This window comes from Tachysurus fulvidraco, chromosome 13, assembly GCF_022655615.1.
Source record: "Tachysurus fulvidraco isolate hzauxx_2018 chromosome 13, HZAU_PFXX_2.0, whole genome shotgun sequence".
In the NCBI taxonomy this organism is placed as follows: Eukaryota; Metazoa; Chordata; class Actinopteri; order Siluriformes; family Bagridae; genus Tachysurus; species Tachysurus fulvidraco.
Genome location: NC_062530.1, coordinates 21,499,840 through 21,624,839, shown reverse-complemented (window position 1 = coordinate 21,624,839; position 125,000 = coordinate 21,499,840). Strand labels below are relative to the sequence as shown.

General features: G+C 38.6%; 7 protein-coding genes across 22 annotated transcripts in view; 4 read left to right on the top strand and 3 right to left on the bottom strand.

Moving 5' to 3' along the window:
* Positions 1–919, bottom strand: part of frmd4a (FERM domain containing 4A) — a 150,787-nt gene extending 149,868 nt beyond the window's left edge. The window contains exon 1 of the mRNA XM_027161411.2: positions 513–919. Coding sequence (XP_027017212.1) covers positions 513–557 — 45 coding nt within the window. The 5' untranslated portion in view covers positions 558–919. The remainder of the gene's footprint in view (positions 1–512) is intronic.
* Positions 920–7,578: 6,659 nt separating this feature from the next.
* LOC113652671 (E3 ubiquitin-protein ligase TRIM35-like) lies at positions 7,579–12,174 on the top strand. Its single transcript, XM_027161887.2, has 6 exons — positions 7,579–8,048; positions 8,876–8,971; positions 9,104–9,334; positions 9,415–9,437; positions 9,531–9,649; positions 10,881–12,174. Exons 1-6 carry the CDS (start codon positions 7,650–7,652, stop codon positions 11,414–11,416), a joined length of 1,404 nt encoding a protein of 467 aa, XP_027017688.1. The 5' UTR covers positions 7,579–7,649; the 3' UTR covers positions 11,417–12,174.
* A 5,422-nt stretch (positions 12,175–17,596) lies between these two features.
* Positions 17,597–37,323, top strand: impdh1a (IMP (inosine 5'-monophosphate) dehydrogenase 1a). 9 transcript variants are annotated; one of them, XM_047822405.1, is made up of 16 exons: positions 17,597–17,615; positions 21,667–21,765; positions 25,055–25,103; positions 26,416–26,517; positions 27,677–27,751; positions 27,844–28,050; positions 28,287–28,374; positions 28,481–28,695; positions 28,807–28,897; positions 29,021–29,116; positions 29,215–29,358; positions 29,459–29,603; positions 29,932–30,075; positions 30,468–30,551; positions 33,050–33,066; positions 33,842–34,615. In XM_047822405.1, exons 2-16 carry the CDS (start codon positions 21,668–21,670, stop codon positions 34,033–34,035), a joined length of 1,749 nt encoding a protein of 582 aa, XP_047678361.1. In that variant the 5' UTR covers positions 17,597–17,615; position 21,667; the 3' UTR covers positions 34,036–34,615. The 9 variants fall into 9 exon arrangements, with proteins under 9 accessions (XP_047678361.1, XP_047678362.1, XP_047678363.1 ...); XM_047822406.1 differs by having other exon boundaries at positions 17,598–17,615; positions 28,481–28,689; XM_047822407.1 differs by having other exon boundaries at positions 17,598–17,615; positions 28,481–28,680; positions 33,842–34,613.
* prrt4a (proline rich transmembrane protein 4a) lies at positions 36,877–44,152 on the bottom strand. 3 transcript variants are annotated; one of them, XM_027161569.2, is made up of 4 exons: positions 43,977–44,150; positions 42,131–42,723; positions 41,335–41,487; positions 36,877–40,585 (listed from the first exon to the last, which is right to left on the bottom strand). In XM_027161569.2, exons 2-4 carry the CDS (start codon positions 42,633–42,635, stop codon positions 38,694–38,696), a joined length of 2,550 nt encoding a protein of 849 aa, XP_027017370.2. In that variant the 5' UTR covers positions 42,636–42,723; positions 43,977–44,150; the 3' UTR covers positions 36,877–38,693. The 3 variants fall into 3 exon arrangements, with proteins under 3 accessions (XP_027017370.2, XP_047678359.1, XP_047678360.1); XM_047822403.1 differs by lacking the exon at positions 43,977–44,150 and adding an exon at positions 43,249–43,968; XM_047822404.1 differs by lacking the exon at positions 41,335–41,487 and having other exon boundaries at positions 43,977–44,152.
* A 3,256-nt stretch (positions 44,153–47,408) lies between these two features.
* si:dkey-5i3.5 (uncharacterized protein LOC565091 homolog) lies at positions 47,409–55,791 on the top strand. Of its 5 annotated transcripts, XM_047822753.1 has the most exons (5): positions 47,409–47,568; positions 47,889–48,032; positions 48,116–48,182; positions 54,149–54,630; positions 55,080–55,791. In XM_047822753.1, the coding sequence occupies exons 2-5, from the start codon at positions 48,023–48,025 to the stop codon at positions 55,439–55,441; spliced, it is 921 nt and encodes a 306-aa protein (XP_047678709.1). In that variant the 5' UTR covers positions 47,409–47,568; positions 47,889–48,022; the 3' UTR covers positions 55,442–55,791. The 5 variants fall into 5 exon arrangements, with proteins under 5 accessions (XP_047678709.1, XP_047678708.1, XP_047678711.1 ...); XM_047822752.1 differs by lacking the exons at positions 47,409–47,568; positions 47,889–48,032; positions 48,116–48,182 and adding an exon at positions 51,201–51,457; XM_047822755.1 differs by lacking the exons at positions 47,409–47,568; positions 47,889–48,032; positions 48,116–48,182 and adding an exon at positions 51,202–51,393.
* An 817-nt stretch (positions 55,792–56,608) lies between these two features.
* On the top strand, positions 56,609–77,672 carry rbm28 (RNA binding motif protein 28). Its single transcript, XM_027162016.2, has 19 exons — positions 56,609–56,967; positions 58,316–58,474; positions 58,583–58,701; positions 60,481–60,556; positions 60,782–60,874; positions 61,251–61,322; positions 61,399–61,474; positions 62,026–62,225; positions 62,329–62,401; positions 62,723–62,832; positions 64,839–64,912; positions 65,166–65,301; positions 65,709–65,773; positions 66,301–66,459; positions 67,816–67,965; positions 69,450–69,557; positions 74,726–74,964; positions 75,055–75,169; positions 77,304–77,672. The coding sequence occupies exons 1-19, from the start codon at positions 56,850–56,852 to the stop codon at positions 77,442–77,444; spliced, it is 2,283 nt and encodes a 760-aa protein (XP_027017817.2). The 5' UTR covers positions 56,609–56,849; the 3' UTR covers positions 77,445–77,672.
* A 1,685-nt stretch (positions 77,673–79,357) lies between these two features.
* Positions 79,358–82,224, bottom strand: lepa (leptin a). 2 transcript variants are annotated; one of them, XM_027161401.2, is made up of 3 exons: positions 82,076–82,224; positions 81,088–81,292; positions 79,358–80,236 (listed from the first exon to the last, which is right to left on the bottom strand). In XM_027161401.2, the coding sequence occupies exons 2-3, from the start codon at positions 81,286–81,288 to the stop codon at positions 79,868–79,870; spliced, it is 570 nt and encodes a 189-aa protein (XP_027017202.1). In that variant the 5' UTR covers positions 81,289–81,292; positions 82,076–82,224; the 3' UTR covers positions 79,358–79,867. The 2 variants fall into 2 exon arrangements, with proteins under 2 accessions (XP_027017202.1, XP_047678543.1); XM_047822587.1 differs by lacking the exon at positions 82,076–82,224 and adding an exon at positions 81,918–82,051.
* Positions 82,225–125,000: the final 42,776 nt, after the last annotated feature.

Genomic DNA, 125,000 nt, shown 5'->3' with positions numbered 1-125,000 from the left:
AACTTGAGTGTAGCTAATCGAATGGATTTGACAGGAGTAGGGCTGAAATTTGAAGAGTGTGCTGCTGGTGTTGTGTGTGCTGCATCAGTTCTGCTTAGCTGGACTACTGCAGAGGTGCACGTGCTCAAAGTGTGTGGGGCAGAGAGAGAGAGAGAGAGAGAGAGTGAGAGAGAGAGGGAGAGAGAGAGAGAGAGAGAGAGAGAGAGAGAGAGAGAGAGAGAGAGAGAGAGAGAGAGAGAGAGAGAGAGAGAGAGAGAGAGAGAGAGAGAGAGAATGATGGATAAGAACATAGTAAGAGGACAATGGTCTAATCTATTAGGGCGATCTAGATAGACAGACCAATAAATTTGTTACTAGAGGGTGTGGCAGATATAGCCATGTGTGTGTGAGTGTGTGTGTGTGTGTGTGTGTGTGTGTGTGTGTGTGTGTGTGTGTGTGTGTGTGTGTGTGTGTGTGTGTGTGTGTGTGTGTGTGTGTGTGTGTGTGTGTGCGTGTGTGTGTGCTTTACTCACCATAAGGAGACATACGGCAGATTCAGGCATCAGTTGAACAGCCATGCTGCTCCTTAAACACACCGGCGACGTCCAGAAAATCTCAGCAGGTAACACAATGCTCAGGTAAAGCTGGCAGGACAGACGAATCCAAACCCTCCTGAATGCTCCTCACTCAGCGTTTCTGGCTTGCACCAGCTCCCCCTCTCTCTACACACACTGCTGCTTCTTTGATGTCAAACAGTCGGTTAGAGACCCCCTCCTTCCCGAAGAACGGGTGATGTGGGACACACATACACACACACGCAGACCCTTCACTCTGACACACTCACGCACGCTGGAGGAGAGAGAACTGGTGGCAGCATCACCAACGAATGAGCAACACAGCACACGGAGACACTCACACACTCTCCTGCTTAGAAATCCATCTTCTCGGGCTGACAAATGTGGGGCGCTGAACGTGAGTGAGAGAGAGAGGGAGAGAGAGAATGAGAGGGAGAGAGGAAGAGAGAGAGAGAGAGAGAGAGAGAGAGAGAGAGAGAGAGAGAGAGAGAGAGAGAGAGAGAGAGAGAGAGAGAGAGAGAGAGAGAGAGAGAGAGAAGCAAAGGAGTCCACCAAGGAAATCAATGAACAGTGTAAGTGAGCTCAGGATATGTGAAAACCTAGACATCTCTGAATGAAATGGCCTTTTTAACCATCTGTGTGCTGTTTAAAAGCAAATCTACAGTACCAACTTTTTCATGCAAATAAACAGACAGAAAGAAAGGGGTGATACAAACAATGGCTATGTAAAAATGCACCTATTTCTCCTTGAGACACTGTATTTGTCATAAACTGTGTGTGTGTGTGTGTGTGTGTGTGTGTGTGTGTGTGTGTGTGTGTGTGTGTGTGTGTGTGTGTGTGTGTGTGTGTGTGTGTGAGATATCTCTTCATTCATTCCACAGTGAAAAAAAGAAGACAAAGCCTCTAGGGATGTAACACACTTCCTACAACATATCAGTAAAGACCTATTTTTCATACGCACACATTGTATACACACATGTACACACACACACACACACACACACACACACACACACACACAGAGAGAGAGAGAGACTGGTCAAGGGTGTTTGAATGGATTTATTTCCCTCTTTTCTTGCCCATTTTCGAGGCATCTAAAAAATTCATTGAATTTAATTGCAGGTGTAATCACAACCAAGCGCTTTCTCTCCAGACCCATAGTGTCTGGGCTTTAGCACAGCTTAATGCATGCAGACATGCGCACCTGGGTCACACACACACACACACACACACACACACACACACACACACACACACACACACACACACACACACACACACACACACACACACACAGGCATGAATTTTTGCTCTCGTGTCCCTCTCTGGACTAATTAGTTCATAAGAAATGCAACGAGCCAACAAAGACAAATGAATCTCACCTTCAGTCTCGCTGTCTGAGTGACATATTAATGGAGAGAAGGGGGAGGAGAGAGAGAAAGAGAGTGCGAGGGAGAGATTTCCATTCCAAATGCTCGCTTATGGTTTATTAACCTTTATCTTACTTACTGTAAATATAACAGATCTGATTTATTAATAATTGCTTAAGTGACAATAAAGGAACAAGCTTCCTTCATCATAATTGTAACTGAATAAAACCTATGAACTTCACGGTGGTAAAAGGAAGTCTGTTTTACATCAAGACAAATCATATTCTTACACCATTGATCATTTTCCTGTAACAACTGTGATTTATTCATTTACACAAACACCAAGAAAAACAAGCATTAATTACTTAATTATCACAAACTACAGTTTATTACAATTATTATTGTTGTTGTTGGTGTTGTTGTTGTTGATGATGATGATTTAACGTCAGTCAGTTAACCTAATGTAACTAGTTAAGTTAGCTAATGTACTTAACTCAGTTAATCCTTTTTACCAGTACACCAGTGTTCCAGTCCTCCAGCAGAAACAGACTTATGAGGTATTTTTTACCCGGTTAAAATAAATAAATGATTTTCTGGCTGTGAGTCTGATATAAAATAAGTCAGATCTCTGTTAGCTTTCTGTGTGAGACGTGTGTTTTACCTCTGATGATAACTTTACATGAAAACACCTACATCTTGGAATTTGGGCCATCATTTACTTTGAAGATATAAATCTCCATTTATATCAGCAGAAGAGTAGAACAAAGTAAAAGAGAAAGGCAGCCACAATGTTTTAGTGAGGACAACAGCAATCATAAAGTATTTACTGTTCACTGTATTTAGACTAATGTATTGAAACAGTCTTTATGATTTATTTATTTAGTACTATATATAACTATACGTTTAAAATGACCTGTGTAAATAGTCAAATCTCTCTCTCTCTCTCTCTCTCTCTCTCTCTCTCTCTCTCTCTCTCTCTCTCTCTCTCTCTCTCTCTCTCTCTTCTAAGTGTACTAGAAGAGCACCTACTGTACACTGTCACATCCTCCTCCACCATGTGCACTTTTCCCAGTGACATCTTGAGCTTAGTCTCACTTTGTTCGTTATGTAGTCTAAATAAATTCATACTCACTAAAATCATACAGTTGAAGTATCTATCTTTAGCTGTCAAACATACTCAGTGAGTTCCTTTATTGTGATAACAATGGAATTTCCCTCCTGGCCATTTTGTGTCATAAACACAAAGCACTGCCCTGGAACTTATTACACTTGTTGTTACTGTGCTGTTCATTATTTCTGGTATCCTAAATATGTGTGTTTATGTATATTTCTTACTCTGTAAAAATCTGAAGGCATTTGCCTAAGGCAATGCAAAGTGTGTTTAACGTGTAGTCATGCGTTTACGCTGTGTCAAGCACGCATGCCTTGAAGCTTAGCGTGCTAAATTTCTTCATCTTCAATGTGAGACAGGCAACAGTGCTGTAGCTGTCTAAAATATCTCATGTTATGATAATACAGCTGTTTAGTTTCTAATAAAAAGCAAAGAAATAGGATCTGCGACAATGCGATTAAAGCTTATGGAAATCTGGTTAAAAATCAGGTTTTTATGTTCGAATTGTACATAGTGTACCAAAAGTGTTCATATATGGAGGAAATTAACACTTATTTACATCTTTTATTTTGAACATTTCTCACAACTTAAGCCTCCAGTGTTGCAACAGCATGACGTGTGGTTTAAAATATTATCTATTATCACTATTATTATTATTTAGTTAGTTAATTATTTCCTATTATTTTATTTAATAGGTTTTATGTACAGCACTGTGTGTGTGTGTGTGTGTGTGTGTGTGTGTGTGTGTGTGTGTGTGTGTGTGTGTGTGTGTGTGTGTGTGTGTGTGTGTGTGTGTGTGTGTGCTTCCACATATCTTCTAAGCTCTTCTAAGGAAGAGTTTAATCTGTTAATCTGTTATCATTTTGTCTGTGTGCAAAAAGACTAAGTAATGAATATATTTATCATGTTTGACTTTTGCTTTAGAACTGACTGAAGTTTTACAAAAAATAATTAGAGACAGAAGTAAAAATGAATGCCTAATGTATTTGAAATGTACAATACAATGAGTATCAAATATATAGCACTTTATTTAAACTATAAAGGTAATTAAATAATTCATCCACACAAGTATGTATAATAACCATATAAAAGAGAATGAATGTGATAACAGGTATATCCTGTAATATCTAATGATAATTAATATCCTGTAATGACCTGTTCAGATTCTTCAGGTATCCAGTTTGTTTTTAGTTGTGTGTGATGTGTCACTATGATTCCTATCATTGTTTAAAATCCATCTCAGCCTTGCAACAGCTTCCTTAAACAGACATGAGAATAATTTGAACACATTTTTCATTTTTTTGTTTCTTTCCTTAGGAGGAAGGAAGACCATCCCTCCTCCTGACGACCAGGTACTCTGTCTATCCACGGCCGACGTGAAGAGAACTCTATGCAGAGTTAACCCACGGAAGGCTGCTGGACCAGACAACATTCCTGGCAGGGTGCAGAGGGAATGCGCAGAACAGCTAACGGAGGTCTTCACTGACATCTTCATTTCCTTGAGCAGCGCTGTTGATCCTACGTGCTTAGAGACAACCACCATTGTCTCCATCCTAAAGAAATCTACAGTGTCCTGCCTCAATGACTATTGCCCCGATGCACTCACACCCATCATTATGAAGTGCTTCGAGAAGCTCATCATGAGGCACATCAAGACCCAGTTACCACCCTCACTGGACCCCCTACAGTTTGCGTATTGTCCAAACCGCTCCACGGACGATGCCATTGCCACAGCCCTTAATTTAGCCCTCACCCACCTGGACAATAAAGACACTTATGTACAAATGCTGTTCAGAGACTTTAGTTCAGCATTCAATATAATCATCCCTCAGCACCTGATTGGGAAGCGGAGCCTGCTGGGACCTCCCTCTGCAATTGGATTCTGGACTTCCTGAGTGGGAGACCTCAGTCAGTGCGTATGGGGAACAGCATCTCCAACACCACCACACTGAACACTGGAGCCCCCCAGGGCTGTGTGCTCAGTCCACTGCTGTTCACCTTGCTGACTCACGAACCATATTATCAAGTTCGCCGATGAGACAACCGTGGTGGGTCTCATCAGCAAGAGGAGAGGAGGTGCAACAGATAACTGCCTGGTGTAGAGCCAACAACATGTATCTGAATGTTAATAAAACTAAAGAGATGGTTGTTGACTTCAGAAGAGCACAGAGGGACCACTCTTCCCTGAACATCGACGGATGATCTGTAGAGATCATGGTGTTCATATAGCGGAGAACTTCACCTTGGTCACTCAACACCAGCTCCATCACCAAGAAAGCCCAGCAGCATCTCTACTTCTTACAAAGGCTGAGAAAGGCACATCTCCCTCCCCCCATCCTGACTACTTTTTACAGAGGGACCATTGACAGCTGCATCATTGTCTGCTTTGGGAACAGCACCATCTCGGATCGCAAAACACTGCAGCGGATAGTGAGGACAGCGGAGAAGATCATTGGCGTCTCTCTTCCCTCTATCATGGACACTTACACCACACGCTGCATACGCAAAGCCAACAGCATTGTGGATGACCCCACACACCCCTCATACACACTCTTCACCCTCCTGCCGTCTGGAAAAAAGTACCGAAGCATTCGGGCCCTCACGACCAGACTGTGTAACAGTTTCATTCCACAAGCCATCAGACTCCTTAATAATTTAGTTAAACTGTACTACACACACGCACATCAACTATATGGACTGTTCATTCTAGTATTACTGCACACACAATATTGTTTGAACATACAGTATTTACAATGGTCGATGCTGTTTCTGTTTATTGTCTTTTGTGTATTGACTTTTTTGTATTGTCTTGTAATTTTTTGCCTGCACTGTCTTGTCTGTCTTGTTTGTCTTGTCCTGCACTGTTTTCACCAGGTTGCACAGTTGCACTTTATGTGGCAACTTCAGATTTATTTACTTACTAAATCCTTTGCTCTGTCTTTGTTTTATTTGTATTTTAGCACTCTGGTCCTGGAGAAACCTTGTCTCATTTCACTGTAACACTATTTATGGTTGAAATGACAATAAAATCTTCTTACCTTGCCTTCACTTGACTTGATTTAGTATTGCCCTCTAGTGGATCATAGTGGTACTGACCCTGAAGCTGTAAACAGGTCACATAAATATTTCTGATAGAATCTAATGCATCTGAAATAACAAGGTAACATCCTGTTCTCACGAGAGAATGTAGTGGGAGGGAGATTTGCTCTGTCATGCAGTAAATAAAAATATCTTCACTTGTGTTTGTACACAAGGAATACAAAAAACAGATGGTGTTAAAGTGACAGAAGCTAAAATCATAACACACACCAGACAATTTAACACTTTATTTAACTCATACCCTTGTTTCAGTTTAAAATATCTCTGTGAGTTGCCAATCATACTATAAAGCCACTACTGATTGCCATAGTAATAATGTTTAATGATTTTTACACTCCAAAACCAATTTATACTGGAGTCTCATCCTGGCTTCAGTGGATCATTTCACCTGGAGATTACTGTAGATTTGTACCGAAAGTCTGCTTTATACTTGCTGTTAACTATGTGGATGCATACACAAGATGACATGAGTCTATGTGGTTTAATATAAGTGTAAATATTGGAGGAAGAAAAGTGTGAAACTCAAAACAAAACAAAACAAAACACTTTATGGTCACTTCAGTATAACCACAAGAACATCTGGGGATGGAAGAAGAGTGAAGAAGAAAAGATATAGTGTGTGTCAGGTGCAGTACTTAATTATTGTACCAGATCTGATTTTGAATTAAAATTGGTATGTTTTTAAATTACAGTGTAGGAGACTCAGTACATGTTTTTCCACTGAAGCTGACGCAGTTAATGCTGACACAGTATTTTGAGTGAACTAAAGAATAGTAGGCTTCTGACTGGTTTAACTGGTTTTGTTCTTTTATACGGCTCTAATGTGACTAGACAAATACTTACACTTAGACTGTTTTGGTGCGTGATTCTGCTTGGCCTGGAGCCCATTTTAGTCCACATCTTTAGATTTTATCAGATAACACACTCTAACATGTTCTGTGCTGATTTAAAGCTTTATTTTGTATACAGTAGTGACTTTCCAGAAAAATTGCTATTGAACTTTTTTTAATTATTACATTTTTAAAGTAAAATCCTAAATTGTTATTGCTATTTTATTTTATTTTATTTCATTTTATTTGCCACCACAAATGCCTTAATACATAATCAACCCAACGTTATCCAGAGGTGGGGGAGATGGGCATCAGTGCAGTCTGAAAACAACACACGGAAATTCTCTGGAAATAATCTTCAGATAATGAAAGTATTACTCTTTTTACGTTTTAAATCACTATCAGTTTTTTCTGGTGAAGCCTGGCTTTATCAGGAAGAATGATTCTTTGGAACTGTTCTGGGAGGCTTAGGTTTAAAAAAAAAAAAAAAATGCAAATTGCCCCTGTTGTTTAGCTTTTGCATTAAGAATGTGCCCACATCGTACTGCTGTATTTAAACGTCTGCAGGGACAGAGAGAGAGAGAGAGAGAGAGAGAGAGAGAGAGAGAGAGAGAGAGAGAGAGAGAGAGAGAGAGAGAGAGAGAGAGAGAGGTTTAAGGTTAATATCAAATACTCAGTTTGATCAATGGCCTCACGTCCAACAATTTTTGAGGATTATCTTCAGTGTCCTGTCTGTCGTGATGTCTTCAGGGATCCCGTGCTTCTGATGTGTTCTCACAGCTTCTGTCGACTCTGTCTGGAACAGTTCTGGCAACACACGGAGTCTCCGACATGTCCTCTGTGCAGAACGAGTTCGTCAGTGGATCATCCACCATGCAATCTCGCTCTGAAGAACCTGTGCGAGGCTTTTGTAAAGGAGAACAACCAGACAGCTTCAACCGGAGCTAAGATCCTCTGCACACTGCATAACAAGAAGCTCACACACTACTGCCTGGAGGATAAACAGCCTGTGTGTGTGGAGTGCTCAGAAATCCACAAGAAGCACTGCTTAAAACCGCTAGATGAAGTAGCAGTGGACCTGAAGGTATGCTGGTAGTCACAGTGTTTTACTTCTGCACACAAATATTTATATTACTTAAAAATCTGCTGTTTTCATGTATTGTTATTTACAACTAACTTATTATGGTATTAAGAGTAACTTACTCTTACTGAGACTTTAAGAGGTTAAAACATTCACTGGATCCCAGTTGAACAGATCAGTTTTAAGCGAATTTGTTATACCATCAATTCCCAAAGCTGTTACACCACAATAGACGATATGAAACTCGAAGCCTACAAACAATCCTTAGCTAATTTTACAAACTTTTCAATTGAACTGATGTTAAATATGCTCTTCTAAATCTACTACATTTCAGGGACCAGACAAATAGGTTTAATACCACATTATTAGCTACATCAGGATAGTAACTATAGTAGTTAAAGTGAGCAGTTAAAATGTAAATTAATGTACTAATTAATAATAATAATAATAATAATACATTGATAATAAATTCAATGTAAATAAAATAAATATCATTCTAACCTCTAGAGAGTCCCTGAAACTTATACTGAGAACCACAGAAACAGACAGTTGAACAACTAATAGATATTGAAAGTGTGTTTTTATAATTGTTTATTTGATATAATGATATAATCCATGAATCGTATCTGGTTCAAAATATGTTTTCCCTCCACCTAGCAAACTAACTACCTAAGAAATTTACCTACAAGCAAACTTTTATGATTTATCTAAGTTTTATGAAATGTAAAAGACCATTAAAATGAATGCTTTAGGGGGAATACTTCAGAAGATATGAAGTGAAAAACCTGCTGGATTATTTATCTGTTTTGTTATTCTTCCCCGATTTCTAGTTGGAATTGAAAAACAAATTGTTACCGCTGAAGGAGCAACTGAAACTTTTAAGAAATGCAAAAGACACTTGTGTTCAAACCGAGCAGTATGTTAAGGTAAAAAACAAAAACAAAAAAAATAAATTAAATAAAAAAAACATCATTCATCAGTACAGAAAGCTCTGTCAATATGCATTATGTATTTACTGTATGTTGAAGTTCTGTCTAATGTTGTTGATATTATTCCAGTGTCAGGCCCACTGTACAGAGGCTCTGATCAGGAAGGAGTTTGAGAAGATTCACCAGTTTCTCTTGGATGAAGAAGCCACCAGAGTGTCTTCTCTGAGGGAAGAAGAGAAGCAGAAAGTTCACAGAGCTGTTACAAAGAAAAGCCAAATGATCAGAGATATTTTAGTTCTCTCTGAGAAAGTTACAGCTGCTGAGGAAGGACTAGACACAGACAATATTTCATTTCTGCAGGTAATACAGTAATTTTAAATATATCAGTGTGTCTTTAATTGGAATGAACACAAAACTGATTTTTTTATTTTTTATTCTAGAACCATAAAGAAACTGTGAAACGGTACGTATGCGATCCCTTGGGATTAAATTATCGCTTTGGATTTTGAGTCAAAACCAATAGCAGAACTGATAACTGATGATGATGTTCCTCCAGAACTGAGTGGGAGATGAAGGAACCTGAGATCAGCTCTGCATCACTGATTGATGTGGCAAAGCATCTCGGAAACCTGAAGTTCAGAGTGTTGGAAAAGATGCTTAGTATTATCAAATACAGTAAGTTCAACCGTGTATATTTCATTTCTGAGTATAAAACATATTTGCTATATGTTACACTGATTTGTTTTCCTTTGACAGTGTCACCAGTAACATGTTGTGATGCTCAGATTGATATTTTTTCAAATCCAATTTAGACTATTTTTATATTTGGTGCTGAAATTTCATACATAGCTAATACTTTTAATATGTAGTACAGAACAGTAACATCAGGATTTTTACTGCTTTTACCTAGATCTGAATTTCTTCATAATTTTGGTACAAAATTTTGACATTCAAAATATTATTTGCAATCTGTGTTTGGTAATTAAAAAAAGAAATACTATTTTTTCTTATACTAAAAGAACACACACACACACACACACACACACACACACACACACACACACACACACACACACACATGCAAACACACACACAGACACACACACATGCAAACAAGAGTTTATCTCTTACTCTCTATCGCCCCCAACAGTCCCAGCTAACCTCCAAATTACAGTACTATCATATCAACACATGCCAGATCTATCAAAACAAAAAACATAAACCTGTAAATATAATGGTTATATAAGTATTGTCAGACTAATATATGATTATTAGCATTCTTTGTTCTGGGGGGGGCATGGTGGCTTAGTGGTGGTTAGCACGTTCACCTCACACCTCCAGGGTTGGGGGTTCGATTCTCACCTCCGCCTTGTGTGTGTGGAGTTTGCATGTTCTCCCCGTGCCTCGGGGGTTTCCTCCGGGTACTCCGGTTTCCTCCCCCGGTCCAAAGACATGCATGGTATTGGCATCTCTGGAAAATTGTCCGTAGTGTGTGAGTGAATGAGAGTGTGTGTGTGCCCTGCGATGGGTTGGCACTCCGTCCAGGGTGTATCTTGCCTTGATGCCCAATGATGCCTGAGATAGGCACAGGCTCTCCGTGACCCGAGAAGTTCGGATAAGCGGTAGAAAATGAATGAATGAATGAATGAATGTTCCTCTGGAAGATTTTATGTAAAAAAAAAAAAAATTCAGGAAAAGCTCCAAGAGACTCAAGAGACAGTCAAAAACTCTTAATTACAAAACAATTCATTATAGAACCTTATTATATAAGAGTGAACTACTACCCCGAAAAACCATTTAAGTGTTACATCTAAACCGAAAATTTACAGTCTGAACACAGCCCAGGTTTCAACCAATTAATTCTTAACCTCATTCAAAAATTTATTTCATTTTCTGCTCCCTGTAGCTCCTGTTATCCTTGACCCCAATACAGCTCACCCCTGTCTGCACCTGACTGATAATCTCACCACAATGGAGCTTCGAAGCAGCAGCACGGAGCTTCCAGCAAACCCACTGAGATTCAGTGACTATTCGAGTGTCTTAGGTTCTGAGGGGTTTGATTCAGGTAAACACTGCTGGGATATCGAGGTGGGAAACAGCTCAGCCTGGGCCGTCGGTGTGATCTCCGAGTCTGCGTACAAGAACAAAGAAATCCTCGCAAAGCATGGTCTATGGCATATAGGTTACTGTAAGGGGAAATATGGCCAAGGTGTGTCAGATGAGATGCTTACTCCTATCATGCTGAAGGAGAAACTCCAGAGGATCCGAGTGCTGCTGGACTGGGATGGAGGCTGTATCTCATTCTACGATCCTATCAATGATACTCCTGTGTATACCTTTCTAGATACGTTCACTGAGCGAATGTATCCATACTTCTGTAATGCCTGCCATGAGAAAGCTCTCAGAATTGTCCCATTGGAACTCTCTATAACTGAACAGTAGAGTGGCTATAATATACAAGTGCACAAATGAACTCTAAATACAGCTGCACAAGTTAATCAACTGTGATGACATTGGTGAGCCTAGCCACCAATTGAGTGTTACATAACCAGCTCCCTTTTTTGTTTTACACACTTTAACCGTCATTCTGTGATGACATTTATTTTGCATTTCTTTTTACTTCAGTGTTTAACAGAATCCATTCAATGTGAATAATTAGCAATGTGAATAATGCACTTTGGGCTCCAAATCTGAGACTGTACTGAAATTCTGGGATTTTCAAACTGAAACTAAATGCTTAGTTTATCATTTTGAACATTTGAACACACTGATGGATTTGATCTCGCATGGCCCATCAGTTTTGGTACCAAAAATACTGAAAATGTCTGTCTGTAATTAGTGTAACTATTGCTAAGTTCTAGTTTTTAAACCATTTGTTGCTGAAATATACAATTTAGCAGCAACTAAGGAAATTATACAAGTCTCAGATTTTTGGACACCAAAACACGTGTGTTACTTAAGAGATTCTATAAAAGACATCTCAAGACTGTTTTACTTTGTAAAACAAGCCTGTGTGTTGTTTTTGTTGTTGTTGTTTTTTGTTGTTTGTTCTTTCGGCTGCGCCCTGTTCAGGGGTCGCAACAACGAATCATCTGGTCTGTCAATTTGATTTTGGCACAGGTTTTACATCGGGTGCCTTTCCGGACACAACCCTCACATTTTATCTGGGCTTAGGACCAGCACTGAGAGTTTGAAAATCAAGCCTGTATATTTTTAATAAATAAATTGCTATTTAACAAAGTGTTGTTCTCTGCCTATTTTTTTTTTCAGTGAATTTCCACAAACAATTAATGTTCATAAAACAACACCTTAATGGCGATCATTTCTAGTACTACTCAGCATTTCAACAATAGCTTTATTAGTATTAATATTAGTTTATTTTAGCTTATTTTGTCAAAAAATAGCTGCAAAATGAGTTGCAGTATGTTTACGTGAAGGAGAAGCATTATACAGTACATGACATTACAAAGTGTTATGTAACCAGTTGCTGTATTTAGGATATGAAGTAAAGAAGAAAAGGGAAAGATGGTTATATGACACTGGCATTTATTGCAAATAACGTATTAAATATACAGGCACATAAATAGAACTTCCTGTTTTGAATCAAACTTCCTATTTCGTTCCCGCTTGCACTGTATTTTAATTACAGCCATGGGTCAAACCACAATGACCTATTTATATAAATCTCTTGTATGATGTCTGTGATTGTATTTGTGTATATATATACAAATATATATATATTGAAAATATTTTCAATGTATGTATTTGTTATTACAGAAGCAAATTAATCTGCCAGTAGAATAAGAAAATCTTATTTTAAAATGTGTCAAATCATCTAAACATGGACCGAATAGTATTGTTTTTATATTTATAATAATCTGATCATTTGATAAATTATTGCTTGTGAAGGTATAACATAATTATCAATAATATAATTGTGAGGATCCTTTTAGGCGCTATCACATGGCCAGGCTCTTTAAAATGTAATTTATTCATATAATTGTTTACATGTGAACTTATCAGGAAAACTGTATGATAGTGATTAAAACCTAAATCCTGAATCAATTTGTTTGCACAAGCTAGTCCAAAGATCAGCCACTTCAGTAATCATGAAAAAAAAAAAGCACTTCAGAGTCACTGAAATTGCAGCATAGACCATAGCCTCTGCTGCCTACTTCACATAATCAAGTGTCTTGATCAGGATGGGAAAGAAATGAAGTACTTCTCTTCTCAGTAAACGATGGTCTTTTCAGAAAGACAGCAAAATGCAGTTTAGATTTTTTTACTTTTTTTCATGAACATACAAGCTAATATGGAGGCTTGTTTATTCATGAGGCCATATGTTTGCTATACAATAAACACACTGGTTTATCTAAGTGTGACTGGCATCTGTCATTTAGTACTAGCTGAATAATTAATCTGATAATGTGGACTAAATAATTCACCTAAATAAAACACCTTAGCTAGTAACAGCACAGTATGGTGATTTATGTGAAAAAATGTTTTGGTATATTTTTATATCTGACATATTATATCTGACACACACACACACACACACACACACACACACACACACACACACACACACACACACACACACACACACACACACACACACACACACACACACAGTGCTGACATAGGGAGCATATCAGAGCCGAGCCACAAGGGGGGGCTCTTGGCTCTTAGTGTACACACACACACACACACACACACACACACACACACACACACACACACACACACACACACACACACACACACACACACACACACAAAAGAGAGAGAGAGAGAGAGAGAGAGAGAGAGAGAGAGAGAGAGAGATGTGTAATATTTAATATACTAACAGAAGAAGCACAATATTGTAATAATTCAAAATATTTTTTTTCCATAAAACTGGAATTTCATGAACATTAAAATACCATTAAGTTTTTTCTATCTTAGAAAACAAATTCTACATGCTCATTTTTTTACATATTACATAGTTAATCTCTGAATTTATACGGATGAGTTTATATGGACAAACATGTATTTAAAGTTTTCAGTGTTTCTCATAACCAGAATTTGGTGAAGAACATTGTTCAGAAATGTTTTTTTAATCAGTTGGTTATGTTTGGATTTTATTACAAGGTCCTGAACCTGCTAAGGCCGTTAAAACAAGAGCGACAAACAACTGCTGTTAAGTGATAACAGTAATAAAGTCAGTTTGTTATGAATGTATAAAAGAAGAAATGAATGAATGAATGAATATAAATCAGTCAGGATTAGGGGACACTGTATCCCACAAAATTAGCTTGTAATTTAGAAAGAGCAAACAGGCCAAAATCCCATGGGTTCTTTATCAGTGCATTTTGAAGAACATTTGCAACTGTTAAAAGTGTCAAGAAGCCCTGCTCTGCATGGTGTCTGAAGGCTCAGGGCTCAGCTGTAACCTTGCTATGTCTCTATGGCAGTGGGCCATGAAGGCAATGGCTAAGAGGCTTTCCTTTCCCAATCCCTCTACAACTGTCACAAGCACTCTGTCACCTGCAGATGAAGTCATTCAAAGGAACCCTAGCAACACTGCGCCCTACTTGTGTTCATTTGTGTCTTTGTCGCTGATTGTGGCAGAGCATGATTTAATTAATGTAATCATGGCACTATTAGGATAAATACTAATTATTTACTCCTACGAGCAATCCAAAACAAAATTAGGTCAATTCACACATAAAGCATACCCTCCTAGATTTACCCCTTCGTTTATGTAACATTCTTAATCCATCCCAATTAGCCACAGGAAGTCATCAGGGGGATTGGAATACGACAAGATGGAGGCAATTATCCATGTCACTACACACTCACAGATGTGTACACACTCAACCATGTACGATTACAAGATCGACTAAGCTCTCTGGTGTTAAAAATCTCTGCTGATTAATAAGATTTAAGACCCAGTAAAATGTCCTGGTATTAAACAATATAAAGTGAAGTGGTTTCTTATCTATGAGCTATCGATCCTGCGTTTGGGTTACTTTCTGCAAAATGTTTCCATACATTCTTCTAATGTTTAAGATTGAAGTGCATCTCGAAACAGTACATCTGTACATCTGTAGTGTGTGAATATGTGCTGTGTGAGTGCGTGTGTGTGTGTGTGTGTGTGTGTGTGTGTGTGTGTGTGTGTGTGTGTGTGTGTGTGTGTGTGTGTGTGTGTGTATAGGATGTTTCAGTGTCAATATCTACAATATCGGTGTTATAGTTATTATTTAGTTATTCTATTATATAAGCTTTGACCTGAAAAGTTAATAATTCCAAATTATAAGCATAAATAATGCCTTGAATCCTAGAAACTAGGAAATGTCCATCCCACATGATACAAAATGTTTGTTTGGGTTTGTGGGTGTAAAATTCAGAATTGAAATGCTCTGATGGATCCAGTAAACAAATGATCTGGTTCATATTTGCCTATAGTGCATTATATTTGACTGGCTGGATGATGTTTGTGAAGTAAATCTGTGCTGTAAGGAAAAGATCAAGGTAGTAGAGGCCTTTGACTGCAAAGCAAATATCTTTGAAAACCCCTGATGTAAGGGGAAAAAAAGGTTATTGTGCACACCTTGTAAAACAGATGGAGGACATGAAGGGGGTGAATACTGTTCTTGGAATGTGAGAGTTTTCAGATGTACAGTACTGTGCAATAGTTTTAGGCAGGTGTGAAAAAATGCTGTAAACAAAGAATGCTTTCAGAAATATAAATAATGAGTGTTTATTTCTGTCAATTTACAAAATGCAAAGTGAGCAAACAAAAGAAAAATCTAAATCAAATCAATATTTGGTGTTACTACCTTTTGCATTCAAACCAGCATGAAGTGATGGCACGACCCCCACAGAGCCCTGATCTGAACATCATCCAGTGTGTCTGGGATTACATGAAGAGACAGAAGGATGTGAAAAAGCCGACATCCACAGAAGATCTGTGTTTAGTTCTCCAAGATGTTTGGAACAACCTACCAGCCGAGTTCCTTCAAAAACTGTGTGCGAGTGTACCTAGAAGAATTGCTGCTGTTTTGAAGGCAAAGGCTGGTCACACCAAATATTGATTAGATTTAGATTTCTCTTTTGTTCATTCACTGCATTTTGTTCATTTATGAAAATAAATGTTTAACACTTCCATTTTTGAAAGCATTCTTTGTTTACAGCATTTTTTCACACCCACCAAAAACTTTTTCACAGTACTGTATATTAAATCACTCGAATAAAGAACAATTAAAATAGAATTCAGACACATCAGCTGTGTGTTTGCTTGAACTTGTACCAGTATGTATGTTAATTTAAACAGTGCATCTGAGTCCTGTGTTTCTGCTGCACAACCAGGCAGTCTCAAGGGTGAACCCCTCACAACCATCGAACACTCTGGGAGTTGACTTTTTTGCCTCTGAGGGAGAAACCTGTTTCCATGACCTGCTCAAACATTGCACAGCATACACACACATACACTTTCACACGTATGTGTACTGTATGCAGTCACAAACTGCAGAAATGTATGTGAATATCACATGTATGGATAAATACAGACACAAAAGATTTGTGTTTATTCATGACACACACTGATTACATGCACATATGAAGAGTTATCTTGGAGAAAGTACTAGTTGAGTGCTGTACCTGAGTGCCCTCCCTCATCTATCTTTCCTCCATTACCCAGCATGCACTCAAGTTTCTCCTCCCAACCACAGCACACACACATACATACACAAAAACGCACACACACCCACACACACACTCTTAATGCTGCAATCCTCTTTGTGAAAGTGACGCGTTTCTGTCAGAAACAGAGCTAAGCTGGAGAGAGAGAGAGAGAGAGAGAGAGAGAGAGAGAGAGAGAGCGAGTGAGAGAGAGAGAGAGAAAGGCAGAGACACATATATCGTCCTGCAGTCTAAACAAATTAGGGTTTTGTTTTCGTCCATGCCCTACGTTCTGCTTTTCCATTGGTTCCTTGTTGTAACTTGCCACTCTCTGTGGTGAAGTGCCGACTTCATATCCTCTCGTCCCTGAGGAAAGATTTGTTTAAGAACAGTCTGTCTAAGCCAACAGGAGTCATCTGCAGTAACACCAGACAGGCAGCTCTGAAGATCACTTCTTACAGACTTATTTAATGTGGGAGGAACCCACAGTTTTAGAGTCTAATCGGCTGTTTTGCATGATGTGTATTGGATGACCCTCAGACTGCTCTCCTGCTAGGAGGAATCCAGCATCTGAGAATCTGTGTGTGTGGGGGTGTGTATGTGTGTGTTTTGCTCAAGCGTGACCCCCAGTGAATGCGCACTCAGAAGTGCATTAACTGTTCTGGGGTGAGTCGTAGGGTGTCAGTTAGGCTGGCGCAGGGCCACAGTGGAGGAGCACACTTTGCTTTTTTGCTCTAATGGAGGGCCATGGTTATGAGCGTTATGCTGAACGTGAGGAACGTGACAGCTATCAAATCGACTACCGTCGCATTGTAGGAGACACAGAGCCGGCCAGGCCATGGCTCTCCCCACGAGATCCAGAGCACCACTTCCATGGTACATTCGGACACAACACACCACATGGACATGGGCACGGGCATGAAACAGCAGCCCAACGCTACAGCGCCACCCGCATCCAGGCTGGATATGAACCAGAAAGGTGAAACTCTGCTACATTTCACACAAAAAAAAAAAACAGGAAAAAATACAAAGACACTCGTTTTGTTAAAACGTTTCATTAACGTTAGTGGAGCAAAGGCAGGCCAGAAAAAAGTGTTAAGTGGTAAAGGCCTTCTTAATTATTCACACATGTTTTTAATGGTGGCGTGAAAGCAACCTTTATATTTGCTTAATGTAATTTACACAAGAGAGTATAAGACACGTGAAAAGAAGGAAACAGGTGCAATTGAGAGATAGTAGAAGACAGAAAGACAGTTGAGTAGTTGACATCTTAAATAATTTGTTTAATTTGGAATAAAAATATTTTAACATCTCAGACAAAAACTAAGCACATTGCTGTCTTTAAATATTTACTCGCAAGTAAGATTAAATGTAATCCCGATTAAAGCTTCTCTAATAAGTACAAAACTTGGGACTAAGATGTTCTTACTTAACATCTAAATTAGACTTAATTTTTCAAAAAAAAACCCCTCACAGTTCATAGTCTCCAGCATGAGAAACTATCACTACACTCTATGTAGGTCTTCATTGATCAGTGTTGTTTTACTAGGTTTCTACTGTAGATCATTTTTTAAAGTAACTGCAAATTTGTGATGGACCACTCGATTTTGTGGCATTATGGTCTAGTGTTATAATTTGTTAAAGTTTATGTCTCACCAAAGTTTTTTTCATAATGTAGCCAGAGCACACTGAGAAGTGGTTTTGACCCTCTATGTAAAAGCTAGCCTTTAAAAAGCACAGTGAATCTGTACCTGGAACTGACATATTACAATCCTCTTAGCCACTAAAAGCTTGGGCCGAGCTACAGCCGGGGCACGGGGTTACAGATATACTTGATTTTGCTCTACTTTACTCTTACTGAAAGGAAATATATGCCAATTTATTTTTGAAGTTCCTGTAAGAATTACTAAAGCCTAATAGCAGAGTACAACTACAGAAACACCCAAGAGTGTGTAACATAATTATAAGGTCAGAATAATAATGCTTCCTCATTTTGATGTTGTTGCATATGCTCTTGATATTCTTAAGCACTATTCAAATATGACCATTTGCCTTTTTATCCATCAGCATGGTTAAAATAAGCATGAGAATTACATTAATAAAGAGTATTATTTAGTCTGTAGTTTAGAATCGAAAAAGCAAGCTAGAACAAATTATTTTTTTAGACAAATAACTTTTTACGCTGCTACTGTATATAGTGGAACATAACAATGAAACTTCACATAACAAAGTCAGTGGTTTTTATTGTTGTGTAGACTTGCTTTTGGTGTGATCAGCTTCACAACGGCTCTTATTTATAGCAGAACTGAAGCCACATTTCAGAAGGGTTTCAGGATATTTTGGTCCACTCAGTATGCATTTGGTCTAAATGGTTTAGCTGATGCAACCAAAAGTCTTATCTCTGGTATTTTACATGGTTTCTTAACGCTACAAATTTTGCTGAGACTATATCATAACAATGTTAAAAAATTGTAGGTTAAATTGTAGGTAAAAATGTTCTCCAATGTTGCTACTTCAGTGACTAGGGTAGAATTATAACTACTGTTAAACTTCTGCCAAGTGGATACTTTGCCCTTAGACAAATATTAATTACAGATATATAATTGTAGTTATATAGCGACCATTCAGGATGGTTGCGGCTCTTTAAGACAGATCATTTGGATCAGCTCACTGAGAAGAATTTTATTTTATAAAAGCCAGTCAGCATACAGTAGTTTGGTCATTATGTGTCTGCTGCTTAAATGCCTGTTCATTTAATCGAACATTGCGTGTCCAATTAAGCGATTAGACACTACTTCTCATATACACATGTCTGTTGATCCTATTCGTTAGGTGTACTATATAAATGCATTATATTGTTGAAGGTGAAATAGTTTAAAGAAAGCTTCATTGCTGTCTTTATTTATGGGATGGTATGGAATAATAATAATAATAATAATAATAATAATAATAATAATAATAATAATAATAATAATAATAATAAGAGACGAATGCACAAGTCTTATCTATTTGTATGTGTGTGTGTGTGTGTGTGTGTGTGTGTGTGTGTGTGTGTGTGTGTGTGTGTGTGTGTGTATGTATGTATGTTTATATGTATATATTGTATGTAAGGATGTATATACCAAGAGCATATATATGATTCTGATTCTGGTTCTTATGAAAGTGATGTACATGATGGCAGATTTGGTTTCGTGCTTGATTTACAGCTTGTTGTGGCACTGAGATTATTTTCACTTTCACATTTTGTTAAAAGGATGTCCTCAGATGTGTGTGGGCTTTTTGTGTTTCCGCGTGTGACACGTTACAGCTTATGAAGCCGACATTTGTTTTAAAAAAAAAAAAAAAGAAAAAAAAGAAAGAAAATTAAAAATAATTTTAAAAGAACAACAACAACCAAACCAAACAAACAACGAACTCAACAGCGCCTCCTACAGGCGCAGTGACGTCGTTTTTTTTTCTTTCTCTTTTCTAACGTGGAACGAAAGATTAGAAAATTGGAGCCTCGTGCGGATGGACCACGCGCTACTCAGCCACATCAACAACTAACTAACAAACAACGAGCTTTACTGTTTTTGGGGCTTTGGTTTGGAATTTAAATCGATTTTGGTTTTTTATGAAGGCTTCGTAAGCGCCCGTCATGTGAGTAATCTGAGAGAAGGGCCTTCGTTTTTGCTCTTTTCATCATCTATTTCACCTCAGGAAGCGTTTTAACGGATCTTTGTTCAGTTTGCTGAAACCTTCACGTCGTCTCCACTATTCACGTAAGTGCCGAATTAACGGCTTAACGCTCATAATTCACGTTTATTATTGTGACTGAGGAAGGAAGAGACAGCGGAGGCGTTTTAATTACACGATACATCGACATTAAAGCGCGGAGAAGAAAGAAAATCAGAGTCGGAATCCCAAACGCCACTTTATCGGGTGTAGTTCGCGACGTACGTCACTACGTAATATACGTAAGTCGTTAATGTGTAACTACGTCATGCTTTAAGTCAGCAGCTAGTCAGGATAAATAAATACTGTAAATCAGTAGCTAGTCAGCATAAATAAATACTGTAAGTCAGCAGCTAAAAAAATAAATACTGTAAGTCAGGATAAATACATCCAGAAAAAGTATTTCCTGCTTATTTCACTGTGTAGAACCAGCGTGCAGGCGGTACTGTACACACCATGTGGTGCTCTTACGGAAGCTGTAGTAGTTGCTGTAATATAGCAAATAGTGACACTGGTGATAAAGTTCATTAATATTAATAATAATAATAGTGATGGTTATTATAATAATAATAATGGTTAGAATATGTGGACGCACAAAAGTGCTCCGTTCTCATTATCAGTATCATTGGACACATTAACTCTGGTTCACTGGGCTACAGACTTAAGATACCATGAGACTAAAACACCGTTCAAAGTTTTTTTTATTTATTTATTTATTCTTTTTTTGTGTGTGTGTATGAACATACACACACACATATATATACACACACATACACACATACGTACACGTATACATACATACATACATACATACATACATACATACATACATACACACACATACATATACACATACTTATATATATACATACATACATACATACATACAAACAACAAACACGGAAGGATGTGCTAGCTGTAGTGTTACATGAATAAGTATGAATATAGCCAGAGATTCGGCTGTTCGGTCCTCAAGTTGTTTGTTCCAACACCTCAGTGCCAGAACTGAAAAGAGTTGTTGTATACTTACATCTTACACTGAGAGATGGTGGGACCAGTCGAGCAGTGCTGGTAGGTCTGAGGGTGCGAGATACAGTGCGAAGAGTGATGAGGGCTTGTTTGGTCCATGCCAGATCCATGGACTAATCAGGACTGAAATCCACAAACATATAATAATAATAATAATAATAATAATAATAATAATAATAAACATAGACTGGAATCGTAATACCAAAAATACATGTGGTTTTCCATCTGTATGGTGAACAACAGTAGTTATCCCTTCAGTTTGTACATGTGTGTGTGTGTTTCTACAGTATGGCTGATTATCTGATCAGTGGAGGGACTGGCTATGTCCCAGAAGATGGACTCACTGCCCAGCAGCTCTTTGCTATAGGAGACGGTCTCACGTACAAGTAAGTCCTTCACTTTTTCCACATAAGGGTTTTAGTTTCTCACTCCAGTTTTTTCCTCGTCACTTTTATTACTATCAAGCTAATTACAAAGACATCTAAAAGTGGTAGGAGGTGTGGTGGGAGCAAGAGAAGCTTGAAATACCCGTCCTACACTAAATAAACTTCTTGGATGTATTTATTTCTAATATGTACACTGGTTCACATGATTGAATCCAGTGCCAGTAACCATTTGTTTTCGTATATCTAATATGATTTAATCCCCGCACACTCGTCGAGTTCAGGACCAAACCCAGATTAATGACATTCTGCAACAATTATTTCTTCTACTCCACCTCACTTGTCATAATACAGTTTAGTCGTTAGAAATGTGTCGGAATTAAGATTAGAATTAGAAACAGTAGTTTTGCCTTGTTCAATGTGAAATCACAATTATAATCAAAAAGATTTTAACTTTCTAATAAAATGATTTCACTCAGTCTTTTTGGGGACTAGTCTGGCAGCCCACAGACTTTTAGTAGTTTCAGCCTGGGCGCTGGTTGGATTCAGTCTTTTGATTAAGACAGTTCTTTGTTGATTTGGATGTATTCTTTGAGTCATATTTTTTTTTACCTTGATGAAATCCCTAGTTCTGGCTGGGAAAAAAAAGCAGTCCTAAAGCATGATGTTGACACCGTCATGCTACGCTGCATCCAACACACTATTTGCAATTAAGTCCAAAATTTTCTTGCATTTTGCCAAATGGTTTGTGGTGATTTTGTTGGGATTTTTGTGAGAAACAACTTCTTTCCATCCTGAAGCCCAGACACTTAAAGCACATGAGAGATTGTTGCGCCGAACAAAGAGTAGTCTGTATTTCTCAGGTATTCCTGCAGCTCACTTAATGTTGCTGCAGGTCTCTTCACACCCTCCTTTGTAAAATTTGTCTTGTCCTTTTATAAATTTTGGTGGGACATACTGTTCTTGGGCATGTCATTGTTTTTGTTAATGATTGTGGTGTTCCATGTTACACCATGGAATGGTATTTTTCCTGTTTTCCATTTTAGTTTTATACATTGTAATTTCACATTGAACCTGCCATTATAATAGTGCATATAAGTATATGATTACTCAATCAAGGTTATGTGTTAGGATCAGGAAGACAAAATGCTCTTATCGGTCTGTTGAACCATGGCTATTTAAATTACATGGCTTCTGTACCATCCGTGTTAGCCAATGACTGATCTCTACTTCAAGTTACAAAACCAGGAGTTTCTGTTCATGGTTTCAAGTCTCAGTATTCATGCCCTTTCCAGGAAAAACAGATCACAGTATTCTCAGATAACTAAACCTGGTTAAACTAATCATGTGTGTTTTAAAGAATCAACATCTGGACTGATTGTGATTAGAAAATTTGGCATCTGGTATTTTTATCTTGGATTAATTCTAGTGACGTATGTAGACGGAGGCACTGCTTAGCACGTTTTAGTGCTTTGCTTTGCTGCTCTAAAACATCACCGCTTTACTCGTCAATGAATTAAATATTCTGCCCTGGGTTAAGCTCATTGTTTAAACCAGTTTGTAATGTTAAAAATCAAAGAATATTTGCAACTCATTCCAGAAGCTATTAATAATTCTGCTCTGGGAACAAACTCCGGTACTGTATATGTGTGTTGGCTCCGGTTCTGTAAAGTGAATGAAAAAACAAATGATGTGGTTTAACCTTTTGTAGGACAAGTAGGTGCCTGTACCTGACTTTCAAGTTTCTGGGTTTGACTTAAGCGACAACACTGTATTATAAGTTTTTAAACAGTTTACTTCCACTCCAATCATAACTAAACGTAATCTGATAGATAAACACACAATCTTCTTGTGGAAAACTGCACTTATTGGAAAGTGACAAGTAGTTTTAAAGAGAAGTGTGTGTAAACAGCTGCTGCTTTTTTATAGACCAGCACTTCACAGGACATCTGTCAGGGAGATGGCTTTGAGCTGTATGGCAACCTTGAGACTGTATCCATAGAAACAGAGAAACAGACAGAGAGGCGTGATGTGAGAGGGATGTTGATAGAAAGATAGATTGTCTTTTAAACAGGAATAGCACAAAGTACTAGCTTTGATATCAGCTGTGAATAACTCATTAGTAAAGTAATGGTCTCTGTTTCTCTGTTTATGTCTGCAATCTCTAATGGAGGCTCTATCTGCATTTTACTCTCAGACTCTTATCTAACTGTGTGTTTGTGTGTGTGTGTGTGTGTGTGTGTGTGTGTGTGTGTGTGTGTGTGTGTGTGTGTGTGTGTGTGTGTGTGTGTGAGAGTGAGTGATGGTCTGAGCCAGTCTTTCACTCACTCATCTCATCAGGGTCATGAGATTACTAAAGGCAAACTCATGCAACGGTCACACTCATGCCACTGTCAAAGCTGTGTGATGTTGCAAAGTGAAGATTTAACATTAACAGGATGTTTCTTGGCCCCACACTTTATAACTAGATTATACTGTTCACTAACACATACCTGGTGATGTGTAACCAAGTTAAGTTACAGAAACATGTACTGCAGCGAATGGTGTCTCGCTTTACTCGTTCTGTTTTAGATTCTCTTGCAATACAATAAAACATCTCAACTAGTTGTAACTTTATATGGAAAATGATATCCTTCTGATTTACACATTCTAGGCATTTTAATTAGCCTTTTTGTTTCATTTCGTGTCTCCCAATTTAAAGTATAAACAAACGTTTTTATAAATTCATTAGAGTTTCTCAGAAAAGCCGTTTCTCAGCCAGTGGATCACAGGCAGAGTTTCAGGTGTGCATTTCTTTCCATTAAAAACTGGAGCAAACTTTTAGCACTTCTATTAAAAAAATGTTAGCAGCTGACAACTTGTGACTATGACATATCATTGGAAGCTGTGAGGCCTCCAGTTAGAATTGAATTAGCCTAATTAAATACATACACTCACACAGCTAGATGCTACACAAAGCCTTTCTCTGTTTAATTCTGATTGTTAGTATTCATTTGCTTTTGTGTTGTCACTTATGATAGTTAGGTTTTAAATGTCGGTCCTGGAAGTGTTTACAGGTTTAATTTTGTATTGTATAAATTTCAGTTTAGTTTACTTCTGATTTAGTTTTGTTGAGTTAAGAAACATAAATAAAGTGTTTGCCTTGCGCTTCGTAACTTTCCCTGTAGGAACACTCATCACGCACTTGTGTTGTTGTTATTTGTTCATGTAAAGATAATGGTGCATGTCCTGTATGTGTGTATCATCACCATCTCTCTAATTATCTTCTCTTTGTCTGATGTCTTTGGCTCAGTGATTTTCTCATCCTGCCTGGTTTCATCGACTTCACCTCAGATGAAGTGGTGAGTATCTCTGCATGAAACCAGCTCAGCATAAGTCATCGATCTTTCCCCAGAGCGTATGTCTTCATTTAGCATGCCACGTTTAATAACGATTTACCGAGCAGGAACTTTTCTAATTAAATCACGAGTCCGAAAACCTCCAGCACAAGCATCAAGCTGGAACAGATGCATCAGTCGCCGTGCACTTTGGAAACAAGCTGAAGAAGGGAGCGGAGTGTATGGTAAACAGCTGATTAAGGGACAGCCGATAGGGGGGAAGGAGCACAAATGAGATGTGCAAATGAGAGGCTCAGTTGGCGGCAGCATCCCAGGTGCATAGGGCATGTTCTTACAAGTAAGGTGCCGTTTCTATACACATGGTGCTGTGAGAGAGAAGAACTTCGCTGAGGAAAAAATGCCTTTATATTTAGTCGATTGTTCGTTTTAAATGTTTCTAGTTCACGTTTGTTGCAAAGGTGCTTTATATGATTATAGCATTATGTTCTTATTAAAGCAGGCCCTGAGCTGCCTCTGATTCTGCAGTACTAGTTTGACGACGAACCAAGCCGACCATTTAAAGTGTCTCTGTCTGCATGTATTCTCTGGAGGGAGGAATTGAGAAAGAGTGGAAGATGTTTTCTTGACTCCGACCACAGGGATGTTATATGAGCGCATGTTGATGTAGATAGTGAAAAACACCTGTGTTTGTTTTGTATGAATACTTTCTAGCTGGAGAAAGGCTTGTAAGGAGATAAAGGTTTGAGTAAGCAATCTGAAACGAGGTCTCGGATAAAAATAGGGGTCAGTAACTCGAACCACCAATGCAATGGAATGAATAGTTTGTACAGTGCAATAATATAATCAGTAGGTCTTACTTTGCATGTTCTTCTTGAAATGTCATACAATACAGAGTAAAGTAACCCTAATCATTAAAAAGAAACCTGCTTGCTTCGTTCCTACATAAAGCCAAGTGGACTTGGAGACTGGAGGGTCTGTATGACATGCATCCTGTCCAACATACATGAAAATGTGTTCACTAAAATCAAGGAATTGTTAACAAGTCTGTATTTGATGCATGCTTCATATTTGGACACATATACGTATGCCACTGTAGGATGCTATTCTTTATATATTTACGGCGATTTATGTAACAGTTCTGTAAAAATGGTATAATAATTTTAACACAACAACTAAATCGAATTTCCTCAAGGTATCATGACAACACAAGATCATTTCTAATTGACATCCAGCACTTTTTCCTTTGATATGTACAGTTGTTTTCAATAATTAGTATATCTGTTATGCTCATTTTGGGTTATATGTCATCATTAAGGATCTGACTTCGGCTTTGACCCGGAAGATAACCCTAAAGACACCGCTCATCTCATCTCCCATGGACACTGTGACCGAGTCATCTATGGCCATCGCTATGGCTGTGAGTATCACGCAGACATGCACCCTGGTCTATTCTGAGGTGATAAAGCCTGTGCAGGGAAATTGGAGATTTCTCTTTGCCTATTTAATGCAAGATTGACCCACTTGCTTACCTATTAATGTTGGACAAGATTAAGTGTGAAGCTTTAGAAATATAAATTGTGATTATACAGTATACTGCTTGTTCAGGTAAGAGCATTTAGCTTTAGACGTCTCTTTAGATGTACAGTCACATTCAATTAACAGAGACTCTAATGAAGTTGGTAGCAGCTTTAAAACTTTGCCACTTAAGCCGCCTTCACACTGCACACGACAAACTGACACGACTGTCGGATTTGGCCCCCTAGTGACAGTCGCACGTAATGTGCAATATGATCGTGCAGACGTCAACATGGGAGAGAAGCGTGATTCTCCCGGTCTCCGAACACCCGTTAATTTATGATCCAACTCTTGAATCATACAGAGATGCTTACAGGAAAAATGAAGCATGTTACTGAAATGGGCTAAATGTTTGCAAACTTAATTAGCATTTATCAAGTTAGGAGTACAAACAATCAATGCAATCCAGAAAGACCACAAATAATTTTTGAGGAAACATGGGAACAACATTAAAAATAATACATATCATAACACAATATAAATATTAATAATTTATTACTTTTTTTATCAATAACAATGTATTTAAAACAAAAAGATTGTTTTGGATAAAGTTTAAAAATTACTAAAGTTTATGTTAATACTTTTTAATAATTCTCATCACCTCGCGCACACGATCCTGATTGGACAACATTGGAATACATCACATCCGGTCGGCATATCGGATGCGGTGTAGTCGCACAAATTTTTTTAACAGATCCAACGCTCAAAACGGATCCGGAAATTACGGATCCGCAGATGGTCGGCACCTCACGCAGTGACCTTGCGACTCTCCATAGGAAATGAATGACTTCCGGTTTATCGGCGGTCGTTTCTCGTGTGCCGTGTGAAGGCGGCTTTACTCCAACTGCTCAGCTTTGAAAACAGACTTGTTCCTAATGCTTCTCAGTGTGAATAGTGTAGCCTTCAGTAGAGATAGATCAGAGTTGTGCCCACTTCAGAATGCGTGAGCGAAGATATAATCTGGCTCTTTGCCTTGACATCTTTCCTAATTCGTGTCTTAGCTCATGGGTGGAATCGGCATCATCCATCACAACTGCACACCGGAGTTCCAAGCGAATGAAGTTCGGAAAGTGAAGGTGAATCTCAGACTCTTATTTTTTCTTGATGTGTTCAACGGGCATCGTGATGAGGTCTCTAATCATGAAAATGTTACATGTGATTGTGGCAGAAATTTGAGCAGGGCTTTATCACAGATCCGGTAGTGATGAGCCCTCGGCACACGGTTGGCGACGTGTTCGAGGCTAAGGTACGGCACGGCTTCTCCGGCATCCCTGTAACCGAAACTGGCAAAATGGGCAGCAAGCTGGTGGGAATCGTCACGTCACGAGACATTGATTTCCTGTCAGAGAAAGACTATGACAGACCATTGGAGGAGGTTTGTAAACAAATGAGACATATACCAGTACATCTCCATATTATATATATATACATATATATATATATATATATATATATATATATATATATATATATATATATATATATATATATATATATATATATTTACATTGATTTAGTAGTATCCTTGAGTTTCTTGGTTTTAAGGTTTAGTTTGTAGCAAGATAAATTAAGCTTTTTAAACATGTTAAATCTGTGATTTGAATTTGCCAGGCGATGACAAAGCGTGAGGATTTAGTGGTAGCACCAGCTGGAGTTACTCTAAAAGAGGCTAACGACATACTGCAGCGCAGCAAGAAAGGTCTGTTTTTTTTTTGGTTTTCTTGTCAAGTGCTTACTGTGGTGGCAATTATTCATTTTCTCCCACTGATCTTGATCATGACTGATGGCAAGTTTTGTTTTAACAGGTAAACTGCCCATTGTGAATGACAGTGATGAACTGGTGGCTATAATTGCCCGTACTGATCTGAAGAAGAACAGAGAATACCCTCTGGCCTCTAAAGACTCGCGTAAACAGCTGCTCTGTGGTGCCGCCATCGGCACGCGTGAGGATGACAAATACCGACTGGACCTGCTCATGCAGGCTGGAGTGGACGTGGTGGTGCTGGTAATTGTGGTGCTGGAATGTTCTTTTTTTGCACACTTCTCACTGTCTTATTTTTTATCTCTCTCCCACCCCCCGAGTTGTTGTATGTACTCTATGACTGATGAATCTTTTATTTTCTGTGTTTAGGATTCCTCTCAGGGAAACTCAGTGTTTCAGATCAGCATGATCAACTACATTAAACAGAAGTACCCTGAGCTACAGGTGGTAGGAGGAAATGGTGGGTCACTAAGTTTTATTGCTGTTTATTCTTTTCTTCTGCCTAGAATCATGTAAAAAAAGTCCTTAGACTTTTCAGCGATTCTTAAACTACTCAGGGTAAAAAGTGAATTTGTCTCTGTAGTTGTGACCGCTGCACAGGCAAAGAATCTGATTGACGCAGGTGTCGATGCTCTCAGAGTGGGCATGGGCTGTGGATCCATCTGCATCACTCAGGAAGGTGTGTGTCTGTGTGAGGTTATATGTTTATGTTTAATATGAAAACTTACATCAGTGTATTTTTTAATAGATTTTTTAAAGTGTGTTTTTTGTCTGCAGTGATGGCATGTGGGAGACCCCAAGGCACCTCTGTGTATAAAGTAGCGGAGTATGCGCGCCGTTTCGGAGTGCCGGTAATCGCAGATGGTGGCATTCAGACAGTTGGACATGTGGTGAAGGCTCTCGCTTTGGGAGCGTCCACAGGTAGCCGTCACAGGCTTATCAGTCCTCTAATGTATTCTTTCTGCTCATACGTTTCTCTGCTGTGCCGCTTCTCTTACCTCTTTGCTCTGTTTTGTTGCAGTGATGATGGGCTCCTTGCTTGCAGCAACCACAGAAGCTCCCGGTGAGTATTTTTTCTCAGATGGCGTAAGACTGAAGAAGTACCGTGGTATGGGCTCTTTAGACGCCATGGAGAAAAACAGCAGCAGCCAAAAACGCTATTTCAGGTACGGTATTAATATCTATAAACATTATTATGCTTACTGTTTAATTGCACAGGCTTTATTTACATTATATATAAGGACTCTAGATCTTTTACACTTCTGTTGGTCCTTGTTACAAAATGGTCTAAACATAATGTTACATTAATATAATTTTTCATATTTATCCAGAGAAGTTTAGCTTGACTGTTAATGGAGTTGAAAATGACACATAATATTATTGTTTTTTTTTTTTATTGCCAATAAAGGATGTCTTTTTAACCTGTTCATCTTTATCTTTATGTTCTCTCTGTATTGCTGAATGTTTGTATTTCTTTGTTTGTGTGTGTTACAGTGAGGGTGACAAGGTGAAGGTAGCTCAGGGAGTATCAGGCTCAGTTCAGGATAAAGGCTCTATCCATAAATTTGTGCCATACCTCATTGCTGGAATTCAACATGGCTGTCAGGATATTGGTGCAAAGAGCCTGTCCATCCTGCGGTAAGACCATAGCTCACGTAATCATTTTAAAGTACTGGAAATGCTAATGTTGGATGTTAAACACTGTGGGAATTACAAGAACTGTTGGTGTCTTACATACCTGTCTGTTTAAAACTAACCCCAGTGTTTCTTTGCTGTCAAATAGCCTTAATGATTTTCGAGCCACTGTAGCTTTCCTGTCAGCTAGAACCAGTGTGTCCGGCCTCTTCTTACCACTCTCCTCTTTTTCTGTGCAGGAATTTATTTTATGAACAAAGTCCAAGCCTTTGATCATGGTGACTTGTGATTTCAGCCACTGTAACAAAATGTAAAAATCACTGTTTTTGAGAACCACTAATTAAAGTTTGTACAAATCATGTGCCTATAATGCATGTATTCTGTTTTATACGTAGCTCTATGATGTACTCTGGAGAGCTGAAGTTCGAGAAGAGGACAATGTCTGCTCAGGTGGAGGGCGGCGTCCATGGCCTGCACTCGTAAGTCTTCACTCACCCTACACACATCCGCGCAGACTGCATAAGCAGTCGGTCACCCTGTCTCTGTGGCTCTTTCTTGGTGTCCATTACTTAATGCCGCCATGCTCAGTGACTGCTCCAGCAGGTGTCAGGCAGAGACTCTCAGAGAATTCAAGATACACAGGTGCTGAGACTGACAAATAGCCTTTATCTCTTGTTTCTCACGCTTTGTGGACCACTTTCACATACACAGCGATAAGTCGTTCCACTGACTCCCACTGACACCAAGCCCTGTTCTGTGGTGTTTATCTTTCATTTAGACAAGAGAAAAAGGCACAGTTCTTAGTGTAAAATTGCTAAGTTTTTCACAGCAATTTTCTAATAGGAATCAGAGAGGAATCGGAATCTTGAATCTTTTAATCACCAGATTTTGTATCTGTCACATTGCATAGTCTGTTTTAAATGATCTAGTATGTGAGAAAATATTTTTCTTTAGTCAGAGAATCTTACTGTGTGGCAAAACATCTGCTTTGAGATAATTGTACTTCAAAATGAATTTATTCTAAGACCAAAGCAGCGCCATATAGCCAGGTCGATGAGGAGGTTTTTACCTGCCCTTACTTTTGCTAGTCTGACTGTTCAGACTGTACCCATGAGAATATTAAACGGCATCAAACTAAAATCTAAGCAGCAAATGATCGGATGTGTAACATTAGCAGAAGTCCTTATGCAGGTGCTTGCAAATGCAAGACAGCATAAATTGTTGTAGGACATACACACGATGTAAGACACACTATGGCCAAAAGTTTGTGGACACCTGATCACCAAACTCGCATGCTTTTATTGAGCATTAGTGAGGTCAGGCTTGGAGGTCTGACATGTAGTCACCATTTCAGTTCATCCCAAAAGGTGTTCAGTGGGGTGGATTTCAGGGCTATATACAAAGCACTTTCACTCCAACCATGGAGCTTGTTTTGTGCACACGGCCAAAAAATTGTAGTGCAACAGCAAGATTGCAAAAGCAAAAAAAAAAAAACTGTAGTGCAAGAGCAAAGATATCTGGAAAAGACATTTGGGCCCACATGTGGGGGTGATGGTCACATGTACAGTCTTTTGGCTCTATAGTGTAACTGTAGAAGGCGAAATATAAGCCCTTGTTTTCATGTTCTCTTTTGCTTTAATGGAAATAGGCAACCCATTCCCATCTTTGGGGATCCTCCTGGTCTCAGGTGGTAATAAATTTAGGGATTGTGACTAAGACCAAAATCACTAACACTTTTATTTCATCTTTGTTACTCTTAACTCAAATAGACCTGAATATAATGTCTGCAATATAAATATTTATTGTGTGTGTTCATGCTGTCACCAGTCAGTTGTGAAGCTGATAGTAAATTTCATCTGAACTATGTTTGATTGTGTATTAAGTGATCTACTTTAGATAGTTGAATGTAAAACTGCAGGCATACTGGAGTTGTTTACAGTTGACAAAGATCTCAGTTGTTTATTACAAAAAATGGTACATTTAACGTAACAAAATAACCAGACAATCTCGGGTTTAAACTGCTATTTAAACACAACTACAGACCTGCCAACCTTGAAATATTTAGTGTAAGAGCTACACAATTCAACATCGGAGCTGTTTCTCTCCCTTCCCAACATTATAACATAACCGATGAGGCACCTCACGTGTAAAACTGGAGTGATTACACAGCTGCTTTGAAGTCTGTCTGGAAGCCCCGCCCACTTTGCTTATCTGATAGTCTCTCGTCTTATCTAATTTTACCGATCGCGTTCTCACTTCCTGTCAAGTTAAGTGAAGCGTGTTTGTAGGTGATTAATGGAAAAAAAAAAAATCTAAGTGTTTGCTTACATAAGAAAAGTATCATAGTATAATATTGTATAAATGTTATTGTTAACAGCAGTTAATTATATTTATTAGATCCGTCACTGAATTATTTCATCTGAAAATAGTCTAGCATGGCAATTTTTCACCTTGAGTCTATAATCATATTAAAAGTACTAAAGATTAGAAAGTGATTTCAAATCCCTGGCCAGTAAGTGTATTCGTGAGGGGAAACGAAGCTGCCACTCATCTATTTTTATTCAGATACAGACACTGAAACATTTTACATGAACAGTTTCTTATTAGTTGCTGTAGAGCTTTCTCTTTGTTCTGGTATAAATAAATCTCTTTCTCTTATAAACATTTCTATTTTGCAACTTTTTCTATTACAACTTTTCGAGTGTCTGCATCGTAACTTAAAAGGTTGAGCAGCAGCTTTTCCCTGAAAGCATCTCAAACTCCTTCCCTAAGACTGTATTTTATTCCTCTTAAGGGTTTGGCAGGTCTGTTCTCACTACCAGTTTTTCTTAAAGTCTTTTACTTAGATAACAGACACTCAGCAATCCCCTCTTAGTTCATACAGTCCTCCCAAAACACTTTATTATTTCCCCTCATATCTTTTTCTGGAATGATGTGAAATTGTCTTCTTCTCCTTTCTTTTATGCACTCATCGTAGATATACTTTTGTGCCATGTAAGTACTCAGTCCTCATGTCTGTGGGGTTTATTTATTTTTTTTTTGGTAATCATGGTGGAGGGGATTGTGAGTTGTAGGATCTTTTAGTGAAAAGTTAAATTTTTTCCCTTGAGGTCACTGTCTACGTTTAATTTCTAGATGCTCCTAACATCCTTTTGCAGCTCATACGCTCTACATCTACTCTGTATGCAAATTATAAGAAAATAAAGGCTTGGTGAGTCAAAAATGCTAAATAACCTGACATTGGCCATGTCCTACCTGTAATTATGTATATTAGCACTTTTGGCTGATCTTTACCTTTTTCCAAATAGAGCTCGGGCTGAAAGAGGATATGAGGAAATATCGAATTCTAACTAATATCGTTTTGTTGGTTGCAGTTTAAGTTGTGATTATTTCATAGAGTTAATCGCCGGTTTTCCATTAAAATGATATGATTGGGGCTTTGAGGGTATAAGGGGTTATGGATTTGAATCTCATGTCACAACACACAGCTCACTTCCTGGAAGTAACAATACTGCTTAAAAAGTTTATCTTCATTTTCTTACAATTGTAGTGCATGAACGGTGTCTAGAACAAACGAATTTCAAAATCTAAACCTACAATTGATGCAGATTTGGCTTGTTTGTAATGAGGTAAATCTAAGAGCATTGCACTGAAATCCCATTCATTATATGTATTAATATAAGCATGTTGTAGGAAAAAGTAAAAGAGTAAGAAGAGTGAAAACCACTGACAGAAAAAAAAAAGAAAATTTATCAGTAACTTTTTCTAGATTGCGGTTTTCCGCCACCAATAAAGAGGAGTGTGAGTTGTGAGAAGCTCCTTGCTAATCACTTGAACACAGGTGAGTTCTGTCTAATGAGGCTGAAGGGATTTCCTCCAAACTTTCATCACATCATTCACAACAAAAATCTTACACCAGTTGGTCACATTCAGGTATTCAGGGAGGTGTTGAATGATCTTTGAAGAACTGGATTATTATGTGCATTTAAACAGGAAGCCAGAAGCATTGTATGCTTAATAACTGCAAAACAGCCACGGAGAATTGTCATCGAGTATGTGTTCAAAATATCAGTCTATATAATTCTAAGCAATACCGTATAACAGGATTCCGTGTTTAATAGTTCTGGTTAATCATATAGCTACATAACATGTTACTAGATCAGCCCAAGATTATATGGTAATTAGTGTCCAATCTAACAGTCTCTTCAATCAGGTCTCTTCATGTCATCATTATTTATTTTATGTTTATACTGCTGTGCTCTTCTCTCTTAAACTGTTTACCCTGAACCACGAGAGAAAAGAACATCTAATGTGTAAATACAACCTTCTTTTACATATGTGAGGAAAACTTTAAATGCATAGATGGCGACCGACTCACACAGTCAGTCCAAGTCCAGCTGTGCAGTTATAGCACTGACACGGTACCAATGTGTTGTTTTGTACACGCCATTGTCTTTGGGTTCTTCTGAGAAGTTAAACTCTTCTACTGGCCATTTACATGGTTTAAACCAGTGGTCCCCAACCTTTTTTCCCCGCGGACCGGTGAATGTTTGATAATTTTACCACGGCCCGGTGGGGTGGGGGGTGGGCGTGGCTTCTATGCTATTAAATTAAAATGAATAATTTTAATTTAATTGCATTTAAACATGCCTACTTAACTCACTACAACACTAAATCAATAAGAACCCTGAGCTTGTTTCTTTACAACGAGACGGTTCCATCTGGGGTAATAGGAGACAATGACACCCGAAGTGTGTTGCTTATGTCCAGTTTATTCCGTTGTTTTGTTTTGGTTGCCATCACTGCAGAAATCCCCGCTTCACACAGATAGCATGTCAGAAATGGCAATAGGGATTTAAGTGCTGTGGTGGCAATCTCAGGGTATTCCGCCATGACTTTAATCCAGAACACCGGCAGAGTTTCTAACTTTCTAACGACGTCTGTTTCGTGCTCATTTTTGCTAATTTGTGGGTTAAATTTGAGCAAACACAATATACACGTACACCAAGCACTGTTAAACATGAGAAAGTACCGGTGAACAGAGAGAAGAGCGATACACACCTTCTCTCCACCAAAGCTACAACACCACTGCCGCTTGCAGCCGCTCAGCTCCAGACGTCACCTAAACCCGGCCCGAGATCATGATATTTTGCGCATGTGCGGTATTGGTGCGGCTTTAGGTGACGTCTCTCAGCTCCCGGTTAACCTCTTGTCCATGGAAAGTTGCACAAACCCGAGAGAAGTTCTCCACAGTAAATAAAATGGAAATAATTTAATGTTCCTTGGGTGGCCCGGTACCATTTGGTCCACGGACCGGTACCGGTCCGCGGCCCGGGGGTTGGGGACCACTGGTTTAAAGCATGTAAAGGGGACACTGTTCCCATCAATGTTAAAATGAAGTTTAACTGGAAAGTATGATAAAAAAATTCATTTCTGTTTTGCTGTTATGGACAGCAGGTCCATTGTTGACGCTTTACAAAGTTTAAAATGGACATTTTTGAATCACTGATACAAGCTTGCTGATCTTGTGTTAAATGTTAATGACCTGCTTTGTCTCTCACTTAGTTATGAGAAGCGCTTATACTGAGGGTGGCAGCAGAGGACATACGACCCTAGCTGTGACCAAACACAACTGATTCATCTGATCTCTTCTACATTCCTCTTTTCCTCCCATTCTTCCTCCTGGTCATCCTCCTTTGAAGAAACAATGGTTTGTTTTTCCGAACCAGGTGTGTTCAGCAGCAGTCGTGCAGGCATCCTGCACTCTACCTTTGTAACACAGACATGGACATTGCTGTGCACTGCTGTATGATAACAACTGGCTTTTTAGGTTTTTGTTTTTTGTTTTGTTTTCATTTTCTCCTCATGTGACAATCCTCTTCTGTTTTATGTATCGTTGTCCTCACAGGATAGTATAACCCTCATTGCTTTTCAACTTGTGTTCAGTGTAGTCAAAATGTCTTCTCTGTGGTCCTGTAAGCAATAAGCTTTAATACTGTGTACCTGGCTAGTGTTTTTGTCACTATAAGGCTACTGGGTGTTAAACCGCGAATGGTAAATGGAAGTTAATGAAGTTTATATATAAAGTTTTTGTTCACATTTCACAAAATTTTTAGGTTTTCCAGTTAGCAGGCTTCTGTAATAGAACCAGAAGCTAAGTGATAGCCTTAACTTAAAAATCAGAGATCCTTTCCACCTGCACACCTTAGAAATCAAGTTTTCTAGAATTAAAATGCTACACCAGAGATGCTCTATGAGTGGAATTTATTTGAGGGTCTTTAATTCAGTATCTACACACATACTTTCTTGGACAAACGAAATATCACCTATGGATCCAACACCACGATAATGATTTACAAGCGGTTGCAGTTACAGTAGCGCTGCTTTGTATCGGAAACCCTTAAGCGTTAAACTTTCCGTTGGGGATGACTTTGATCTGAGAAGAGCAACATTTGTCATCTGTGTGTTAAAGTTTGTGACATAATGCTATATCACTGCACAGTTTCCATTTCCTGGAAGAGTCACAGCTCCTTTGGGGTCTGGATAATAATGTAAGAAAAATGTTAGTCGTGTACACTTACACTACACTATACAAGTGTAATACCAAAACGTGATTGTGTGTATGCTATACAGTGAATATTAGACTTAATTCATTCCCAGGAACAATTTCTAATGTCCAAAGGTGTCATCTCTGTTTGTGTGGATGTGTGTTGTCTTTTTTTCTTTTTTTTTTTGCTTGAGATATTAGAATTTTAGCATGTATAAAATAGGTTTACTTTTCAACAGGTCCTCTTATTTTGTCTGTGATTGCTGGCAAGTCAGGCAGTTCCCTAAATTTGTACAGAGTCTTTTGGACAAAAGAAACTGCTCAAAGAAATCTATTTTATTATAGTCCTTTATTATGTTCAATGTTACTATCTTATTTTTTGACAATATTCTGTAAAGTAGCTCAATAAACCGAGGACCTGAAATCTCATGTAGTGTGAACAGGAGACTACAGGACCAGAGTTCATCAGACAGAGAATGATGTCAGAGCAAACAAGTTAATCTCTGTGCTTATAGCGATGTAAAGCACAATTAGAGCTTAAACGGTGCAGTTTTGGGATTTGACCTCTAGGCAGATTTAATAATTACTGCTTTGAAAGGCTTTTGCTGCTCATGTATTACTGTTGTACAGGAGTACCGCCCAAAGCTGAACACTCAGCCATGATCTGCAAAATGGTCACATTAATAAAGATGGTTATGATCCAAGATGCTGTCTCATCATTTCTTTATTTACATGATACCACAAGGTGGCAATGTTGGCATTTAGTGTGTGGATTTATTTATATATATGCTATGGTTTATGTAATAGCCTCACAGGATGGGATGGATTGTGATGACTTGATGGTCTCAAATCTAAATGGATCATGGGATCAACAGGTTCAAGTAAATATTGTTATAGAAATTTACACATCCAACCATCTTTTCATGGTTCTCACATTATTTATTTGTTTATTTATTCATTCATCCATTAAGCCGTTGTTTATTTATTCATTCATCCATTAATTCATTATAAATATCGACATGGTGCTAACAGCCAAGTTTACCATTTTCATAAACTTTCATAGTTACCTATAAAAACACAGATGTATAATTGAAGTTCTGACTTGTGCTTCTAAATCCAGTACAAAAATTAAAAGAATGAAGGCTAAAGTGAAGAAGGTAAAATATTTTAAATCTTTTGTGATGGGGAGGAAATAAGAGCCTAAAATACAACTATTTCCCCATACATGCATCGACTGGTGTTGCTATATTAGTATTACAAACTTTTATCAACTTAATAATTTTTGTCATCTTAGACTTCCCTTGAAAACCTCTGGTAAATAATCTAAGTTAAGCCACACCTAAGCACACTCCGTTCTCTGTGACGCCTTATCCGGTTATAAAGTGCTAAACGTAGACATATTGCTGCTGGAGAAAAAGCCCTTCCTTTCTTGATTTATTAGATTTTGCCTTGAAAGTTAATTGTTGCCAACATATATATATATATATATATATATACTGTATATACAAATTTAATCTTTCCTCTATTTATAGTATATTTTATTAGGAATGTTGTATATCAATTGTATTACCAAAACAAATTAATTGCCCAAACCGTGATGGTGCCTTTAAACTGAAAATATTTACACGTGCAACTCAATAGGAAAGTACATTGCTGGAGCGAAATTCATACATCCATCAAAATCAACTCAATGCTTTCTCTGTATTGAATCATAATTTGCTTGACAAATCACTTCCAGAATAATGTTATTGGAGAACTGAAAAAGGCACAGAAGCACTGATTTTGTGAATATGGATTTGAAACCCTCCCAATTCCCAATATTTTATGGTGCCATAAAACTGTTAAATGACCAGTCAGTACTAAATCAGGTTTTATATTTTAAAATACTCCTTTCTCTTAAAAGTAAAACCACAGCAGTGGCATTTTTTAAGAGTCTGCTAACCTTTTAGCTTTTATAAACTGCAGTAGATAAGTGTTCCATCTCCGACAGAATCCCTTTTGAAAGTTTAGGTTTCATGCACTTGGGCTATAGATGATCTCCACTCTTAGAGCTGCTTAACTCAGTTGTGATAACCTACAGTTCAATGGTGTCACTGCAGACACTCAGTGAGTCTATCTGTCTGCAGACGTTGATGAATTCAGCTTGCACAGCCAGTTCATCAGCTTGTGTGCGAATGTGTTGATCATACAAATGCTCTCTGGAAGAAATGGAGCCCAGAGCCCTGTATTGCTTCTGAGAGTAGCGCCCAGGGCCAAAGCCAGTATAAAAAGATGCCTGACCTCCATGACTTCTAGTTCCCCCACGTAAGGAGTTGAAGTTGGAGGCCTTCCATGCTGCACTGCTCCTTAATACAGGTGGCGATGGTGCAGAAGGCAAATCCACATCCCCACATGATGCAGTGCGGTAGAGTGATGGTTCTGCAGGTATTCCTCTGCATGGCTGGCCATCTGGAGGCCCCCGGGTGCTGAGGGACAGCCTGGAGGAGCTGAACAGGCTGCGATGGAATAGAGCCTCACTGTTTAAAGCCTCATCAATGCTTCTCCGCAAATCAATAGGAGATGGAGGCCTTAGATCTACTGTAGAATCACAATACAGGCTGAGGAAGGAAGGAGGAGAGACCAAAAGTCCATTTTTAGGAGGTTGTGCAGGGGCAGGTTGAGGGCTATTGGGATAGTTAAGCTCCAGGCCTTCTGGTTCTCCAAGGGGCAGCTCTGCTAGGGTATAAAGTGGCACACTCTCACTCTCATGGCGTGACATGCTTTCATGCAGAGTCTCTCCAGTCTTCTTGGTCCAACCACTTGACAGTATTTGTGGTTTGGTGATCACTGTATTCCTAGTGGATGACCTGTTGAACCATGAGTTCCAGTGACTTAGTTTGGGACGAGCTACTCCACAGCAGAGTAGAGGGTGTGTGAGGATGAGTGCTAGAGTGAGACAGACACATGCCTCGCATGCTCTGCAGCATAGCTGAAAGACCCACCAAGACCAGGGCATGAGACCCATCCTGCCACCAGTCATTCCCAGTGTATGCAGGATGGCATAGAGCCTGAGACCTGCACATGCCAGGAGGAAAATTGCTGAGACCAGTCCCATTCCAGCTGCCCGCTCCCACACTCCTGCCTCACTGAGTGGGCACTGACTGGCCTGGCATGCCAGACGATCAGGTGAATTCTCCCTCAGCCTGTAGATGTGCTTGGCTTCAACACGGGCACAGCAGTAGAGCAGCAGGTATGAAGTGGAGAGGAGACAAGAAAGAAGCAGGAAGACTGCAGGTGGCAGCAGAGAAACAACAGGGAGGGAAGGAAAAATCCATAATATTCCAACTGTGCCCAGAACTGTGGCCATGTGAAGCAGCATGAGCATAGCTAACAAGCAAATACACCGCCGCAGTGCATTCTGAGAGAGTAGCTGAGGAGAAAGCAGCACAAGAAGCATGCCAAATGCTCCGGTTAAACATGGGTAGCCGGCCTCATGTAGGAGCCGTGCCCAGGCCACAGGGAGGCGTTCCTTTTGACCATAGGGGTCATAAATGAGCCAGAAAGCCCGACTTGAACCAATAAGCAGCTGCAGGAGATGCAAGAGGGTGAAGTTGGCACAGCCGGATGGCTGGCACAGAGGGAGGCACAGTAAACTTAGCGCAGACAATACAGCCACCAGAGAGAACACGCAACCCAGCCCGTATACCTGCAGCTCCCATGCCAGGCCCCACGTTGCCATTGCAGCATTCCAGTCTGAAAATAATGGCACCAAAAGAGGTGGGGTCATTATTATAGAAGGAGATGGTGTTACATTCTCATGGGGGGGCATTGGGGAGGCAGGATTCAGGGCCCTGGTGAGGTTGTCAGGGAGACCAAGGCTCCAGAGAGGGTTGGAGGAGTTGCAGACCCCCATGGTGTCAATATTGCAGTCAGGCAGGGATGAGGATTCAGTTAAGTCGTCATTCCAGTCATCTCGTGAAAGCGAGCCTGAAAATACAGAAATGATATAATTATAAACTTTTTCCCATCTCACCTCATTAGGAACTGTTTACAAAACATATTATTGTAAGTATTGTACTCAGTATTGTACAAGTATTGTACTCAGACTAACACTGTATTTCATGAAATATAAGACAAATCAATCCACCAGTTATAAATCATGTTGAGCATCCCATTATAGAACCTCTCCTCAAAAGAAAAAAGGTAATTTATATATAGAAAAAAGTAGATTGTCCCAAGGCAACTGTCAGCATCATGATGAAAACAGTCCCTTAAGCTGAAAGACATAAAGCATCAGCTGTTGTAATTAGCTGGCCTATTTTACAGTGAGAGATGTGGAAGTAGGGCTGAAATAACTAGGTCATGCAGTCTAACACACAGTGCAGATTACGAGTCGTTGACCTTGGCACTGCTCTCATTCATGTAACTATTTAAAAACCAGGAAGTGACACATTTCAAGCAGTTACCTGTATTTCTGACCAAAAACTAGCTTCTTTCTAATTCATTGGCTTTGCCTTGTAAAAAGGGGATTGAAGTGGAAAAATTGCACAATCAAAGTGTAATAAATAATGTATATATTGATTATTTATTATTGATTCATCAGTATGTTCTGCATCAAATGCATTAATGGATGCTTAGAAGCCAAAAGTATGAATCAGCAGTATTGCTTAAGCTAAGGATGGACCGTATAGTGTGTATCAGGCATCTGTGTAATCAGAGTGAGTGCTAAGAATTACCTGGAATAAAAGCGTGTGCTGTCAGTCCTGGAGTCAGTCTGGATGTCTTGTCTAGAGTCGGCCTAGATGTCTTGTTTTTCTTATACTGACCTTCATACATTTTCTCCAATCCTGGAGTTGTCTGACTGGATGTAGAGTCTAATGTCAAACTATCTGTATAAAGGCAGCAATAGATTATTGATCTCCACTTAATCAACTGGACCAAAAAAAAATCCTGGACCAAATTGTTCACAAACATCATCAAATCATAATTAAAATCAAGTAATTATTAAATCGGGACAATAAAAATCTATATATCAATAACAATCTATAAATAAGACCTTGTTGACTTCAGCTATCTATTAATCCTAAATGTTTACTGAAATGAAATGGAAAATAAAATGAGTGGAGAGAGAAGCATGTCTTCTGGCATCTATCATAGGCTTCCCCCTCCTCCCCCCACTTGCTGAGACGGATGTCCCTTGTGCGCCTCTGGAATACTGATTGAACACTGCGGTGTGTAAGACTATAACATGCTATGCTACTACAGAGTACTGACAGCAGTCTGAAGACAGTGGAATCAGATCAGGCAAATCAAAATGTGCCTTTTATTACAAGATGGTTTGAAATTATGAGACATTTCTCGTATTTCAGGATTAGGGGCAGCTATTTAGGCTGATTAGAAAGTTCCAGCACCACTTTGCTACCACTCTACAGTGCCAAAGCAAGCTCCTTATTGTGCTTGCATTATTTACTCTCTGAATTGTAAACCTCTAGATTATAAGCATCTGCTAAACAAATAAATATAAATGTTTACCTCTTAAGGAATTTGTACCAAGATTAGGTGGCCTCTTGGTGAGCTCCTCAACAGTTCTTCTGTCAACCTGTAGAGTTGTCAGTAGGTCTGTGTGCTTCTGTTTCATTCCTGTGTCATGTGATCTTTGAGCATTAGCTTTGGACTGCCTGAATTCCCAGGCATCACTTAGCCTCATTTCAGTTTTCTGATCTGGAGATGTTGTATATCCCGAAGCTTTGAATTCCTTGCTCTTGACCTGGGAGGCTGGATTGGAAGATGTTGCAAATAAGTTGATTAGAGATGGAAGGCCAGTGGCTATTGGTGGAGTAGTGGTGTCCATATTATCTCTTGATGTCTGGCTGCTCCACAGTAAGCTGCCAGCACGGTGAACATCTTTGTGATCTTTAACAGGGCTTGTCTGTGTCTGTGCTTGGTCTCCTCCATCTTCAGTCAGGTATGCAGCCTGTAAGCTGCTGATCAAAGTAAGACTGAGAATGACTGTGACTCCTGCACTGTGAGGGATCATGTTTGCAACCCTCTTGAAAAAAATCACAGCTCACACTGTGTCCTGATGTACTCCATCTCAGGTCTCCAACACTTCTTTGGCACTAAACCTGAAACGAGTGATAAGTTTAAAAAAAAAAAAACGTCACTGAGAAAATAATGCAAAAACTCTTGACCCAAAACTAATAACGGATTGTTTGGGCAAATATGTGAATAACTTAAACCCTAAATATAGACATGTGGCAAATAATTAGTCATTACACCTGCATTGCTCTAGTGCAAAGATCCCAGCCCTAGTCTTGGAGTACCCACCACTCCTACCAATTTTAGTCCTTTCTCTAACACACTTACTTTACATTAAGACGAGCTGTTTATTAACTGATTAGTTGAATAAGCAGAGAAAATATTGAAAGATGTAGGACAGGTGCCTTCAAGAACCAAGGCTCAGAAAATAAAACTTCGATTTTTAGCCATGTCTGTCACAACCCAAGGAAAAAAATTATAATACTGAATTTGTAATTAGAAGTCACACATTTTACGCATTTATTGATTGAAGTCAACAACTTTACATTAAATTATAAATATTATTTAAAATATTGTGTAAAAAGCTTTCAATTCGACAATCAGAAATATACCTGTTGAAATGATTATTGATTGCTATTGCTTAATACTACAGATGCATAACATAGAGCTTAGGTTAAAAAATAATGCTTTATTCCTTTAATTTGCTTTTCATGTAGCTGTCTGCTCTGGTCGGTTTATCTTCTGGTCAGTTTGTTTTCCTCTTGGCATTATTATCCTCTTCTCGCAGCTTGCCCCAGTTTGCAGAACTGTTCTGTCGTAATGGAGCTGTCTTCGAGAGCTCTAAATCACTGGATCACAGCTGAAGTTACAACCCCAAGTCCTGTCAATCCTCATCAATCTTTCCCTATAAACATTCATTAATCATTTGAATTGGGCTTTCCACTCCATCCCAATCGGGATTACTGATTGATCCTTATAAATAGATGCACATAAAAGCAAAGCTACAGTACCTGATCTCTATGGAAATAAAATGTGAATATAAAAAATTAAATAGCAGCTCTCCTAGCTGAGTGTAGAAGGTCTGCATTAAGTCATCTGCAGTAGAAGCCTCAGTTTTTTTCTCGTCCCTTTCAAGTCCTCTTGCCCCAATTTCTGCTCATCTTCTCTTCTCTGAATACAGCCTCCTTCTCTGGATGATGTATGGCTATGCCTATCTGGTCCACATGACCAAGCACTGGACTGATTTCTCGGCAGCTGCATTCCGTGATGTATGTTCTCAAACCCATCAGCAATTAAAGAGACATGCACATAACGTGAAAGTTAAAGGAAAGGGGCTCACCCCAGGAAGGATGGAGACGAAAATAGGAGTAATCCCTTAGCCGCTGCTGAAAATCTGTCACCGTCTCTGTCGGTTCCTGCGCATGTGTGTGAGTTTTAGTGCACTCGCTCCTGTTCTGCTCCGCACACACACACTCATACACACCCCATCCCTGCTTCAGTTTCTCTCTCAGAAGCACACTGTCTGACACACCCCCTATCTGACTGCACTTCCCCCAACGCTCTTACAATGTATGTGTCTGATCTCCCTCCAATTGTGTTGATCCGAGCTCTTCTGTCCATCTCTCTTTGCCAAGACTGGATTAGCTCTGCTAGGTGTTTGACTTCCTCTTGTCTCACTTCGCTGAACAAACTGCAAAATACTGTAGGAAGTCAAAACCTCTCTCCAGGCAAAAGATCACATTCACAAGGGAATACTTTTTAATTTTTCATTTTTTTTTTATGTTTCATTTCAGTTTGTCAATTTTAATAAACAGCACTGAAAGCAACTCCTTATAAGTGAGATCCAAAAAAAAAAAAAAAGATTTTGTGGGTCACAGAGTGGCCTCACAGATTTAAGGTCCCTGAGTCGAACCTATGTTTGGGTTATTGTCTGTGCAAAGTTTTCTATGTTCTCCTTAAGTCCTTCGGTTTCCTCTGTGTTCTCCGGTTTTCTCCCACCTTCCAAAAAGCCAGGTGGATAGAAGGCTAAGATAACATGGCCCTGACAAAGACTGGTGTCTATATTCTTGCCTCTTGCTTAATGTACCTGGGGAGGCTCAGGATCCACCATAACCCTCCTCATTGGTTGCTTAGTGACTGTAGCCTGTAGTGTTGTAGCCTCACCCCATGACCAACACCACTTGCACTTTCATCATTCACTACCATGTAATAAGCATCAGCTAGGCAGAGAGATTACATTAAGCTCAGATGTCAGTTTCTTCAAGGCTGAAGGCATGTTGGTGTATATGAGGAGCTTAAAGACTGCACGTTTAAATTCTGAATGAAGATTCGGTAGGGAAAAATAATTGATCCCAACATGCACAACATGCAAATTGTAGTACACATTTAAATAAAAGTCTTCATCAAGGGTTCAGAGGATGCTTCTACATTTTTTGTCTAGATGAATAAACCAAAGAAATGTTAAGGTTGATAACATTATCTGATTAGGCTCTACACAACAACATGAGTGGAAACCATCATGGATTTCCCCTTTGCATTGCGGTTCCCATGGCAACTAATGGCATGTGCTAGTGTTTGGTGGAGGCATGTTGCCCTAGTGTCTCGTTTAGAATGAGGGGAGTGAATGATTGTAGGATTTATATGGAATCATTTTTGTAATCCACAGACAAAATGATCCAAACAGTATCAAGGTCACAACAAGGTCAAAGGTTTGAAATAGGTTTTCTTTGTTAAAGAATAGTTTTTACATGTAATTTAGTAACAAGAAGGACTAGACTTGCTGGAGGTGGATCCCCGTGGTTGCTGCCATTGATCTGTATTTTTTTTTTTTGTGGTTTTGTCTCCATCCCGTGTCCTGTCTTGGATTCGGTCCCCAAATATGTAAACCTGTCCAGAGTTTAGTCCATATAGACCATGCCGGATCTTGCAAAATATTATGTTTTTGTAACATTAGTTGTGATATTGCTTTGCTGTGTATTACCACACTTACCCCTCTGGGCTTTAAAGCTGCTTTTTATTTGGCCCTAAATAAGTCACACAGTCACCACAAATTCGCCACACATTATTACTGTTTTTAGCAGTTATTTCCACTTGTCTATCAGGATGGGGAGGCCTAACATCTAAACGTTTAACCTTTGACATGCAATCTTGCCATGAGTTAAATAGGTTAAATAAAACTGTTCCATCTTACAAGAATCTGTGGGATCCATGGGAGAGGTTTTGGAACTGGTTCCAATTAGAAAGCTTTTATAAAGCTTAACCACTTTACCAGTAAAGAATTTAGAACTTATGTAGTGGGTTTTCTGTCAGAGTAGATGTACATGTCACAGGATGTGATGGGTTTGGACAGAGTCAGTCAGTGTATGTGGTCAGACAGAACAGTCAGGATTCAGATCAATTAAAAGTGAGCCTGAGAGAATACAAACTAGGACACTTACAAAGACCTACTTTGGAAAGATACAAAAAGCGTGAATGTTATCTAATGTGTGTAACATTTAAACTTACAAATATTATATCCATTAATAGTTTATTAATTACTAGTTACTTGTATTAGTTATTAGTTACTAGTTACTCTTAAAATAGTTGGTGCATAAATCTATACATATCTACAACAAGCTGCTGGTTTATAAGGTATAACGATTTAATAGATAATGTATTCAGTCTAAGAATAGATGGTGTTGTACAGGTTCCTGTTATGCATAGAACTGTGCATAAGTGTGGTTCGTGACCTCTTTGCTTCTGATTTTCCACAGTTTAAAAGCACAGGAAGACAGCAAATGAGCCAGAACTAAAAGGGGTTTTGGATTTGGCAGTGCTATTTAAACATATGACATCACTGCGATGCACCGCCTGACTCCCGGCCAGGCCAGTGGCTCCTGTTCTGCTAATCATCTGCATGAGTGACCTTAAGCAGGCGATTAGCAGACCTGCTGAAGTGGGATGTTGCAAACAGTGCCATCACTGATAACATACATTTGCCGTGCAGTAGATTCACTTATCCACTGCAGCAAGTCCTACACTTCAGAGACAAAACTTGCAATTTTGTCTGAAGTAGACATTTGAATATATTCTCTAAGACAAAGTGACAGTTCAAACCTGCTCTGAGCACAAGTGTACAAATCGACCTACATACTACAAAGTAAACATACACTACATACCTACATACAAAAGGGGGCTTATATCCCTTGTATTGTGCTTAGTGGAAGAATAATTTTTCAATCATTTATTATAACAACCTAACACTCATTGGTCTTGGTTCATTTGCTCTGAAAAACTCATTTTAATTAAGTCATCTTCCTACATATTTATATTACATACAAGGTATTTGGGTCTACTGGTCCTTTGAGTAATGAGAGTGTTGAAAGTGTGTGTGTGTTTGTTGGTGTGGTGGTTATATCCATTAATAAAGTGACATGTTGACTGCTGACCTTTACACCTGACTTTTATACTCCTTACACCTTCACCTTGTGTTTGCATTGTGGTTTATACTCCTTACACCTTCAACTTGCATTTGTCTTTTCCCCGAAGCTTTCATTTCTTTCTAGTGCAGAATATTACACACATATAGTTTTAAATTTCAATCAAGAAAACCCCTGTATTTCTTACACACGTACACACATGCACACTGCTGCTCGGCCTATTCCTACATAATAATCTTCCTGTGTAGCTCACATGGCCCTGCTAAATATCATTTTGTAATGTCCTCTCAGGAGCAAACTGGGGAGGTGGGTGAAATATAAATAGCACCGAGTCAACGTGTATGGAAAAAGAGTGTGAAGGAGTTAGAAGGAGAAGTGTGAAGTATAGAAGGAGTTCCTTTCTGTTTTTTCACTTATCTTCTGAAAGATGAAGTACTTTCCGAACTTAAAGTTCATGTCTTCATTCAAGTCTTCTTCTGTGAGGACACAGTCTACATGGAGTCATTACTGATGGTAGGTGTACTTTTGCAGCACACAGTGAAAGTACTGGTGTGTGTGTGTGTGTGTCTGTGTGTGTGTCTGTGTGTGTGTGTGTCTGTGTGTGTGTGTGTGTGTGTGTGTAAGGGGAAATTGTAAATGTGATTTGAATAAATGATTCTGACTGTGGTCAATACAGAAACTTTTTGGTATTGCATTGAGTTTATTCTGGGTGTTGGGGGTTGTTATTGGGCATTGAGATTGTTCTGGGTGTTGGGGGATGTTACTGTGTGTGTCATGAGGTGTGAGGTCACCATGAGGTGTGAGAAGCTACTCATTGCATTTCTTTGTTTCAGAGAGCCAGAGTCATCTGACTCAGATTGGCAGCCAGAGTCAAAGACGCCCAGGAGGACCCCAGTGACTGTGGAGGTGGAACCCCAAACCTCTACCTCCACACAGCCTGTAAGACAGGGGAGGAGAAGAGCCAGGCATGACGACGGGTATGTACAGTGTTTTCATAGTTTCAAACCTTTGAATTGAATTTCTTGTCAATGCATCAATATCAGTGTAATGTAATGGCTAGGTTCCAGAGGAGGAGCCGGAGGGAGTGCCCGAGGGAGAGCAGGAGGGAGAGCCAGGAATGACGACGGGTATGTACAGTGTTTTCATACTTTCAACTCTTTGAATTGAATTTCTCGTCAATGCATCAATATCAGTGTAATGTAATGGCTATGTTCCAGAGGAGCACAGTTTTGAGAGTTTGTTTGTGTAATTTGCACAGTTTTGAGAGTTTGTTTGTGTAATTTGCACAGATTTGAGAGTTTGTTTGTGTAATTTGCACAGTTTTGTTGAACTTCAACCATGTAAATAGTTTATCTTCTAATATTTCTATATAAAGTTTTATATAAATATTGCATGTTGTGTGCCCTTTTTTATCAAAATCTCAGGCGGAATGGAAGAAAATCTGTTTTTTTTTGTGGTTATGCTAATGTAATGTTGTGCCTAATTGACTGACATCAAATACATAACAAAATACCTCAGAGTGTTAGCTTTCATCGGATACCAAGATTATGTTTCTAGGCAAAGGGGTTCAAAAGTTATAAGCCTTGGAACCTCTTGGTAACCAAGGTTCATTTTGGAGTCTCCAAATGGCAAAAAGCAAAAACGCCTGGACATACCTGTACAAAAACTTTCATATAATATCCATTTTTGAGTCTTTTGACTCTTTCTGGTGAAAGCTAAGACATGTGGCTATGGCCCTGAGTTGTTTCTAGCTTCTAACATGTTTTACAGCAATAAGTTTAATCAGTTTATCAGTAAACAACTCAGACGGAAATGAAAACCCTCCATTCTAGCCTCTGTAACTTTGTGTCAGTAAGGCCTAGCATCATCCTGACACATGTATCAGAAACTAGAGATTGTCTTCTTTCCAATGAGACCAGGCACATCCCTGTGTGTCAAAGTACAAAGTATGTGGGAGCTGTACTACTTTATAGTTGGATATGTCATGTAGGCGAAAATCATAACAATAGGGGGCGTTCGCTAACAGGTTAAAGCAACATGCCACATTACCTTTAGTCCACTATCAAGTGAGTTGATATGGGACTAAGAAAGAAAAGGTTTAGTAAACAAGTACTTCATCAACAATACCTAACTGAAAGGTATATTTTGAATGCAGAAATAGTCTGAACACATATTACTTACAAAATATATTAACAAAAACTAACCAAGAAGTACTAAGAGCCAGTAAACTATTTGACAATATCAAGTCAAGAAGCAGTTGTTGTTATTTTAACCATAAATTGCACACATGCAGTACAAATGTACTTGAAATGAATGAAATGAAACGTTTCTCCAGGACCATGATGCTACATAAAACAAAAACGTTTCACAAAAGACAATACACAAAATCAGCGCCGACCAGGGTAAATACTGTGTTCAAACATAATTGTGTGTGCACAAATACTGGATGAACCTTAGTATTATAGCAGCAGTTACATGAGGTATTGTAATGTATTGTGCAAAACAGCAATCAACTATACAGCAAAAAGTATGTGGATACACCCATGTGGTCCTGCCCCCAAACAAAATGGCAAGCGTTTACTTCTATAGCGAGTACAAGTATTTGTGCTTACACTACCCTGTCCGATTTTATGTGCAGTAATCTACCGGCCACCCAAATTAAGGATTTTTTAATTGAGTTCTCAGAGTTTCTGACAGAGTTTCTAGCAAAGTTTGACAATATTCTAATCTGTGGTGACTTTAACATTCATGTTTGCTGCCCCTCTGATAAACCTGCTAATGAATTTAAGACACTTTTAAGACAATTTTTAGACTCATTAGGTCTGGCTCAATCCAAATCCTGTCCCACCCATAGGTTAGGTCACACTCTTTACCTTATTATCTCTCGTGGGGTGATTATGTCAACTTGTGAGGTCATGGATTTTCCCATCTCTGACCATCCTCTCATACGGTTTGACATTTGTGCTGTTCCACCTGCACCATACTGCCCCCCATCGCCGTCGCATTATTACCTCCTCTACAGTCGATTTTGTTGCTGCCTTCTCTGTTTCTGATCTTGCCTCTACTGCTGAATTTCAGTCTGGTTTCAGGTCGAGACATAGCACTGAAACAGCATTATTGAAGGTCCATACTGACATTCTTGGAGCCCTGGATGGTAAAAGCTCTGTGGTTTTGGTGTTACAGGACCTAACCGCTGCATTTGACACCGTGGATCATGCCATCCTTATCTCTCGCCTTCAACATGTTGTTGGTCTGCAGGGTGCGGTGGAGTATAAGGTCCTTCTGTTTGTGTTCAAAGCCATCAATGGTATGGCCCTGGATCTCGTCGAATTAATAAAGATCTACCAACCAGCCAGATCTCTTCACTCCTCTGGACATACCTCTCTGGTGACTCCCAAATAAGAAGTTTGGAGGTTGGTCATTTGCCGTCGGGGACCAAAGCTGTGGAACGCATTTCCAACACACCTACGATCCATCACTGTGCTGTGTTTTTAAATCGCAGTTGAAAACTAATTTATTCATACATGCTTTTAACACGTAGCCCCTGATTCAATTGCTATTTTATGTTCTGTGTGTTCTTATATTTTATTGTCTATTGTTATTTTACTGGAAAGCACCTTGTGCTCCTTTTGGCTGTTGTAAGGTGCTCTATAAATAAAATTTGATTGATTGATTGATTGATTGATTGATTGATAGCGTGGATTTGCATTCTGTAGCATTAAGATTCATTCGAACTAAAGCCACCAAGCATGCCTCTGTGCACAAAATGAGGTCCAAAAATTAAGACATTTTCCCCAAGGTTTTCCAAGGTTGGACTGTACAGACCATGCCAAATACACACACTTCCAATATATATCCATAAAACTGTTTACATACTGTTTTGCACATTGTTTTTTGCTCTTTGCACATTTCAGTCATTTGCTGTTTTGCTCAATCCTTTACAATATCTCAGATAACTGTTCATTCCAGTATTTCTGCACATGCAATATTGATAACAAAAGTTATCATATCAGCAATGAAGGGCAGCTCTTGATGTTTAATATGTTAATGCTTGTGGCTTTGTTTTGATCAGATTAAAGTGTGATGACCAGGTGACGTCCACGTGATTTTGGTGTATAATGTACATGGTCAATCTTTGTACACTTCACATCACAGTCAGATCTGAAGCTGTATCATGGTTAAGGCTGTGGTTGTGTACAAAATAGCTTGTAGCTTGTGGGTGTGCTTCTGGGAGAACTAGTACATGGTTGTGAAGCTTGTACATGGCTGCCAAAGAACTTTTGCTTTATAAAATGTCCTTTAGGCTGAAACCCGGTTGGCTCTTCACACTACCCAGAGGTTTGCAACCTTATTATAAAAGTGCTGGTTTATATACAGCTGTCTCCAATCTCAACGCCATCAGGTATTTAAATTAGGTTAACTAACTTTCTAACTATAGTTAAATCTTTAAGTTCTATATCGTTGTGCAACTTTATTAATTAAACCTTTACACCACATAAGCTGAGCTTATCTCTGTCATCTTTGAGCTGGTTTATTCCGTAATGTTATGGAGATATATGGCTCTGTGGGCGTAGAAGTGCCATGAAACAGCATATAGCTAGCAAGCTATCTTACTTTGTCTTTGTATTTTCTATTTTAAAATAACTGGAAAAAGGTAAGAATGTCGCTTGTAGTTTGTTTCACATGTTTATTTGTTAAATCAGGCAAAAGATGAACCTTTATACGTTTGCAGAAGTTAATATTAACGCCGAATAATGTGAATATTTACTGATTATATACGTTGCTAGCATGGATATTGGCTAACTGCTACTACGTTAGCATTCCAGGAGGTTTATTATTATTTTTGTTTATTTATGCATACACAGTAATTAACTGTTACAAAAGTCACATAACCACGAAAATCTTAGCAGTTAAAGCGATTTAAACGTTTAATAAATTTTAACTTAATTTACTCCGTGCATTATAGACAACTGGGCTGTTATTTGCTCGAAGTGAAACGAGATTTTATTATTTATTTTCCTGAAATTGTTTATATTTGACTGTTTTATTTGATGATTCATCTTCAGTAAGCTCTTTGCCCTGCTTTTACTGTCTATCTGGAGTGTATCCTGGTAACACTGACCCTGAGGCAGGAAGGCACCATGAACACACACACACACACACACACACACACACACACACACACACACACACACACACACACACACACACACACACACACACACACACACACACACACACTTATATTCTCCTAGGGTTGATTTACTTTATGTGATCCACACACTGACAGTTTTTTTTACGGAGGTCAGACACTGGAAGAACATCTGAAGTGCCACACAGACTGTAACCTGAGCTCAGGATCAAACCAGGGAGCTTCCCAGTACACTTACACCACCCTACTGCCAGATATCTATAATCCTGTATGTTAAAAACTACAGATGAGCTTAACAAAATCATGAAAGAAATACTGCATCGTGTCTGACTTTATAGAATATAATTACATTTACATTTACAGCATTTGTCAGACGCCCTTATCCAGAGCGACGTACATAAGTGCTTAAATCTCTAGCATTGAATACATTAATGCTGGTTCACTAGGTTACATACTTAAGATACCAGGAGTTTAATACATTTGTTCAAAGTTACAATGAAAAAGTGTCAGGTTTTTTTTTAATGCAAAAGATAAGGAAAGAAGTGCTAGTTGAAGTGTTTTTTTGAATAAGTAAGCCTTCAACCGTCGCTTGAGAATAGCCAGTGACTCAGCTGTTTGGACCTCTAGAGGAAGTTCATTCCACCACCTTGGTGCCAGAACAGAGAAGAGTCTTGTAGTAGACTTGCCTCTTACCCTGAGAGATGGTGGAACCAGTCGAGCAGTGGTGGTAGATCGGAGGTTGCGGGGTGCAGTGCGAGGAGTGATGAGGGCTTTGAGGTAAGAGGGAGCTGGTCCATTTTTGGCTTTGTAGGCCAGCATCAGTGTTTTGAATCTGATGCGTGCAGCTACCGGAAGCCAGTGGAGGGATCGCAGCAGCAGGGTTGTATGCGAGAACTTTGGCAGGGTGAAAACAATCCGGGCAGCTGCATTTTGGATCATGTACAGAGGACGGATTGTGTTCATAGGTAGACCTGCCAGCAGTGCGTTGCAGTAATCCAGTCTAGAAATGACAAGAGACTGAATAAGTACCTGAGCAGCCTGTGTGGACAAAAATGCCCGAATCCTTCTAATGTTGTACAGAAGAAACCGACATGAGCGAGTCACATTTGCAACATGAAAGTAAAAGGACAGTTGATTGTCCATGGTTACCCCAAGGTTGCGAGTTGTGGATGAAGGTTAGATCAGATCGTTGTGCAAGGATATAGCAAGATCATGACCAGGGGATGAATCTCCTGGGATGAACAGCAGTTCAGTTTTGCTAGGATTGAGCTTTAACTGATGAGCAGTCATACATGATGAAATTTCTGCCAGACATGCTGAGATCCGATCAGAAGCTGTGGTATCTGAGGGTGGGAAAGAAATTTCGTAATTACATTTCGGTTAAAGCTGTAGTGTTACCATGAACTAAGAAGCCAAAATGCACCTTGTCAATCTGATAATACCACGTGTCAGTGAGAGAACTGCAACAATCTGGTCTGTTCTAGGTCCCAGGTAGTATTGTTAAGTGGTTTACAAAATAAATGAGAAACAATTTTTTCAGCTTTAGAGATTTTCAAATAGAGTTTATTCTGGCAGGGCAGAATACAGGGCAGTAGATGAACGCAGGTAACCTTATATTTTGTTAATGTGTGTGTGAATGGTGCTCTGAAATAGTCAGGCATTCTATCCAGTGTTTATTTCTGCCTTGTACACGTTGTTCCCTGACCAGGATAAAGTGCATACTGACGATGGATGAATATGAAGATTGGTTTGTAGTAGTGAAAACTACAGATACACAAGATACAAGATAGGAGTGTTTAAAAACATTTGTGAGCAACAAGAACCTTTTATTTATATATAAAATTATGCCTGCCATTTCTTTATAAACAGAAGCATTTTTGTCTCTTCCACTAATACTAAATGTCTCTAAATGTAAAGGCTCTCTGGAAATGATCTCTTTAGGTCTCATACTGTGATGGCTCATGCTGACGGGCTCTCAAAGGGAATAACGACTCACCACCTCAGGAAGGGCATCCGATTCTATGTGAATGAGAATAAGGTAAAACCTGAAGTCAGTGGCCAGACCAGGCCGCTGCTTTTGATGCTCCCGTGGCTCAACTCGAGGCCTCAGGCTCAGGAAAAGTACTGCGAGATCTACCTTAGAACAGGCTTTGATGTGCTGGTGGTAGAGAGCAACCTGGGTCATTTCCTGTGGCCTCGCTGGGGCCTGGAGTACAGTGCACAAGTGCTACAGGTGCTGGAGAGCGAAACGTTCTCAAAGCGTCCCGTGGTGGTCCATGCCTTTTCCGTCGGAGGATACACGTTCGCTCAGCTGATTGTCCATGTGGCCAGAGACACTCAGCGCTATCAGGGCCTAATCAACAGAGTGAAAGGGCAGATCTATGACAGTCTGGTTATCGGCTCACTGGATCACATGGCTATAGGTGTGTTCAGACTCATATTGGTTGTTTGAGTTATTATTAAGAAGTTTTATGTGATTTTTTTTTTTAATTGTACATAAGAAAACATGGCTGATTTTGGCACATTGATAGATAAAAATATGTTTAGGGAAATCATGTTTGTTTTCTGGGATTGTAAATTTGCATTCAGTCTTTTAAAAATATATTACAGTATAAAGGCGCCGATGTATACACAGTAATACAGCTCATATTCATGTTTTTATTTTTCAAGACAAGGTGTCCTGCCACATACAACTTATTACAGCTTATTTTTTAAATTTGCTGTGTTTAGTCAGTTGATCTTTTCACTATCTTTCTAGACCTTCAGTGGTACACTACAGACCTGATAGATTGAGCTACAGAAAAATAATTAGTACATACCCATTTTCTCTTAGCATTTTGACCTGATTTGATTTTAATCATGTACCCTCCAGGTGTGAGTAAGACCCTGTTCCCTCGCTTGGAGCACCTGGTAAAGTACACCAGCCTCCTTTACTTCCACATGTTTAAACGACAGACGGTGGACTACTTTAATACGAGTATTGACGTGTTCTGGGACACGCCGCTGACCTCTCCTGCACTTTACTTCTTCTGTGACAACGATGTGATGTGTGACCTGAAGGCCACGCACAATCTAATGGAGCACTGGAAGAGGCGGGGTATTACTGTTACGAGTAAGAGGTGGAAAGAGTCAGTCCACGCTGGACATCTGCGCATCCATCCTCAGGAGTACCTGTCAGTCCTAGAACACTTCCTTTGTTCTCTCGACATGCTACCTCTAAAATCCAAAATGTAAACGATTGCTAATAGAGTGACAATCATTTATCTTATTAATAGTACTAGGAACTGTTTTTCTTTTCAATGCAATACTTCAGGGGGAATTCCTTTTTCAATGTTTCTTTAAATGTTCCAAATTATTTTGAGCCAAATATGAAACACTATTATAGCATTGATACTGAGATTTTTTGTACTTCTTTTTCCTCTATGTTGTGTTTCTGAAATGTTTAAGCAGCATTAATATTTCAATATATTCATTACAAATATTAATAATTTGTATTAGTGTATACCGGTGAATTGATAGGATGCTAACCTATAGTTATTTATACCTAAAATAATTTTATGAATAAATATTTTTTATTATCGAGAGATTTATCTCTGAGCAGTCTTTTGTTTGTTGCAACAGATCTGATTTGTATGATAGTACTATTAGTACCTGACCTATTTTTCCAGCTGCTGGTTTTAGTATCCCACACGACCAATCACTGCTCACCATTATTCTCACACGACCAATCACTGCGCACCATTATTCTCACACGACCAATCACTGCTCACCATTATTCTCACACGACCAATCACTGCTCACCATTATTCTCACACGACCAATCACTGCTCACCATTATTCTCACACGACCAATCACTGCTCACCATTATTCTCACACGACCAATCACTGCTCACCATTATTCTAACACGACCAATCACTGCTCACCATTATTCCCACACGTCCAATCACTGCTCACCATTATTCTCACACGACCAATCACTGCTCACCATTATTCCCAACAACCAATTGCTGATTACTGTTGAATCCCAATGACCAATCATAGATCAGCACATCTTTGCTATATTGAATGACAATATGTTTTATACATAAGAATATTTAGAATCATTTACAATTCGGATACAGTATGGAAAAATATTTTATTTCATTTTTATTTCAGCAAATAGAAATAGATCTGAAAGCAGCCATACTCGTTGATAACGCCAAAAATAAAACAGGAAGTACAATCCTTACAACTTCCGTTTGAACAAACGTGTCATCCTCGTTTTCCTACCCGTATTTAAATAAATCCCACCTCCTGTGCTACGATTGGCTACTACTTTACAAAACAAGTCGCCGATTGGGTAATTATTCTGTACAAAATGTAAACACGTCACGAATCTTATCAGCTGGCCAATCATAAGCAGGGGGTGGGACTTATAGAGAACGGTTGGGGAAAAACATCCAAGATGGCCACCTCGTAGAAAACGTGTGCTGTTACAGTGATATATGTTAAAAAATAATAACACAAAATTTAGAGCCGGTATTTATAAAACCTTTGTGTCAAAGCCAGGCAGTTTAGACTGCTGTCAGATTAGCTTGGTGACATTTTCAGCCTAAACGGATTAAATCAGGTTTAAAGAGAATATCATCCGTACAGACAGAATGGCAGGACTGACTTTATTTATACGGAATTTACCCCCATCAGCGTCCAGTGAGCAGCTGGAGGAAATCTTCTCTGAAGTTGGACCGGTGAAGCGCTGTTTTGTGGTCAAAGATAAAGGTAACGAGAAAAAATATACCTTAAAAGTGCTTTCAAACCCCCTGCAGCCACATTTCAGACAAAAACAGTTCAAGGACCCTTTAATGATGACTGCACAAAGATGTAATGAGATGTGGGATGTTGTAGTCGTTAAGGCATGAGAAGGTCATGAGTTCGAATCCCAGGTCCACCAAGCTGCCACTGCTGGGCCCCTAAACAAGGCCCTTAACCCTCACTTGCTCAGTTGTATAAATTGATCTAAAATGTATAACTCACTTTAGATAAGAGTATCTGCTTAATGGCATAACTCAGTGGTGTCCTATCTGTGGTGGCCTAAAGGTTAGAGAGTCTGACTTGTAACCCGAAGGTTGTGGGTTTGAGTCTCGGGCCGGCCAAGATAAGATCGGGCCCCCCAACCGCTCCCTGGGCGCCGCAGCATAAATGGCTGCTCACTGCTCTGGGTGTGTGTTCACGGTGTGTGTGTGTGTGTGTGTGCACACTTTGGATTGGTTAAATGCGGAGAACAAATTCTGAGTATGGGTCACCATACTTAGCCGTATGTCACGTCACTCACTTATCCGTAAGGGCTGGTGTGGGTGTAGGTTTTCATTCCAACCAAGCAGAAGCCACACCTGATTCCACCTGTTTAATCAGTTGTTCTTGGCTTTTAGTAGACTCTGGTGTGGCTTCTGCTTGGTTGGAATGAAAACCTGCACCCACACCGGCCCTTTCCGGATAAGAATGGACAACGCTGCCATAAATGAACATATAATTTTTTCCAATTTCATTGTAGAAATAAATGTGTGCAGTCCTTTTTCCTATTTTTCCTGAACTGAAAACCCAACCGAGTCATGCTGTGTAGAGAAAAAATATTTTTAAGACTTTAATCAAGCAAACAAAAACAGTTTACATTCTTAATATACGTGTTGACATCGTTTATGCTCGTATTCCTTTATCATTTATTAATGATTATAATCTTTAGACTACCGAATAGACACCGCTTTATAAGGAATACATCCACTGTATGTTTTTATTTATGCTTTGCACTTTAGTTCCAGAAAGTTCCACATTTTCAATCAAGCATCTTTAATTAAATACGTTTTTTCAGGGTTTACTTATTCAGATTGATATATTTAGTTTCTGATCAGCATTAAACCTATTTTCTTATGTAACGTTATCAGATTTGCAGATTTAACCCTTAAATAATTATGAAGAAGAAGCTGAAACATCACCACATCTGTCTTGTTGCAGTTGCTCCTTAAAAGAGCAGAGCATAGCCAAAGAAAGTGTTAATGCTTCCTGGTGATATTTCTTTTTACCTATAATAAAAATAAGAACCGAAAACAAAGTTGTGACTTCTTACATCCAGGCTCAGATCAATGCCGTGGTATAGGCTATGTCACGTACTCCATGGAAGAAGATGCCCAGCGTGCTCTCAAAGAGATAAAGGATTACGACGGGAAACAAATATCAGTGGTTCAGGCAAAGAAAAAACTTTATGAAAAGAAGAAGGGGAAGAAGAAAACAGGTATGTGCCTTTTTTTTTTTATACAGACAGCTTTTTTACAGTTATATAACTTTTGTTGCCTCCGTCCCAACGCATGGCTGTTTATCTTTACATCTTATTTTTGTACAGATGAGCAAAAAACAGAGAGTTCAGAAGAACCGTCAGAGGTGAAAAGCCAGCAGAAGTCACAAGGCATGAGGAAGAATAAGATGAAAGCCAGGCTTATAATCCGAAATCTCAGTTTTAAAGTAAGTGACTATGAAGAGGTATGCGCAGTGACACAGTAAGTGACTATGAAGTTCTTGCGCAGAAAATTCCGGATAGACGAATATGGTAGATTTCTAGAAATAATAAGTGGATCTAGATAAAGTGGTACGGTTTTATAGTGGTAGTTGCTTCCAGGGTGTCCACATATTCAGGACCCAATGCCATATTCTTTATGTTGTATTTATTATTTACAACATTTGCACTACATGCTCATGCTTACACTCTATGCATTTTCTCAGCTGCTGTTTCCTGTTTGTTTCCCCCTTTATATCATGAGTCTGCAACCTTCAACACAAAAGTACAAAATTTTTATGAATTCATGAAATTATAGAACTACAGAAAGAAAATGGTTGAGATTTTATTGCCATTTATGACGAAGGAAAACAAACTTTTACGAACAATAGGGAAAAAAAATCACTGGCACATGTAGGGTTACTTTCAAACAAAGTCTATAATACATTTGTGGGGGAAAAAAAAAAATTAAAGTGAAGCCAACACAAGGAAAACACAAGCCAACAGCATGTTAAAGAGCAAACTTAAAAATCTGTCAGTTTGTTTTTAATTATGGCTGAAGTTCATTTCTGTGTGCCATCATCCATCGAGACTGAACATACAACATAAATGCATCAGGGATAGTTAGTTAGTTAGTTAGTTAGTTAGTTAGTTAGTTGGTTGATAGATAGATAGATAGGTAGATAGGTAGATAGATAGATAGATATTAATTCCCTAGGGTGTTGGATACTGAATGGATGGAATTTGTGAATTTCCCTTTGGGATGAATAGAGTATCTAATCTAATGAAATGATATCCACAAAACTAGCACCGCTAGTTGAGTTTGTACACTTGATGCCCCTCTTGAAAGCATGTCTGCTCAGCTTCGAAATTGCTCTTTTTCTTTTGTACTTTTAGCCTTGTACATTTCAGCAAATGTTGTGTGTTTGTTCTGGAAATGTCTGGCATTAGATTTTTTTTTTGTTGTTTTCTAATTTTTCGCCACCTTTCAAGTGAACAGGTAAACAAACCAGCATCAGGAGGGAAGGCAAATGAATACGTCAAATGAGGCAGCTTTTCAAAATATTAGCAGTTTTTATTTTAATGTAACAAGATCAGTTCAATCTGGAAAGTAAGAGATATTCCATTGAAAATAAAATAATTAGGCTTTATTTATTTCCATAATTTTTTCCCCCGAGGATCCACCGCAGAGGGATGAAAGAGCAACATGCGTCCCTAGAGCCTCTGGTTGCCAGATCCTCTCAAAATTATTCCTGCTGGTTTATGACATTTTGGGCTCCCTGTACATTGCCATGTATTTTGTATCACGTTAGACATTTCCGTGTATAATATGTCATAATATGTTGTGTGCTTTTGAAACCGGGTGGATTTAGATTCAGTATATTTATTTGGCACCTCACAGCGTATACAGTATACGACTTGTAGTGAAGTGAGAACTCTGCCTATTCCTCCTAGACTGTGCTTGTATAACTCAATATTTAAAACAAGAATGAATAGAAAAACTGGTAAGAAAAATAGAGGTATTTGATGTGTAATTATGTTAGATGCATGGAAAGTGGTGTATTAATGTGGAGGTGAGTTACATGTAGTAACAGTAAAGCACAGTGTGCAGAGCTTCAGTGAAGATAAGAGTTTATAGAATCCTAAAAGCTTTACACACGGACTTCTGAGAGAAGAAGCTCTTTTTTTTAGATTTAACTTTTTTTTATAATTTAAGATAAATAAATAATTTTTTGGATTTTTTCCAGTGCTCTGAGGCTGACCTTAAGGACGTCTTTTCTAAATATGGGACGGTGCTGGAAGTTAAGATCCCATTAAAACCAGGTAATGTTTACGGAATGACTTCAGGGGTTATCACTAATATAGATGTGTGAAAGTGTTTGATCCTGAGTATTTAATGAGCCGCTTCTGAAGTAAAACGAGCCTTAAACTGCTTGTGTGTTGATGCATACTTTGTACTATATTTACATTTCTGCCATTTTGGAGACGCCTAATTCTGAGACCCAAATCCATGGTTACTGGTTGCTTAAAGAATGTTGTTGTGTGTAGATGGTAAGAAACGAGGATTCGCCTTCGTCCAGTTTAAGAACATGCTGGAAGCAGGAAAAGCCCTTACAGCAACCAACCTGAAAGAAATTAAAGGTAAGGCCCACATCCTCCTGATCAACCCAGTATTTACCCCCCTTACTGAATATAATGTAACATAGCATAACATAACCTGGCATTATGACGCGACGTGACGTACCCGATCATGGCGCGACGTGACGTACCCGATCATGGCGCGACGTGACGTACCCGATCATGGCGCGACGTGACGTACCCGATCATGGCGCGACGTGACGTACCCGATCATGGCGCGACGTACAGTATCGCGACGTGACGTACAGCATCGCGACGTACAGCATCATGACGTGACGTGACGTACAATACAGTATCATGACGCGACGTGACGTGCCCTATCATATCCTGATATAACATTCAGAAATGCTGCAGTCTAACTTGAGTTCCCTTTTCACAGATAGACAGGTCGCTGTAGACTGGGCCGTGTCTAAAGACAAGTTCGTGGCTAATCAGCTCGGCTCGGCGCCAGGTACCTTCTCCTTCTCTGTTCATGCTACGGTGCTGATGGTTTATTTTTATGTAAAACTCTGTCCTTCTTATCACAGTAGGTAAAAATGTGGACAACTCCGAGGAGATGGAGGCTGCTGAAGAGGATGAGGATGAGGAGCCTACAGAGAAACGGTAACGCTTTTTGTCGTATCACAACAGTGTAATAACAATGTTATGTTGTTATTTGTGTTTTGGAATGAATAAATTCATGAATGAAACACTGACGAGCTGTTTTGGAGATAAGAGAATAAATACAGTGAAGGATAAAAGCATTCATACTGTAAGTGCTTTAATAACAAATTCTGATAGCCAGCGTGCTTTTCCTATGTAGGATTATATGTGGCATAACATTAGGTAGCTTTCATATAGAGGGCAGATTAGCTAAAGGACTTCCTTCTCCAGCTCAGTTTAGAACAGTGGAGTGTTTAGGTAGGTATTCAGCTGTTGGTAAATAAGTGCTATGTATCGTTTAAAGCTGCGGATGGCTGTGCATTTAAGTTTATGGCATTTGGAAGACACCCTTATCCAGATCGACGTATATAAAGCCAAGCAGTTGAGGGTTAAGGGCCTCACTCCGGGGCCCAGCAGCGGCAACTTGATCTCACATCCTATTGATCTGTAGTGCAACATGTGAGCATGGTTGAATGTGGCACGTGTGATGACGTGGTGGCTCTTATTTAAAGGTCTAAAGCACAGCCAGAGGAGAACTCTCTCAGCGAGTCTGAGGTAGATTCAGCATCTGATGACGAAGATGATGACGATCACAGCAAAGACAGTGAGGATGAAGATGATGGGTCTCTGGATGCAGACAGCGATGCATCAGATGATGAGGATGATGATGATGATGAGGAGGAGGAGGAGGAGGATGATGAAGAGAAAACTGGTATGATTCATTCATTCATTGATAACAAGTGTTTTAGATAATGATGATGATGATGATGATGATTTTTTTTTTATTAATTATAAATGTTTCCTTCTCTCTTCAGCCAAGAAAAAACAGAGGAAACCTAAGAATCCTCTCCCTACTGATGTGAACGAGGGAAGAACGATATTTATAAGGTGAGCATCTCAAAGGTTATAAGGAGGAGGTTGAATGTTATTTGATCTTATGATAGATTCATGTGATTCATGTTAATGCACCACACTGGACCTGAAACGCAATCGAGTGCGATATGAAGACTTGTTGCTTCAGCTCTGCCAAACTCGATGTCTTGCCATTCTGATTTCTGCAGTTCAGTGTGCGAGCGTTCTAATTACCAGTTACCACTCAAATGTGACTCGTGATGTGCGCTTGCTCTTGTCCCGACTCTACTCCCGATTTACTGTGAAACACACACCATCTCTGCACTGCTCTCTAAACAACCTCTGTGTCCGCGGTAGGAACCTGTCGTTCGACTCGGAGGAGGACGGCATAGAGGAAGTTCTTCTGCAGTTTGGTGAACTCCGATATGTGCGTGTCGTGGTGCATCCTGAAACGGGACACTCCAAAGGTCGGTGCTGTTTTCTCACACATGCAGAAGGATCGGAAAATCCAAAAGTGGAGGATTTTCGACTCCTCTGTAATTAAAAAAAAAATTCCAAATAGCTTCTTATTTTAGTTATCTTGTTTCGGACAAACCTTTAGATGTGACATTTTACAGAAACTTTTAAACATTGATACAGACCTTGTTATTAATCAGATAAACACCGAGTTAACTCAATCTCACCTAACGTACACCGGAATAATAAGTACGAACGGGAACTTGTTACTCATTAAAGAATTCTGCTATTTATTTATTTATTTATTTATTTATTTATTTATTTATTTATTTATTTATTATTTGGTTTAATAAACTTGGTATTGATTCATTTTGGAGATTTGAGCCCCGTTCACACTGCAGGTAAAAGTGGCCCAAATTTTTTTGGTGTCAAGTGACCAGGTCAGACTTGTTCAGGAGTAGTGTGAACACTCAAATCTGGCCCAGATCTGATTTTTTTTTTCAAATCAGATTCAGACCACTTCCGTATGTGGTCCTGAATCAGACCCCAATCTGATTTTCTCCCCAATGTGGCCGCAGTGTGAACACCCAAGGAGGATTTGATGTGACTTTTACGTCAATCTACATCGACATTAGTCACACTTATGCGCCGGAGAGTACGCACACAAACGTGACTACGCCTACAAAGTGGATCAAATAATCAAAAGTTGCCCTCGACATCCGAAAATTTTCAAAACACTGCGTCTCTGTGCTGCCATTACACAAATATTTAGAAAGAAAAGCGAAAATGCTTACTTCCTCCATAACCTCGCCAACTTTTTAGCGCAACGGCGTGCTGCGTGTGACGTCATTGTTATTGTTCGAAACAGCAACCGGTTCACACTGGTATCTGATATAGGCCACATTTTAAAAGGTAATGTGAACAGCCAAACAAAAAAAATCAGATCTGAGCAAAATATCCGAATTGAGCATTAAGACTTGCAGTGCGAACGTGGCCTTGGAGTCATCTAAAATGTACAGCCATTTCCACAGTTCATTTACTGACACATTTCCTATGCCTATTGAAACCAGGCTGTCTTGAGTTATGAAGCTTGTTTACTACTCGCACAGCCACAATGCTGTTATTGATTCAGTAAGAAGTCGCCCGATCGCACCATTCACGACACGTGACTTTAAATTCACACAAAGGTATTTGATGTAAGCTCCGAACTTGTAGTGATTACAATATATTTACATATCATTACTCCTATATAAAAAAAGGGTGTCGATGGCCATGTATAAGAGCACCATGGCCTAACCGAGTATCAGACAATCCCTAGTTACATCCCAGATCATATACTTATAGACAGTTCTACGTCTGAAGAAGAAGAAGCCTTTATTTTTGTCATACACCTTACAGCACAGGGAAATTCTATCTTTACATACCCCGGCTTTGGAAGTTGGGGCCAGTTCAGGTGCCCCTGATCAGAGAGGGCTAATGGCAGCTTGGCAGTGCTGCGGCTTGAACACTAATTGTCTGATCAACAACCCAGGGCCTTAACCACTCGCTCTAGGGGCGAGGGAGAAATATATACTGTGAGTCGTGTGATCAGGCTGAAAATTCCAGCAAGTGAAGGGCACTTCATGTATCCGCATAATTCACTTATTCAACTGATAACAGCAAGTGTTGGATGTTGGACACCTCATGCACTCAACACATGCACTTAAAGCTGATGCTGGGTGAAACTCAAGATAGCCAATGACACTCCGGTGGACAATACCTCTTGGAAACGTCTTTTAAATCAGCTCACATTGTGCAATCGTTTTTCTTATTATATTGTACAAAGTCATCGTATAGTGCTAAAGCTAGCTCCGTCACGTTCCGATCGATATCCAACGGGAAGCAGCTTATTCCGTAAAAGACATTAGACACTACTTTTCTAAAATGTATACACAAAGGAGAGTACATTGTGTAGTCGTTCAGGGGATGTCTTTTTTTTTTTTTTTACTTTTAACTCCTTTTTTTTTCCTTATTCCAGGCTGTGCTTTTGCTCAGTTCAAAACTAAAGAGGCAGCAGAGAAATGTCTAGCAGCAGCAGAGACAGAGTCTGAGGTGAGTCCAAATGAGTCCATCAGTGCTGTGCATGTGTAGGCTGGGGTTGTGTGGATGAGCATGTGGGCTTGATTTTTTTTTTTTTCATTTCTTTCTTTGTGTGAGGGTTTTCTCTAAGCCTCGGGTTCTCTGGTTTCCTCTGCTTTGTTCTGTGTCCGTGTCCGAGTCGTGTTCCGTGTCCGAGTCGTGTTCCGTGTCCGAGTCGTGTTCTGTGTCCGTGTCAGACTCTGTGTCGTGTTTCTGTGTGCTGCAGGCCGGCGGATTGAGAGTGGACGGGAGGAAGCTGAACGTCGTGCTGGCAGTGAGCAGAGAGGATGCTTCCAAACTGAAGAACAAGGAAAAGAAAACTCACAAAGGCACCAGGAACCTCTACCTCGCCAGAGAGGGCTGTAAGTGCAGACAATAACACGGCTCTGAGCCCGGGAAAGTGGATCAGGCTATAAAGCCAAGAGTGTGTTACACTTTTACGCTCTGGATAGAAAATGAATAGAAAAAAAACACAATGAGGGATTAAATCAAGTATTTTATGATTCGTATCAAAATTCTTGCAGAAAGGTTTCAAACCATGCGAGCCAACTGCTATAGTTAAAGGGATGCAAAAGGTTGAGTGGTTGACTCTGCTCTTTAAAATCTAAGAATGAATCTCATCTTTATCTAAAATCCTGAATGAAGTTTAATACCTGATCTGTGTGAGCCGAGTATAGCGCGTATTAAGCGTATTGGATCTGAATAATCCTGACATTTTTGATCCCTTTAAAATCTTGATTTCCTCTTTACGACCTCTTCCTGTGTTCAGTGATCCGTGCGGGAACCAAATCAGCGGAAGGAGTCTCTGCATCCGATATGGACAAGAGGGCGAGGGTAGGTCAGCCGTGCCACTAAGGGCACTTTTCTTGTGATTTCCTGGTTATTTCCTTGTGATTTTAATAGAAAAGCTAAAAGTCAAAAGCTGTGTCATGACAGTGACGTGTGTGTGTGTGTCTGTGTGTCTGTCTGTGTGTGTGTGTGTGTGTGTGTCTGTGTGTGTGTGTGTCTGTCTGTCTGTCTGTGTGTGTGTCTGTGTGTGTGTGTGTCTGTCTGTCTGTCTGTGTGTGTGTGTGTGTGTGTCTGTCTGTCTGTCTGTCTGTGTGTCTGTCTGTGTGTGTGTGTGTCTGTCTGTGTGTGTGTGTGTCTGTCTGTCTGTGTGTGTGTGTGTGTCTGTCTGTCTGTGTGTGTGTCTGTCTGTGTGTGTGTCTGTCTGTGTGTGGGGGGGTGTGTGTGTGTGTGTGTGGGGTGTCTGTGTGTGGGGGGTGTCTGTGTGTGGGGTGTCTGTGTGTGTGTGTGTGTGTGTGTGTCTGTGTGTGGGGGGGGTGTCTGTGTGTCTGTCTGTGTGTGTGCACTTGTGTTAGTTTGCAGAGATGAAGAAGGCAAAGCTGAAGGACGTGAACGTGTTTGTGTCTCAAACCCGTCTGTGTGTTCACAACATTCCCAAAAATGTGGACCGCAAGAAGCTCTTCAAACTCTGCCTGTCTGCAGCAGGGGGAGGAAGGGGTGTCCGTATCAAGGAGGTAACACACACACACACACACACACGCGCACGCACACACCTATCACACACAAACATCTTACACATACACCTTAGCAAAAATGACTGAACATATCTGGTTCCTAATGAATGGCTCATGACTGTGTTTAGTCTTTTTTTTTTCTCTTGAAGCATTTCTTGTCTTCAGCTTCCATATTACACCTTCCATATTCCTGATTGTTCAGAAGAGAGCTTTGGTTTCTTTAACTGCAGAAGAGTTGAGCTCAACATAGTCCCTTACTAATACTTCTATCACTTAACACAGACTCAGTAATACATCACAGTTTCACTTCAACATTAGGAAGGTAGTTTTTAAAGCTGCGACGTGATCTTTGAAGGACGATCACCAAGACACGAATAAACATACGGTCATTCTAAACGTTTCTGTGTCGTCTTAATGAACTTTATATCGTCTCCACGTGAAATAGTTTTTTGTTAACACTAGCTAAAAACAATCGCACTTCTTCAGCGAGCAGGTTATCGGACGCGCCGAGCCGAACCTGCGGCAGGATTCCCCCGTGTCAGCTCATGATTAATTCATACTGAGAAACTGCGATGCGGAATAGTCCGTCTGCGACAGCTGACGTCTTTAGAAAACGTTTACGTTCCTGTGGGAATAAAGAAATGACGGCACAAACGAACCCTCTTACTGTTTATAGTGCTGGGAAGCGTTTAATTATAGTGGCTCGTTTTTTTTTACAGCCTACTCTCGGTGACTCGTCATGACCGGACGTCTGATTAGTAACAGATCGCACGCCGGTGCTGTGGTTCGATCAGTAGCTGAGGAAATTGAGAGAAAGTTACTTCTGCCACATGTGCTAACGATGAGCTAGCGGTGTCTTGGTGTCCCATAGCACGGCACGCCTTCAGAGATCTTGTGGAGTCTGTGTCTCGACAGATTAGAGCTGTTTTGTGGGAACAACCAGGGGATCTACGTCTGCTGTGTCCTGTATAGGACCATTATGTTATACGTTACGCTATAATAAGAGAAAAATAATAAGAGGATAGTATTTCTTTTGTCTTCAGATGTAGTGATCTACAGTTGTTGCTTAAAGTGTCTATTCACGTTGATCCTACGTTTTAGTATATTTACTGCACGAGACCTTGCTCTCTGGGTGGAGACGAGTTTTATACACCACCACAGAAAATACAGTAACAGTTTCCCTGCATCAACACTAGATGGCGGTATTGTGTCAGCATGGTCCTGTTATTAGTCTGATCAGGGCTATACCATTGCAGAAAAAAAATTCTTGGTGCAAACTACTTGTTATCCTTATCACATATATCATATCTGTATTTAAAATCAAACCCTATTGCTGTCTTTCTGTCTTTCTTATAGTGTCACGTGATGTACGATAGGAAGCCGGTGCGAGGGGAACCCTTGGGTCACTCGCTAGGTTACGGCTTTGTGGAGTTTCAGGAGCACGAACACGCCCTCCAAGCCCTGCGTCACCTTAACAACAACCCCAACATCTTCACAGCCAACAAGGTCAGTCCAGTGACAGAAGGTCACAGAAGGGCAAGATGTCTAACCCGTTTCTTGCACCGTCAAGTGCACGGGTTTTTATCCCACGGTGTTTGGAACATTCGAAGCAGCTTCAGTTTGAATTCTGGAACAAAAAAAAAGAAGGAAAGCAGCAGAAATAATATACCTGACTCGAAGAAGGCAGTTTACGGCATCAGAGATGTGATGATACCAAAACCACAACAGTATTAATTTTTTTTTATTTATTCATTTATAATAAAGATACAAGAGGAACATTAGTGAAAATGAAGGGAATTTGAAACTCAAGCACGCCGAACATGTCTATAGAAATAAGTCTGTTGTTTTATTCTGGTGTTAATATGTTGGTGGGTGTTGCATTTTCATTATTTACGTGAATTTAGTCGCCGTGTTAGTCGTGCTTTGAGCTGACGTCACAAAAACGTTGCTGACTCAAGCAACGTGCTTCTCTCTCTCTCTCTCTCTCACACACACACACACACCACTTTCCAGGGACCGTCATAATCGCATTAATGAGAAATCTGTATGATGCGGTTGTGTTGAGAGACAGCAGAGGTTAGTCAGTGATGTGTGAGGTGACGTGCAGGATCGAGGAGAGTGAAAACAGACAAACGTTTGGAAACAAGACAAAAAAAAAAAGAACACGCTTAGAATTTTTATTCTGAAACACATCTTGGATTCCATAAAGATCACGTAAAAATATATAAATGTGGGAGCCTAGCGGTTAAGGTGTTGGACTGCCAATCAGAAGGTTGTGAGCTTGAATCTCCTGAACACTAAGCTGCCACTGCTGGGCCCCTTGAGCAAGACCCCGAACTCTCAATTGCTCGGATGTATAAAAATGAGAAGAAAAAAAAAAATAGTAAGTCACTTTGGATAATGCCGTAAATATAAAAATGACTGCCAGTCTTTTAGAGTGTTGATTTATTTTTCTTTAACACTGTAAATGCCTGTTTTATTGACCTGGGAAGTATACAAACATTTGCACTGAACAAGTATATATTATGCTGTAGGATGAGGTTTTTTGCGTCGTCTTGCTTGCAGGCGGAGATCTAGCCTTATTGCGTGCAGTGGGAGGAAGTTAATTTACTTAAAATCCTAATGAAGGCTGTATACGTTCGTGCTGCAGTTATGTTTAGAGTTTTCTCTGCTTGCTTGATGATCTGTAACCACTCAGACTTCTTCCAAACACACTGCAGCTTCCTAGAAATGCTTTTATTAAACTCCGTTTCAGTCAAAGCCGTCACGCCACGAAGTAACACGTTTTCATGTCGAACACTTAATGGAGTTTTTTTTTTCTTGTTGGAAAATATGTTGAATAATTCTGTCTAGTATTTCCTGAACCCTTCGTTCAGTTCAGCTCTGAAATTATGTTGAGGAATGTTTTGCTCGAAGCCTTACCAATCATGTGTGTGTGTGTGTGTGTGTGTGTGTGTGTGTGTGTGTGTCTTTTGATGTGATCTGCACAGAGGCCCATTGTGGAGTTTTCTCTGGAGGATGGGAGGAAGTTAAAATTGAAGGCTATGAGAGCGGAGAAGAGCAGAATGGCATCCGGCTCTGACCCCAGGGCCGAAAAGGTGAGGCGGCTCGTTATGTTAATCTCATCCACTTTAACCCTCTGCGCTCCCTAAATCATACCCAACAAAGTCCCAAATGAATAAACCGCATTCTGAAATCTGGATGAAGGAAATTAATCAAAGACAGCTTGGTGTCTGCTGTGAGAGATGTGCTGTATCGTGAACATCTGTTCCTCTACAATCTGTTCTTCACTATTCTCTCCTTCAGAACCAGCCAGTCGGGCTGGAGCGATATTTACCGGCTATTTGTTCCGATTAGAAGAAAAGCAGTAGAATTCATTTATTTTCATTACGCTTTCGAGCGCATCGATTTTACCTAATACGTTTTTAGAAAATCCGTCTGCTGCGTCGGTTTCGAACGTCGTATACATTGTTTGGGGGGGAAAAAACCAACACACTCTAGTGCATCGTAAGTGGTTAAAAAAAACATTAGCTGTACAGTACAGCGATTTCAAATCACATGCCCAAATCTAGACTTGTACATGTGTAGGTGCGTAAATTTATTTAAAGCATCGTTTTCTAAGCTAGCCAGCTACCGAAACTCAGCACTGTGTTAATCTCAGCTAGTGAAGTGGTTCGATATTAATGTTGACTCTCAGGCTGTAAGCTATATAAGGGCTTATGAGCGAATCTGAGAAGATGGAAAGGAGCATTTATATGGTGGATGGATTGTACCATATGTGGTTCTTCCTCAAGCTTTTGCCACTACATCGGAAGCACACAATTCTCTTGGTTTGTTGTAGCATTACAATAATTCAGTTCTGTTCAATTTGATTTGTATAGCGCTTTTTAACAATGGTCATGGCTTTACAGATCAGCAGCTTTACAGATCATCAGAAAGATTAATATCAGACTTGTATTTAAATGTCTTTGTATTTATCCCCAATGAACAAGTCTGAGGTGACTGTGGTGAGGAAAAACTCCCTTAGATGGAAGAGGAAGAAACCTCGAGAGGAACCAGACCTGAAAGGGAACCTCATCCTCGTTCGGGTGACACTGGAGGGTGTGATTATAAACACCAGAGATTGTGAATGATCATAAACCCAGGAGTCTGTTATTATAAGTATTGTTATAATGAATGATTTTCTGTACTAAATCTAACAGGTTCAGACCTGTTCCAGCATCACAAAGCAGCCATGCAAAGAAACCAACATCTAGTGTTTTAAGATTTTTTCTTCAGCACATGTTGTTGTCTGGCATCCAAACACTTTTGGCCCTGAACTGTTGACAGACTTCTGATAAATGATGATAAACAGGAAATAGATTGAAACTTTAAATATTTATTTATTTATTTGTCTGTCTGTTTGTTTATTTATTTATTTATTTCCCCAATGGGCTGCCACAAAACGGCCGCTGTGTTGTGACAAAAGACGTGTACATCAGATTCTTTCCCTGATCCATGCACAGAAACTGGTCACTCCTCTGAGACTGTGACAGGGTTTTCAGTAATGTCTTGAAGATCCTGCAAAATGACTAGCTAAATTTTATACTCTACGTGTAAACACAGTATGATGACGAATGATGAAATATCAAAGACTTTATTGTATTGCTTATTTTGCATTTTTTACCCCCACTTAAGTATAAAAAAACAGCGATGCTCACTGTAAAACAGTGATTCTGTGTTTCTTTAACCATCTCTGTGTCGGGTTTGTCTTGTTCGTCTTCTTGTGGGTCTCTCGCTTTGTTGTCTGTGTGTATATAGACACAGGTATGAACCAGATATTTGGCTGATATATTCTGGTAGCAGAATTCATGCCATAAGCATCCACAAGGTGGCAACCAGGTGATACACAAAACCCCAAACGTCCACCGCCATATTTAGCACCAGATAACGTGTCGGGAAAACCGCTGACGTTGTGCTTGACCAAAAGGGTTGATTTTGGTCTCATCCGAGCACGACACACAAAGCCAATTATTGTTGACATGCCACACGGTGGACTTCAGACGCTGCATGTTTAGAAAGTCTCTCTGGAAGCGCTTCGTCCTTGCATCGCATTCAGACTGCTTGTTGTTATGAAAATGGCAGTTAACATTTGAAATCCTGACAAGCACAAGAATCAGCGAAACGGTGCAATTAAAAATTCTACAGTAGTGAATTCTGGGCTCTTGTTTTTCGGGTTGGAGCACAAGTCTGCTCATGAGCTCACTTCCTGACGGGAAACTTTTTGTTGCAGCTCTAATTGTTCTAGTAATATTTTTAACAGCTTGTACTTGAGCAGATCAACAACCCTGTATCTTTTTTGTGTTTTTTTCTACATAGTGAGAGAGAGAGAGAGAGAGAGAGAGAGAGAGAGAGAGACCGAGAGGGATAGAGAGAGAGAGATACTGTAAAGAGAGACCGAGAGGGATAGAGAGAGAGAGAGAGAGAGAGACCGAGAGGGAGAGAGAGAGAGAGACCGAGAGGGAGAGAGAGAGAGAGACCGAGAGGGAGAGAGAGGGAGAGAGAGAGAGAGACCGAGAGAGAGGGGGAGAGAGAGAGAGAGACCGAGAGGGAGAGAGGGGGAGAGAGAGAGAGACCGAGGGGGAGAGAGAGAGAGACCGAGAGGGAGAGAGAGACCGACCGAGAGGGAGAGAGAGACCGAGAGGGAGAGAGAGAGAGAGACCGAGACCAAAGTTAGAAGGAGTGGAGGGAGGTGAGTAGGAGAGGTGGGGGGGGAGGGGTCTTATCTATCCTGACACCGCTGCTATTATATCTGTTTTATATAATATATAGACCTATTTTTTATATATCAGATATACCTATTTTGCTCTATATAGATAAATACACCTATCATATGTATACTATATATATATCTCTCTCTCTCTCTCCTCGCTTTCTTCTTTCGCCCTCTTTTTCTCATGTGTTAATCTCTATATTACCACCCTCTCTTTCTATTTTTTGTTTCCTATATACCTGATTTGACTCATCGCATCTCTACTCCATGTCCCTGCTTTTTATCTCTCTCTCGATCCCTCTTTTTTCTATTCTCTCCTCCCCGTCTAGTGTTGGGGGTGACTAGCTCTCTTCCTCCTTTCCTCCTTTGATAGATAGAGAATATACTAACCCGTATAAGAGACTATCATGTGAATATAGAGAAACCTATATGGTCTACTCTCTTTCTGCCCTCTTTACCCCTCCCCCCCCCCCCCCAACCCCGCGCCGAACGCCCCGAAACCCCCCCTAACCCGCGCGCGCACGCGGAAGCGCCGAAGAGGGATTGAGGAATAGGACCGAACCCCGCCGGCCGGCGCGCCCCACGCCGCCGAGGAGGGGGGCACATACGAGCGCTTGGTAAGTGGCTTTAGGTACTATCTCTTGCTATAATATCTACCTATATTTTCTATCTTATATTTTTGTACTTTAAGAACCGATTTTCATTACCTCGAGATAGAGAGAGTTTATATAGATACCTATAGTTAGCTATAGATATTATAAGATTTACCTATATTGATAGAGAGATTGAGAGATAGACCTTATTTATAGAGTTTAGATATGAACCGAGAGTATATACCTAATTTATATCTCGATATATACCTATATTATATATATAGCTGGTTATAGATACCCTATATTTTCATATATATATACCTCTATATATATATAGTGATAAAAAAACCTATTTTAGTATATATATCTAAATACCCTCATATATATAATATATATATCAATATATTATTTTTAATATTTCTATCTTTTTTCTGTTTTTTTTTTGTTATATATTAGTTAGCTCTATTTTTTTTTTTTTTAGTATATTTCTCTCTCTTTTTTTTTTGTTTTCTATCTCTTCCCCTATCGATCTCGATAATCACCTCTCGTTATATACTCTATATCTAACCGCTATGAGAGTATAGAGAGAGAGATCCCTGATTAAGACACCGTAGTCTATCTAACATCTGAGATATAGAGATCTCCCCGAGAGGGGGAGAGAGAGAGAGATAGAGAGACCGAGGGGGAGAGAGAGAGAGTTAGAGAGACAGAGAGGGAGAGAGAGAGAGACCGACCGAGAGGGAGAGAGAGAGACCGAGAGGGGAAGAAGAGAGAGAAGAGCCGACGGTGGTAGATAGAGAAGAGAGAGAACCCGAGAGGGGGAGAGAGAGAGGGAAGAGAGAGAGACCGAGAGGGAGATGGAAGAGAGATATAGTACCGATAGTATAGTATATATCAGTGAACCGGAGGTAGACGGAGAGATCGAGAGATATAGAACCGGAGGGAGACCCGTCTATTTATACTTGTGTGGTGGATATAAACCGAGAGGATAAAAAATACCCTATATTTATACTTTTATATATATATATATATATATATATATAACATATACCTATATTTAATATATATATATACCTATATTTATATATATATAACCATATTTATACTTATATTATTATATATAACCTTATTTATACCTATTTTATACTTTTTTTATATATCTATACCTAATTTAACTTTATATATATATACTATAATATATATATACCTATTTTATATTATTCATAATACCTATATTTATATACATTATATATATATATATATTCCTATATACATATATATATATATTTTTTTTTATAATATACATATATATATATAGATAGAGGTGGGGGAGGGGGGGAGAGAGAGACAGAGAGAGAGAGAGAGAGAGAGAGAGAGATCTGGTCAATGACACCAAACCCTCACCTCTGAAATCTATAGTGCCTGAGAAAGAAGCCACAGAAATCGGCCATTTAAAATGACTTTGGAGAACCGGCCTATGAATGCCAGGCTTCTCGTCTGATCTTGGTACAGTCTCCTGGTCTTGCCCTCTCCCCTCACCCTCATTGTAAACTAATGCCCATGGGTCAGCACATAGCAGGAGCTGCCAGCACTGGTGCTAGTTTCAATATGTGCTTATATAGTGTTTACATACGTACGTACACTGAAAGATACCAAATTGGCATCATCTGTGATGGAAGGAATTGTATAACACACGTGCACGGTGCACACACTCGTTTAAAATGCCCAGAGGCAATCATTCTGGTAAATATTTAGACAGAAAATACAATTACCTATTAAAAAGTTTTGTTTTTTTAGGTGAAAATGTTAAATTCTTTATCACATTTATGAAGGAAGTCAATATTCTACAGGGAACAGCAGTCTAAAATCTGTATATTTGTTGACATCGATGTTTAACTTGATATCAATGACTGTATCACAGGAAAAAGTAAACAGCGTTGGATCTCAGAAAGACAGAAGTAAGCAGCCTTGGCAGAAATCTCCTAAAAAGGCATCTGCTGCAGTTCAGCAGTCAGCAGGAACTCAGAAGAACCAAGCAGCTCCGAGCGGCCATTACTCCGGCTTCAGAACCACTCCAGAAGTCGAGCATGTCGAAGTGGGCGACGGTAAAAAACGCCAGAAGATTCTTCCCATGCCTTCACACTTCGGCCCAAAGATCAGGCACTGATATGACTTTTATTTTTTTATTTTTTTATTGATTCTTTTTCAAATGTTTGATGTAAACTGATGCTTTTCTTTTTAACGCAACAGGAAACGGGATAAAGGTAAACAGACTGCCCAGGTTAGGAAAATGAAGACGGTCCCTAGCAGGAAGGAGAGAAAGGGACTCAACCCGATGGAGAAACCCAACCAGAATAAAAAACAGGTGAACGTTATTTTATAGCAGGAGAGAAACAGCACTGTGTATAATATATAGCTGGTGTGAAGTGGCTCTGAAAATGCTAAAACCCTACATATGGATCTTACATGATCTACATATGGCAGCCCAAACCCGAAATAACGTTAATTATAGAATACGGACAGACCAAGACCTATCGAACTCCATCTACATATAGGCAAAAGCCTCGTACCTGTATGCAAGTGTGTGCATGCTCATGTTAATGCATTTTGGTCTAAATGATATTTGCTCCTGTAAAATTAGGCCTCGTGTTAAATCTAATCGTTGACCCCATGCACTAGCGAGACACCAGAGAACTCCCAGCATGCAAAAAAAGACACAAATTCTCTAAACATTTATTTTATGAATGAAAGTCTTCATGTATTAAATTGCCCTATCTTTGAATTTGCAGTCTTATAGGTGTTTTTAGATATTCCAGTGCTGCTGTAAAATTATAAAAAAAACAAAACATTGGATCATCTGTATAACATCTGTACAAAAACATCACAAAAAACTACAAAAACATGTATGTAAATGTTTATGTAGGTAAAACTGTGCTGCAATGATGTAGAAAAGTTTCAGTAATGATGAGTTTGTCCTTGTAAACTACTAAATTAGACTAGTAAGACTAACCTAGTCAATTATCTTTAAATCACATTCACAGCCAAGCCTTTACTGATGCTCACAAAACGTCAGCAACTTTAAGGCAAAGCTCAAAGAGAGAGAAAAAATGTCTTCTAACCTTGGCATGTTGGGCATCACACACGCACACGCACACACACACACACACACGCACACACACACACACACACACACACGCACACACACACACACACACACACACACACACACACACACACACACACACACACACACACACACACGCACACACACACACACGCACACGCACACACACACACACACACACACACACACACACACACAAACCGATTCCTAGACTTTAAAATTGCATGTCTTTCTTTTTCTTTCTTTCTTTCTTTCTTTCCTTTTTTCTTCCTTCTTTCCTTGTTTCTTTCAGAAACGACAGAGTTTCACAAGATTTACACTTTCATTTTCATATAAAACTCGATGAGCTCATGCCAGTGGAATTTTCATAGTTCATGGTTTACATTAGTTCGGCTCCTAATTTGCAAATTTACACAGATTTCCCGGAGCTCCAATTTCCCCCTTTAACCAATTTATAGAGCTTGTAACATCTAAAGCAGGGGTGTCAAACTCAATGCCACAGTGGGCCAAAATATAAAACTGAGATAAAGTCACGGGCCAAACTGAATAATTATTGAAAAACGAATTGCAACTGATATGTAATGTTCAATGTTTCGTATGAAAGCAAACTTCAGTTTTGCTTAAACACAGGATTTGGAATAAAAGACACATCAGTGGTGTTCATGTCGCAAACTTTCACCATACACTTTTTGACAAACTCTCCCTCATTAAAGGGCAGATTTTGGCGTCTCTGCTGCCACAATAAAGCTTTACAGACTTTACAGCAGCTTCACTTTTTGATTTTACTTTCCTGAACATATTCTGCCGGGAAACCAGACTTTTTTTCATCTCCTCCGCCTACTGGAGCTTCTGCTTTACGTCCAGGTCCTTATACTTCTCATAATGTTACGTTTCATAGTGTCTTCTTATGTTATATTCTTTCGCTACAGACACGTTAACTCCGTTAGCACACAAGACAAACAGGTCTGTCCTTTATATTCGTGAACAGATAATCTGCCTCCCTCCTGTCTTGAAAGCTCCTATTGTCCATCTTTCGTTTGGCCATTTTTGTGGAGGGTGGAATTAACTTGCCCGACGTGACTGTAACATGATTGTTACCGACTGTTAACAGAGAATGAGGAGCGCTTGCTGTTCGTGACTACGCATCAATACAGTGGCAAGGCATTCTGGGATTTATAGTATTAGCAGAGCATGCGGCTAGCCAGCTGTAATGCACATCTGACATGATCTCGCAGGCCAAATATAATTACACCATAATTACAGAGTTTGACACATCTGATCTAAAGCTTGATAAATCAGGCACAACACTCGCATTTTACTTAGAATCAGAATTCTCTATAATTGCTCATTATGTATGTTTTTATTGTGATTTCAGAATTCTAAACCCGTGAAAAGAAAGTTCCAGAACAGAGAGGACGATCGTTTTGACCGTCTGGTCGAACAGTACAAGAAGAAACTCACAGGCACATCGAACTCTAAGGACTCGCTCATCAAGAAGAGCAAGTGGTTCAGTTAAAAGTGGGTGTAAATAGCGCCGTGTGTATGTGAGCGAGAACACCAGAGGACGACTGGATGTAACTCGGTGTCTCCGGTGTGACAAGTTTTATATTAAAGATAAAAAAAGAAAGTGTACTATAACAATACGACGTTTCATGTTCTGACATTTTCCATTTTTATGTTGCTCTATTTTTAGGTGTAGAAGAATACACCAGTCTGTGGAAAATAAATATTTGTGTACACATGATTTTACTGGTATTATTTACAGCAGAGTGTGGGCGAGTTTGCAAAAAAAGCACTTTCACAAAAAAGGATCCCTGCTGATCTCTAATCAGCAAGCCAGATGTGAACGTCATTGTCACATCTGTAATGAGTAGCTAGTGTCATATAAGAAGATTTTTAGCCACGGCTGGAATCTTTCAAGTACAGCTGATAGTGAGATTATTATTATTGTTGTTGTTGTTGTTGTTATTTTAAGTTCGACACTGAACCGATGTTCGAGTGAAGCTTTTCAGTTCTGCTCACACGTATATAAAAACATCTCAGGGTTTTTAAGAGCTTGGTGTTTAAATACCTTTCTGCTGTTTTCCTGAACTCCACTGACCATAACCAACCTTCCCCATTCTCACAAAATCTGAAACAGGAAGTAGCACGACAAACTGGGACCGGTTGTGGTATTCGGGACCTAGCATGTAGGTCAAACTTTGCTCCAGTGATACTGTGCTACAGAGAAAAGTTTCAGTAATGAATTTGTTCTTATAAACTGATAAATTAAACTAGGAAATCTGAAGCTAATCAATTATCTTTAAATCACGTTCACAGCAAAGCTTTTACTGATGCTCACAAAACTTTAAGGCAAAGCTCAGAGAGAAAAAAAATGCCTTATAACCTTGGCACGTTGGGCATCTCACACACACACACACACACACACACACACACACACACACACACACACAGCAATTCCTTGATTTCCTTCTTTCTTTCTTTCTTTCTTGCTCTATTTCTTGCTCTATTTCTTGCACTCTCCTTCTTTCTTGCTCTGTTTCTTGCGCTCTCTTTCTTTCTTGCACTCTCTTTCTTGAATAACTTCCACTTGTAATATGAGCCACACCAGTTTTCAGCTGAAGCCAGGATCAGACTACTGTCAACAATTCACACTCAGCAGAACATACTGTTAAAGACTATAATTTCAAAAATGTCTGTCATAAACAACCCTCTTAGTCCCCAGATTTAATATGGACATGGTAACGTACAGTATGACTTCTCGCAGAGCGGCATAGAGACATCAGGAATAACGTGCCTTGTATTACACCTGAGACGATACAAACGTGGGCCGATGATGTTTGCCTCGGCTGAGCTGAAGGTTGAGGTCAGGGTTCAGTTACGTGCATACTTTTGAAAGAACATGCTTATTTTCTTTATCATTGTAAGTTGGGATTATGTAATTTTGCCCCAGTTGTATTTAAAATCATTGCTCTTCCAGGGATTTAGTCGAAGGATAAAAGGGTAGAAAAGTGGGTGAGAGTAAATATTTACTATACCGGAGGCACATGTGTGCTTTCTGCTGCGTCATTCTTTTACTTGTTTCATTTCTCTGGAAAAGGATAGTTACTCTCCGTCTTCACGTTTCATCCGATATCTAACAATCTATTCTCTTTGTCCTATAAAACAGAGATAAATGGCACTCTTTCTTTTAGGAGAGTCTCATGTTATACTGTATCCAACTCTGTCCTGCCTTAAAATCCACAAATGCACGTCTCATTAAGTCCCACTACACAGAGCTTTTAGCTGGAAAGACAATTTTGCTGCAACATCAGGCAACCAGATGGCCGTACAATATAAACGATGGCTAATAAATCGGGTTTGTCGTGTCGGTCCTTTGTGTTTCTTATTTGAGGCGGCATATATCCTGGAAAAAGGAAAATTTTCTGCTTAGAGAACTGTGCTTTTTATTTCAGTGAGCTTGAATATATGAGAAATAAATGGCTTACATCCTTAAGGTAATTCACAGATGCAAATGACATCAAAATAAGCTAACGGTATACAGTATGTTAAAATTATAGTGCATTCAGATCCATAGTGATTGTCTGCTGGTGGTCAGGAAGAGGGTAAGAGGATTTGTGCTTCCCAGCACGATCGGTCAGGAGTCTTCCGGTAACACTGCGACGTCACTGGGAATACAAGGCTGGTGCTGATGTCAGCATGTATAACGTGTGTGTCTGTGTGCATGCATGTGTGAACGTGAAGACCGATGGGAACGTCATGTCTGGTTCACAAATGAATTAATTAAATACATTCAAACATAAAAAAATAAACTAAAATAGGAAATAGTTATTTGGTCCATAAATACGTTCATATAAATAAATAGAACAACAGAAACAATGCAATAATAATAATAATTATAGTCAAAACAAAACAGAAGCAACACAGGGATCATTGTGTTCAGCATGTTCTCAGCTGCTCTAGATTGTGGTTGAGCCTCTGTATGTATTTCTGCAGTCTGTCCAGAGCCACGTGACGCACGGTGATGTAGTACATGCTGTGGTTTTTCAGGAAGTCTTCCAGGTTCTTCTCTGTGCCTGTTATCCTGTGTGTGCACTGCAGTGAGCTCATCCTGTCTTCCAGGTAGTGCTGCAGTGTGCTTACATCACTGTGCAGTTGGCTCATGTGACCCTTGGGCAGGCTGTGAAGGACTCGCTGGAAGTTGTTCAGCATCTCCACCATGGAGCTCAGACCCTCGATGGGTTTATCAGACTGCAGCTCGGGCAGGAGCTCAGGACTATCCAGGATCATTTTATGGAGGATTGGGAACTGTGAAAGAACATTGGAGCTCTGGTCAGGTTCAAGGAAAACAGCTCATTTTTGCATAGCATGTTTCTGATGAACACATTTTGATCTTCCTCGACTATAAACGATGGTGATGAGAGTATAGATACTGTTATATTGTAAGGACATTTAGTGGTGTGTTGTTACAGGAAAATAATGATTGACAGGATGGTCTGAACATGACCATCCCAAGATTTGAGAAATTACTAGTCAAATGTCGAATGATTAATACACTGTTTATTTTTCTCAGCTGCCACAGTTAAAAGTTTTGTTTTCTGACGTCGCCACAAAACATTTTGGCCGCAAAATAAGTGATTGCATAACTCCAGAGTAACTTTCTGTTACTCAAAATGGGTTTCTCCAGTTATGTTGAAATAACTCTTTCCAACAACTCAGATTATCAGATAAAGTATAAACAAAGTATAAGTGAAAGAACTACTCAAATTTGTCAGCACGTTGATCATTTTCCTATAACAGCACGTTTTCTGCAGAATATCCTTTTTCTTTCTCTCGTGAAGTTAATATTATTAAAAAAAAAAAAAAAGCACAGCTCATTGTGTTGCCAGGAAACTGTCTCAAAGTGGAGACTCCTTACAGAAAATGTTAAGTAAATAGTCTGTACAGGAAATATGACCTTATCAATGATTATACATTTTTCTGTTACATAAAAAACATTACAATACACAGCTTTTAGCCTTCACTTATGTACAATCCCTGTTCAACTTGTTAGAAACGATTCTGTGACCAATCAGAATCAAGAGCTCAACCAGCGTTATAGGTATAGCTATTGGAGCAAGGTAAACGCAGAAGGATGAACTTGTTCTCTTGGTATTTACCTCATCTTTGTGTTTCTGGATTCTGGAGATGATGTTCTCGACTTGAAGTTTGACAGAGTTTTTCAGGCTGTCTGTAGGTAGAGCACGGCCGTTGGTGAGCGTCAGTACCGTCACTACACAGGAGCAAAAAAGAGCAGGGTACACAGCCATAATGCCTTCCTTGGGAGTGAGAGGGTTTGTGCTTTGAGAAGAGAAGAACATCCACCTGCAAAAAAGCAGAAAACAATCGATCATCTTAACCACATTTGTATTAAATGAATACTTGGATGAGTTTTTAAAACTTTATAAGAGGTCCAACACAATCTGAGAGAAGACAAAAATGACTCAGAATCTGACAAAAAGTGTTTTCTACAATTTCTCGAAACAAATTGTTGTTGTTTTGTCATTGTGTAGAAAACACAGGACATAATTTAATCACATACACACCGGATGCCACAGATAAAAAGTAGCTTGATTAATGCAGAAATATTCCATTAAAATTTGCAAAAAGCAAAAGGCAGACAGAAGGATATTTGATTATTAACCGATTAAGGCACTGAATATGCAAAGTAACTCATTAAAAATAAATTAAGAGGCAAACTACCTAATGTCTGGATCGATGTTCTTCCAATAAATCGCTTAAGCATTATCACTGCTCTTGTTTTCAAGGAATTATTCCTTTCCAAATTCAAGATATATTCATCCGAAAAGCTTCTTGTCTACTTTTGAGCAAATTGTACTATAACAGTTAATTAACATTGAACAGAATCGACTCAAACTCTGCTGAACATTTTTCTTTCTGCTGTGAAAAGTTATTACAGAACTTTTGTGTTAAAAAAAAAAAAACTCACCAAAATTACAAATGATGTTTCTCCTCTTAATTCAATAAAGTAGACCTACAGAGTTTTAGATAATAGTAAATAAGAGGTGGATTTTTAAGTCTAATTGGATATTAAATAAGCGATGCAGTGGAGCCACACAACCAGAGGAGAAAGACTGGGGGTCTTACCTTTAGGTGAGCGAGCTGTGTCATGCTTAGACTCCATCAGTGCTGTGGCTTTATAGCTCATAGCTGTTGACTCATCAGTGAATCACTTCAGGCTTTCCTGATGTTATGTCCCAGAGCAGAGATGTAGACGGGGACAACACCCCCCAACCTTACCTCAAACACATCAGACCTAACAAACACAATCACAACAATACACACTTCAACTTGTAGTGTAGTCTGTAAGACTTAGTTTGCAGTAATTGCCTTTTCTTTTTAATCAGGCTTATACAAAGAATGAATTTGAAAATTTGTCCCTTTCAGGTTTGGTTTTTCTCATGGAAAATTTTTTAATGAACCCATTAGAGATTCTGCCCAACATACTAAGTTTGCTAGCAAATATTGTTGCTATTCAACTAGCCAGTGTACAGTATTATTCACTTCTTTTAAGAGTGTGAGTGAAGAGGGAAATCTGATCAAGTGTTTATCCCCTTGAAATCCTCCATCATGTCACCAGGATGAATATTTGCAAGATATTTTATGGCTAAACATTCCAGTCGCTCAGTCCTTTTGTGAATTGTGAAACACCATCTGTTTTTCTCTCTTTACACAATAATATGTAAAAGTGTGTCACTCTGAGGAACAGTCCTAATGTAAACAGTGACGCCCCCGACATGTTGATTCACTCATGATGTTATTTACTTGCCTTTATTAATCCAATGATCCTTGATCTCGCACACCGGGCTTGAGATACAGAGCTTACGTTTGGAAATATCTGCTTCATTATTGAGGTGCCATTATAGTACCACTGACACCACTGACTTACTGGTATAATAAAAATATTTCAATTTTTTTTTCAGAAAAAATATCTTACTACGTTAGTGTGGATGGTAGTGAACATTTAACCTAACCTCCACTTTTTGTGTCATTATGAAAGATGTATTTTGTGCCGCAACATATATTTTGAACATGAAATGACAGTTACATCATGGCCTGAAGAATGTTCTCACATTTTTAGTTTTTTTGCCAAGTTACAGTTTGAAATTCCCTCCATCTATCCGTTCATTTTCTGTAGAGCTTATCTTTCATAGGGTTTCTGGAAACCTGAAGTCAGGGACAACCTGACAGAGTACAGTACCAACTCTTAACAGGACACCAATCACACTCGTTTGTGCCCTTTCACACACTATGGACAATTTAGAGATGCCAATCAACACGTCTTTGGACTTGGACAAGAAACCCCAAGTCAAAAAGTACCAATCAACAAGTCCAAGGTTCGTATCCTGTCCGGGATGAACCCCTAACCCTGAAGATGTGGTTATGTACTGTATATATGTATGTAACTTCTTAGTAAGGATGCTAACTGATCACATCAAATTCTATGCTACTTTAAACGCTGTTCCTTTTTTTTTAAGCTAATCAGCAAACGGTTAAAGGCACGCTTAAGTACGTCTTCTCATGTCCAAGAGGGTAGCTAGGACTCATTTGCAAGGCTAAGCTAGAAAAAAATCCAGGCTAATCACACATCCAGTCATTATAGTCAAAGTGAATATCCAGATCATACACAAAGCTGTCACTGGCAAACAGACCAAAACACTAATCCAAGAACCATTGTGATAACACAGATAAATATAGCTACACAATAATCCACAAAAGACCAATCCAGTAATGCAGAATTCAGGTCGGCTTACAGCTCAGGATTTACTAGACCAGGTAACAAAATGTAAAACTTTGCAATGAGCAATTGTGGCTCGAATATGCAGCTAACAGAAAATATGGCACATGTAGAATCACTTAAGTCCATGTAAGTGTGCCCACTGGTGAATTGTGCATGGCCAATGTGCCATCCATGCCATCCGTGGATTTCCTATGGGTTCTTTAGTTTCCTCCAACCTCACATAAAAAAGCTGGTACGTGGCTTAGCTATTTTAAATCACTGCTAAGTGTGAGAGTGTGTGAGGATGTGTGTGCTTTGGAGTTCTATCCAAAGAGCGTTCCCAAGATAGACTGTGGATCCAATTCCTCCCTGATCAGGAAGATGAATGAAGCAATGAAAATGGTTCACTGGTTTTATTCCTTAAGAAATACGATTTGCTGTAAATGCTCTGAATGTGAGAAGGTGAGAACGTTTTTACCACCAATATCTAGACTTACTAAATCTGTGTGAATTTCGTGTGTTTTTCAGTTGCTGTCATCATTTTGACATTATGCTGTCAGGATGTCGACCGTTCACTTACTAAGTGGCTTAGTGGTAAGCACGTTTGCCTCACACCTCCAGGGTTGGGGTTCGATTCCCGCCTCCGCCTTGTGTGTGTGGAGTTTGCATGTTCTCCCCGTGCCTCGGGGGTTTCCTTCGGGAACTCCGGTTTCCTCCCCCGGTCCAAAGACATGCATGGTAGGTTGATTGGCATCTCTGGAAAATTGTCTGTAGTGTGTGATTGCATGAGTGTATGAGAGTGTGTGTGTGTGCCCTGTGATGGGTTGGCACTCTGTCCAGGGTGTATCCTGCCTTGATGCCCGATGACGCCTGAGATAGGCACAGGCTCCCCGTGACCCGAGAAGTTCGAATAAGCGGTAGAAAATGAGTGTGAGAGTGAAAAAAAAAAAAATTCAAAAGTCATAATAACATGATGCTAAGTCAAAGTAACGAAATGCTGAGTCAAAAAAAATAGATACTAACAGCTTAGCTATTAAAAAAATATTAATACTGCCTTACTGAGTCAAAATATCACTTAGTCACAAGAACAACTTAGTAAGTCAAAATAACAAAAAAATTGTGTAGAATATAGAGCACTGGATAAAGTCTGTGCAAGAAATTGGTACTAATCTGGATTTCCTACTGATGCACTATATGCAACACTGCTTTTGCTAATGCGGATGTTAATGGATCCTAAATAATTATTAAAAACATAATATTTTAATGGGCTTTGGCTTTCCATTTATGTATGATCCCATACAGTGTAGACCGATACATAATGTACAGTTGTGTTGTTTCTCAGGATTTGTATACACAAAGCTCACAGAGTAAACACAAGCTTCCTCTGCATGTTCTCAGCATGCCCGGCAGGAGACTACTGGGAATGGAGAACAGAACAGTACAGTACAATCGACAATGTCGTCCAGTGTCCGGTAATACACTGTCAGCCTCAGCAGTGCAGGCAAAGTGATAGCTCCACTGGGAGATTAAGGCAATGTCAGGGATCTGTCTGCACATGTGTGAGTTAAACACTGATCCAGATCCAGGTGTGGCATGCGCACGTTTTTACCGGAACCATAAAAGAGCTTTTTGGTGTTCCACAGCAAACAGGGCTCCAAGGCTGTGTGTCTGGAGCAGCAAAATTACGGGAAAAGTGAAAAGTCACAGGAAATGTTTCTATTCCTGTAGTCTCATTGCTATTTTTGGCTCAGTGAGGCTGTTTTTTGGAAGACAGAAAGAAGTGTGTGTGTGTGTGTGTGTGTGTGTGTGTGTGTGTGTGTGTGTGTGTGTGTGTGTGTGTGTGTGTGTGTGTGTGTGTGTGTGTGTGTGTGTGTGTGTGTGTGTGTGTGTGTGAGTACCCAGATAAAACTTTTATTGGTTTCCTTGGGACCAAGAAAGAATGAAAAGACCACATATTTCAGGAATGTGTGCAGCCATGTGTTTATGATTGAACACATAACATGCATATTAATGTGATTTTTTTTTCTCTCAACAAAGCAATAAATAAAGAACAGGATGGGGTAAGAACTTAATTATTTAAAGAAAACAGGATCCCATAATAATTGGTGCACTGTGCAGGTATGCAAGACAATACGACACCTTGCCCTGTATCCGCACTGTGCCAGAAGTGGAGCTTCACCTGTGCAAACACTGCTGTCACAATGCCATTCCCCTTCCTAATCAATACTCCAGCCTTCAACAAACATGCCCATGGACATCGATGTGGGATATCTAAAAAACATTTGGGCTCAGAATCCTGAGACTGTGTCCAGCAAATGTTGACACTGAACAAGGAATGTGTTTCAGCCTTCACGCAGCATTTCTCAGAACTCCTCCTGACACACATAGTGATGTTGGGACAGAAGCCAGGCAAGAGAATCAGAGGTGTGTTATGAGATTCCCGCTGAGGGAATTCTCTGCTTGGCTGCAACTGTGTCACAATGAGTTAATAAAGAAATCCATCTCTCACCCCCACTCTGTCCTTATATACCAATATACCGTATGTCAGTGCAGACATACTGCAAATAACTTCATGTGAATTATTTGTGTTTTGAATATCTATTTAAAAAGAAAATAACCTCTCATATTAGTACCACAATAACATTGTGTATCTGTGTCACATTGGCCACACAGTACACCTATTTTTAGGCATAAACACAAACACACACACACACACACACACACACACACACACACACACACACACACACACACACACACACACACACACACACACACACACACACACACACAATGTCATGTGTGCGACAGTGTATTTGTCTTAAAGAATCGGCACATCTTTATTTAACAACATTAACTATCTTTATTTAGTAACATTAAATAAACTGCACTAATGTTGCTAGCTAAATGTTTAGCTAATTTTACCTCTACATTACTATGAGCACAGACCAGTTTTTGTCTAAGGCAGGTAACAGTAAGTAAAAATATAATTTATTGAAATCAAACTAGCTAACATTAGCCTATCTATAACGATGACCGTTTTAATGTCGTTGTTATACTTCAGCACCTTGCTGTTTCTGATCTGATCAGCACATTTGTCCTTGGCACAGGTTTTTACTAACAAATGCCCTTTCCGTTTTATATGGGCTTTGAGAGTTGTCTTCTCAATGGCTGGGTTGATTCCCTGCACAGGAACTAAACCCTGGGTGGTGGTGGTGAGAGCGCAGGATCCTGACACATAACCCTTCTACAGTATATGGACCAATTAAGGTGGCTTGCTTTATATGTGCTTTACATAAATAAATATGTGCTGCATAATGACTGAATTTGTAAGTTCCCATTTTTGTAACAGATAATGAACGAATTCAAACTTTATGTAGATAATTTGCTTCATGCCAGGAAAGACAGGAAACCCACACATACTGTACAAGACATTCCACACATGTACTGTGTTACAGGTAGGTGCATGTATTTGATCTTACTTAAACAGTGTACAGCTTGTGACTAGTATTACCATTTTGATCAATCAGTTACCTGTCAGGAAACGTTGCTTATTTGTAAAGAAACAAATGTAGTATATAAAGAATTATGCCATGTGAGCCTACACTTATAAATTTTTTTATAGAATCTTTAATTAATATTACTCACTGCAATCACCCATGTGAGATAAGACTTGAGAATCTCCTTGTATTTGATATCATTGAACTCACATGGCGTAAAGCTTCATGGCCCAGAAGAAAAACTTGGTGAATAGAAGAAATATCTCACGACGGTAACAGGCACTGGATGGAAATAAAATTTTTTATTTAATGCTTTCAGTGAAGTGAGCAGTGTAATGGTTACATTACTTGATTTAATCTCTTTAGCTCATTACTTTCACCTTTGAGAAGTAGACCATGAAAGTCTTCACATTCAGCTTTTCTCCACATGAAATATTGAATAATCAGTTGATTTATAATTCATTTTAAATTCTCTTGAAATAGTAATTTTGTCCTTTGAGGATCCACTGCTCGCTTTCTAGATTATCCTGGGGCAGCGTAGTCATTACCCAACTTACGTTCCATAAAGCTATTAACGCACCTAGTGGAGAAATATGGCTACTGAAGGAGGGGTCCATTGGGGACGAATCAAGCTGCCTCATAGGCAAATGAAGTGTAATAGCATCTTATCGTTCTTCAATTATTAATTTCAAAACATTCCTCACTATAGTTTCACTTTCATTTCTCCCTTAAGACATTTTGCTAACATTACTTGAGTCATGGAAGATTTCTTTGCCCTGACCTTGTTTTTAACAATCCATGGACACATACAGTACTTCATTCAGCTGCACAATAATTCAGATACTAGAATTCTGTCTTCTTCTGAATTTAATCTCACCATAAATTATAATATGAGGCTTGTAATTTGCTTTTTAAAAGATTATTTTGCTGGTGGTGGTTGGTTGATGCCCTCGTGTTTAATGATTCTCTGCTGGACATGTCTGAATTTGGATAACCATCGGTTGGTTTCAGAATACTGCTCATTTTCAATTCATTTGGTGTTCAAACCTGTATCATGTTTTATTTTATTTTATTTTATTTTATTTTTTTCATGGACAGGCAGAAGTTGAAAGAACCGGGCGTGCCAGCTAGCTCTTTCCAGCTAGAAACATGTGACCTTCCCGATTAGCCCTATCTGGTCAACCTAAAAAACAGATCAAATATGCAAAGGGTTTTTGAAAATAGTGTTTTTAATTAGGACAAATACAAGCTGATAACAACCAAGGAAGGAACCTGGCATTGGACCAACATTTGTCCAACATCAGCCGGTTCCATGTGGCCAGCGTTGGGTGCCAGTAATGAGCACCATTGGATTACAGAACCAACAGGCTTTTAGTCCCCTTTAAATCCCCTATGCCAATGTTGATCCGAGTCAAAACAGCAAGATGACTCTGAGCCAATGATATTATCAGAGCTTTAAATCAACTACTTTCCCAACATTGTGCCAAAAGTCAGACATATTCACAGTTTAAACAATATGCTCATAATTACATTCTATAAAACAAAATATGACTCCAGAGCAGTTTTTTCTTTTGTAGCAACATAATAGATTGAGTCTTGATCACAGATGAACTTGTCATCATCCTATAACTAAAAGTTCCCAACTTTACCAACACTGACTAAACTGTAATCAGCATTTTATGACTGAACAGTACAGTATGTCTGAAGTGGAAGTGGATGTTGAGTCACAATTACAAGTTTAATTTGAAAAATGTATCCTTGGCATGATGTTTTTCTATGAAGGTACATGAAGATTGAAGGTTTTTGTGAGATAAGATTTTTTCCATGGTACAATTAACAAAAAATTGGTTTGAATTTACGTAGTCACTGAGCTCATTGTTAGGGTCAAACCACAATTGTGCAAAAACAACACCAAGTGGCTAAAGTGATAGCAGATGTTCAGCTACTAGAGAAATACGCAATCAAAGTAGTACATCATCCTGGGTGTCCAGTTTCTTTTTCAGGATTGTTTTTAAATATATATATCTGGTCTCATTCTGGATTTAAGAGGCTTTAATGTTCTCTAATACAATTTTGTCCCATCCGTTTAATGCACAGTGAACAAACACAATTGGTTTTGACACCAGTTCTGAACCTGCTGTGGTGTAAATAGAACAGAAGTTTATGCTTATAAATCTGATCCTATGACAGAGCAGAGGACCAAAAAACAATTCGGGTCATGACTGATGATGCGAATGACGAAAAGGGTCAGAGGACAAACATGATGTAGCAGCATGATGTAGCGGCTGATGTGGGATCGTCATGACGACAAGGTAAGAAGCAAAAGCCTTTATTTTGTCACATATACATCACAGCACAGTGAAAGTTTTTTTTTGTATATCCCAGCGTAGGAGGTTTGGGGTCAGAGAGCAAGGTCAGCCATGATGCAGAACCCCTGGAGCAGAGAGGAATCCATGGGTCCTTGCCAGGGGCCAAGAAAGGGCGACCTTCTGATCAACTTAACTGTTTGAACCACCACTGCTCAAAAACGTGATGGATTTTCTATCAGTACAAGGAAAGGAAAACAGCAAATGGAAATTCTTTTACTGATGTCCTAAATGTTCACATGGATGCAATATATATTTGAATGAAGAGAACAATTATCTGTCTCATATTAAGTAGCATTTACTATCACTAATGTTGAGATAGTTGTGGCTTAAAATCCATTGCCATTTTTAATGGAAAATGATTTGATTTGACAAAATTTCAGGCACAGAATTTTTCTTAACTACCAACCAATAAAGACATATCTAGTGGATGGCTGGTGGATGGATGATAACTGTAGGAATCTTCAATGCATGTGATGGCCTTTTGCTGACTGTGTGTTGTGATGATGTCATATGTGTCTTGGCCCAAATCTAAGGAAATCTATTGTACTATAAAAAATTTATAAGCTTGTCCAAATAATGCAGCGTTTGCTAATTTTTTTTGCTTTAGGACTGGAAGAGCATTTTTCGATATGCAGTTATAATGTTAAACTACCTGAAATATACTTGAACAAATAAATAGCTAATTAAAGTGGTTTAAAAATTTGTGCAATTTCTGTATGAAAAGCATAGTTTTATATTCCACAATGAAGAACAAGTATTTAATAATTAATCAAATCTAATGTAGTTTTTACATATTACTGTCATATCTCTTAAACATGATTACATCATTCTTAATAATGAAGATAAAAAGTTTATGATTATTGGCTGACAGCAGTATAGACAATGACATAATGCAGACAGGAGCATACTAACTGACTCAATATCAGACATTAGTCTCTAGAGATAATAAAGCTGTTTTAGAAGCAGACAAGCACAGTCTAGGTTTAGACGAGCAGACACAGTGTTAGATTATTTCACCACTGATGTAAGTGTGAACAGAGATCATTGACGATGCAGCTGTTTTTTAATGAGTTGGGTTACTTTTACCTCAGGTGATGACAGAGACAAAGGAGGATCGAATTGCGAATTTATTTCTCATTATAAATGTACAAATTATCTGAAATATATTAGGTCCGGGGTCTGGGTTCAGAAGTTATAGTTCATCCAACAAATGAACAAGTTGATGTCTTGCTTAGAACTTTTCAATCTTAATTATTGACAAAATATTTCCATCATGTTATGAGAAGCTTATTAGAGGCTTCCTCGAGCACTTCATTCAAGGCGATTAAAAGGAAATGCTGCCAAATACTAATAAATTTTATGTAAACATTTGGTCCTCTGAAATTCTTATTTCAGCACACATGTTCTCAGTAAAGAGTCTATTTGTATATAAGTATTTTACTATTATTCTGAAATGACTTAAGGACAGTCGTGGACTAATGGTTAGAGAGTCTGACGTGTAACCCAAAGGTTGTGGGCTCGAGTCTCGGGCCGGCCACGACTGAGGTGCCCTTGAGCAAGGCACCGAACCCCCCAACTGCTCCCCGGGTGCCGCAGCATAAATGGCTGCCCACTGCTCCGGGTGTGTGTTCACGGTGTGTGTGTGTGTGTTCACTGCTGTGTGTGTGCACTTTGGATGGGTTAAATGCAGAGAACGAATTCTGAGTATGGGTCACCGTACTTAGCTGTATGTCACTTCACTATTATTATTGAAATGAAGTAGATATCCTACATGACTTAACGAAGGGAATATATGCATTTAACATGGATTATGTGCGATTGTAGAAACAAATTTAGCCTGGATGTCTGTAGCGGAGCTCTATATAAGTGACCATGAGTGTAGATCACAGACCTCCTATGGCCAAAAGTATGTAACGATGTGATCATCACATTTATATGTGCTTTGTGAATGTCTCTAGATAGAGCCAACTAGATGTTGGAGAATGATCATTCAGCCACTAGAGCATTGTTTAGTGTTTAGTGGGGTTCAGTCAGAGTCAGGGTTCAATCAGATTCTTCCACTCCAACCTTCTCAAACCAGGTCTTCATGGAGCTTGCTTTGTGCTCAGGGGCATTGTCATGCTAGAACAGGAGTCCACAAAATTTTGGCCATATAGTAGCCATATATTTCCGCTTCAGTGCCACAGTGATTAAATAAAATTTCCACATAGTTAAAATGACTGGTTTTTAGGGAAGCTAAAACGGTATTGATCATAAAATCCATTTCCACAAATTAGAAGTAAATAATAGTGTAAATATTTTCAACATGAGCCGTTAGCTTCACAGAAATCCATGTACGAACACTGTACATTCGAGTCAATGAATCAGATTTCAATTCCAGGAAAAGACAAATCAAAAGAAATGTTTTTCGATTGCTTTCGCTTCACACTTAAGTATTTCTGAATTAAAATCAGCTGTCTGTTTAAAAATAAGGAGTCACGTACATGAGCAATGCTGAGTTTATAGGAATATAAATACTTTATTTCTGTACTATACGTTTAATTATTTCCACTGATCGGCTCATCTGTTTGTGTCGCTCGCGTGAAAGGCTGGAGTAGAAAATATTTAACACATGGCAAACCATTAATTAGGTTAACAAAGGCCAGTTGTATTTTTGTTTTTACCTGAGAACAGCTGGATTACAGGAAACTTATTCCAAACTTTCATAACTCTGACTTGCTCATATATCTTTTGGGAAATAACAAATTGAACACATCTGTTTCTCCTTTTAGATTAACATTGGTGCCAGAGGTTTACCAGTCATCTTGTGATCGGCACGATGGAGACATATCAAGTCCCTCCACTGATCCTGAATAAGAAAACATGACTAAGCAGTTGCTTAAATTGGCTACAAACTCAGTTTCACTGTCTACTGATTAGTTCAACTAACCCTCTGTGTACATTATAAGCTTCTCCAGACAGACATTCAGGTTCATGACACTAAACAAAAACATATCATCAAACACTAAAGAGGCTTAAAAAAAAGGATAGTGAAAACAAGTAGATTCGAGTGAATTAATAAATAATAGATGATTGTGAATATGAGAGAGAAACAGATCAGTGCACCGAGTGACCTCTCAGTAATGCTACACTATGTGTAGCAAAGGAGATGTACGCCATCTGCTGGAGGCTATGTGACAGAGCAGAGAAATAGGATGTGTGATATGGAGCATGGAGCAAACTTTACTCTATAGCTTGCTGTATGACGTCAGAGTCATAGAAATGTTTGAAACATGTTTGAATCAAGGCTCACGGTATAATCAATCAAACCCATTTTGTCGCAGATCAAACAACAAAAAGTCACTGAAGGAATCTAAGTAATGACAATAATACAGTGATGTGACATACGGCTAAGTACGGTGACCCATACTCAGAATTCGTTCTCTGCATTTAACCCATCCAAAGTGCACACACACACACAGCAGTGAACACACACACACCATGAACACACACCCGGAGCAGTGGGCAGCCATTTATGCTGAGGCGCCCGGGGAGCAGTTGGGGGGTTCGGTGCCTTGCTCAAGGGCACCTCAGTCATGGCCGGCCCGAGACTCAAACCCACAACCTTTGGGTTACACGTCAGACTCTCTAACCATTAGGCCACGACTGCCCCCAAATACATGCTACTTTAGATTATACAGCATTATACACGGTATATAACACACACACACACACACACACACACACACACACACACACACACACACACACACACACACACACACACACAAAAAATGTGATGTGTGTGACAGTGTATTTGTCTTAAAGAATTGGCACATCTTTATTTAACAACATTAACTATTATTTAGTAACATTAAATAAACTGCACTAATGTTGCTTGCTAACTGCAAGTACAAATATAATTTATTGAAATCAAACTAGCTAACAGGGGGGCATGGTGGCTTAGTGGTTAGCACGTTCGCTTCACACCTGCAAGGTTGGGGGTTCGATTCCTGCCTCCGCCTTGTGTGTGTGGAGTTTGCATGTTCTCCCCGTGCCTCTGGGGTTTCCTCCAGGTACTCCGGTTTCCTCCCCCGGTCCAAAGACATGCATGGTAGGTTGATTGGCATCCCCGAGGTAGTTTGGATAAGCGGTAGAAAATGAATGAACTAGCTAACATTAGCCTATGTATAACCGTGACTGTTCTAATGTTGTTGTTGTTATACTTCTGCGGCTTGCTGTTTCTGATCTGATCAGAACGTTTGTTCTTAGCACGGGTTTTTACTAACAAATGCCCTTCCTGATGTAACCTTTCCATTTAATCCTTTTGATCAACAAATCACACTATAAAGAGCATTACATATATAATACCTACATAGATTCTTACTAAATTACTGATTTTTCTCAAAAAATCCTTAGAAAAAAGTAGTCATACAGAATATTTACACTCTCCAGTGTTTATAATCATTTATAACCAATCTATCTAATTAGTTTGAGTTTTATCATTTTTTTTTTTTTTTTTTTACAACTGAGGGTTAAGAGCCTTGCCCAGCAATGAACACTTGGTGGACATGGGATTTGAACTCACGCCCTTCCACGTTTATTTTTCGCTCAGCTGGTGGAACTAGATCCAGAAGAAGCCACACTCTTCTTATAAAATATTCACATTTTAAGTGTTAAAAAAATATTGTTTGTCACGTCTGCTGATGATATCACTAACTCTATTGTACAAACAAGGAAGGGGATTTTATATCGAGAACACAGATGAACAGAGTGACACGGAATGAAACATCCCAGTGTTGAGTCTTTCTTAAAACTGTGCTCAACCAATCAAATCATTGGAACTGTTTTGTAAAAATAAAATCATGGGGTTGTTGAATTTTGCAACCGATTGGTCAGAAGGTGCAGTAAAGGGTGACCTTTGATAACAGCAGCTCTGGCAATTATTCAGCTGATTATTGATGATTTCTACAGTATAAATCATTAGATGGTGACATAATAGTTTTTATAATCACAACTCATTTCCATAGTGCACAAGAACACTGACATTAAAAACATGTCATTTAAAAATAAAACAATGTACAAGCTGAAGCTTTCTTAGTTGGGACATATTTATTTAACATTTATGGAAGGAGTCTCTGAAGTCAGAACTTTAAGAAGAGACTTCAGTACAGAGTACATGAAAAGCTGGGGCCATTACAAGCTGTATTTTTGTCTTATTGACCCTAACAAAGAGAAGCTGGTGAGTAACAGTTTATAGCTGCTGTAACATAAGTTATGACAGGAACTAACTTGTCTCATAGATGTCTCACATAATTAAATGAAACTATAAACAGTTAAAGAGCATTACATTTGGTTTATTAGTAATAAATAAATAAATAAATAAATGAATAAATAAATAAATAAATAAATAAATAAATAAATAAATAAATAAATAAATAAATAAATAAATAAATAAATAAATACACTTTGGGACATGTTGTTAGTGAAATCTCCATTTTAGTTAGGGAATTGTATTGATTATGTTTTTATTACAGCTTGATCTGTAGTGTTTTAATTTTTATTACTGCATGTTTTATTCCTTTAGTAGTCAGGAGGTGCAAGAGGAATAAAGAAAATACCTGTATATTAAGTTCAGTTTGGGATTAGGGAAGCCTCTCTATTTCAGTGTGTGTTTACATCTTTTATTAGAAATGTAAATGTTCATAATCTTTATAAATATAATTTATAACAAGAAGACTCTTTGTTAGAGTTCACAGACGGTCCTTTATTGTCAAATGCGACAACAAAATTCCGATTTTGCATCTTTTTTAAATTTTACACACATTTCATTTTTAACCTTGTTTGGAAATCAACTTTTTACACAAATTTAAAATCAGACAGGCTTGAACAGTCATGATCGAGATAGAGATACAAAATAGAGAAAATTTGCAACAATGCACAGAGTCTGTGGTCCTATTGTCCTGAATGTGAGAGATGAAGTGTGTGTGTTGTTTGCACCCCCCACACATACTTTTTGGGGTAAGGGCTTCCTGGCTACTCGGTTTCAGAACAGCAAGCCCAGACCGCAAAAAGAGATGTGAAAGGCAAAAGCAGAGAGGAGATGTGAGGAAAAGTGCAGATCTTTTACGAGTCAACGTCGGACCTGAAAAACAGAAAACATGTTTAGAGTCATTTCATCTGTTCCTCTGTGAGATGTGTGGTGTTTCTTGATATTTTTTAAATGCATGAATTTACTGAAAAATAGCTAGTTAGGAGGAAATATTTCTTCATTTTAATAATATTGTCCGTCTTCTTTTGTAATGAGAGTGGGAAGAAGACGCGTATGCAAATGAGCCATTTACTGGTTTTCCGGACACTTCGACTCAAGAGTTATCTTGCCACCATGGAGGCGTTAACTATATAAAGGTAATTGAATTGCTCTTGATTGGAACATCTAGGAAATCGACTTATGCGGGTGCTTAACGCTTCTCTGAATACGTGTAACTTTCCTAATGTTAATACTGATGTAACTTTGATTTAACGTTGACATTTTATGAGAATCTAAAGGTTCTGTTGAGTGAAATCTTTCATGCCATGTCAACATTTCTACAGCTCCATATTTCATTGTGTCACTGCACGATTTATCGTATAATGCAAGGCAAGATATAGGATTCGTTTAGCAATATAATCACAACGTAGTATTGTTACCATATTTTGCAGCAACATTAGATAGGATACCTAATAAAATTGCAATAGAGAAGTTTTTTGATTCACGTCAAGAAGCTTTTATTGTCATTTCAACCATATATAGCTGACTCAGTATATAGTGAAATTAGATAACGCACGAGGACGGGTATAAAATTCAGTAGCTGGCTTCTCGAGTCTGAGATGAAGCACATGCTAGCTCTTACTCTTCCTGGTTGGTAGATGTTGTGTTAGGAATGGTAAATGAATATGGTATTAAAATTAACTTATTGTTTAGAAATTTTGCACAGATGTCTAAGGGTCTTGATGAACTGAAATGAGTGGAGCAAAGTCCACACTGTGTAATTTAAACGGATTTATTTAAATCATATAGAATTATGAAACTAACAAGAAAATATGTTCATGTTCAAGCAAAACCTCTGAAACTGCTTCTGATTAAAAAAAAAAAATCATATCAATTAAAAAGTTTTAAAATATATCAGACCAGCATCTATCAACAGCAACAGGAAATGTTATTATAGATATTCAATTTAATCAAGGAAGAGGAATTGTATACAATTGATTTCATAAATATTCAATAATCCACTGATCCAATAATATTTCATTCACAAAACACAGAAAAAATTCCAGACACTCTAAAAACATATGTGGTTCAGCATATGACTGTGATTTAAAACTGCTACATGTAAGGTTTTAAAAATTATTTCGAAGAAAAAAAGGAATATATCAATAATAAGAAACAGCTCTGTAAACCTAAGTGATGTGAATTCTTGTGTAATACGTAAATATTATAATCTTAAAAAAAATAATAATAATAACATTTGATAGAACCAAAACATCTCAAGGTTATAAGATCTGATGTCATTAGAATCTCAGGTAATTCCTGTTTAAAATAAATAATTAAGCATATTTATCCTGTACACATACCGATATCAGCTCCTATATAAAATAACACAAAGAAGAAGCTGTGATTTAACAGTGAATCTAAATGTACTAAAATTGGACTACACATGGGACAATTATATACTGTTATAAAAAAATCCAACCCTGAAGTGTTAGTGTGAGAATCCTTTATGCTTTATATATAGAACCATGGATCTATTCTATCATAAGGAATAAATAAGAAACTTTGATCCATGGTTCTATATAAAAGTCCGTTCTTTCAAAACTTTCTTCATTCTTCACTTTTTATTTTCTAAAACACGCCTCTTTTATGCAGCATTACTTTCTGTTTATTTGACAGCATAGGGATTTAAATGTGTGATGAATATGGAGAATTTGGTTTAATACTAAATATCGTAGCTCATTGGTGTCTATTCCACATAGTGTAGTGTATACAGAGACAACTTTACATTACAATGCACACATAACCAATCATAATCAGCCAAATAATTAATAAACTGTTCAATAAAAAGAGATAAACAGAGTATGTGCTTATCTCAGATAGCCGACACATACATCTCTGATGAACCTAAAACGTGTGCTTTTGCACGTAACTCACTATGAGCACAGGGGTGTTCCTTTAGAGCTGACTGTTTGATTGTTGAGAATGTGATATAAGTCATAATTTTTTCTGTTGCACACACTTTTCCAGCCTGCTTGCTTCCAGAAGTATCTATCCTGTTCATTAGCTCTTAATATGCATTTCAGGAAATTCTTATAAATATACTGAAAGCGCTGAACCAATTCAGCCATCTGCTATATGATTAAGGATTATATTTAATGATAATGAATTATTAATGATTAAAGAATATATTACAAATGTGTAGTTATCTGATAACCATAAGCAAGAAAAGATGCAACAGATCAGTGTTATTGTGTCATTAAATATAATAGCCAATCATGTATGCAAATACAGATCATGTGGCCTCCAACATTCAGATTAATGAAATATGCATTTTTATTGTCCTTGTTGGCATGTAATAATATCTCTAAAACTAAATCACAATTTTGATTGTTGACTACATTTCACTTCTATGCACTTGAACTTTAAGCACTTTATGCACTACGATGATCTGTTGTGTCTGTAATGGATATGACAAATATTTAAAATGTGACTTGACTCATTATCAAGCAACATGGTGAGATTCAATTATACGTATCATTCACATTACCAGTAATGGATTAATAACTTCATAGAAAATTATATAAAAATGACGACCTGTTGATTCGATCTATTACCATTAAGGATTCATGTTGAAACCTACAACAGGCCCTCAGTCTTTTTATACAAAGTCTTCTCTTTTGTCTTTTGTCTTTTTTAGACTGTGTATAATTCCAAGGAAATCTTGATAGTAATTCTTGGTCATTCTAAAAAGAAAATATAAGATATTCTAGGAGGATTTTAATGTACTTATAGTGTATTCTTTCCACAGAAAATGTATCTGTTTTCTTTAATATTTCTGAAAATGTATTTTAACATAATAGGTGCTCCTCAGAGAATTTCTATGATTAATCGGCTTGATAATAAAAATAATAATAAGAAAATGTAGACTGGATGTAATAAGGATGCAATTCTGAATCAATATCATGGTTTGTGGTGGAAGGTGAATCACAATATTTTTTAAATAGTAGCTGTAGTATAGATCATTTCTTATTCTATTTTATTATATTACTAAATGGTAATCACTTCTAATTGAAGAAATTTCAGAACACAAAAACAATCAGGTGTGTTTGCTTTTGAAAATGCTCATGTCTTTTGTTGGAGGCATCATTAATTAATGCGAGGAAAGTGGATGGGATCGGTATTAGACATGGGGTTAGTATGAAAGGTTTCACTCGGACAGGTGCACTGAATGAAGAGCGACGAGATGATCCTGCACTGAAGGAGACTGTAGGCCCATAGTGATGTAATTAATGCAGGGAAAACTCTCATTCAGTAAGGTTTCCTAGAAACAGATGTGATTAGGCCTGTTTAAGGTTCAATAATTCTCTTAGTGATTATTTCCACATTTACTAAAGGTAGATAAAAGAACTGTAAAAAAAAAAAAAGAAGAAAAAAGTAGCACAGCTAATGGTGCTAGTGATCAATCTGTAGATATATGACCGTGTGTGTGTGTGTGTGTGTGTGTGTGTGTGTGTGTGTGTGTGTGTGTGTGTGTGTGTGTGTGTGTGTGTGTGTGTGAGAGAGAGAGAGACTGTGTGTGTGTGTGTGTGTGTGTGTGTGTGTGTGTGTGTGTGTGTGTGTGTAGCATGGCGCGAGGAACTGTCCGTGGTGCTGAACCCTCACGCGCGCCTCGGTAACGCCCTACACCTCAAAGCGTAAAGGGGAGAAAATCATGAAACGTGTAAATTTGAGAAACACAACTCAGTGAAACACATCACATTACATGTTGATGATTTATGACATATATGCAAACATTAAATGTCAATCAGTTTGTAGACAATTTTCACAACATTTGTGCTCCTGGGTCCTGAGTGAATGGAATAAAAAATCTTGGAATTCAAATGTGCGCTCATGCATGTGCGCATTTGTGCATCTAATATTCCAAAACAAACAAACAAACAAATAAATAAAAAAAATAAAAAAAAGGGTTTAATGAAAGTGAGCACAGTATCACCCAGCAACAGATATCTTCTGGACGCACTGCTGAGAAAAAAACAAATCAAACATCATATTCAACTCAGATCTTATTCAAAGTCGATGAATTTTGATGCTCGAATCTTAAAATGGCTCACATATTAAGTTAAGCCAAGACATGGCCCATTTCACCTTTCAGTCACTGAGCTGGTCACTCATAATGCTCATCACGTGCACTGTCCACTTTCAACCACTCCAATGGCATTTTATTACACATAGTTCATTACACTACTGATTTACTGCTTAACAATATTATGAAGTAAAACGCACGATTAACACTGATGCTCAGGATACCAGCTTTTAAATAGCCACTACATCAACATTGCGTAAAAATAATATTATTAATGCCAGGTCAGGATTCAGGTGTGTGTGTGTGTGTGTGTGTGTGTGTGTGTGTGTGTGTGTGTGTGTGTGTGTGTGTGTGTGTGTGTGTGTGTGTGTGTGTGTGTGTGTGTTTTACCTTTGACATTGTGAAGATTGCCTGAGTGTTTCTCGGTAGAAAGCACGAGTCGTTCTCCCGAGACCTCAAACGTGAATAAATCTCGATGGCAAAGAGCCGCATCTCCGCATATCATCAGAGCTCATCACCGGGCGTCACGTCAATGAGCAGGTCGAAAAGGGGGCAAAAAGAAGAGAGAGAGAGAGAGAGAGAGAGAGAGAGAGAGAGAGAGAGAGAGAGAGAAAGAAAGAAAGAAAGAAAGAAAGAAAGAAAGAAAGAAAGAAAGAAAGAAAGAAAGAAAGAAAGCTCCCGTTCACACCCCATTACTCCCTGTTGGTGTGGTGCACGCAGCTTTCCGAGAGAAAAAGAAAAGCACATTCCCTCCTGGACGTGCTTCAGCTACTACAGCCGTTCCTGACGCGGCTCTGATGGCGGGGCGTCGCCGTGACGGCGCGCAGCTTCAAACATCATCCTCGCATCTGTCGCATTTCCTAATAGCTCTCTTTCTATCCGCGCCTTCTTTCATTTAGTCGCCTTTGTCTTTGTTATATGAAAATACTGAAGGGACAGAAAAAAAAGAATAATGTAACAGGGAGCGCTCCATTCCTCCAGTCAGCTGTTGACCCGCATTGACGTCATTGCGTCATTAGGTTTCCCCTGGAAACGCGGGCACTTCTAAAAATAGCAGCGCGTTAATTCAGCACGCGCGGAGGGAGCGAGGAGGCGGGGCGGGTGCGCGTATGCGTGTGTGTGTGCGTGTGCGTGTGTGTGCGCGCATATGTGTGTGTGTGTGTGTGTGTGTGTGTGTGTGTGTGTGTGTGTGTGTGTGTGTGTGTGTGTGTGTGTTGCGTGCGCGTGTGTGGAGGGTGGGTGGCGGTGCTGTCCGGATCAGACCATATTCCATAATCCCTCCGATTCTTTTTTTTCTCCTCTCAAGGCAAGACTTTCAAGGGCGAGCTGATCACGATTCTCTTGGCTATTTTAAGAAACAGAGAGAGAGAGAGAGAGAGAGAGAGAGAGAGAGAGAGAGAGAGAGAGAGAGAGAGAGAGAGAGAGAGAGAGAGAGAGAGCAAGCGCTCTGGTGCGTTTGAGATATAAATAGTGCCCTCCCCTTTTCCGCTACTGGACTGCACGAGCTGGGATTCCTCTCAATGCGCAACCACTATTGCATTCGTAATGAATCCCTAAAACAAGGGTTTTAAGTGCAGTGTAAGAACGAGGCGTTCAGAGATATTTGATTCACACGTGAGCCTCACTTTTCCTCCAATAAGACGAGAGAAATTGACTTTACACTGCTGGAAATGATCAAAAGGACACAAAAATACATCCCTTCATTCATCCATCCATCCATCCATCCATCCATCCATCCATCCATCCATCCATCCATCCATCCATCCATCTATTCATTCAATTAGTGCCTATATGCTCAAACCACTATACACAAGGTAGGAATACAACTTTCTATTGCAGGCCACCCTACACACTCATTCACCCCTTAAGACAATGTAAAGATACGGGAAGTATCAGAGAGAAGAAATTCAGAGAAGCTCACAGGAACATGGGGAGAGCATGCAACAGTAACCAGAGTTCAGAATATTGGAGCTGTGAAGCAGCAAAGCTATAAACTGTGGCACGTGGAAGAAGAATAGTCTTGAAACGAGTTGACTGATGTCCTTTAATTGTACGTCAGTGCTGTCAGGTCAGAAATGAAATGTAAACATACAGTATACACCAGCTCAGGTATATCAAACATCACCAAGGCCCAATTCTGTGTATGAAGTCTCACTACTCAGTGACAGACAAGATTTTCCAACCAATAAGGAGAGATAAGTCTGAAGTAAAGTATATTATCCTGTAATTTAAAACAAACAAACAAACAAACAAACAAACAAACAAAATAAATAAATAAATAAATAAATAAATAAATAAATAACACTAAAAAAAATAATAAAATAAATAACACTACAGTACATTTGTTTGTTCTACAATTGTATAATTGGAAGGTAGTGAATAACTTACCAGCTGATTTATCCTCATTTTGAAGATGGAGAAATCTTGATAGATGTCTAGTGACTAACTGATTATATTTGGGTGTTTCTCTCTGTTTTTGCATTTCAAACACTCATAATGGTCGATAGTGAGTGATCTAAGAGACAGATCTGATGTAACTGAAGGCAACAAGCTGTGAAATCAGTCAAAAATGCTTGTGTTTTCAGCCACTTGTATTATTCCTGAGCGTCTGTAAAACACACCTTACATGATTTTTTACTGCAAAAGTCATGTGCTTATACATTCTTTCATCTTTAGTAACCAGTTTATCTTGCTGAGAGTTGCAGCATATCTTAAACCTATGGAAGGCTGTAGTTGATGGATGAATTTTTATATGATGCCATTTTTTTTTTTTACAAGGCATCGCACATCCATTCACATCTGGAGTAGTTAAACCCGCTGCCTGTATTTGGGACATGAAAAGAAGTTGAAGAAACCAAAAACCCACACAACTTTGTGGAGAACCTGCGAATCTCCACACAGACAGTAAATCTAGCTCGGAATTGAATTATGGACAATATAGCTGTGAGGCACACAGACACTACCTGCCGCCTGTTATAGCAATGTATTTACATACTAATCTATATACATAACATAAAATATCCAAATGGATCTTTTCCACATACCTTGAAGCTTTACTGTTTGTTAGGTAACAGTGTGAGCATTAATGCTTCATAGCTCCACAGCACTCTGTACAATCTTGAGCTCGGGTTACTGCCTGTAAAGTTACTCATGTTCTCTCTATTTCAATGTGAGTTGTCTCCAGGTGCTCCAGTTTCATTCAACCTTCCAAAGACATTGACAGGACCAAATTGATTGATGAAGTGAAAGAAAGAAAGAAAGAAAGAAAGAAAGAAAGAAAGAAAGAAAGAAAGAAAGAAAGAAAGAAAGAAAGAAAGAAAGAAAGAAAGAAAGAAAGAAAGAAAGAAGTAAGTAAGAAAGAAAGAAAGAATTGTGTTTGCTAGCAAGCATAATGGTGTACAGCTAAATAGGTTTTGGAGTTTTGGATTCAAACATGACATGTCTTTGTGTGTGTTTTATTCCACAGAGTTTAATTAACTATTACTGTGCTCATATATGTTTATCTGAAAAAACACAAACATGGTTAATAGTAAGTGGTGTTTATTAGAATAGCAGTGTAATTAAAACACCCTCAGTGGACTACAGACAGATCGATATTCAAAAGGAGCAGCTAAATGGCCCAAGGTTAAAAGAACAAAAATGGGTGCAGTTGTACAGTAACACCAGTTCAGGACGTTACACCTCTCTGACACCATTGATCAGAAATACGATTTTACTGGTTTGTTTGATGTAATCCTCAAAATCCTATTATTTTCTTAAATGCTTGGGGAAAGCTAGTAAGTTTGTGGATAAAGAGATATCACTAAAATCAAATTCCCTTTTATTCCTGCACCATAAACCTCAGTATCTACAGTATGTTCTGGTGAAGCCGTATTTTTAATACACAACTATTTCATATCAAGTCCATCCACTCTGTCTCACCAGTGTCTCCACATAAGCCCATCATTCTTACTGTTCCTTGGCTGGTCTGACAACCTCTGATAAAAAAATTAAGAAGTTTGAGTTCTCATTGTAAGACTTGCACCTTCCAGGTGGTGGCACACAAACAGATAGTCCAGAAAAGAATTAGCCTCACCTCCAGGTAAACCAAGAACAAGCCATGGGGGAATATTTAAGGCCAATCTAATTTAATTAGTCAATTTAAAGGTTAAATGAAGTAATACAGTAGTTAAGTACACACATCCTTTATACTCACTCAACTGATTTTTTGGATTATGCTCTAAGAGACCAAAAATTAGTTGAAATATCTCTGGTCCATTCATACCATTTAATTTTTCCTCCAACACATGACAAAATAGGACATCCTATATTGGAGTCTGCTAATTTGTACAATCACATTTTTCACTATATTAAGAATCATCCATCGATCCATCGGTCCATCGGTCCATCCATCCATCCATCCATCCATCCATCCATCCATCCATCCATCCATCCATCCATCCATCCATCCATTAGTTTACCAATAACTGCTTTATCTTTGTTAGGGTTGCAGTAGATCTGGAGTCTATATTGGGAAAGGTAGGCCTAAGGCAGGAATATACCTACAGTATGATTGAATGACAGCCCATCATGGGGCATCATGTACTACACATCCTTATACCTAATTGGCCAAACCACCTACTGGCATATTGTTGGTAGGAGACATCCTGTAGAACCTGTTGAAAGTTCAAGTAGAACTCATATAGTAAGCCAAACCTAGGACAAAACCATGGGTATCTTGGAGTTAAGAAGCTGCAATGCTACCACAGGAATATGGAGCACTATGAGCATGATCCAAGGCTCTATTCTGATCTAAATAGTTCCTTTGACCATTACCTGAACAACAGTCATTCTCACCTTCTGTGTGATGGTAACCAAGTTGCTGGGAAAACTTAGATGATATCACTGGGGTATAGAGAGATCTTAGGATATCAAGAAACTCCTCTGTGAATATTTCTGAAATGTCTGGTGACACTATCTCAAACATATGTCCAAAATGGTGGCAGTCGGGGCCTAATGGTTAGAGAGCCTGATTCGTAACCCAAAGGTTGTGGGTTCGAGTCTCGGGCCGGCCACGACTGAGGTGCCCTTGAGCAAGGTACCGAACCCCCAGTAACTGCTCCCCGGGCGCCGCAGCATAAAAATGGCTGCTCACTGCTCCGGGTGTGTGTTCACGGTGTGTGTGTGTTCACTGCTGTGTGTGTGCACTTCGGATGGGTTAAATGCAGAGAACAAATTCTGAGTATGGGCCACCGTACTTAGCGTATGTCACGTCACGTCAAATAAGAGGTCCAATCATGCAAAGTCAAAACCCCCTCACAATCACTACCCTAAGATATGCTAGAACCATTACCCATGCCTGGATATTATCACTGCATAACCCATCGCCCGTTCTTATGATATCATTTCAGTAATCAGGGCCAATATTCAAAAGCATGCCATCTATTACATCTCTCCAAATTTCCCACTTGGATTGAAAAAGAACAATACTTGAAGATATAGATTCTGAAAGAGGGATCCAATTCATGTCTCATGTATACAAAGGCCTGAAATTGAAAATTTCACTGTTTTTCATCCCCAAGGTAATGAATAGGCAGAATGGTTATACCATGAGATACAGAGATTCCTCAGCTCTCACTGCATGAGTAACCTTCATGATTTGCACCATTATCTCCTTTGGACTTAATATGAACATTAACATACTCCCTCACTTTTCCTCAGTGTGTCCAAGCCCAATAGCCCTTACTGTTTTTGGTGGTTGTGGAAGCTGCCTAAAGTCCTTGCGGTTAATTAATGAGGGGAAGGAGATGGAGATTTGTGAAGGTGCACATGATTGAGTAAACTGACCTGTAAAAGAACAGAAGATCCAGACAAACAACAGCAATCTTGCCTATAGGTATGTCCATGTCAGATGGTTTGGCATCCTACCAAGGTCCTACATCTGACACTCCCATCAAGAAAATCCTGTAAGACCAGCTGAGGACTTTAAACTATCCCAATACAACTCAGGAGTCTGTAACATTTAACCATTATTGCCTGTTCAGTTCCCAATTTCACATATACTGTAGAAGCTCACAGTTTATTCAGTGTCTTTCAGGAAGGAAAGTATGTGATGTAAGCAGTCATCACAATACACTTAAGGTCTAAAAATGTTTCTGTTTAAATGAAGCTGCTATATTAGTTCTGTGTCTTCAAAAAAAGATTAGAGCAATTTGTGAAATTCCCTTTTTTTGATAAGCTAGTGACGCACGACACACCCACCAACCCACCAACCCACACACACACACACACACACACACACACACACACACACACGCACGCACGCACGCACGCACGCACGCACGCACACACACACACACACACACACACACACACACACACACACACACACACACACACACACACACACACACACACACACACACACATTGCCTTCTTGCTATTGCTGCCATCTGCTGGTACCATTACAAATAGCACCATTTCAGGATTAGTAAGACTAAGAGTAGTTTTGTATCGTACTTTAATAATTAATTATGGTATTGATTTTGTTTTACAGTTGTTTCAGAAAAATACAGCAGGTATGTGTCTTACAGTTCCTTTTATTATCATAAATCAGGGTGTGTTGGAGCTTATTTGTTCTGCATTTTTGCTCTCCAGGACTGCAATGTGCAAGCCCAAGCTTAGAGCATACCAGCCATAGCATCTTATTGATAAATAAATGTATTTAAATGAAAAAATAACTCCAATGTTCCAAAAAATATGAAGACAAAATAATTAGAATGTACTGGCATAAAAACAACCCCAGTTTGTTCCACATGTTTCTGAGAAACACAAAGAAGTGTAAACTCCTCTGTTCTGAAGATGTGGAGAACTTCAAGTTCCAGCTTCACCTCTGACTGAGACACAGAGCTCACACTGGGGACTCCTTCACCACATCATACACACCCACACACCCACACACACACACACACACACACACACACACACACACACACACACACACACACACACACACACACACACACACACACACACACACACACACACAGAGCTGATGTTTAGGTTTATGTAAATTGTGAGATGAGCTAAATGTTGGGTTCATGTAGTCATTAATATGACTGATAGGTGAGAGAAAGAGAGAGCGAGAGAGAGAGAGAGAGAGAGAGAGAGAGAGAGAGAGAGAGAGAGAGAGAGAGAGAGAGAGAGAGAGAGAGAGAGAGAGAGAGTTTTGCTGTTGTGGACTCAAAGCCATGAATTCCTGAAGCTTTTCCTGGGCAGTATTTGAGAGCTAGATGTTGATCTCTATAGATCCTGTTTAACATAATACAAAATGTCTCTGGGTGCACTGAAACAGTAAACATCGAATAAGCAAATAATGTGGAGCTCTAGAGCTGTATAAACCCAATCCTCTGTTTTATAGTGTGCTGTGATTCTGTATGAGAGCAGCATACTGAGTTTTTCATTAGGTGTGAGACAGCCTCTAATGGGTGTGTAATGGAGGAGTGCTACTGTAGCGGCCTCTGCCCACCTGCACACAGCTCTCTGAATGGACATTTCATAAATCTGCTGTTTAGCCAGGCAGAGAGAACCTTCCCCTCTCGGTTAGCCTGCACACCCCGTCTCCACCTCTCCTAATCAGAATGTGTTAGCTTCGCTGCTCAGAAATATGAGAATCATTTCCACAATCAAAACTGGGTCCTCAGGGCTAACGGTTATTTTACCTCCGAGATCAAGCCAACGTCGGTGGAGTTTAAAGAGATAATTCATCACTGTGTGTAATAAACTTTTATTTAATACATTGCTGCATTAAATGCACAGTGCCTAAAAAACCTTAAAGTATGAATTTATAAAAAAATAGTCATGAAGCCAAAGACATTATTTATACAAAGGAGCCATTTAAAATCATAAGAGATGCTATCCTAACATGTCAGCTCAAATGTTGACTCGTACATGTATGGATACTTTTATTTTTTAGGATATATGAGGCTTGTTTTTTTTATTGTAACATTTTTATAAAAACGTAATCATTCTTAAGGTCTCCAGAACACAAACTTAAACTCTCTCTCTCTCTCTCTCTCTCTCTCTCTCTCTCTCTCTCTCTCTCTCTCTCTCTCTCTCTCTCTCTCTCTCTGTATAATATATATATATATATATATATATAATATATATATATATATATATATATATATATATATATATATATAATATATATATATATATATATATATATATATATATATATTATATATATATATATATATATATATATATATAAAATGGTATAGGATGAATAGAATGGGGGGGGGGCATAGAAGCCTTTATTATCGCCACATATACATTACAGCACAGTGGAATTCTTTTCTTCACATACCCCAACTGAGGAGGTTGGGGTCAGATTTCAGGGGCAGCTATGATACAGCGCCCCTGGAGCAGGGAGGGTTTAGGGCTTTGCTCAAAGGCCCAGCAGTGGCAGCTTGGCAGTACGGGACCTTGAACCCCGATCCTCCGATCAATGACCTAGGGCCTTAAGCAGTTGCGCCACCACTGTATACAGTAGATTATGATTTATGTCTTAATTTTAAAATCTAGAACTTACTATTTTTCTTGCTATATGTCAGAGAGCAAACAGTACATTTTAATAAATCCATAGCCAATTCTCTCTCTGTGTGTGTGTGTGTGTGTGTGTGTGTGTGTGTGTGTGTGTGTGTGTGTGTGTGTGTGTGTGTGTGTGTGTGTGTGTGTGTGTGTGTGTGTGTGTGTGTGTGTGTGTGCATGTCCTTATCAATACAAGCACAGCTGCTCGGTCTAACAGCTTCCCAAACAATTTTATTATATGAAGCGTACATACAGTCTATTAAAAAAAAAAAAAAAAAACAATATTGGAAGGAACTTATTTTAATCATTTTGTTTTGTTCTGATGTGTGTGTTATCTTAAGGTTGGAAAGCCAGTAAGTACGGCAACATTAAATTATTTGTTCTCGTCAAAGGGAACTTACTGATCTTTTATATTTCATTTCTAAGCTCTGTTGTTGTTTTAAATGTATTTTTGTGACTTTGTGTTTTTATGAAGCAAGAGAAGAGAGAATAATGTGCACATATTTTTATGGTCCATTTCTGACTCCTGCTCAGCGTTCCTGTTACAGTCTCTGGACCCAAAAAGTGCTTAATGAAGATAAATGAATGAACATTGTTATGATTTGATCAACTCATTATTTTTCAAAAAAACATCATACGAGTTTGTCTGACAAACTTTCTAACAATACAAACATAATGCTTTAACACATTTACTTAAATACATTTTCTGTGAAGTAACTAACTTAAGTTAAGTAATGAAAATGTATTATAGTACAAATTCACTTACCTTAAAAAGTCCAGGTGTTTGGTTTTTACTGCGCTATTGATTTTCATGTCCTCAGTGGTCATATCTTTTGCATTTATAACACTGTAATGAAGCATTTTGAATTCTTAATATTCTTCACTTATCCCAGCTTGTTAGGAAGTTGGCACCATGATATTGTGCTCCTGGAGCAGAGAAGTTTAAGGTCCTTTCCCAAGGGCCCAACAGCAACAGCTTGGCCACTGCTGGTAACCCAGAATATTATTGAATAGTTATTCATTTTGAGATAGAATTAAACACACTGATCTTCATACTCAAATTCCTGTTAACACAATTAACAATTTTTAAGTCTACTACACAAATATAGAAGAGAAATTATTTATAATATTTGGATTATTAAGAGTGGATGACTCTAATTTCTTCTCATGTTTTTTTTTATTCATGTCTTCTCAGGAAGTTTTTCCTTGCCATTGCCACTGTCACTTCTACCTTATTCACTGGGGATACATTTAAAAGTAGATTAAATTTTACCTCCAGATTTCTGTAGAGCTGCTTTGTGAGCATGTCCCGTGTTAAAAATAGATTCTCATCATTTGGCAGACATCCTTATCTAGAGCAGCTAAAGTTTAATCTCATTTTTGACAACTGACGGTTAAGGGCCATGCCAGGGGGCCCAGCAGTAGAAGCTTGGAAGTCCCAGGATTCGAACACACAACCTTCCGATCAGTAGTCCAATCCAGTACCTTAACCACTAAGCTACTGTACCTCATCCCTTGAAGAAAGGAAAATAAGACATAAAATAAAGAAAGAAAAAATAGAGAATTGAACTAAGCAGAGAAAAATATTGTGCAGAGATATCTATTGTTCATAATTAAAAATAACTTGCTAACAAAGCTACAGTCGAATGTTACAACTTGTATATGTAAAATAAAACGCCTGATTCGAATGACAGTAATTCTGAGTTTAAGTCATTAAACTGCAACTGTTTTTTTCTCTCAATACCGAGACATGGATCTGTGTAATACTTTCTTATACTTAAATTCAATACAAGACAAAAAACACCTTAAAGACAACATATATTTGATTATTGCATACAGTTCCAGTCAGAAATGCTTGGCATTATCATGCTAAGATCCTTGACAAGTCCCTAAAGTTATCCTAGATTGCACATTCAGCAGAAATCAACATCAACATACTTCCTATAGTACTCCTGTGCCAGCTGTTCCAGAGTTAGACAACAAAATATGATTATGTCCTCAGGATGGCTTCAATCAGGAGAAATCACTGAGCATTCAGTGTTTCTAATTTGGATCATATCAACTATGTAGCATATTTTACAACGTCTCATCCAAATGCAATAACATGCTTTCCGCTATGGAGAAGATCGTTCGTCAACATGGCCTACATTTGTGGTTCCTTCATCTTGAGGTAATTGCACCACGGGGGTGTGGGAATGATGTTTCATTTTCATTTAGCCACTTGCCTTACATTAAGTGAAGGAATTAAGAGGCTGTAATTGCGTTCCCATCTCTAACTGCCTGTGAAAACAGAATTGCAGAAGCAGCAAAATCCAACCGCAGCTGACCCGAGAAAACACATTCCCTGATGAGCGATCAGAAACCCTTAAAGTGATAGCTCAGTATTTTATGATTTGAACTCATTTAGCTTTTGCAAGGTTAGTCATTTCATTGTTCTTTGCTTTACTCTGGAGGAAATTAAGTCAAAAACCAAAGTCTAAGATCAACTCAATTATCTTTTCTACAGTGTGTAGGTGAGCTAATCAGGTGGATAAAAAAAAAAAGAAGTAAATAATATATTTAGACTTTAAACAGCTTTTTAGGATGAAAAAGCAAAAAAAAAAAAAAAAAAATCCTGAGAGAGAAAGCAAGAGAGAGTGTGAGAGAGAAGAGAAAAAAAACTATTAATTTAATTTTGCTCTGTAGAGCAAAAGAAATAGAAAAAAAAATTCAATTGTCCTTTTGTTGGGATAAAGAGCAAAAAAGACAGATAAAGAGAGGGATAGGGAGACAGTGACAGAGAGAAAATAATTTTTTTCAGATTTGCACCATTGAGAAAGCGAGTGAGAGAAAGCAAAAAAGATAGAGAATGAAGCGTGAGAGAAAGAGATAGAAAGTGGAAAAAGGAAACAAAGAAAATTATTATTCAATATTGCTTTGTTGAAAAGAGAGAGAGAGTGTGTGTGTGTGTGTGTGTGAGAGAGAGAGAGAGAGAGAGAGAGAGAGAGAGAGAGAGAGAGAGAGAGAGAGAGAGAGAGAGAGAGAAAGAGGAAACGGAGAGATTATTATTTCAGCAAATGAAAGAGAGGAGGGCAAAATAAAGGATGAGAGACAAAGACAGAGACCAAAAAAATGGTAGGGATGAATGAGAAATTTAGAGGAGACAATGAATGAGAAATTTATAGAGAAACAGAAACTGAAATAAATTGTTCTTTTTGAGAGAGAGATAGAGAGAGAGATAGATAGAGAGAGAGAGAGAGAGAGAGAGAGAACGAGAGAGAGAGAGAATTATTATTATTCCTTTCTTCCTTGGTTGAGTTAATGACAGCTAAACTGTTGCTGAGAGTGTGAGTAATGGAAGAGTTTACATTAATCCTTCTTGGTGTGTTTGTTTGTGCACTCTCAGGCATTCATACATATAAATGAATGTTCAAATCAACATAATGAGCTTTTTATACGACTCAATTCAATTTTACTCTGCAGAGTGTTTGTCAATTTCACTGTCGCTACAAACTGACAAAATGCAAAATGCACAGGGAATAACTAAACATTAGACTTTAATAAAATTCTCTCCGGACAAAGAGAAGGATAAGACTTGTACACAATAACAACAACAACAAAGTAGAGAAAAAAAAGGTAGTAATTTTGCAATGATTACAGGGTCGTGAATGTATTAGTCACTGTCACGTGGCTCGTCGGAGCGATTGAATGAGAAGTGACTTGTTGACAGGAGAAAGGAAATGGCCTTGGTTTATTTATTTACATATTCAATGTTTTTAACATTTAACCGTTTTAACATTTCACAGTCCTGAAAGATGAGGTCAAGAAAAGTCAAATTCTCACTTTGTGTAACAACAAAAACTGAATAATAATTTCAGACAGCTCCAAAAGAACTAGCATGCATACACACTCTGTGATCACTTTATTAGGAACACACATGCAGTTATCCAATCAGCCAATCATGTGACAGCAGAACGATGTATAAAAACGCACAGAGACAGGTTTACATGAATGAGGAAAAATAAAAGTGAGCTCAGTGACCTTTTCAAAGCTGTGGCATGGTAATTGGTAGCAGATGAGATTGTTTGAGTATTTCAGAAACTGAGGTTTACACAGAATAAGGCCAAAAACAAATACAAAACGTAACTCTTCTTTACATTTACAGCATTTGGCAGACTCATTTATACAACTGAGCAATTCAGCTTTAAGGGTCTTGCTCAAGGGCCTACAGGTGGCAGCTTTTTGGCACCGGGATTCAAACTCGCATCCTTCTGATTGACAGTCCAACACCTTAAACACTGAACTACCACTTCCCCAATAAAGGGTAAAGGTTTCTTGCAATTAAGGGTTAAGTGTCTTACACAGGGTGCCATCAGTGGCAGCTTGGTGGACCAACATCTTATCCACTGACATCCCACATCCCCTTTGTACATCCATGCAGGGCAGAAAAGCATCTCAAAGGAATTGCACAGTTAAAAAAAAAATGAGGCAGATTAAATACAACAGCAGTAGAACCCACTGGATTCCACACGACTGAATTCGACGCATCAGTTGCTACAGGATCAGCTCAGCAGGTGATGTTTTTTCCCCATACAATATCAGCTGAATTGGACCAAAATGCAATTTTCTCCTTTTTCACTTTTGGACTTTAAAATGCTGCTATACTAATTTACTTATGATTAGGATACATGCAAATGTGAACCTCATGTCTATAGTTCAGAAAAGTCTATAGTTCAGAACTTTCTGTATTTATATCTATATAGTAAAAAAAATGAATATATTTACTTGGCCTAGTTTGTTAGGGTTCTATATACATGTATTACATTTACATTTTCTAATTTGTCTAAAAATGAATGCAAAGTTGAATGGCTATGTAACATCTGGCCAGTGTGTGTGTGTGTGTGTGTGTGTGGACACAGGGTGGGTGGATACGGGTGTTTATGTATCGTTCTTTTTATAAACCCGAGTCGTCGACTTCATGGTGAATTCAATCTGGCCAATACTTTTGTGCATGCATATGATTTCCACAGCCGTTCAGAAAGTACTGGGAGTTTCTCTTGGCAGGCCATTAGGATTCACGCGGTCTGTTTTGTGTGCGGCTGCCGTAGATAGCGTGCGGCTGTCAGCAGAATCATTTCAATGCTAATTTCCATGACATTCCAGATAACTTGTAGCAAACTCCCTGTCAGTGGAGGGAGGAGGAGGGGAGTCGGTGGGGTGGATCATTTTCTGCTGCTGCATCAGAATCACAGAGAGCCGTCTGACATGAGGTTGATTTATAATCACATAGGGATTTGTGTGTGTACACAAACACACACTCGTGCTCACACAGTCACACTGAGACAAATATACACTGTTTTAGATGGAGGGGAAGAAATATGATCCTGATTTTATTATGCAAAGAGGCAACATATTAAATATTCAGGAGCAATGCATTTGAATCTTATCACTTTTATCACTAAGTCACTTTTGCATATCCATGAGCCTGGAATGATTCAAAGTATTTATACAGCAATAGATGTAGACCTTCACTAGATGTAGAAGTATTCAGACTCAGCGAATACTTTTTTGTTTCTGAGCTTGTGTGGCTTTAAGATAGAAGAGAAAAAATAGTCATGCAGCGGAATCCGAACATCCATCCTTTACCCATCCGTGTCCTACAGTGGATCCATGCAGGGTATCAGTGTGTGTGCTGATCCCCTTCAGACTGATACTTTTCTCACACAATTTCTATTCTAGCTTCTATTTTTATGATTATTTTTTTCTATTTTGCCTTTAGAAATAATTGACCATAATATAATTGAGAAAATGTGTGCTGTATTATGAGGACACAACAATGATGGGTTATTTAAAGGGAAATTATCATACACTTTTATAACACAGTCCTTTTTCGGGGCAGTGGTGGCTCATGTGGTTAAGGCTCTGGGTTATGGATCGAGGTTCAAACCTCAGCACCGCCATGCTGCCACTGTTGGGCCCTCGAACAAGGCCCTTAACACTCACTGCTCAAGAGATGCTGTATCATGACTAACTCTGTGCTCTGACCACAACTTCCAAATTTGGGATATTTGAGAAGAAAGAATTTCACTGTGTTGTAATGTATATGTGACAAAATAAAACCTTCTATTCTATCTACAGTCATAAACATGAATGATAAGACACATGATGTACAGACACACCTTCCAAATGTTTGGACACACCACCTTTTCAACAGGACAATGACCCCAAACACACCTCCAGGCTGTGTAAGGGCTATTTGACCATGAAGGAGAGTGATGGGGTGCTGCACCAGATGACCTGGCCTCCACAGTCACCGGACCTGAACCCAATCGAGATGGTTTGGGGTGAGCTGGACCGCAGAGTGAAGGCAAAAGGGCCAACAAGTGCTAAGCATCTCTGGGAACTCCTTCAAGACTGTTGGAAGACCATTTCAGGTTTTCTTGAAGCTCATCAAGAGAATGCCAAGAGTGTGCAAAGCCGTAATCAAAGCAAAAGGTGGAAGAACCTAGAATATGACATATTTTCAGTTGTTTCACACTTATTGTTATGTACGTATATAATTCCACGTGTTAATTCATAGTTTTGATGCCTTCAGTGTGTGAATCTACAATTTTCATAGTCATGAAAATAAAGAAAACTCTTTGAATGATAAGGTGTGTCCAAACTTTTGGTCTGTACTGTAGCTTGAGGCTGAATGTAATATTTGAGAAGAATTTTAGTAAAAAAAAACTTTTTAAAATATCTATTAGTTAAGGAATAAAGCACTTCAGCACATTCTGTTATAGGACAATATTTAACAGTGGGATGGTGTGATGATGTGATGCTCCAAATAACATATCCTGAAGTTATTATTCTCTCTTATACCACAACAATGTTAATGATTACAATTTTCTAATTACAAAAAAGTGACATGAATGAATGAATGAATGAATGAATGAATGAACTCCACATGGTCTCTGAGGACAACAACCTCCTAATCAGTACACAATTGTCGGACTGTGTTTGACTATTTAGAAAGGACATAACTCATAATTACACCCACCATAATTACACCCACCCAAATGAGGATGAGGTTCCCCTTTGAGTCTGGTTCCTCTCAAAGTTTCTTCCTCTTCCATCTAAGCAATATTTCTTATGTTCTGTAAAGATGCTTTAAAAATATATCCATTGTTAACATAATGTATAAAATAAATGTAGATGGAATAGAATAGAATTGAATTGTATGATACTGGAAAGTTTTTCCATGAACGTTACCTAAATTTCTTCTTACAGAAAACCAAATAATCTTAAATCTGTATCCCAGAGACCAAAAAAGGAATTTGTGCCTATTTTTGTTTGCACTCCTGTCACGTCACACTCCATAGCAGGGGTTAATGACTCATACGAAAGTAGACACTTAGGCTTAAAGAACTTGCAGAATTTCACAAGTATTTCTATTTTTACCTAGCCTATTAAGAGTACTATATTCATACAAAAATGACAAGAAAAAGTGCTTGCTCATAAGCATCTAAAATTTGAAGGTGTTCAACCACTAAAATTCTGTCTAAGGTTATTTCAAGATTATAAAATAACATCCCGCATTGAAAGCAAACAGAATCCTGGCTCATTTTATACCACACTTGTGTCCAAAAAGTCATTTATATGTAGAAAACAGCATGGAACCCCGGTATACTCCTAATAAGGGTTAATGATCTTTTTTTTTAATTTAAATTACATTTGTTTATTATTATTAGTTGATTAGTTTATAATTCCCAAGTGCCTGAGAACCATTTGTACAGAGTTTCATTGTTTCCGTACTTGACAATAAAGAGGAATCTGAATCTGAATACTACTGATATTTCTTGCAGATGTGGTTCTCACCATTTTTTACATTTTCTTACAGTGATGAAATCATATGACATTATTATTTGTTATTATGACTAGAAGCAATTCACTGGAATATAGTGGATAAAAATATGTCCATACAAACGTGTGACATACAAATGTGTGTCTTTTAAACAGGATCTCAGTAATGGGCCTGTTGTGAGTGTTAGACTGCAGAATTGTTCGATTGCTGTTCACATTGTTGTGCATATTGAGTATTTTTGCATTTACTGTGACCCAGAATGTGTTCAGTAATGTAAGGAGACAGCAGGGTATGTCATTAAGCCAGTCAGAGAAACGAAAAACTGCTTTTCCTTTTCTTTTGGAACAAGAGTGCAATGTAGGCAGAATACAGTAATGGCATAACAAGCATAAAGAGCTCATTTTCTGTTCGCTATCAAGTGAGCCGTCACATCCAGTTAAGAAATAAAACGTGTTTTACATTAAAATTTAAAGAGATTAAAACATTAATATTTAGCATTTAGCATCTGCAGATCAGCTGGATGAGATTCATTCAGGATTCAGTGTCTGTGTCTAGTTTCGTCACGTGCCCTACGGCACTGATGGTAACCGCATGCAGTTCAGTCCTCATGTGGAGTTTAAGCAACAATTTTATATTTTAAATCAAATTTTTACCCTTTCCATAAATATATATGAATGTATAATGACTTATGCATACCTTCATAACATGTTATAACATATTCATAAAATTTCATATACAACATTATATTTGTTTATGAATAGCCATTACAGTTTATAAGACTTTTTAAAAGGCTTTAGAAAATTCATTGTTAAATTGGTACAATTACGTAGCGCTTATAACCCATTATACCACCTTCATAACTTCATCATAACGTACGGTGCAAGCTGGAGCTTGGTGATGCTATAAACACTACTTATAATGCATGCTGTTAACAATTAATAGCCAGTTATAGTCACTTCAGCAAACTGGATTTATTTAAAATGATAACAATATGCATAATGCGTTATAGGTGTTATGTGTTATAATTTGTTATAAATGCACTACAACATATAATGTAAAATTACATTTTTTAAACAATTTATTTGACTTTGAAGCTGTGGATTTTTTTTTGACACACTGTGGTTTAATGTGTTTTCTTTATTATTATTATTATTATTATTATTATTATTATTATTATTATTATTATTATTATTATTATTATTATTATTATTATTATTATTTTCTTTTTTGTGTTGATTTTCTGGTAATATTTGTGTTTTTACCATTCTGTGTGCAATACTGTACATTGCTTCTAGGGTTTAATATAAGTAATCTGAATAGCATCCCTTTTTTGAAACAGCCAATGAGCTCAACTTAAACAAGAACCAATCATCTGTGAAAGTGTCATCAGTTCCAGAAAGCAATGACCATATGAGTAAAATAAGAATCAAATATTAGAAAGAATGAGAGTTATCAAAACAGGAAAACCCAAATTAAAAAAAGGGAATCACAATGGCTGAGAAACTGGTGCAGTGAAGTGCATGGGAGGCGACAGAGATGCAGTCCATGGTGGTCATGACAGCACTGCTGAGCTACATAGAGTTTTGGTAGAGAAGCGGAGGATCACTGGGGTAAATAACTGTCTATACTTCCTAATCCTGCATGTGGTCTTATGTGTATAGGAGTGTGAAGTGTGATGAGGTCAGAACAAGGTCAACATTCAGTATTTACAGTTTACTGAGATGCATCACATTCTGCTATGTGAGAACATCAACTTAAATCCGAAAGCATGTATATTAAATTACTGTCCATTTCCTTGTCCTTGTAGTACAATGTTTTATTTTGAAAAAGAACAAAGGCATGTGTGTGTATGTGAGAGAGAGAGAGAGAGAGAGAGAGAGAGAGAGAGAGAGAGAGAGAGAGAGAGAGAGAGAGAGAGAGAGAGAGAGAGAGAGATGGGGGAAAGAGGGGGAAGGAAGGAAGGAGAAAATAACCTGCAGTTAGCAGTAGACTCCTGAGAGGGGCAGCAGAGGAGCTCATGCTTTTACTTTCTTCTTTTTCCTTCTATATGCACTTAGCAAGTCAAGAGCATTATTTCATTTTTGCTTTATTATTTGACCTGCAAATATCTTAGGTAATTTAGCTGAAACTCATGCCCTTAGCAAATTTGAGGTTCAAAAATTGTGACTATATGTACACACTTTATTTCAGAAACAGATTTAATATATTTAATGAGCTACAGGATCATTTTCATAGAGAAAAAGAAAAGGTCAAGGTAGATGTTTCTCATTCAAATCATTTATTAGAAAAATTATAAAAAATGTGTGTGTGTGTGTGTGTGTGTGTGTGTGTGTGTAGGGTTGGGATTATTATTATTATTATTATTATTATTATTATTATTATTATTATTATTATTATTATTATTTTATTTTAGATCTTGATGTCTGACATTTTTTGACCTTGAAAGGACATTTACCTGCTTCCTGGCCAGAAATCTGCTCAAAAAACAACCAACCAACCAACCAACCAAAAAAATCAACCAACTTTTTTAAAAGCTGAACTGAATGTTTCAGTAACAGCTAGTTTAAATTAACATTAAATTACAGTTAATGTTAGGGTTAGATTCAGGCATAGCATTAAAGGCTCTGTGTGTGTGTGTGTGTGTGTGTGTGTGTGTGTGTGTGTGTGTGTGTGTGTGTGTGTGTGTGTGTGTGTGTGTGTGTGTGTGTGTGTGTGTGTGTGTGTGTGTGTGTGTGTGTGTGTGTGTGTTTGTGTATTCTGTCTTTGTATTTCTGTCACAAAATGTAGACTCAACTCTTACAGTCTCTAAACTCAACATTAGAAATGATCTTTAATGGAATAATTAAAAGGAGGAACAGTGTTGGTTGCAGCTTTCTGGCCTCCAGTAACAGGTGAAAGCTTAGTCTGAGACATCAATTTTTCATTCTAAACTTTGGTACAAATGAAATGAGAACTAATATACCAGCGTGAAATACATAAAGAATTAGGAGATATATTAGCCAGAATAAAATCAGGCTCAGAATTTAAAACAGCTTCATGTAAAATAGCTTCTGGTGCGAGAAATAATATATATTGAAATTACATATTTGAAGTGAATGTTAACACTGCTAATACCGTAGCGTTGGTGAATTCTTGAATGAGATTGGTTAGAAGGTGCTGATTCATTTTTTATACACTTATTCAAATAATGTAGAGGTAGAAGTGGGTGTGGCTAAAGGACATGTATGCAGAACAGGGCATACGGAGCCTTTGGGTGAATATTTGATAAGTTGTTATGAATCATATGCTTGTGGCAGAACGTTGCTTTTCACTGTATAGCAGGTGGTGTGGATAAGTTGCCTTTACGTCATCATCCCTCATCCCATTATTACATAGTCAGTAAAAGTTTACACTTTCAGTATCAGGCATATTTGGCAAATTTGGCCAATTTGATAAAACTACCAATCCTTTAACAAAAACAAAAAAACTTTTCACAAGAAATTTAAATTAAAATCTGCATTCTTGATCCAAATGTTTGGCAAAATGATTAATAAAAGTCTGTCTGTCTGTCTGTCTGTCTGTCTGTCTGTCTGTCTGTCTGTCTGTCTGTCTGTCTGTCTGTCTAGCTATCTATACAATTAAAAATACCATTTGGCACACTTAGGGGTCATTAAAATACTAATCCACAATGAGGCGGATGGGGATGAAGGCAAAGATCACAGATTGAAATACAGCTAAACTGTACTGAAGTGTGATTGGAACTGCAATTAATATCATATTTTAAGGTCAGATAAAATTTTAACTGGTAAACACCTTGGCTCATAACCTCTTGTAGGAATTTAAGCTGTGAGCATACTGTAGATTCTTTAATAAAATGATGAAAAGCTGCAGTCCCAACTGCCATTGTTAAGTCCAAGACTAGGACTAGCTAAGATCGAGTCAAGGTCAAGTCAAGATCACATTTATAAAAGTGAGATCACGCCAAGGTTGAGACTGAAAACCATACGTCATGTGATTTATGCTTTGTGCCAGTGATTAGGATTTATTTTTGAGAAGAATGTGTTATTTCTTTTTAAATGTTGTGCATATGTAAAGAAAATACAACATTTTTTTTTTTTTTACAAACTTTTAGATTACACATATTTTGTGAGACCAATTCCCATGATTGAGTCAAGTACACATTCCATTAATGCCAATTAAGACAAGACCATGTCAATAGAGAAATCAAGAACATAATAGGAGTCTTGGAAGCCTTAGATAAAAAAAACCCAAAAACAATTCCAAATTAAAACAAAATGTTTAAGCCTAAAGTTAGGAATATAAAGGATGTAAAAATGTCCTGTATGAGTTCAGAGTGTCTTCTGGAAGAGTCTAAGTTCTTGTATTTGTTATTAATTTTAGCATGTTTATTCACAGGTAGCACAGTGGAGCAGTGGATAGTAGGTAGTGTTGCTACCTCACAGCTCCAGGAGTCCTGGTTCTATCCTGATCCTCTGGTTGCTGACTGTGTAGAGTTTCTTTCCATGTTCTCCCATGTCCATGTAGGTTTCCTCCAGATTCTCTGGTACACAGCTGTGGGCTGGTGTCCATTTTAGAGTGTATTCCCATCCCATGCCCAGCTTTCCCAGAATAAATTCTGGATCCACTGCAACCCTGGGCAGGATAAAGCACTTACTTAAAATGATGGCTGACTAAATGAATGTTTATTCATTCCCCCTAATTTACATAAAGACTGCCAATCATTCTGGAGTTGACTGTACTGTACCCAGTGAACATCTGTTTTTGAAAAATTGCAAAAATGTTTGTGAATGAATGCAAAGAAGTCATTAGTTGTAAAGTCATGGCACAAATGTGATATGATTGAAGCCTGCACAGTCATTAGCGGTACTTGTTTCAGCTCATGAGTAAAGAGGTGCTTTCGTAACACTAAGTGCAGGCAAGACACATTCATTCATTAACACAACCCATGCTCGAGCTCTCCCAGTGCCACTCTGCTTACAAAGAGCAATAGTCTGATTAATGGTATAGACATCAAACGACACCATGGACAGTGAAGCCATTTATATAAATATTTCCCTTACCTTAATTGCCCTAATTAATAAGATGGGAAAATGTGTTGACTGGGGTGGGCCGTGGTTATATATTATTGGGGACTAGCTGGTTTCTGACAGTCTGGTGGCCCATGAGATTATGGGCCAGTTCACTCAGCTGCAGGTGACTCATTGAAACTGTTATTAATGCTCAGCCCAGTGGAATAAATTATCCGCACTAGGAAGGGCAAAGATCATTATCAAGCAGGAGAATGTGAAATGCACTGATCCCAGGGGAGAGAGTCTAAGGCTTTTTTTTTGAGTGGCGAGGCCAAAAATATATAGATTTTCTTTCTGTTGAAAGTGAATAATTGTAACTGCTAGAAATACCTCTGCACATTTTTATGAGTTGGAATAAAAATAATGTTAAAGGTACATCAAAGAAACTCATTAAAAACATAAACCGGTGAGTTATTTTAACCTTTATTCTGCGTGCTTTGTTTGTGCTTGACAGATCATATTTCAGCATAACTCATCCACTGCATTTAACATTTAACAAAAAATTCATGTTTTTGTGGCTCGCTCTTTATTTTTCTAAAATTTCAGACTCATAAGACAAGAAAACAAACACAAATTGCTACATAAGCATTGGATAAAAGGAGGGGTGTCTGAGAGAGAGTATGCGATGAGAATTAGTTATAATCTAATCCATGGAGTTACTAATTAAAACTAGCTCATTATCCTTGAGCTGATTTGATTGTGCTGTAGCATTCCTAGGCTTGTTCATGTGGGATCTCAGTGGGAGGACTGGGACTGTGTTTAGCAGCTTGTTGGAAACATGAGAGGGCTGCAGAGTTTGGTGCCACAGCACGAGACAAGGGGAAGGTGCTAAGTGGTGATTGGCCTGATGTTCTCTTTTCTCTCAACTTCTCCCAGTGTGCATGAGCGTGAGCGAGAGAGATGGAGAGAGGAAAAGAGGAAGAGAGATGGCTTTTATTTCAATCCCAGCTGGAGTATTATTTTGGAGCTGACAGATGGAACCAAGGCGTTGCTGAAAGGGTCTTGGGGATTGTTCTGTCCTTTTTCATTTCTTTGTTTGAGACGCCTCTACACTCATTTCATAAGTGAATGTGACTCTTGAGTACTTCCTGCATTATGAATATAGCGTCAATTCTGAATGGTCAGCTCAGTATGAGTTTTTGTGATCAATGGATGAATAGTCTTGATATTTTTTCTGTTAAGGTTATTTAGAAGTAGCACATGCTTACCGCTGTTTCATAGAAAAAAAATGTCAAGGTTATGCAGCATTGTTATGGGAACAAGGTTTTAAATGGCACACATTTTTTTGTCAGGATCTAGCCCAAGGTATTTCACATGAGAGTTTTTTTAGTTTGTTTACGTTTTGTGTTTACATGTCTGCCCTGCCCTTGTCTATTCCTTCCTGTCTAATTGTCTTCCTCATTTATCCGTGCAGCGTTGCCTTTGGAGCACGGAATCTTCATCTTTGTTTCGGCTTTGTATTGACTTTGTGTGTTCTGTTTCAGTTTTCCAGTGTTTCCCGGCTTAGTTTGTGTGGTGTGTTTGTGTTATATTTTATTTAATAAATCGTGTTTTTAGCTATCCCTGCGTTTGGGTCTGAATTTTATTCACAAAGACACCACCGTTCCCCTGATGACTTTCCTGGTGGAAACACATAATACCTTAGGGTTCCAATATAAGAATATACTATAAGTAAATACATATATATGAACTATTCTGAACAAAATACCAGTATATTACTGTATATTTGGACATTCCCTCTGTTAACGTTACACAAATGTTAGAGAAACCTATAATTTTATGAGCATTATTAGACATTTGTAAGCCGGACCCAAGGGTTACAGTAAACTGGGATTTAGCAGGTGCAGAAGCTTTACCTTTTTCTTGGCTCTCAGCAATGGAATAGAATGATTTAATACAAAATGTTATTTTTGGTAGTTTTAGTGCATTTTGTATATGAGGTTAACTGCTGTGCTGTGCTGTGCTGTGCTGTGCTGTGCTGTGCTGTGCTGTGCTGTGCTGTGCTGTGCTGTGCTGTGCTGTGCTGTGCTGTGCTGTGCTGTGCTGTGCTGTGCTGTGCTGTGCTGCATGGGGGTAACCAATTGCTTAACCAATTGATGGAGCATAAGCATTTCAAGAAATTATTTCCATCTTAATCAAGTTATACAACTTGACCCAAACTTGCCTTTCCAACGAAGGTAATAATAATAATAATAATAATAATAATAATAATAATAATAATAATAATAATAATAATAGTAATAATTATTATTACTATTGGTATTATTATTATTATTATTATTATTATTATTATTATTATTATTGCTATTATTATTATATGCAAAAACAGCTACAAAAAAAGAAATGTCAGATATTTATATTAATATTTGTGTTATTGTTCCTATTTTATTTAAGTACATTTGCACTGATGTTACCTTTTTAATATTTAATTTATTTATTTATTTGTTTGTTTGTTTGTTTGTTTGTTTGTTTGCTTGTTTGTTTATTTAATTATATTAGGTTGGATACTAAAGACCGACTTATGACGGTTGAAGACCTACTTATTTATGAAACACTTGCACTAGCACTTCCTTCCTTGTTTGTTGCATATATGTTTATTAAAAAAAACGACTTGAACAGTGTTTTAGATTCATGGTATTTTAAATATGTAACCTAGTGATCTGATGTAGAGGGTTAATGTGTCCAATGATAGAGACTTAAGCACTTTTGTACATCGCTCTGGACAAGGGCGTCTGCCAAATGCTGTAAATGTAAATGTAAATATAAATATCTTCATAAAAATGCAAAACCATTCTACTAACAAAATGAACTGACCTCTTTTACCTCTTTGACTAGAATCTTTACTCTTTTGTAGATAAGCTAGGCTGCAAATGTTATTGTGAATTTGGCAAAAACATCAAAAAGAATTGGTTCACATATAGACATTTTTATTGGAACTTATTGACTAATCACTTCTTAAATATAGTGCATGCTTTTTTTAACAGTAGTTAATTTATATTGACAAATTTAACTTGCAGTTAGCAAAGTCTTTAGCAAATATTATTTGTAGCTACTTTATTACCTTTACTTTATTTATTACATATTATTATTTTACACTGTGGAACTAAATGCTGCGGTAAAGTCCCGGTCATTTTCACAGAAGTTATTGTGTTCATTAAAATCCAATATGTGCCAGAATTAACTTCCAGTTACCTCATAACACACTAGCTACTTACACTGCTGTAAAATAAAGTTGTTTTTTTTTCATCTTAGTTGCTCACAGCTAATGTGCAAAAAGTAGCTTATGTCATTTTCATTACGATTTGCTCAGTCACTGAAATCAACATCGAGAACTAAGGAAATGTACTTTACTCTACACAACAGGAATCCGTTCCAACATCACGTAATGACATGTTATACATTTTCAGAGTTAAGCTCTTGGAAGATATTTTAACTTTAAAACCAATTCTTTTCCTGATTTATCTTTCCTGACATAAGACTATTTCCTCTAGCAGGAAGCATTGTAAATATCCAAATTACCTCATCTAACCTTGCATTTTGCAATGAATGGTGAAAGTCAGCATGATTTCTGTTCTACATTCTATGTCTTCTTACATTGTCAGCTTTTATGCTTCCACTTTAGCAAACAACACAATAATC

Bases quoted from the DNA above. Each gene is read 5' to 3' on its own strand.
- LOC113652671 (XM_027161887.2), top strand. From the start codon at position 7,650: ATGGCCTCACGTCCAACAATTTTTGAGGATTATCTTCAGTGTCCTGTC. The intron at 9,335-9,414 runs GTAATACAGTAA...TTTTTATTCTAG, and splicing joins ACAATATTTCATTTCTGCAG to AACCATAAAGAAACTGTGAA. The intron at 9,438-9,530 runs GTACGTATGCGA...ATGTTCCTCCAG, and splicing joins CATAAAGAAACTGTGAAACG to AACTGAGTGGGAGATGAAGG.
- impdh1a (XM_047822405.1), top strand. From the start codon at position 21,668: ATGGCTGATTATCTGATCAGTGGAGGGACTGGCTATGTCCCAGAAGAT. The intron at 28,898-29,020 runs GTGGGTCACTAA...TTGTCTCTGTAG, and splicing joins ACAGGTGGTAGGAGGAAATG to TTGTGACCGCTGCACAGGCA. The intron at 29,604-29,931 runs GTACGGTATTAA...TGTGTGTTACAG, and splicing joins AGCCAAAAACGCTATTTCAG to TGAGGGTGACAAGGTGAAGG.
- prrt4a (XM_027161569.2), bottom strand. From the start codon at position 42,635: ATGATCCCTCACAGTGCAGGAGTCACAGTCATTCTCAGTCTTACTTTG. The intron at 41,488-42,130 runs GTAAACATTTAT...GCCTTTATACAG, and splicing joins TGGTACAAATTCCTTAAGAG to ATAGTTTGACATTAGACTCT. The intron at 40,586-41,334 runs GTAATTCTTAGC...CTGTATTTTCAG, and splicing joins AGCACACGCTTTTATTCCAG to GCTCGCTTTCACGAGATGAC.
- si:dkey-5i3.5 (XM_047822752.1), top strand. From the start codon at position 51,318: ATGGCTGCCAAAGAACTTTTGCTTTATAAAATGTCCTTTAGGCTGAAA. The intron at 51,458-54,148 runs GTATTTAAATTA...TGATCTCTTTAG, and splicing joins TCCAATCTCAACGCCATCAG to GTCTCATACTGTGATGGCTC. The intron at 54,631-55,079 runs GTGTGTTCAGAC...TGTACCCTCCAG, and splicing joins ACTGGATCACATGGCTATAG to GTGTGAGTAAGACCCTGTTC.
- rbm28 (XM_027162016.2), top strand. From the start codon at position 56,850: ATGGCAGGACTGACTTTATTTATACGGAATTTACCCCCATCAGCGTCC. The intron at 58,475-58,582 runs GTATGTGCCTTT...ATTTTTGTACAG, and splicing joins GAAGGGGAAGAAGAAAACAG to ATGAGCAAAAAACAGAGAGT. The intron at 67,966-69,449 runs GTCAGTCCAGTG...TGATCTGCACAG, and splicing joins ACATCTTCACAGCCAACAAG to AGGCCCATTGTGGAGTTTTC.
- lepa (XM_027161401.2), bottom strand. From the start codon at position 81,288: ATGTTCTTCTCTTCTCAAAGCACAAACCCTCTCACTCCCAAGGAAGGC. The intron at 80,237-81,087 runs GTAAATACCAAG...GTTCTTTCACAG, and splicing joins TCCAGAAACACAAAGATGAG to TTCCCAATCCTCCATAAAAT.